Source organism: Peromyscus maniculatus, chromosome X (genome assembly GCF_049852395.1).
Source record: "Peromyscus maniculatus bairdii isolate BWxNUB_F1_BW_parent chromosome X, HU_Pman_BW_mat_3.1, whole genome shotgun sequence".
Lineage (NCBI taxonomy): Eukaryota > Metazoa > Chordata > Mammalia > Rodentia > Cricetidae > Peromyscus > Peromyscus maniculatus.
In genome coordinates, this window is record NC_134875.1 from 5,919,903 (window position 1) to 6,064,081 (window position 144,179).

Genomic DNA, 144,179 nt, shown 5'->3' on the forward strand with positions numbered 1-144,179 from the left:
CCAAAAGGAAACATTTCCTCTTGGAGGGAAAGCTAAGCTCAAGAAGAAAACAAAACTTAAAAGGATTAGGAAGCTCCTGATTTATAAGATTCACAAACCCCTTTCTCAAGGTTAAATAAGCAATAAGCATTAGAAAAAAATCCCAGCACTCGGGAGGCAGAGCCAGGCGGATCTCTGTGAGTTCGAGGCCAGCCTGGGCTACCAAGTGAGTCCCAGGAAAGGCGCAAAGCTACACAGAGAAACCCTGTCTCGAAAAACAAAAACAAAACAAAACAAAACAAATACTGAGAAGACATTGTCTAGGTTGCTGAGCTGCATGTAAGTTCTTTGGGGGAACTCTAGGGATGCAGTCTTCCTGGGTCATTATGCATGCTGAAGTAAGGCTTTGTGATAATGCAACTATTCTGGGATTACCCGCATACCTGGAAGTAATCTCTCACCCATAATCCTGTTAGGTAATCCCAAAAAACTCACTCATTCACTAAGATAGACTTAAGTGGAATGATTTCTTTAGTATGTTATTGATGCCATATCTAGGGTGAATAGGTGTTTGTTCATCTCTCTCCAGGAAAAGGACACTTGGGATTTGACAAGGTATTTTTGAAAATGTCTTTGCATGTGATCTCATTTGGCTACTTCCCTACAAAAGGTGTAGGTGACTAATGCAGAAGCTCTAATCACAGCTTCTCAGATCAGTCTGGCAATGGGCCTTTAAACATTGTGTGTCCTCCTTTGCTATATGACAGAGGAAAGTAAGTTTTGGCAATCATTGCTTTGTATAGCATCACCCGTCATGATATCAAGAAAAACTCTTGAGAACTAAGGGATGATCTTTTCCAAGCCAGTTTCTAATTCCTACCTGAAACCCAATCACCACAGAACAATCAATCACCACAGAACTCTGAACACAGACTGCATACCTTCATCATCTCGGTTCTGGCAGTCTAACGTTCCTGGGCCCTAATTGGGTATAGGGACACACATATATGATTTTCAGCAGAATTCCTAGTCATACACAGACCTCTGGACCTTTACAAAGCACTACCCTGCTCCCCTGTGCCATTTTGAGGCCCACAGGGCTTCCCTGTGACTTTTCACAGAAACCTTTGCTGGTGTAAATATAGAATTCCCAGACATTTGATTGCAGAGTTCTCACTCTCCTTCTAAATAGGGGGAATTGGTCTAATATAATGTTAGATACATGGCTATGAAAAGAGAGATACAAGGGAGGAGGCATAGCAAGGGACAGGAGGCCTGACTCCCTCACCAACAATGACTCATACATCTGGACTTCCAGGTTAAGGGATTGGCAACTAAACAGCCAAAAGATGCTCCCAGTCAGAGTCATGCCTTTTGGAAATGTTATCTAACCATAGAGCACTAAATTATTAGAAGCCATAAAATGTAACCCCTTCTACCTTCATTTTATAAACAAACCAGCTAAGTTTCAGAGATTCAGGTATGTTAGCACACATTTTCTGACCATCTACAGATACTGACAGTGCCAACCATGTGTTCTTCTTTCCTATAGAAACTACATTATCATACTGGTGCCTACCTGGTTTTGTGATAAGTTAAGCAATTGCCTGACCTGAATCTTTCTCCTCTCTGTGACTCCTTACCTGGGTATTCTAAATAGGAAACAATCCCAAATTCAAATATTTCTGTTTGGCAATTCTTCCTAATAGCAGCATGCACAAACCTTGGAAGAGTTACTTTGCTCATTCAAGAGACAATGTGTTCATTTCAAACAATGTCTCGGAACCTATTTGCACCTGGGAAAAACAAGTACTTTGCAAAGTTAAGGTTAATAGAATCATATCCAAAGGCCCCAGTTAGCATCAAGCAATTGGAGAGTCAGTCACATTGTACCTTGCAGCAACAGAAAACTCATAGCAACTCTGCCTACCCCCACTCTAAAGGCACCTTGATGATCTGCTTGCCTTCAAGTGTTAGAGAAGATGGTTCTTCAGCTAGGGTTGGCAATTTCTTTCCTCTTGTGAGTTCTACTTCAGTTAGTGGGTTCTAATCATTAGATGCACACTTAGAAAAGGAAAGAGACATGGGGAAAAAAGAAGCAAAAGGGAGAAGTTCATTTTCCTACTTGCCAACCTGGACAGAGCCTATAATCTGATGATGTGGTGTGGCTAAGAAACTATGCAAACCTGCATTCTGCCCACTTTTCCAGAGTCAATAAAGGTTGCTGCTGGTTATAACATCAATAGCCTCCTAGCTTGGGCCCAGTGTTTGCCTCATTGTTTCAGTGCTTCAATTCAGAGAGAGGGAGGGAAGAAGGGAAGGAGAGAGGGAGGGAGAGAGGGAGGGAGGAAGGGAAGGAAGGAAGAAGGGAGAGAGGAAGAGAGCGGATGAGGGTAGTTGGGAGTGGGACAGGTTGATAAGAGGCAAAGAAATGGGCTTCAAATAACCAAAGGATTTTCACTTATAGAAAAGAGCAATTGGTTTCATCTTCATGATTTTACTGGTTCATTACTAGCTAAAGAAAGCTGGACCTAGAAATGTACTTCACACATCTTGGAAATAATATAATTTCTTATCATGGAGAAAGTTCAAGGAAAGGATGAACTACCATCTGTTGTGGAATTCTGGCTAGAGGTTTAGGGGCAAAGTATTACAGATCCATCCATTCTAGAACCTGGGACTTCTCAGCTCCCTAGGTCTGAACCATTCCTGTGACTCACTGCTATACTTGGCTTTAGCCTTCAGTATGAGACTAGGTTCCCATAGATTTCTGAAAGCCATCTTGTGTATGGGGAGGTCGGTGTTTTTTTTCCATTGACAGCTCGCAGCTCACATAGGATCTTCCAATACTATTATAGTCAATCCAGGAACACAGATGGTAATTTATATCTCATAACTCCAAGGAAAGTCATATGAGTCTTCCTTATGATATGAAACTGATCTGGAAACCTCCTCCCTGAGAACTAGCTCTCATAGTATTAGAATATTTTGTGCAAGCTGTCAATGGAGGGAAACAATCAATACTCCTACCTAGCTGTAATGCCAATGAGCCACAACAGCAAGAAGTATTGCTAGATATTTCCAATGGCATAACAATGGTGCTTTTTATCTTGGGAAGTAATCAAGAGCTGCCTAATTAGACTTCATGCTTATTTAATGGGAAGGAAGTCACTCTGAATACGGTAAACCTAGCCATCTATTGGTGATCAGAGTGGTCATAGACCCCAGAGAAGAATGTACTACTATCATTTTTCTAAACCAATATAATTTCTAACTGTATTCAAACACTTAATCCTTATACTCACAGGTTTGAGAACTATATGAATGGCTACCTTATTTATTCTCTTTTTGCTATTCATTGACCTTTCTGGGCAACCTATTCAACTGAGCCTAAACTTTGAGCTCATGCCACATAAGGATGTTGATTGTCACAGTGTAAATTCACATTACAGCTGACATTCACATTTTTTCAGATAACCAATTTTGGCTTTAGTAAATTCTTTGTAAAGAACTTATATCAGCAACATAAATTTCTTACTATTCTCCTTTTATCAACTCATGTTACCAAGGGTTTAGTATACCTTGGTGTTCAGCCTGAATCAGATATGAAAGTCTCGTCTCTCTGATATCACCCTCCACTTCCTCTGCAATCTTTGGTTTATGTTTAGCTCTGGCAGGCCAAATAATTGTCCACCAAAGATAAGTCTATCATAATCCTCCAAACCTGTGATTATGTTTTCTTACATGGCAAAGGTGAGTTTTCAGATATGATGAGGTTAAAGAACTTAAAATAGGGAGATAATTCCAAATTATGTGGTGGCCTCAATGTACTCACAAGGAAAAAGGTAATATGACAGAAATGCCAAAGTCAGGGTGATAGTATACTGGCTTTGAGGATAGAGGGGGCCACATACCATGAATGCAGTGGCTTCTAGAATCTAGAAACAACAGGATACAGATTCTCCTTGACAAACTCCAGATGGAATGCAGGCCTGCTGACTCATTTTGGATTTCTGAGCACTTCTTCAAGAGTCAGTTTCCATATCTGTAAAAGGGCGATGATAGAAGCATAATCACAGTGTCTTTAGTGTAGTGAACAGTATTACCTGAGTTTTGATCACTACAGTATGCTTATGGGAGGTGATGCAGTATTAGAGGAGTTGGACAAAGAACACAGTGATCTCTAATAGTATCACAACTTCCCTAATACTTTGTTATGACTGATGGGTAGTATTCTACCTGCAGAAATATTCATGAGAATCACCTTCTCCATGGATAGTCTCACTCAAACCCCTGAATAAGCAGATTGTAAAGGAAGTGCTAAAGCACACCATGAGATCCTATCCAGATATGGGTTGCAAATAAAATAGCTAGAGTAGGAAGAGATGGATGCTTACAGGCATCCGCTTTCAGGTAAAGCAATGCAGAGAGCAGTCTGGGTCACTTCTCTATTTGGGGAGGGAAGTGATGTGCCAGGTCTGGGATAAGGTATGACAGTGGCAGCCTTGATCCCAGGCACTGATCTCTCTCAGGCTGCATTTAGACAAAATATGATCCTGTGGATTTCTTTGAACATTCATAGTCAGCAGATGATTCTTTGTTTTTTTCATCCTGAAGCTCCCAGGAGCTGAAGAGAAATTTGATATTTGACCAAAATGCTTTGCTAACAACAAAAACAAAAGTAACAACAACAACAACAATAAGACATTGTGGATTAAACTAGCAACAGACCTCTTCGGTCTAGCCTCGAGGCTTCCAATATAAAAAGTCCATGCTTTTGAAGGTATTTAGGAGCCTTCTCAGCAGTTCTCCATAACTTTTTTCTCTAGACTTTTTTTTTTCTAGAATATCTTGCAGTGCTCAGAAAGGAAAGTACAAGCTTAGGACAATCCACACAACACACCCTTGTTTATACTGTGACTGCATTCTGAGTGCAGAGAAAAGACATCTTCCACCTCTACTTCACCTACAAGCCCAACCTCCACACAGCGCACTGGCTCTCAAAAAGCTCTTGTCCAGAAGAGGCAGATGTGAAAATGTCTGTTATCCCCCCAAAGATAAAGCAAAGACATCAAAGAGCTCTAGTAAGATGTCTGGGGCCCTGCTCCTCAGTAAGGGCTACTGATAAGACATTCCATGAGCTGACCTTGTCAGATCTAGTGTCCCTTCCAAGCCACTGTTCCAGATGCACCTGCTGTTTTCTCCCTTCCTGGTCACATTCTGTTCCCAGCAAATGCCACTCACTGGCTCCTCATCTATTAAAAAATATAACTCCTCTTTCTAGGTAACCACCTTGTCACCTCTCATTGGTATAGTGGGCCACACTCTTTCCAATTCCGCTGATACATCTTATCACCTAGCATGGTAGACTAACATTCTTATTTTAAAGGATACCTCCCTATACTTATTAGACTCCTCAAGAAGCAGGTCCAAATTCTGCTCCCTCAGATCCTGGCGCAGACTGGAAAAACAGGACATGTTTATTAAATGGTTAGAGGAGTAACTCTGCCAGGCAATACAGTATTGGTTCCTGACTACTAGAAAAGCCAAATTTAGAAGTTCTCTCCAAGAACACTTTTTACTTGTCACATTAATATCTGAAATGAGACAGATTTGTGTGTATGACATGACTCACACAAATCTTTTTTTTTACAAAAATAACCTAAAGTGTGTCAAGACTCCCTTCCATCCCCCAGGGATTGATAATATACTGAGCTCCGTTGCTTTTTTCTGAGTGTGTGTTTGTGTCACTGTTATCAGTTGTTTAGACCATGCAATGGAAAGAGTACTTGTTGAAAGCAGCAATCTAAGACGGTCATATAGGTACAAGCTTTTAGTTCCAGCACTCGGGAGGCAGAGGCAGGCAGAGTGAGGGGGTCTAGAATTCCAGGACAGTGAAAAGAGAGAGGGGGGAGGGAGAGAGGGAGGGAGGGTAAGAAGAAGGGAGAGAGACAAGAAAAGAAAAGAGAAAAAAGAAAAAGAAAGCAGCAGAGACCTCACAGTGGAGGATACCAACTCTCTCTCTCTTAGCAGTCATCAGTTCCCTATAGTTCTTTGTCTAGGGGTATGGCCTCATGAGATTTCCACCAGTTCATGTTAACATGGCCATTGATACTGCCATTGTTCAGATCTTGTTTATGCAGCCATTTCTAGTAGAGTCTGTTTCACAGCAGACTTCCTGGTATTCTGACCTTATAATCTTTCTGCCCCCTTTTGTGATATTTCCTGAGTCTTAGATGCAGGAGCTATGATGTAGGTGTATCCATTGGGGCTGGGCTCCCCACAGTCCATTGCTCTCTTCATTGTTCACAGTTGTGGTTTTCTGTGATAATCTCCATTTGCTGCAAAGAGAGGCTTCTTTGGTCAGACCTGAAACCATATATATATAAACAATGACACCAGACTAGGCAGGTTGTTTTTATATATTTGTGCATACATACATATACATACATACCTGCATATATATATATATATATATATATATATATATATATATATATATATATATATATATATAATTCTTACATCTATATATGTAATAATAATAATCAGGGAAATAGAGACTAGAGAGTATGGGTGGCTGGAAGGAGTTGGGGAGAGGAGACTTGGGACAGGCTGGAGGGAGGAAAGGGAAGGGGAAAACTAATGTAATTATATTTTAAATAAAGTGGATAACATTTTGAAAGACATACCGTGTTATTATAGGTCACATGAAACTATTCTATTTTCATCTCTCACCAAAGATCTTAAAATGCATATGCTTTGCCACATTTGCTAGGCCTAGCTGGGTTGAATGATTTTCCAAGATATATCTGTCCCAGACAACCATCTTTCAAGCAAAGAGAAGGCACAAGACAATCTTTATGGAAAAGACAGGAGAGCTTGCTGCATAGTGGTTTCCAGCAGTGTATACATACAAGGAAGCTTGTCATAAGGTGAAGCCAGGCCCCAGTGTGGTCATCTTCTAATGACAATGGGACAACTCCATTGCTGGATAATACCACCTCATACCTTCCAAAATGGCCTCCCTGCTCACCTCCTGTTCTAGGATGCAGCCTGTGTCATCAAAGATAGAATAGGGAGAAAACTTATAAAAAAAAATGGCCAGTGACAGGACCTCACCCCATCTGCATTCTGAAATTGCTACAGGCTAAATAGAACTCACAAGATTCAAAGCCTAGACGGGTAATTCTTGGAGGCCTTGCTGCTTCTCTTGGCCTCTTCTCTGTGACAAGCAGACATACAGCTCAACCATCCAATGGGTACTGCCAAAAAATCTTGCCCAAGGTCCTCCTAGGAACTCACTAGTCAGAGTTCTGGTATGATAAACCTAGAAAGGACCTTGAAGGTCATCTACTCCAATAATAGCATTGTAAGAATGGGGAAATAGAGGCCTAGAAAGGGAAGGGATTGGTCTGTGGCATCTGACAAAAATCTATGCCCTTTCATGTTTCTTCATTTATAATTAAACCTTTTTCTTAAAGACAATAGCAGATTCATATGCAGTTGTGGGAAAATGCAAAGCAATGCTTTGTCTTTTATACCTCATGTGACATATCTTACTTTTGTAAATGATTCCACAATGAAGTTGGCATGACATTGTATGCATTTATAAAGTAGGAAGGAATAACAAGCATGCAAGCGTGTCTCATATGTTTATCCGCGGCTGAAACTGCTAAAAGAATCTCTCTTTGCTTTTTGTTAAATTCAAGGCTATTGAGAAAGGGATCTGAGTGGTCCATTTGGCCCATTAATCCATTTGACTTCTCTCAGCCTTTCTCCCATGTTTACTCAACTCCCTGCCATAGCACTAATTTCCTTTCATTCTAAGAATGGAGGCTCTGTAAATAGAAGATGCTAGAAGGCTGATGTACATTGCTCCACAAAAAGCCCTTAGTAGACCCTGGGCAGGTAGTCATTGGTCTCACAGAGCCAGAGAGGTCCATGTGACTAAAATGTATGTGCTGTGAATCTCTGGATGTCCACAGAACTGTTGCTTCTTCTTTGTACCTTCCCCTTTCTTCTAAGCCTGCAGATATGCCAGCAACTTTCCCTACCTAACATTTATCCAAAAGACCGGCTTCCTATTGTCAGTCCTCTCTGGTCAAGTCTGACTTTTATTTATTCTCAAGCTTTAAAACCACCAAGAGATTATGTGATTATAATTTATACTGACAGCAACTCTTCAGAGACTTTTTTTACTTAAAAATATTCCTCTTTTTGCCGGGCGGTGGTGGCGCATGCCTTTAATCCCAGCACTCGGGAGGCAGAGCCAGGTGGATCTCTGTGAGTTCGAGGCCAGCCTGGGCTACCAAGTGAGTCCCAGGAAAGGCACAAAGCTACACAGAGAAACCCTGTCTCGGAAAAAAAAATATTCCTCTTTTCTGGTGATAGGGAACTAAGGGAGTTTTTATATAGTCTTCCCAGTATTGGTCAACTCTCACTTTGGTTTACAGTCATGGGCAATTTGCTCCATCCACCATGTGTATAAACAGTATCTGAAGCAGACACCTACAAAAGACTTCAATAAATTTCTCTAGTAAAGCTTTTTACTTCCTAGCTGCAGTAAAAATTAGTGGAAAACTCTAGAACAAAACATCATAGGCATGAAAACTGACCCAATAGAGGAGACTGGGCATGGGTGGTGATAGTGCTGCTACTATGCACAGAATTGGTGCCTGAGGGAAAAAAGTAACCTATGTGGGGGTGTAAGAGGCTAAGCAAAAGTATTTCTAGAAGTTTAGCCATGCCCATTCCTTCTGACCTGAACGGTCTTAGGACAGTGCTGCCCAGTGTGAATTTCTGCAATGATAGAGCTGTTCTAGGTCTGCTGTACAATCTTCTGGGCACTACAAATGTGTGGCCATGGGATACTTGAAATGTGTTAGTATAACTGAGGAAATAGATTTTTGTGTCTAATTCAAACTTAAAATATCCATATGTCAAAAGTGGCTACATTAGTGTAAAGGACTGAAGTCAAGTCAAAACTACTTTCTTGGCTCTACCTACACCATGTCACTCCAGCTCCTTTAAGAAGTATTCCTTTTTAGATTTTTGCTGTGTTACTTTTTGTGCCAATGATTTGGTCAAACCTAAGCACAGTCTGACTTTCACATCCTAGCCTGATAAGCATCTCTTTCTGAGGATCCCTTGTGAGCATGGTGTTCCTGTGACTGGCTGTCAGGCTGCAGCAAACACTTGAGACCCAGCCCCAGGATCAGAAGATATAGGTTACTCTCATATTTAGTCTTTTGTGACCTTTAACTACAAGCCATGTAGTTTCCCCTGATGTAGCTGGGGAAGCCTTATTATCTAAGAAGGAGAAGTGTGCACGGAATTGAGAGAAGAGAGAAAAAAGTGAGGGGCTTTATGTTCCATTGTAACCTAGCCCTACATTCCAAGGACCATGATGGGAACTCATATTCTCCTGGGAAAATAGACATATCAGACACCAATGTCACAAGTCCCCTGAATCTTAGATCATGTAAAGAACTGAACATGGTGCTGGGAGAATGTGGATGAGAAAGAGGAAATAGCTGTTCTAGAGGGAAACTGTGATGATATATTGTGTACCCTGTGGTGATATTCTAATTGTACTGAAATGTGATTTTGATTGTATGTTAATAAATAAATTTGCCCTGGGGTCAGAGCTATTAGAGCCATAGCAAGAGTGTGGCAGTGGTGGCACACGCCTTTAATCTCAGCACTTGGTAGAAGAGCTAGGTAGATCTCTGTGTGTTCAGGGATACAGCCAGCATTGGAGACATATGCTTTTAAGACTTGGGGGGCTGTACATACAGACAGTGACAAGGCAGTCACATGTTTGGATTTACAGCCAATGAGAAGGCAGAACAAAAAAGACTATGAAAAGACGGACACACAGGAAATAGGTCTTTTTTGGAGAGCTAGGACCACCACAGGAGGAAGGGTGAGATTTTAGCTCTGAACTCTGACCTCTTGGCTTTCTCTTTTACATTGGTTCTGTGTTTCTTATTTAATAAGATGGTTGGTTACATCTACAGTACCCTAGTAAAATTTGCCTGATGATCAGAGAGACAAAGGAACAAGTCACTAGATTAAACATAGATGCCAGGCAGTGGTGGCACACACCTTTAATCCTAGCACTTGAGATCTCACACTTTTAATCCCAGTATTTGAGAAGTCACACACCTTTAATCCCAGCCCTGGGAAGTAAGTAATATGGTGGGTGGAGAAAGGTATATAAGGTGTGAAGAGAAAGGAACTAAGGATTTTCAGCTGAGGAAGCTCATTCGACTAGATGCCTATCGGCTGAGGCTTTTTCAGGCTGAGGAGACCTAGAGGTAAAATGTGGCTTGTTCCTTTGTCTCTCTGTTGTTTCAGCATTCACCCCAATATCAGGCTCCAGGTTTCTTATTAAGAAGACCTTTTAACATTCATGTTACAGGAAACTTTGAAGTGAGATTTACAAGGTAGAAGTGTAATAGAAAAAAATGAATGAAGAGGAGACTCAGAGTCAGACAGATCTGAGTAGAAATACAAACTGTGTCATATATTGGCTGGGACTATGCATATAGCATATTCATGCCTCAAGTTCTTCACCTGTCATACCAACGTAATAATATTGTTCCTATCTGCTGAGGTTGACACATAGACACTCCCTTGCCTAAATGAAAAGTTATTTTAAAATCAGCTAGTCCATACTTGGATATGCTGGACCATTCCCATAAAGTATAGTTCCTTCTACCTATAAAAAGGAAGGCCAATGCAAGTTGCTAACAGGCGTAGAGAAGAGCGATTTGGGCTTGGGTATGGCAAAGAGAAACAGACTGTCATTAGAGACTCCCAGTTAGGCAAGGGAGAGTAAAGTATACCTTAAGAGAGGAGACTTGACACAGAGGCTAAACATGGATCTCCACAAAGGACTTGGAATATCGCCTTTGACTTTGGATTGCAACCTATAGGCTCTGAGAAGCCATAGAATGATTTGAGCAATGGAGCAACATGTCTGAGTTGTGTAGGAACAAAACAGACAGTGGAAAATCAGGAAGAGCAGTACTGGCTCATTCTGTCAGGCTGCTTAAGAAGTCCTAGGAATTCATAGCTCTGCAGAACTCCTAGAGAAGTCAAGTGGAGTTTACTTTTGTGACAGCATGGTCAGTTGAGGGGAGTGATAGCACAGCTGAGGGATTGCCAGTATAAAAGAGGCACCAGCAAGCTGCTTGCCCACTAGCTGTACCTATCAAGTACCAAGAAGAATCCCCTGAGTTTTACTGTAGTGTTTCTTACTTAAATTTCATGCTCAAGTAAAGTCTTTGCAAGTATCCAATGTCAGAGTGTACCAGTAGTGCCTAACTTTTGTGCAAAAGTTGTGCTGCTCCCCTGCAACATGCAGAATATGGCCTATAGCACTGTCTCAAGTGGCAAATATTCATACACTCCTTATTATGGAGCTGAGCCCCAAGACTTAGCAGCCAAAAATAAGAAGAAACAGAGATGTGAGGTCCAAGTGACAGTCAAGGGATTCAAGAACAAGTTCAAGAATTGGACCTCAGTTGCAGACTCTTCTTCTCTTCCTGGCCCACCTCCCATTTCTCACCTGGAGCTGCTATTGCTATTGCTATTGCTATTGCTATTGCTATTGCTATTGCTATTGCTATTGCTATTGCTATTGCTATTGCTATTGCTATTGCTATTGCTACCTGCTATTGTTTAGCATCCAAACCTATACCTATTTAGTTCCTGGATCCTGGTGGCAGGATGCTGAGGAGCAGCATCTTGTCAGCAAGTAGATTAGCATGGCATTGAATTCTTAGACAAGGAAGATTGGAGCGAAGTAGTGGTGAGGCTAGAGAGGTCTGCTGTGGGATATTCTGTATGTCCTGTGGGAGCCCATTCTTGGGTTCCTTGTGGCTTTACCCAGCAGGTCCTCATAGAGGATGATTAGGACCACGGGCCTGAGTGCAGGTGTCTGAGATGGTCTGCACTTGGCTTTGCTGGGGAATGGTCTGTATGTCAAGTTGCTCTGATTGGTCAATAAATAAAACACTGATTGGCCGTGGCTAGACAGGAAGTATAGGCGGGACTAACAGAAAGGAGAAATAAAAGAACAGGAAGGCAGAAGGGGTCACTGCCTGCAGCAGCCACCAGGACAAGAAAGATGTAAAGTACTGGTAAGCCATGAGCCATGTGGCAAGGTATAGATTTATAGAAATGGACTAATTTAAGATATAATAACAGTTAGCAAGAAGCCTGCCACAGCCATACAGTTTGTAAGCAAAATAAATCTCTGTGTTTACTTGGTTGGGTCTGAGCAGCTGTGGGACTGGCGGGTGAGAGAGATTTGTCCTGACTGTGGGTGGGTAAGGCAGGAAAACTCTAGCTACAGAGGTCTTCACATGGGATCCCAGAGACTGTGATTACTGTACTCTAGAAAACACTGAGTGTAGCTAGAGTTTTCCTGCTTGGCCCACAGTTAGGACAAATCTCTCTTACCCACCAGTCCCACAGCCACTGAGACCCAACCAAGTAAACACACAGAGACTTATATTGTTTATAAAATGTATGGCCACAGCAGCCTTCTTGTTATCTAGTTCTTCTATCTTAAATTAACCCATTTCTTTTAATCTATAAGTTGCCACATGGCTTGTGGCTTACCGGTACCTTTAGTCTTGCTTGTCATGGCAGCGGCTGGCAGGTCTCTCCCTTTGCCTTCCTGTTCCCTCAATTCTCCTCTCTGTTAGTCCCGCCTATACTTCCTGTCTGGCTACTGGCCAATCAGTGTTTTATTTATTAACCAATCAGAGCAACACATTTGCCATATAGAACATCCCACAGCAACTGAGCATAAACTTAAAGTCCCTGAACTTCATCCCCTTCCCTCAAAAGACCAGCATTTTATAAATGAGCACTCTTCCTTCTCAAGAAATTCTGATGGGAAGCTAAAGAGCCCTTCCCAGGAATTGTCTTCTGCAGATCACTACTGCCTGGGTGCAGGAACTTTGCAGGCCAGCACTAACTTCGAGATCAAGGCTGCAGGAATTGATATCCTTAGGAGGCTTGGCATGAGTGGTGAGATGGCATCAGTTCCTGGTCTTCAGTAGCAACACATGCTTTTTATGGGCTGAGAGAGCCAAGACTTTGGATAGATTGCTGGGTACTGGGCCTCACACACATCTAAAATATTCTAATTGGTGCCAAGCTATTTTGTGATTTTTGTCTCATGATCAATTCATACAGGCAAAAATTTAAACAGCATGCCAGCTTCTAACACAACTACCACTTTACCCTAGTGACAAATATGGTCATTTAAAAAGTATGATAACATAATTTTGTTATCTGTACATGTTTTATAAAACATACACAGAGGGCTTACTAAGGGAGAGAGAGAGAGAGAGAGAGAGAGAGAGAGAGAGAGAGAGAGGACTCAAAGAACCTTGAGGTCAATATCTACACTTAGAAGCTGTAGAAGATAAGCCTACAAATAAATGGAGTGCAGGCAGTATCCTATGCATTTGCAAAACATTTCACCATGTACTTGAAGACAAGGTGTGGGCACCAGAGAGCAGACCCCTTAGCTGGGTTGTAAGCTAGGGAAACTCTTAATCTCTCTGGACCATAATTTCCTCTTGTGCAGAAAATAGTTCTGAAAGCATAGCAAAACAGTACATGTGTGTTTAGAACTGTGCCTAGCACATAACATGGTCTATGAATATGTTGGAGTATTAAAAAATTAATCAGGATCCAAGAAGAGTCTCCTAAAATGAGCAGAGTAATCACTAGCCCATTTGACAAACCAGAAAGTAGGCTGCAAAGAGCTTTAATTTATACAACTAGTCAGTAAGAGAGTCTTTAGACTTCATCCCTGAAGTCCTTTCCAGGAGACTAACCACATGAGAATGCATCCTGTTCAGTTGCTCTCTTCACAGCTAGAAGGTTAATACATTTTTGTTAGCCCAAGATGCAACAATCAGGACACCATTATCATACATACTTTTCTAAAGACTGAAGTGGCTTTTAAGAAATGCATCAGTAAAAGCATCTGCAGAACTAAAACTTTAGAGAGGGAGGTCAGAAACATTCATGGGAAGGAGAGAGAACATTTCACTGGGACCTGAGGGTGAGATCATTGGGACCAAAATATACTTGGCTCTGAGATGCTTGGCAGGCTGTACACAGGAACAATGCAGGCAGACTTCAACCAGCATTGCCAATAGGAACATTTCTAGATAAGGATATCAGGATGGTGGGGGTGGGGTTGCAAGAGCAGAAGAGAGGGGGTTCTATGTGTGTCCCCAGGCTCTACTCTGGAGATATCACACTCTACTTGAACTCAAAGAACCTTGAGGTCAACATCTACACTTATAAGCTGTAGAAGATAAGCCTACAAATAAATGGAGTGCAGGCAGTATCCTATGCATTTGCAAAACATTTCACCATGTACTTGAAGACAAGGTGTGGGCACCAGAGAGCAGACCCCTTAGCTGGGTTGTAAGCTAGGGAAACTCTTAATCTCTCTGCACCTTAATTTCTAAGGATTTCTGAGATAGTTAGATCACACAAGATACCCAGGTGGAGACACTTGGAGCAGCAGGTTCAGTAGAACTACAGAGGCCTAGGAGTTAGAAAATGCTCCTTGTTTAGGGATAAAAGTCTCGGTGATGTTCTGCCCTTCCACATGCCTCTGCTGTCAGCCACTTATGCTGTGGGTGGATCTCAAGTTTCATTTAGATATGTCAGACATACGGGATGAGAAAACCATGAAGTACTGGGAGAAGAGAGATTGTGATAGTTTAGAAAGCAGAAATTGTGTATCTTTTAAAAATAGTACTTTATCAACACACACCCACATGATCACTATGTATTGAATTGTATTGTCTCAAAATTCATAGTTGAATTTCCAATCCCTAATAGCTCAAAATATGACCTTATTTGGAACAGGTATATTGTAGATATAATTAGTTAAGATGATAATATACTAGGCTGGGTGACTAATTTTTTTAGCTTTCTTTTGTTTATTTCTTGTGTCTTTCACAACACGCATCTCGATCCCATTCATTTTCCTGTTCCTTTGTATGTGCTCTCTGCCCTTTCACACACCCCTCAAAAAAGTAAAATGTAAGAGCAAAAAGGGAAAACCCTGTCATGGAAGGTGTAGTGTAACACAGTGAGTTATGCAGTGAATTTTTGTCCATGTATCTTTACTTGCAAGTGTTCATTGCAAAGAGTCATTGGTCTCATTTAGGGCTCTGGTTTCTGGTACACTATTGATGCAGGGCCCTCACTGGGACTCCTCTTGGATATCTTGTGATTGTGTTGGAGAGATCCTGCAGCATTGGGTCTGCAGGACCAGCCCCTTCATGTACTCCTGCAAATAATAGATGGGGTAGGTGTTGAGGTGAGCCAACTCATAACCTTGGTTCTAGGTCTGGGTAGTTGCAAGGTTGGTCAGCCCACTAGTTCTCCCCCATCCTCACCACCAGCATTGTTCTGGCTAGCTACCCCTTACAGCAATGAGCAAGGAGCAGGGTAGAGCCAGTTCTCCTGCTTTCACAGTCTCTGGGTCAACACTCCCATACCTGGACCATCAAGGCCAGCTTTACCATGTTGCCCAAGTGAGGTGCCTGGGGTCACTCTCCCTAGTGTTGCAACTGATGAGAGGCAGGGACAGCTCTCTCACACTTATGACCTCAGAGCCAGCTCTCCCACTCGTCACACGTGACAAGGGGCAGGGAAAGCATCTCTCCCCTGCCCATACCACTATATGGCAGATAAGGGGCAGGGTCAGATCTCCCACTCTCAAGTTCTTGGAACAGTTCACCCTTGTCAATAGGGTCAATTCTGCTGTGCTTCTCAGGCAAGGTGCAGGGCCCACTTTCCAGCGTGCTAAAGATGGTAAGAGGGAGGGTCAGCTTCTTTGCCCACCACAGGTAACAGGGGCAAAGGGGCATGGTATTTTCCCCTCATCCTCTCCACCACATGGCAGACAAGGGGGTGTGTGGCCAGCTATCCCATGTCTCTGACCACAGGGTCAGCTCCACTCTGCTGCCCAGGCAAGGAGCAGGGCCTACTTTCCTGTGTGCTACAGCTGGTAAGGGACAGGGTCAGCTCCCTTGTCTATCACAAGCCAAGAGGATTGAGGGGTAAGGAGAGACATTGCTGCATGACAGATAAGTAGTGGGGGAAGCTGTCCTGTGCTCACAACTTTGGGTCTGGCTCACCCATAATTCTGCCAACAAGGTTGGCTCTAATCTGGTGCCCAGGCAAGGTATAGGGCCTGGTCTTCCATGTCCTGCTGCTGGTGAGCGGCAGGGACAGCTCTCCCACTCTTGCAACCTCAGGGCCAGCTCTCCTACCTGCCTCAGACATAGAGGGATGGGGGGAAGGCATCTCTTCCCCACCCATGCTGCCATATGGCAGATGAGAGGCAGGGCCAGTTCTCTCATGCTCATGTTCTAGCCAGGCTCACTTGTACCACCCCACCCCTGTAAAGAGGGTCACCTTCACTGTGCTGCCCAGACAAGATGCAGTACCCACTTTGACGAGTGTTGTGACTGGTAAAGGGAAGGGTCAGCTCACTTGCCAGCTAGAGGAGTTAGAGGAAATAGGGATGACATCTTTCACTTGCTCCCACCACCACATTGCAGATGAGGGAGGCAGTACCAGCTATGCCCCTCTCACACCCTTAGGGCTGGCTCACCTGTGCCCCTGTCTACAGGGGCAACTCTACTGTGCTGACCAGGCAAGATACAGGGCCTGTTCTCCCAAGTGCTGCAGCTAATGAGCAGTTGACTCAAGTCCCCAACCTGCTTCATGTGGTGAGGGGTAAAGGGAGGAGGACATCTTTCCCTCACCCATGCCACCACATGGCATATGAGAGGAGTGTGATCTGCTATCCCATTCTCATACCCTCATGGGCCAGTTTGCCCATACCCCTGCAGACAAGGTCAGCTCTTTTGTGCTGCTTAGATGAGGTGTAGGACCCTCTCTCTTGAGTGCTTCAGCTGGTGAGAGGCCAGACCAATTCTCCCTAATGTTGCAGCCAGTCAGGGGTGGGGTCAACTCTGTAAAACCCTAGTCTCTTAGCCTTTGGTGGTATCTAGAGCCATGGACATCAATAGAGACTGTGGCTGCATCAGAGCCATGAATCCAGACATGGGACTCAGCAGCATCCCAGGCCTACACATCACCATAGCCCCGGGTGGCAATCAAGCCACCCACCTCAGCCTGATCCTCATCTCTTACACTTCTTCAGATATGCCTCTGTCTGTAGTGCATGAACCATTCTGACTGTCTCTTTCTCCCATACCATACAATACATGTGCCCATCTACCCAGTGCTGCAAGGTTCCAGGTGGGCCTGTGTTTTCTCCTCATAGCCTAGGGCAGACTGCCCCAGGCCTGCATGTGGGTCTCCTTGTCCTGCTATGTCCATCATGGTACTGGGCAGGACCATGCTTCCTCATCACAAAGAAATCATAATAGTGCCCAAGTGCCTGGTGCTTCTTGGATGGGCTCCCAGTTGGTGCAGAGGTATTCCAGGAGTCCTCTCTCACACCGAGGCTAGAAGTGACCAATGTTCTTATAAGGAGTGGGAATACAGCTGGGAGAGAATGCCATGTAAATATGAAAGCAGCAAAAAGATGCTGCTACATGACAGGGAATGTCATAGAGTGCCAGTTTTGCCAACCAGAGAGGGTGGAAAAGAGGTATGGGACAGCTTCTCCTTCTCAACACTAGAAAGGAGCTAGCTCTATTGATAGTTTAGACTTCTAGTCTCCAGGACTCTCACCCTGATCACAGTATTTTGTTCCAGTAGCAGTCCCACATAACTACCCCCTTCCATATTTCCTATAGGTATAAGTTGCTTTTCATGGGGCTGTAATACAAAAGAAATACATTCCTAAAGAGGTATTGCACATCAGGGGTTGTATATATGTATAAAACATTAGCTGGATTTAAATTAACTTCTCTGTATTTCACACTGATATAGAGGTATAGAATAAGGATAACCTGCTTCCTTTTAATATATTCTGTTGACTCTTTCAACACTTACATTATTGCTTAACACTCCATCAACATGGAGTTGTTTGGAGTGGTTGATCACATTCTATAAAGCTTGTAGATGAAGAAATTATGATGCCATAAGTGAGATGTTTTTGCAATAAAGTGGAATGTTTTGATCAAGGCTATATGACTAGTAAGAAACAGCAGGGTGCAGTTTCCACCATGCTAGGACAGTATGTGACTAAGCCCATGCCCACATGTGCTGCAGAGGCAAAATGCCCTTGCTAGAAAAATACAGGGCTAAATATTGATGCAAAAGTGTTGTTGACTTCCCAGTTCTTCCTTGATGTCTTCCCAGCCTGCATGGCAACATTCTGCTATGACTATATGTTTCCACAGACTCCAATCATCTTCCTTCCTTAATCCTGGGACAATCCTCTTTCCCACTGGAGCATCCCACAATAGGTATTAAAGCTCCTTCATGTTCTTTTTATTCCATTTGAAACTTGATAAGATATAAGAAGAGAGGTAGAATACGCAAGTTTGTGCTATTCTATTTTACCACTATAGCAAAGTTCACCATCACTGGTAGAGTTGGGTTTAGACTGAGACTCAAATTTCAGACTCCACATTTAAGGTTATTTTTATAGCAATTGATCTTGACTATTGCACACTTACCATAAGCCAGACACTACCTTAGGTGCTTAGATGACCCAGTCTCATTGATCCCTTCTACTTTACAAATGTAGAGACAGAAACTGAGATAAAGGAGGAAACCTGCATCAAGTGAGAAGGCACAGCAATGGTTAAGCTAGGATGTAATTGTAGATCTGGTCAAGTCTATACCTAACATAGAGCACATGCATCCAGAGTTGCCTCTTCTGTATCTGTTCCAAAGATGAAGACTTCAACAAGTGGCCACCATGAAATTTTGGTTCCCAGTTCCCAGAGGATATTTCTAATGAATGGCCTCAGTCCATCAACCAACTAGTAGATCAGTAAAACATCCAGGAGGTCCCTTGGCTCAGAGCTGAGATCCTAACACATGTTTACAGATCATATCATTTATTCTTCCTAACTCCTGAAATTTGAGGGCCATCATTCTTGGATCCTCATAAACAGCAACCACATAGGAATCTTTCAGTGACATCCTTAATCTCATCTTAACTTGTCTGGAACCCAGCTCTCACCAATATGCTGTTACTCTATGTTGGTGACAGGAAACTTTGAAAGCTAATCATTCTAGGAACTTTTCTGGACTTAACATGAGAGTGCATGGAAGCAATAGTCATTTACTGGGACATTCGGCTCTGCTCACTATGGAGCCATTGGCTGGGTCTATTCAGTGCTCTACCTGCTGGAGTTAATAATGCAGCCCACCTTCTTGCAGCACAAATGCTTAACCCCTAAAGCTAGTTCAAAAGAAGGAGAAAAACCTTCCTAGAGAGAAATTATTTCCTCTAAGAATTCTAAGCTCTAGAGATTTGCAAGGAAAAAGCACAGATGCTAAACTAACATGCTGGGGAAGAAGGCAGGTGCCAGGCTAAATAAAGAAATGTGAGCACATACACAGAGAACACGCTCCTTTATTTCCACAGAGAGGCAAAATGTATATTAATAAGAATTTTGAATGCCAAGAAATCAAATAATGGCATAAAATCACAGTCAGCCCTAAAGCACCATAATTGGCTATTATACTGTACTATGGAAAGATCAGAGGATGACCTGGGGACATGGCTCTGAAGCTTCTGAAGCTTCACAGAAGCCTACTGCTCTATTTGGAGGACTACAATTTGATATGTAATTGATCAGAGTCATTCTTGGCCTTAGCCATTGATGCAAGAGTGAGGCTCTGGGAAGCCATGGCAAATCTCAAAAGCATAAGAGCAAAAAAATAAACTGAGTCTCATGTTCTAGACTGAGAGCTCTATAAGAAGTCTGAGGCAAATGTCTTTCCTCTTTCTAAGAAGCACACATGACTTCGAATGCAATGAGGGCTTAGGTAGAGCATGGCTAGCAGAAAGATAATGGCAGCCTCTTCTCACAATCCTTGTACCACAAGGAAGGGATACTTAATGTACGAGAGTACTTGGGTTTGTCTGCTCCCTTTCATGCCCATGCCTGGCCAGATATATGAGACAGCTATACCAATGCCATATAGTCCTTCTGTATTAGTCAGGGATCTCTAGAATTGCAGAACTTATGGAATGAATCTCTCTCTCTCTCTCTCTCTATATATATATATATATAGATATAGATATAGATATAGATATAGATATAGATATAGATATAGATATAGATATAGATATAGATATAGATATAGATAGATGGATGGATAGAGACAGACAGATAGACAAATAGACAGATATAGATTTAGATATATATAGAGAGGGAATTTATTGGAATGACTTACAGTCTGCAGTCCAAGAATGGCTAGCTGAGGATGGAAGGTTCAAGAATCTAGTAGTTCCTCAGTCCCATGAGGCTGAGTGTCTTAGCTGGTCTTCTGTATATGCTGGAATCCTGAAGAAGTAGGCTCCAATGACAGTGAAAGAATGGATGTGCTGACAAGGCAAGGGCAAGCAGAAGGTGTGGCCCAGATTAAAGACTTGGGTCATCTCACCTCAAGATCTGGATCAAAAGCCTGTGCCTTCTAGCCTCACATTTATTAACCTCCCTTTCTTCTCTTTGAACCTAAGGCACAGTTTTATATAGCTCAAACTCAGGCAGTTAGTTTTTGGATCAGTGTCTATGATGGCCAGCAGAAAACATATCACTTGGGGGCTGGAGAGATGGCTAAGCAATTAAGAGCACTGGTTGTTCTTCCAGAGGTCCTGAGTTCAATTCCCAGCAACCAAATGGTGGCTCAAAACTATCTGTAATGATATCTGTTGCCCTCTTCTGGCCTGCAAGCATGCATGTAGGCAGAACACTGTCTACATAATAAATAAGTAAATCTTTAAAAGAAAACATACCACTTTATTCCATTTTTTTGGAGCCATTATGCCAGTGGGACCAGGGGCCATACATGTTGGTGTTGGTGGGCAAGCTAGAGAGTCTGGTGCTTAGTGGTGCAACAAAGATTTTACAACAAAAATTCTAAATCATAGTGGGATGGTGGAAGTCCATACCTTTAGTCCCAGCACTTGGGAGGCAGAGGCAGAGGCAGGTGGATCTCTGTGAGTTCCAGGGCAGCCTAGTCTACAGAGAGAGAGAGTTCCAGAACAGCAAGGGTGGCTACAAATAGAAACACTCTCTCAAAAAACAAAAAAGTTCTAAATCATGATTTTGTTTGTGCAACAAGACATATGGCCATTGACCCTGATTCTTATAGCCTGGGCAATAATCTATTTCATTATCCTTCCTATATCCATTTCCTGTTTAAATTTTCCACGGCTAATTTCTATTGCCTATAACCAAGAATACTAAACAACCCATAAATATATGTTGAAATCCTAGAATATATTCTTCTATTCTTTCCACAGCCCTGTTTTCCTTTGAAGTCCATTACAAATCTCTCATCTTCTAAGAAACATAGTCTACGTATTTAATTTATTCTAACAATATTCTTGAGTGTTATGAGTCAGTCACTCTGCTAAGTATTAAGGCTGTTTCAACAAATTGCCTTCTGTTCATTTTGCATATAGCTCTTAATATTGTAATTAATGTTTAATAAACAGGACCAAATGATGAGGATGAATCCCTGGCATATGTGTGAACCATGATAGGGAAATAAGAGATGAAAAGTTAAGGCTACTGACTTTGATAATAGAAGACCAACCATCTCATCAAAAGAGATAATTATTCTAGTCAATGCATTAAAAATAATGTCTGAAATGTATCAAGGATTTGTAAAGATAATAATTATTATTTTGGCAAGATATCAGAAAGGTGAATATCATATCATTATATCTGGGGATTCTTCCATGAAGAAAGAGAAAATAGAAAATTTTAATTGTGCAGAAATTTTATGAAAAAATAAAATAATTATAATAATGAATTAACAAGATGGGTATAATAACAGATAACACAGAGCAGAAGAAAGAATTAATGAACTGGAAAATAACTCATGGGAAAATAGCCAGAATGTGCACAGAGACTCAAATGTACAAAACACTAAAGAGAGTATAAGAGACATAAAGGACAGAACAAACAATCCATGAGTAAGTGGCATCAGAGGAATAATGAGAGAAGGGTAGAAGAGCAACTGAATAGTTAAAGCACAGATGCTAAATTAACATGCTAGGGAAGAAGACACTTCTCGGGCTAGATCCACTAGACTATGGAGTTTTCAAACAGGGAAGGCATCAAAGCACAAATTAAAGAGGCTTCTACATCTCAACAAGGGTGAATTAGAGAAGAATACACTGAAGAATCACAATAAAACTATTGTAATAAAAATGAGAAAATACCAAAATAAAGTAGCATTCAATTATATAATGTTTTGTATTTTGAAATGTGTGACAATAATGACAGAAATACTTAGAATTAAGAATGAAAATGTGGAGAAATTGCTACTTCAGAAACAACTGAATAACAAGTATCACAGTAGCTATCCTGCAAGAAAAAAACCCATAAATCTAGACAAAACAGCCCAAAAATTACTTCCAGGTGCTAGAAATTAGACACTTCACTTGAGGAAATTGTTGTGAAGACTTTCTATTCTAGGAAAGAATGTTCATGGTTCTGAGAGACAGACATTTATCAGACTGTGATTGCTCCAAACCACAGAGGAGGCACAAAAAAAACAATTCTGCATGGAACCATGACCACACCTAACAGCAACTTTGAAATCTTCAAAAGGACTATGATAAAGCCATCAAGCCAATTAACACCATGGAAAAATCGACTTTAGACTACAAACTGGTCAGGACAATTTCAAGAAGACTAGCTGAGATGATCCAGCCGGACAGACTACTTGAACAAGGACTTGAAACAAGCCCTGAACTTTCCTTTTATGCAGAGACTGGACAAATGATACAGGACTTGACAATTAACCTAATTTTTTTCTTTTCAAGATTCCCTAAAGATATCTTCACCCCTAGAAAGCAAAAAGGAAAAGAGAATATAGATATGAGATAGATCATCGAATATACTCTGAGAAAAATGATAAAGAAATAATAGGATAAATAGGTAGATCGCTGAATCTACACCGAAAAGAAAAAGGGGAAGATATAAAAATGACAAAAGGTAGACTACTAAATCTATTATGAAAAGAAAAAAGAGAGAATATGGTTATGATAAGATAAAAAGGGATATTATGAAATCTACTTTTAAAAAGGAATTACTTGTTTTAAATAAGATAAGTAATGAAAATTTTTTGGTCTTAGTTTATCAGATGTTACTGGACTGGACATTGTTAATATATATAATGCAGTTTTTATCTGAATCTGTCAAATGTTAATGGACTAGACATCATTAATGTAATTTTTGGCTATATATATTGCATATACTTACTGGATAGTTTTTCTTGTATTATAAGCTTTTTTTAATTTTAGACAAAAAGAGAGGAAATGTTGTGGTATTGTGTTCCCCAAAATATTGTATACCTTAATAAACTTTTTGATACACTTTCTGATAGCAACAAGCTCCATAACTGCTTCAGTTAGCTGCATGGGAAAATGTCTCAACTGTAATGAACTGAACTGAAACCAAGCATAACATGACAGTCCTACTGAGGAGAGGAACAGAGATCAGAAAATAGGAAATGTAAAATGATAATCATCTGTGAGATAGGATCAGAACCAGAGAAGGATCACAGATAGACAGAAGCACCAAAAGTCTACAACATCATATGCCAGAACCATGAAGACAAGCTATTACAAACTAGATGGCTTCAGCAACAAAAATATATTCTCTCAAAATTCTGTAGGCTGGAAGCCCAAGATCAAGGTGTTAGCAGGACTGATTCCTTCTAAGAGCTGGGACAAGAAATGATGTTTCTAGATGGTTTTCCTCATCTTGTCTTTATTCTTTATAACTTCTGATACTGCCTTCTCTTGATACATATCTTTCTGTAAAAAAATTATTCTTCTTATAAGGACTCCAATCTTTTTGGATTAGAGCCCATACTGATGACCTCACTTTAATTTGATTACTCTGTAATGGCTCTATTTCCAAATAGGAAAACATTGGGAAGTACTGGAGGTTGTGAATTCAGTATACAATATTTGAGAATACAGTTCAACATACAAGTACTAGTGTAGAATCTTCTGAAAGATTATGAATGAATCTGAACTATAAATTGAAGGCAAGATAATGTTCATGAAGTTAAATATACAATGAAATATTCAAAATTTAAGGTTATATGAAATTTTGACATAAATTAATTAAGATTAAAATATTCCAGATACTGATCAGCAAAAAAGGAGATATGAAAAGTATATTCTATAAACAAATCCAAATATGTCATTGATGGGTGATTAGATAGGGAACCTAAGCAGAGAAGTGATAAAATATCCAAAAGAACCAAATGATAGTCTAGAATTGAAAAGGACAATAACTGAAATTAATAATTCACTGTATGGGCTTAATAAGTATTTGAAAAGGACCGAAGATTGACTTAGCAACTTTAAAGACACTAGTGTAATTTATCCAATATGCAATAATATGCTGAGAAGAAGGATGAAGCAGAAAAATGCTGTAAAAAAATAGTGGTCAAACACTTCCCAAGTTTGATAAAAACTTTGACTTATATAACTAAGGGTCTCAGTGAACCTTAAGTAGAGTAAATGGGAAAAAAATTACCTAATCACACTATAGTCATTTGGTTAAAGTCAAAAATAAAAGAATATCTCTAAAAAGCCAGAAGAAAAAATATAGGACATATTTAGGAATGATACAAATAATGGCTAGCCACTCACCAGAAAGAATGCATGCAAATAAGCTTTGGAATAAGATTTTTAAAGTACTGTCAAAACAAATGATTCAACAAAATACACTCAAAACCAAGGTTGAAATAAAGGTACTCTCAGATAAATAATTGCTGAGAGAATTCATAGAAGTTGATCCACAGCAATAAAAGGAAAAGTGCATTACATGAGAACTCAGAACTAGAGGAAGATAATTAAATATTATAAATGGTAAGAGAATAGGTTATCATGAAGTACTTTCCTTATTTATTTTACTTGTCATGATTTATTTAAAATAAAATTGATTGACTCTAAAAATGATGGAACTTTTAAGGTAGGTTTCATACAATGAATAAGATTATGGCAAGAATATAACACAAAGCACACAGTATGACTGGTAGATGAAATTATACCTGTTGAAAATGATTACAGTCATATATTAGTCAAGTGAGAGGTATCATGCAGAAAGTGGGAATTGGAAAGTGTAAGAAAATGCAAAATGTTGTGTGAAATGGTGGAACACTGATAATCTAAAATGCACATTTTTAGCACTGAAAAGATTAAAAATAATGAGAGTTATAGCTCAGAATGGAATAATTAAATATTAATCACAAGAAACAAAGAATAAACAAGAAAACAGATAACAAGCAACAAAATCTGACAAAATCTTGCTCTGCTGCTTACTTGTCAGGTACCTTTTGTCATATTATGAAACCTTCTCAATACTCCATTTCTTCAACTGTAGCATGGTAATAATACCAATATAATGCATTTGTTATAAAACTAAAAAATATTAAATTGAAAGACACTATTAAGACAAAATATCTAAACACAACAATATTAATGATTATATTAAGCAAAATAGAATAAAACACTTTGATTGAAGATTAAACTTGAAGGCTTGAGAGATGATTCAGTGGTTAAGAGCACTGGCTGCTTTTTCAGAGGACACAGCTTCAATTTCCAGCACTGTGTGTCAGGTAATAACTGTACCTCCAATCCCAAGGGATCCAATGCCCTTTTATGGTCTCTATAGGTACCAGGCATGCATTTGGCACACAAATATAAATGCAGACAAAACACTTGTGCACATAAATAAAAAAAAAGTCTTTAGCAAGCACGTGGAAGTCTTTGCATTTGATACTTAGCACCACAAAACATAGTTGTCACATCAGATAAAAAGGAAAATTCAATAATATATCTAAATACATAATTTAAATATATCCACATCGATTTTTTTAAATGAAGAAGAATAAAACAGACAGTGAGATATCTTGATAGAGGGAGACATCATGAGGATAGGGAGAAACCTGATGTGAGGGAAGTTCCCAAAAATCCACGGGGATGACCCCAGTTCAGACTACTAGCAGTGGTGGAGGGGGTACTGGAGCTGGCCTACCCTGGTGATCAGATTGGTGAATGCCTTGACTGTCATCATAGAGCCTTTGTCTAACTGATGGAAACAGATGCAGAGAGCCACAGCCAAGCCCCAGGCCAAGCTCCTGATGTCTAGTCAAAGTGAGGAAAGAAAGATTCTATGAGCAAGGGGCAACAAGACCATGATGGGGGAAACTTACAGAGACAACTGAATCAAGCTGATGGGAAGTCATAGCCTGCATGGGACTGGACTGAGTCCTCTGCATGGGCAAAACAGTTGTATAGCTTGGTCTGTTTGAGGGGACCCTGACTGTGGGAATAGGATCTACTCCTGGTACATGAAATGCCTTTTTTGGAGCCCATTACCTATGGAGGGACACCTTGCATATCCTTGATTCAGGGGGAAGGGCTTGGACCTGCCTCAGCTGAATGCACCAGGCTTTGCTGACTCCCCATGGGAGGCCTTACCTTACCTCCTCAGAGGAGGAGATGGGAGGTGGCCTGGGGAGAAAGGCTGGGGGGGGGGGAATCTGTGGTTTTTTTGTGGCATGAATAAAAAGTTTCTTAATAAAAAAATAAGTAAAATAAGAGGTATAAAACAAAGACAAATCTACATTCGTTACTGGTAATTTCATGCCCCCCTTTTTTCTTAGTAACTGATAAACCAACTAGAAAAAAATGATTAAGGATGTATATGTTCTAAATAATATTATTAAACTTTATAACTTAATTACTACTTTTAGAATATCACTTTAATTTCCAAATCCAGTTATATTCTGATACTAAAACTAGAAGAAAGTGTCCTAAAAGAAACAAATTGTATGCTTGTATCCTTCATAAACATGCATGGAAAAAACTTTCATAATAAATGAACCAAGTAAGTTTATTAATATATAAATAGGTCAATATGTTATGACCATTAAGTAATTCCAGTAATTCTAGAATAGTTTAACATTCAAAATCCAATGTAATTCAAATTTGTGAACTGTAGATAAAGTATTGCTAGAGGAGAAAATTAAATTAGGCAAAAGAAAGATCTCAGGCCAACAATCTAAGCATCTATGTTAAACCTTAGAAAACAGGAAACTGAGAGGGTAGTGGTGGTGTACGTCTTTAATCCCAGAACTCAGGAGGCAGAGCCAGGTGAATCTCTGTGACTTCAAGGCCAGCCTGGGCTACCAAGTGAGTTCCAGGAAAGGTGCAAAACTACATAGAGAAACGCTGTCTTGAAAAACCAAAAAAAAAGAAAAGAAAAGAAAAGAAAACAGCAAACTGAGATTAAATTAAGATTTATCACAGTTACAATCCACATTGCTATATTAATGAAAGGGCACACACACACACACACACACACACACACACACACACACACACACACACACACACTCACACACACTCAGAGAGTTATATAATAGTCCTGCACAGTTAATAGACTTTTGAGAAAGTTGCAAAGCAATTCAATGGAGAATGACTAATCTTCTCAATCAATGGTGTTGAAGTTATTGAACATCCATATACATCAAATAAAAACTAAAACTTCTCAAACCATCCCTCAAACATCATACAGAGATTATATGAAAAAGTTTATGGCTATACAGATGATGCTATACAACCTTCTAAAGTAAAGACAAAATATTGACAGCCCACAGTTACACAAGAATTCTTAGACATGACATCAGAGACAAGACAACAAAAGATGGAAAATAGTGACTTCAGATTCATAAAATAGAGAGATGGCTCCACAGTTATGATCATTTGCTGCTTTTCCAAAGAATCTGGGTTCAGTTCCTGTGGAGACCCACAGAGGCTTCCTAGTGAGAACGTACTCAGGGTCAGAGAATCTGAGCTTGCTTTACCCAGCAGGGCTGCATAATGGGATGATTTGACCATGGGCATGGTTAACAGGTATTTTGAAGGGTCTACACTTGGCTGTACATTGTACATTGATCTTGCAAGGGGGAAATATTTTGCCATGCCCCTTGGCATTTGTATAAAAAGCCCTTTTGAATAAATGCCTAGGGCAGCTGGGTATTGACCCAGGGCCCTCTTGAAGCTATCCTGTGTCTGTCTTATTATCTCTTGCTATCTATCATTTCCTCATTCCTTTCTCCTCCACATAAGAACTCTTTGAAAGGTGGGAGCATGTAGGAATTGGACTTCCATAGACACCCACAAATTCCAACATCCATGTGGTGACTCACAACCATCTGTATCTAAAGCCCTCTTCTGACCTCTGTGGGCATAACACATGCAAATGGTACACAGACATAGATGTAGGCAAAACACCAATACTCATAAAATGATAAAAATAAAATATTAAAATTTTTCTTTGTGAAATATCTGCTAAAATTAGAAGAAAATATTTGCAAATCATATAAATAATAAGACATCTATAGCTAGACTACATGAAAGCTCTCACATGATTGAAAGAAACAATTTTAAAAAGTGAACATTTCTAATCATTGTAAAGTTATGTGTAATTTTAAGAAATAACACAGAAAGATCCAGTGGTCACTTTCTCATTTTCTCACAGTGGCAATACTTTATCAAATTCACTATAATATCTCAACCAGGATATTAGCATTGATACAATCTAGATACAGAACATATCCATCATCAAAGAGATACTTCATGTCTATGCTTTTGATCACCATATCCATTTCCTTCCCCGAGACCCTATCCCCAACACTAATACCCATCAATCTATTCTACATTTATGAAGTTTTCCCAAGTCAATCATAAATTTGCTCTGTATTTTGCATTTAGATTCACTCTTTGAAAATTCATTCAGATTGTTGCATGCATTGATAGTTTTCCTTTAATTAGTGAGTAGTATTTTATGTTTGTGAATTCATTATGGTTTAACTATTTACCCATGGAAGGATAACTGAACCATTTCCACTTTTAAGTTACTATAAATAAGGCCTCTATATATTTATAGAATCTGTGTGACTTTGTTATGGTTGTATGAGAATTGTATATAGTTTCTTTTTTATTTTTATAAATATTTTTATTTTATAGTTCATTTAATTTTACATATCAGCCATGGAATCCCTTGTTCTCCCTCCTCCTACCCTCCAGCACCCCCCCCATTCATTCCCCATTCCCACCTCCTCCAAGGCAAGGTCTCCCCTGGGGATTCAGCCCAGCCTGGTAGATTCAGTTGAGGCAGGTCCAGTCCCCTCCTCACTGCACCAAGACTGAGCAAAGTGTCTCAGCATAGTCCCTAGGTTCCAAAGAGCCAGCACATGCACCAAGGACAGGTCCCTGTTCCACTGCCTGGGGGCCTCCTAAACAGTTCAGGCTCATCAACTGTCTCACTTATTCAGAGGGTCTGGTCCAGTTCCATGGGGGCTCCTCAGCTATTGGTTCACAATTCATGTGGTTCTGCTAGTTTGGCTATTTGTCCCTGTGCTTTTTTCAATCATGGTCTCAATATCTCTTGCTCATATAATTCCTCCTCTCTCTTGCTGGTTGGACTCCTGGGGCTCCACTTGGGGCTTGGCCTTGGATCTCTGCATCTGCTTCTACAAGTCACTGGATAAGAGTTGAATCATGAAAGTTAGGGTGTTGGGCCATCCGATCACCAGAATAGGTCATCTCAGGCACTCTCTCAACCATTGCCAGTAGTCTACAGTGGAGGTATCTTTGTGGATTTCTGGGGACCTCTCTAGCACTCTGCTTCTTCCTATTCACATGGGGTCTTCATTTATCATGGTATTTTTTTCCTTGTTCTCCTGTTCCTGATCCAGCTGGGACCTCCCACTCCCCTAAGCTCTCTTTTCCCCGACCCTTGCCCTCCATTACCCCCTTCTCACCCCCAGTCTGCTCATGTAGATCTCATCCATTTCTCTGTCTTTGGGCAAACCCTGTGTCTTTCTTAGGGTCCTCTTTACTAGGTAGCCTCCCTGGAGTTGTGAGTTGCAGTCTGTTTATCCTTTGCTTTACATCTAATATCCACTTATGAGTGAGTACATACCATGTTTGTCTTTCTGAGTCTGGGTTACCTCACTCAGGATGATATTTTCTAGTTTCATCAATTTGCCTACAAACCTCATGATGTCTTTGTATTTCTCTGCTGAGTGGTACTCCATTGTGTATATGTACCACAATTTATTTATCCATTCTTCAGTTGAAGGGCATCTAGGTTGTTTCCAGGTTCTGGCCATTACAAATAATGCTGCTATGACCATATTAAGCATGTGTCCTTGTCGTATGATTGAGCATTCCTTGGGCATATGCCCAAGAGTGGTATTGCTGGGTCTTGAGTGAGGTTGATCCCCAATTTTCTAAGAAAGTGCCATATTGATTTCCAAAGTGGCTACAAAAGTTTGCATTTCCTCCAACAGTATAGGAGTATTCCTCTAGCTCCACATCCTCTCCAGCATAAGCTGTCTTCAGTGTTTTTGATTTTAGCCATTCTGACGGGTATAAGATGGTATCTCAGAGTCATTTTGATTTTGCATTTTCCTGATGATTAAGGATATTGAGAAATTCCTTAAATGTCTTTCAGCCATTTTAGCTTCTTCTGTTGACAATTCTTTGTTTAGCTCTATAGCCCATTTTTTAATTGGACTGTTGGGTATTTTGATGTAGGATTAACATAGTAAAAATGGCAATCTTACCAAAAGCAATCTACAGATTCAATGCAATCCCCATCAAAATCCCAACACAATTCTTCACAGACCTGGAAAGAACAATATTCAACTTCATATGGAACAACAAAAAAACCAGGATAGCCAAAAGAATCCTGTACAATAAAACAGCCTCTGGAGGTATCATGATCCCTGACTTCAAGCTCTATTATAGAGCTACAGTAATAAAAACAGATTGGCACTAGCATAAAAATGGACATGTGGACAAATGGAACCAAACTGAAGACCCTGATATCAATCCACACCCCTATGGACATATGATTTTTGACAAAGAACCCAAAACTGTGCAATGGAAAAAAGAAAGCATCTTCAACAAGTGGTACCAGCATAACTGGATGTCAACATGTAGAAGACTGCAAATAGATCCATATCTGTCACCATGCACAAAACTTAAGTCCAAGTGGATCAAAGACCTCAACATAAATTTAGTTACTCTGAACCTAATAGAAGAGAAAGTAGGAAGTAGTCTTGAACACATTAGCACCAGAGATCACTTCCTAAATATAACACCAGTAGCACAGACACTGAGAGCTACAATTAATAAATGGGACCTCTTGAAACTAAGAAGCTTTTGTAGGGCAAAGGGCACAGTCAATAAGATAAAACAACAGCCTACAGAATGGGAAAGATCTTCACCAACCCCACATCTGACAGAGGGCTGATATCCAGTGTATATAGTTTCTTAAGAAACGGCCAATGTCTTCTCTAGAGTGTGTATAACCTTTTATGTTCCTGCTAACAAATGTGAGTGATTCAGTTTCTATGCATCCTCTACAGAACTAGTGTTGTCAATTTTTTTTATTAATTTGAAATATTTGTAGGAACTTTTCCCTGTGGTTTTAATTTTGTTTGATTTAAGAGCTAATGATATTGAATATGCATTTTGATCCACATGACTATGAATGTATCCTTTTGCATAGATTTTTACATTATATATACATAATTTCAATTTCTTGCCAGCGTTTACCAGTTTGAGGGAGGTATAGACATCCCTAACATCCCATGTTTATAATGTAATTTTCCAAGTATATGTAGACCCACATCAGACCACATTAAACAAAATTTAGTGAACTTGAGAAGTCTGTACACTGTTGCTGGCTGGAAGGACTGAAAGTTTTCTTCCCATTAATATTGGAATAAACAGAATGGTTCCTTAAAGTTTTCTGTCTGGCTATACTGCTCCTACAATGAAGTGATTTTGGATGTAGTTACCAATCTATCACCAATATACACTTGTGCTAAAAATCCACAGAATGATATAAAAGTGTCAATGTACAAATAAAATTGTTTGAAAAGAAGAGCAGAGTTACAGGATTTAATTGACTGACTTAAAAACTCATTGTAAAGATTGAATTTAATAAGTGCAGCATTGGTATAAGGATAAAAAAATGTTCATAGAAAAGAATTAGAGCCCTTTCTTACAAAACTGTGGCTGATTGATTTTTCAAAAGCTATGTCAAAGTAATTCAATGGATAATAACATACACTTTGAAAGAAGATGTAATTATAATTAAATATTCATACATGAAAACGAACTTCAACCTTTACTGTATACTGTACACAAATAAGTTGAAATAGATCTAAACATAAAGACAAAACTACAAAATTTCATAAGAAAATGTTATTTGCAAATTTGGTATGGACATTTTCTTTCTTATTTTTAAGAGAAACGTTTATTTGGAACATAGTCTTATATACTCTAGTACACAATTTATTGACTTAATTGCTTTTCATCCTGTAGAAAGACAATCTATCATGGAAGAAGTGTGCAAGTAATACTATAGCCTTATAGCTAGGAGCAGAAAGGGGAAAGGATGAAACAAGGCTTCCACAATTCATAGGGAAGGCAAATTTCAGTGCCCCCCAAACCACTTCCTCAGTGCCACCCTTTAAAGACTCTACTAAAAAGTGACTAACACTTAGACCTTGGGGGAATATTGGAAATCCAAACCAAACAAAAAAAAGGGGTATCAGGATCTAACAAGAGGACAAGTTTGCAGCTTACTAGAGAAATGCCCACAATTTCATGTTTATAGAAGTATCATTTACAATCTTGTATGGAACCAACTTTGATCCTCATCAGAGTTTGCAGCTGCTATTTATTTAATTAAAAAAACTCAAGCTGTAACCAAATAAAAGTATACCAAAAAAACCAACTATGGAATCCATTATATATTGGTGAACTACTCCTGAACCTAGGGCCTGCCCCATAGTGGTTGATATACCCGGTGTCACTCTTATGGAGAAAACTGATTTTCCTAATCTCAGCAGGTATAAATGACAGTTCAGTTGTTAACATGTACTGTGGTGTATAGGTTTTAATTAATTCATTTTTAAAATAAAATATAAGACAAAAAAACTATCACATTGAAATTGGACAGAACAAACCAACAGAAGGAAAAGAGCACAAGAGAAGGCACCAGAATCAGAGACCCACTCATTTCCACACTCAGAAATCCCTCCCCTCATAAAAAATACAAGAATGAATGAAACAGAGTTGCTTCTTTTTGACTATCCATAAGATTGACAGAACGTTATCCAAATTATCCAAAAGGAAGAGAGAGAAGATCTAAGTTAACAATATTAGACATGAAAAAGAGTGGCTGTACTCCACCAAATTGGAAAATGAGAGAGAAGTGGACAATTTCTTGATATATACCACTTATAAAATTTAAATACTCAAGATCAGATAAACAATTTAAATAGACATATAACCCTCCATGAAATAGAAGCTATGGTAGTATTTTATTTGTACTGAAATGTGATTTTAATTTTATGTTAATAAATAAAGTTGCCCCGGGGGTCAGAGCTATTAGCAAGGCATAAGAAAGCAGGGCAGTGGTGGTGTATGCTTATAATCCCAGCACTTGGTAGGCAGAGCTAGGTAAGTCTCTGTGTGTTCAGGGATACAGCCAGCATTGGAGACACACGCCTTTAAGACCTGGAGGGCTGTACATACAGGCAGTGATGAGGCAGTCACGTGTTTGGGTTTACAACCAATGAGAAGGCAGAACAGAAAGACTATATAAAGACAAACACACAGGAAGTAGCTCTTTTTCAGAGAGGTAGGACCACCGCAGGAGGAAGGGTAAGGTTTTAGCTCTGAGCACTGACCTCTTGGCTTTCACTTTTACATTGGTTCTGTGTTTCTTATTTAACAAGACGGTTGGTTACATCTACATTTGGCACCCAACATGACAAGATTCCCTTAAAAACTGCTTGGCTTGGGGCAGGTCCGGTTTCCCACAAGGGCAGCCAGCTCCCTAGCCCGGGCCCAGGTCGACTTGGCCTCAGGCCGGACTAACCATGAGCTACTTGCCTAAAGCCGGTGCTACAAACAACTCAGGCCTGCCCTGTGAAACAGGGCCCCTGCCTGTAAAGCAAACACAAGTGGTCGGAGCTTAAGGAAGTCAGAGCCAAGCCTTGACTTGGCTCAAGAGGGAACATGTAGCAGGATTTGAGCTTTAGCTGGCTATGCTTTCTGCATTCTCTCTCTCTCTCTCTCTCTCTCTCTCTCTCTCTCTCTCTCTCTCTCTCTCTCTCTCTCCCTCTCTCTCTCTCTTTCTGGATTCAAACCTTGGGCACTAAGTGACTGTTTTGAAATTCCCTTGGATATCTACTGTTCTACACAGACTTGGGAAGACACAACATATCAGATATTTTAAAGGAGAATATTTAAAAGAGAAAATTTTCCACATTAAAAACAATGGGTTTTATGTGTACATTGGAAGAAAATTGGGCTTTGTTTGAAATTTTTGGCAGTCTGACAATGGAACAACTATATGAGAAGATTAATATTGATTGAATTATGCCATTTATTACTATGCTTATCCTCATTTTACTATTTAAAAAGATAGTCAATTTAAGTGCCAGGATGACAGCTTTAGAAAAACTTGTTAAACCTGTAAAAATTCAGACAGAAGAAATTAACAGTGAAGTTGTTTCAAGTTTGGATCATAAGGTTACAGAAAGAAAGCCTGTTTTCACACAGTCACCCTTAATTTATCCTGTAACTGTACAGCAGTTGCCTAATCAAATGATTACACAAAATATTTGGGCTCCAATTGAAATGTTGATTTAAAAAGGTCTAAGGAGGCAATAGTATCTTATGGCATGCATTCCCCATATGTAAAGCAAATGTTAAACTCTTGGTCAACATATAATAAGATTGTACCACAGGACTGGTGGGAGCTGGCACAAGCTGTTCTGGAACCAAGCCAAAGGCTTCAGTGGTTAACTAGGTTCAAGGATGAGACTAAAAACATAGAAAAACAATGGAGGGATAAGAGAATACAAGTTTGCCAGGATCAGCTTATTGGAGAAGGCCAATATGCTTCAGTACAAACACAATGTCTATATGATGTCCAAACCCTAATTTTATGTCGAACGGCAGCCTTGAATGCATGGGACAGAGTTGAGGAACCAGGAAAAAAAAAACTTTGTCATTTACAAAGATAATACAAAGCCCAAAAAAATCTTTTACAGATTTTTATTCATTTATTTATTTATTTATTTATTTTTTATTTTACAACACCATTCAGTTCCACATAATAGCCACAGATTCCCATGCTCTCCCCCCGCCCCCTCCCCTTCACCCCAGCCCACTCCCCATTCCCACCTCCTCCAGATCAAGGTCTCCCCCGAGGATCGGGATCGACCTGATAGACTCAGTCCAGGCAGGTCCAGTCCCCCCCTCCCAGACCGAGCCAAGCGTCCCTGTATAAGTCCCAGGATTCAAACAGTCAACTCATGCAACAAGCTCTTCTGGACCAGAGATGAGTATCTGGGCCCAATCCCGACCCCATCCCTGGGTACCAGCCACTCTGGGAAGACATGCCCAACTTGGCACCAGGTTCTGGCCAGCGGGCAGGTCCTCTTTTAGCCCCACCGGGAGGGATCCCCTTTTCCAAGCCCCCCAGCAGCCCCTGTAATCTCCACGCCCTGCCCCCACGCCCATCTGCCTGAGACCCCAGTCATTTCCTGAGACTTAGAGACTGGCCCCCAGCTCCCATCCTGCCCCTGATTTCCCTTCTGGACCAGAGGTGAGAATCCGGGCCCAACCTGGACCCCATCGCTGGGCACCAGCCACTCTGGGAAGACCTGCCCAACTTGGCCCCAGGTTCTGGCCACCGGGCAGGTCCCCTTCTAGCCCCACCGGGAGGGATCCCCTTCTCCAAGCCCACCAGCAGCCCCTGTAATCTCCATGCCCTGCCCCCACACCCATCTGCCCAAGACCCCAGCCACCTCCTGAGACTTAGAGACTGGCCCCCAGCTCCCATCCTGCTCCGGAATTCCCTTCTGGACCAGAGACTTCCAGTCCAGATAAGAGCTTCCATCCTGCCCCAGAGTTCCCATTTGGACAAGAAAACTCCCATCTGGACAAGAGAGAGAGACTTCCTGAATCTGTCAGCTCTTTCTGAACCAAGTACACTGATAAGACCAAGAAGGAACCACAAGGAGATGGGCAGACATCAAGGCACATGTACATACAACAAAATGAAGAGCAATACTATTGATGTAACTAACTGTCTTATTAAATAAGAAACACAGAAACAATGTAAAAGAGAAAGCCAAGAGGTCAGAGCTCAGAGCTAAAATCTCACCCTTCCTCCTGCTGTCTTAGCTTCGCAAAAGAGGGCTACTTCCTGTCTGTACGCCTTTTTTATAGTATTATTGTTCTGCCTTCTCATTGGTTGTAAACCCAAACATGTGACGGCCTCGTCACTGTCTGAATGTACAGCCCCCTAGGTCTTAAAGGCATATGTGTCCAATGCTGCTTATATCCCTGAACACACAGAGATCTATGGGATTAAAGGCATGTGCCACCACCGCCACACTCTTGCTATGGCTCTAATAGCTCTGACCCCCGGACAACTTTATTTATTAACATACAATCAAAATCACATTTCAGTACAATTAGATTACCACCACATTTCCCCTTTTCTATTTTAATAAAAACAAAAAAAGCAAAAGGTTATAACTAACAAAAGAAAAACTATATACAAAAATACAATAACTATATACAATATATACAAGTAATAAATACCTAAACAGGTATTTGACAAATCAGAGAAAATAATTCCATTATCTATCCTATTTTGGTAAATCCAAGATGTATCTAATGCACTTTCTATCCTAATTAATTTTCAACTATAACTAACTAATCTTCAACTATAACTAACTAAACTTCAACTCCCTCAGAGACCCAAGAAGGGAATAATATTAGCTAACAAAAATAAAAACAGGAAGTGCATGCAAGCAACTTCCAAAAAATTTGTGAGTTGACAGAAACAGCCAGCTGCCTGGGCAGTCACCTGAGGTTTCTCCGAAGTGTTGGGGCATCATCTTCAGCCTATAGGCTTAGTGTATCTGACAGACTCATTTGTGATGTAGGATGTACACAAGGTCAACAGTTCAACCTCACATTGGGTGAGAGCAGTCCATGTACCAGAAACACCTGAATTCCACTAGTGTCCTGTCATGATTCAGGATTTTAAATTCTGGAAATTGTTGACAGTTTTTAAATTCAGCTGTCCATTCTTCTTGGCTGTGTATATATGGCTTCATCTCAGCATCCCCTTCATCTCCACATCCCTCTATTAATGCCAGTCTACTTTCGAGAGGCATGAGCTTTCAGCTGCTGTTCCATTGTACAACAGAAGCCATCAGCCCTCTGCCTGTTAAGCTGCCTTCGAAGAAAAGGTCACCGTACCTTTTCCAGATGCGAAGGCCACTTCAGGGATGGGCCATATTGTCCTGGCCTCAGAAGATGCCTTTTGATAAAGCCATAACCACACTTGTTTTGGCAAGGATCAGTAGTCCCTTGTTTCGTGTTCTGTCTGTCCATTTTGTCCTGTTGATTCGAGGATACTTTGTTGTCTAGTGGCTAACTTTTGCCACAATGAAAGTTGACTCCATATGCAGTTTCTTCACTGCCCATATTTTCTCTGAAGTAGATTGGTACTGCCAGGAGCCGACATGTCTCAAAAAAGAAAATTTTTCTAAGTTATTAAAACATTTTAAATGCCATATTCTGTAGATCTCTGAAGGGTTTGAAGATGACCTGTCTAAAACATCTCTGCTCAATTTTAAAACATATCTAATATGACTACAAGTTCTATTGTAATGTCTAACTACTAACTTTCATTTCTTTATATCCTAATAGTTCGTAATAATAACATTCAAGGATCAGAAATTTGCATTACATTGTTAAATGAATGGTATGAATACAATTAGAAATATACATATAGCATTTTCTAACAATATCAATTTCAAATTTGTATACAATATAAAACAATTCAATCCAATGTAAAGTATTAGTAATTGTCTTTTTATTTTATTTTCTTTTTTTTAAACAAGAACCTTAAATCTAATCTCCTTTGCTTAGCCTTTTTCCTAACCCTTGACAATAACTTGTAACCAACCCCCCTAAATACTGAAAATTATCCCAGACCCAAAACCCATTAAAAAGACCAAAAAACCACCCACTCCACACCACCTCTTTGGGAATGTGGGCGTCATATTCTTAAAATTGCTTCCTGCTGGGTATGGGTGAAGTTTTCTTTATCCTGAAAGAAAAATTTTAGGTTAATTGTCAAATTCTAGGAGAGGTAACTATATCCTTCATTATCCAGTCTGTGTATAATGCCAAAGTTCAGGGTTTATCTCAAGTCCTTATTCAAGTAGTCTTTGAGACTGGATCATCCCAGCTAGTCATCTCAAAATTGCTCTGAGCACCTTGTAGTTCAAAGCTGATCTGTGGATGATGTTTGTCAGCTTAATGATATTATTATTGTCCACATGGAATTGTTGTTGTTGTGGGGCCCCATCTTCTTTCTGGAGACTTCAGTTGATGTTAGGCCTGGCCATGATTTCCTGCAGAACACTGATGAGAGTCTCGAACACAAAAACATATATATGAAGCTAGCCTTTTTTCTGGAATTAGTTAGTACTCTATATGACCATTCATATCTTAACAAAGTTTAAAATGTATATATATATATATATATATATATATATATGTGTGTGTGTGTGTGTGTATATATATATATATATTAATCTTGTAAATTTTGATATAAAATTTATACTTTGAGAAAAGTTTAAAGAATCAGAATAGAATCAAAGAGTTAAGATTAGTAATAGAATAGTCCCTTAATTAATTTTGCTTTTGTCCTGTACGATAGCAGAAGATGGCTCTTTTATTCTGGCATGATACAGGGAGTTTGCATTTTCCTTTTAACAACACGCTTGAGTTTAAAGAGGGAGAGAGCCATTCTCCAACTCCAAAGTCAGTTTTAAATTTTAATTGAACTGGGACTATTAGAAGACCAATAGTGTTTAATCTTTAAAGAAAAGCAGAAACAAACATTTAGGAAGACATAAAATTTTTTAGATAATATATACCCATACACTGTTTCACTCTGTTTCTTGGGATAGATGATTTGTCCCTTTTCTTCAGTTGTCTCATTTGTCCAGTGTTCTTCAAATTCCTTAACCTTCATTCTCCTAAAAGACAAAAAAAAAAAAAAAACCTTTCCCCAAGACTAATTTTGGGGATGTTTCCTTTTGACAAGTTATTATCTGATTAAATGAAAAGGCATGTGTTATTGATACAAGTTAGTTTAAATTGGATGTTCATGCTGGTTGATGAACTATCACCTCCTCTAATTAAGAGGTCTCTCTTGTTCAAATCGAACCTTTATCAATTTTGATGGTACCCACAGCTTATCTTCTCCTGTAGAAACAAAAGCAAAACCTCGTCCCCAATGTAATACATACCCTGGTTTCCATTCTGAGGTCAGCACATCCTTAAAGTATATAGGCTGATTTAATTCTGTAGTTTTTTCTATTATCCAATGTCTCTCTGCAGCTGTTGTTCCTTTCTCATTGGCATTCAGAAAATTCAAAGTTAGAAGAGCATTATGCAGTCTATTTCTGGGAGTTTTTGTTACCCATTTCTGTTTGTTTAGCATATCCTTTAGAGTTCTGTTTGATCTTTCTATAACTGCTTGACCTATAGGATTATGTGGTATGCCTGTAATATGCTTTATATTGTAATAAGCAAAAAACTGTTTCATTTTAACAGAGACATATGATGGAGCATTGTCAGTTTTGATTTGTGCAGGTATACCCATGATGGCCATAGCTTCTAGCAAATGAGTGATTACAGAATCAGCTTTTTCAGAACTCAAAGCAGTTGCCCATTGAAATCCTGAATAAGTATCGATAGTGTGGTGTACATATTTCAGTTTTCCAAATTCTGCAAAGTGAAACACATCCATCTGCCAGATTTCATTTCTCTGAGTACCCTTTGGGTTACATCCTGCTGGTAATGGCGTTTGATTGTAGAAGGAACAAGTAGGATATTTCTTTACTATTTCTTTGGCTTGTTGCCAGGTTATGGAAAAATCCTTTTTTAAACCTTTACTATTGACATGATTTTTTTTATGAAATTCTGAGGCCTCCAGCACATTTCCTATCAATAATTTATCAATCTCATCATTGCCTTGTGCTAGAGGGCCTGGCAGACCAGTATGGGATCGAATGTGAGTTATATGTAAAGGATGATTCCTTTTCCTGATTGTATCTTGTAATTGAATAAATAGTGAAGTTAATTCTGAAGCATCAGGGATAAATTCTGCAGTCTCAATATGTAACACCACTCTTTCAGCATACTGAGAGTCAGTTACTATGTTGAGAGGTTCTGAAAAATCCATTAATACCAACAGAATAGCATACAATTCTGATTTTTGAACTGAACTATACGGACTTTGAACCACTTTACTTAAATTTTCTGATTTGTAACCTGCCTTTCCTTCTTTGTTGGCATCTGTATAAAATGTACGAACTCCAGATATGGGTTTTTGCTGTACAATTCGAGGCAAGATCCATTCAGCTCTCTTTATAAGATCAATTCTATTGCTTTTTGGATATTTGCTGTTAATTTCTCCCAAAAAATTACTGCAAGCTCTTTGCCAAGGTTCACTTTCTGTCCATAATTTTTCAATGTCCTCCTTAGTTAATGGTACGAAAATTTCTGCTGGGTCTATGCCTGCTAATTGACGAAGTCTCAATTTTCCTTTGTAAATCAAGTCAGAGATCTTTTCCACATAAGTTTTTAAGTTTTTATTTGGTTTATTTGGTAAAAATATCCATTCCAATATAATATCTTCCCTTTGCATTAATATTCCAGTAGGAGAATGCCTAGAAGGTAAAATAACCAAAATGCAATCCAGCTTTGGATCAATACGATCCACGTGTCCTTCATGAACTTTCTTTTCTACCAAGGCTAATTCTTTCTCAGCTTCAGGTGATAATTCTCTTGGACTATTTAAGTCCTTGTCACCTTCTAAGGTTTTGAACAAATTAGTCAGTTCATCATTTTTTACCCCAACAATAGTTCGTAGATGAGAAATATCTCCAAATAGTCTTTGAAAGTCATTAAGAGTCTGTAGTCTATCTCTCCTAATTTGCACCTTTTGCGGTCTAATTTTTTGTAGCTCTATTTTATATCCTAAATAATTAATAGAATCTCCTCTTTGTATCTTTTCAGGAGCAATTTGTAATCCCCAGCAAGGCAAAATTTTCTTTACTTCTTCAAATATTATTTCTAAACTATCTGCATTTGAGTCAGCTAGTAAAATATCGTCCATATAATGATAAATTATAGATTTAGGAAATTTTTTTCGTATCACTTCCAATGGCTGTTGTACAAAATATTGGCACAGAGTTGGGCTATTCAACATTCCCTGAGGGAGGACCCTCCATAGAAATTTTTAACCGGTTGAGAATTATTATAAGTAGGCACTGTAAAAGCAAATCTTTCTCTGTCTTTTTCTTGTAAGGGTATTGAAAAGAAACAGTCTTTTAAATCAATAACTATGAGAGGCCATCCTTTTGGTAACAGAGTAGGCAAAGGCATCCCAGATTGTAGAGAGCCCATTGGCTGAATTACTTTGTTAATTGCTCTAAGGTCTGTTACCATTCTCCATTTACCAGATTTCTTTTTAACAACAAATACAGGAGAATTCCAAGGGCTGGTTGATTCTTCAATATGCTGAGCATTTAACTGTTCTTCTACCAGCTCTTCTAAAGCCTGGAGTTTCTCTGTTGTTAAAGGCCATTGCTGGACCCATACAGGCTTGTCTGTTAACCATTTTAAAGGTAGAGCTGTTGGTGTCTTTGGAAGATCATCAGTTATTGTGCCCTGTTCTTGTATAATATGGATGGCTGGTGACCACTCATTAGAACAATATCTTCTAATATGTCTCTCAGTAACATGTGCTAGTTTATGATTTGTTTCTGAGATTGGAGGGATGTTAATCTGAGTATTCCATTGTTGCAACAAGTCTCGACCCCACAGGTTCATAGTTATGTTAGCTACATATGGTTTTAATTTTCCTCTCTGTCCTTCTGGACCTATACATTCAAACCATCTTGCACTCTGTTTCACCTGAGATAATGTCCCAATTCCTAACAGTTGAACGTTTACCTCCTGAAGAGGCCAAGTTGGATGCCAAAATTCTGGTGCAAATATGGTAACGTCCACACCTGTGTCTACCAGACCAGACAACAAAACACCATTTATTTTTATCGTTAATTTTGGTCTTTGTTCATTAATAGAAGTTTGCCAAAAAATTTTCTTTATGTTTTCTCCTGAATTTTCTATTCTCTCTGTTTCATCATCCTGACAAGCATGATTTATTCCAATAGGCATTTGGTTATTTAATCGCTCTCCAGAGCAGGCATTTCCTCTATGGCTGCAGGAAAGGTTTGAACTGGATTTGCACTGGGGGCCTGCGCGAGGCCCCTCTGGGAGTTTCCCGAAGACTGAGGCAAAGGATTACCCTGTCTGTCCTTTGTTGATCTACATTCGTTGGTCCAGTGTTTTCCCTTACCACACCTTCTGCATACTCCAGAAGGAAGGGGCATTCTGTTGCCATTGTTCCTTTTTAGAAACATTGTTTCTGGGAATGACCTGTCTACAGTCCCTCTTCAAATGTCCTTGCTTTCCACATCCAAAACATCTAACACTCCTCAAGCCTTTTGAAATTACTTCTCCTACCCATGTATCATCATGCTCATCAGCTTCAACATTAATTGTTTCTCTAATCCAATCTTCCATAGGTGCAGATCTTGCCCTTAATGGCCTGATTATTCTTTTGCATGCTGCATTCGCATTCTCAAAGGCCAAAGATTCAATTATTGCCTTACCAGCTTCTGAATCCGAGACCATTCTCTTTACTGCTGAAGCCAGTCTTTTTAAAAAATCTATAAAAGACTCTTTTGGGCCTTGCATCACCTTTGTAAATGACTCAGATTTTTTTCCTGGTTCCTCAACTCTGTCCCATGCATTCAAGGCTGCTGTTCAACATAAAATTAGGGTTTGGACATCATATAAACATTGTGTTTGTGCTGAAGCATATTGGCCTTCGCCAATAAGCTGATCCTGGCAAACTTGTATTCCTTTATCCCTCCATTGTTTTTCTATGTTTTTAGCCTCCTCCTTAAACCAAGTCAGAAATTGAAGTCTCTGGCTGGGTTTCAGAACACCTTGTTCAAGGTCCCGCCAGTCTTGTGGTACTATCCTATTATATGTTGACCAAGAGTTTAACATTTGCTTTACATATGGGGAATGCATGCCATAAGATACTATTGCCTCCTTAAACCTTTTTAAATCCAACATTTCAATTGGAGCCCAATATTTTGTGTAGCCATTTGATCAGGCATCTGCTGTACGGTTACAGGATAAATTAAGTGTGACTGTGTGAAAACAGGCTTTCTTTCTGCAACCTTATGATCCCGACTTGAAACAACTTCTGTTAATTTCTTCTGTCTGAATTTTTACAGGTTTAACAAGTTCTTCTAAAGCTGTTATCCTGGCACTTAAATTGATTATCTTTTTAAATATTAAAATGTGGATTAGCATAGTGATAAGGTGCATAATTCCACCAATACTATTATATAGTTGTTCCATTGCCAGAATGCCTAAAATTTCGAACAAAAACCAATTTTCTTCCAATGTACACATAAAACCCATTTGTTTTTTAATGTGGAAAAAATTCTCTTTTAGATAGTTTCCTTTAAAACATCTGATATGTTATGACTTACCAAATCTGCGTAGAACAGTAGAAATCCGAGGGGATTTTCAAAGCAGCCACCTAGTGTCCCAGGTGTAAATCCAGAGAGAGAGAGAGAGAGAGAGAGAGAGAGAGAGAGAGAGAGAGACAAAAGAGAGAACGCACAAGAAAGCATAGCCGGCTATAGCTTAAATCCAGCCACATGTTCCCTCTTGTGCCGAGTCAAGGCTTGGGTCTGGCTTCCTTAAGCTCCGACCACGTGCATTGGCTTTACAGGCCGGGCCCTGTTCGGCAGGGCAGGTCTGAGTTGTTTGTAGCACCGGCTTTAAGCAAGCTGCTCACAGACCTAGGCCCGGGCTAGAAGCTGCCACCCGGACTAGGAAGCCGGCAGCTCAATCTAGGAAGCCGGCAGCTCGGACTAGGACTCTGGCCACTTCCTGCCGCTTCCTCCGTCGCCTGCCGCCCTTGCGGGAAAGCGGATCTGCAGTCAAGCCAAGCGGTTTGTAATGGATTCTTGTCACGTTTGGCGCCAGATATTGATGTAACTAACTGTCTTATTAAATAAGAAACACAGAAACAATGTAAAAGAGAAAGCCAAGAGGTCAGAGCTCAGAGCTAAAATCTCACCCTTCCTCCTGCTGTCTTAGCTTCGCAAAAGAGGGCTACTTCCTGTCTGTACGCCTTTTTTATAGTATTATTGTTCTGCCTTCTCATTGGTTGTAAACCCAAACATGTGACGGCCTCGTCACTGTCTGAATGTACAGCCCCCTAGGTCTTAAAGGCATATGTCTCCAATGCTGGCTATATCCCTGAACACACAGAGATCTATGGGATTAAAGGCATGTGCCACCACCGCCACACTCTTGCTATGGCTCTAGTAGCTCTGACCCCCGGACAACTTTATTTATTAACATACAATCAAAATCACATTTCAGTACAATTAGATTACCACCACACAATACAGCATCACCAGAACCTAGCCTGCCTCCAACATCTAGACCTGAACATCAAAAATTGGAAGAAGCAGAAGAAAATAGCCTTATGAGTGACATCATGAAGAAGTTAGAGGCTTCAGCAGAGGGAAAGAAAAGAAAATTGGAAGAACGCTGGAAACAACTAGAGGAAAGGGCAAACAAATTAGAAGAAAACAATAAAGTCCTGCAAGAAAGCAATAAAGTCCTGGAAGAAAACAATAAAGTCCTAGAAGAAACCAATAAAGTACTGAAAGAAAATCATGAAAAAGCAATGAAACAAACAAAGGAAACAGTCCAAGACCTGAAAAAAGAAATTGAAAAAATAAAGAATTCACAAACAGAAGGAATGCTGGAAATAGAAAACCTGAGTAAAAGATTGGGAACTACAGATGCAAGTATAACCAACAAATGCAAGAGATGGAAGAGAAGATCTCAGGCATTGAAGATACAGTAGAAGAAATAGTGTCATCAGTCGAAGGAAACACTAAAGCCAACAAAGTCATGAACCAAAATGTCCAAGAAATTTGGGACACCATGAAAAGACCAAACCTGTGAATTATAGGGATAGAAGAAGGTGAAGAATACCAACTCAAAGGCACAGAAAATATATTCAACAAAATTATAGAAGAAAACTTTCCCAACTTAAAGAAGAAAATGCCTATGAAGATACAAGAAGCCTATAGAACACCAAACAGACTAGACTCCCAAACAAAGTCCCCTCGACATATAATAATAAAACAATTAAATGTACAGAATGAAGAAAGAATATTAAGAGCAGCAAAGGAAAAAGGCCAAGTGACCTATAAAGGTAAACCCATCAGAATAACACCCGATTTCTCAATGGAGACTTTGAAAGCCAGAAGGACCTGGACAGATGTAATGCAGACACTAAGAGACCATGGATGTCAGCCCAGACTAATATACCCACCAAAACTTTCAATCATCATAGACGGAAGGAACAAGACATTCGAAGAGAAAGCCAGATTTAAACAATACCTATCCACAAACCCAGCCCTACAGAAAGCACTAGAAGGAAAATTCCAACCGAAGGAAGTCAGATACACACTCGAAAATACAGGCAATAGATAAAGCCACAACAGTAAACCCCAAAGAAGAGAAGTACACACACACTACCACCAAAAATAACAGGGATGAACAATCACTGGTCATTAATATCCTTTAATATCAATGGACTTAATTCACCTATAAAAAGATATAGACTTACAGAATGGATACGAAAGCAGGACCCATCTTTCTGCTCCATACAAGAAACACATCTCAAATTCAAAGACAGACACTACCTAAGAATAAAAGGCTGGGAAAAGACTTTCTAATCAAATGGTCTTAAGAAACAAGCGGGTGTAGCCATCCTGATATCCAACAAAATAGACTTCAAACTAAAATCAATCAAAAGAGATCAAGAAGGGCATTACATCCTCATCACAGGAATGATCCACCAAGATGAAGTTTCAATTCTGAACATTTATGCCCCAAACACAAGGGCACCCACATATGTAAAAGAAACATTACTAAAGCTTAAACCACATATAAAACCCCACACATTAATAGTGGGAGATCTCAACACCCCACTTTCACCACCGGACAGATCTCCAAAATTGAAACTTAACAGAGAAATAAAGGACTTAACTTATGTCATGACCCAATTGGAACTTTTACAGATTTTTTACAAAGACTGGCTTCAGCAGTAAAGAGAATGGTCCTGGATTCAGAAGCTGGTAAGGTACTAATTGAATCTTTTGAGTTTGAGAATGTGAATGGAGCATGCAAAAAATAATCAGGCTGTTAAAGGCAAGATATGCACCTTTGGAAGATTGGATTAGAGACACTGTTAATGTTGAGGCTCATGACCATGATGATATGTGGGTAGGAAAAGCAATTTCAAAAGGTTTGAGGAATGTTAGATGTTTTGGATGTGGAAAGCAAGGACATTTGAAAAGGGATTGCCAACAGGTCATTCCTAGAAACAATGTTTCTTCAAGCAACAATGGCAACAGAATGCCCCTTCCTTTTGGAGTATGGAGGTGTGGTAAGGGAAAACACTGGACCAATAATTGTAGATCAACAAAGGACAGACAGGGTAATCCTTTGCCTGAGTCCTAGGGAAACTCCCAGAGGGTCCTCATGCAGGTCCCCATAGCAAATCCAGTTCAAACCTTTCCTGCAGCCATGGAGCAAACCCCTACTCAGAGCAATTAAAAAACCAAATTCCTATTGGAAGAAATCATGCTGGTCAGGATAATGAAACAGAGAGAATAGTAAATTCAGAAGAAAACATAAAGAAAAAATTTTGGCAAACTTCTATTAATGAACAAAGACCAAAATTAAGGATAAAAATAAATGGTGTTTTGTTGTCTGGTCTGGTAGAAACAGGTGCGGATGTTACCATAATTGCACCAGAATTTTGGCGTCCAACTTGGCCTCTTCAGGAGGTAAATGTTCAACTGTTAGGAATTGGGACATTATCTCAGGTGAAACAGAGTGCAAGATGGTTCGAATGTATAGGTCCAGAAGGACAGAGAGGAAAATTAAAACCATATGTGACTAACATAGCTATGAACCTGTGGGGTCGAGACTTGTTGCAACAATGGAATACTCAGATTAATATCCTTCCAATTTCAGAAACAAATGATAAACTAGCACATGTTTCTGAGAAAATATTAGAAGATACTATTCTAATGAGTGGTCACCAGCCATCCATATTATACAAGAACAGGGCACAACAACTAATGATCTTCCAAAGACACCAACAGCTCTACCTTTAAAAGGGTTAACAGACAAGCCTGTATGGATACAGCAATGGCCATGAACAACAGAGAAACTCCAGGCTTTAGAAGAGCTGGTAAAAAAAAAAAAAACAGTTAAATGCTCAGCATATTGAAGAATCAACCAGCCCTTGGAATTCTCCTGTATTTGTTGTTAAAAAGAAATCTGGTAAATGGAGAATGGTAACAGACCTTAAAGCAATTAACAAAGTAATTCAGCCAATGGACTCTCTACAATCTGGAATTCCTTTGCCTACTCTGTTACTAAAATGATGGCCTCTCATAGTTATGGATTTAAAACTTTCTTTTCAATACCCTTCCAAGAAAAAGACAGAGAAAGATTTGCTTTCACAGTGCCTACTTATAATAATTCTCAACCGGTTAAAAGATTTCTATGGAGGGTACTCCCACAGGGAATGTTGAATAGCCCAACTCTGTGCCAATATTTTGTACAACAGCCATTGGAAGTGATACGGAAAAAAATCCTAAATCTATAATTTATCATTATATGGATGATATTTTACTAGGTGACTCAAATGCAGATACTTTAGAAAGAATGTTTGAAGAAGTAAAGAAAAATTTGCCTTGGTGTGGATTACAAATTGCTCCTGAAAAGATACAAAGAGGATATTCTATTAATTATTTAGGATACAAAATAGAGCTACAAAAAATTAGACCCCAAAAGGTATAAATTAAGAGAGATAGATTACAGACTCTTAATGACATTCAAAGATTATTTGGAGATATTTCTCCTCTATGAACTATTGTTGGGGTAAAAAATGATGAACTGACTAATTTGTTCAAAACCTTAGAAGGTGACAAGGACTTAATTAGTCCAAGAGAATTATCACCTGAAACTGAGAAAGAATTGACCTTGGTAGAAAAGAAAGTACATGAAGGGCATGTGGATCGTATTGATCCAAAGCTGGATTGCATTTTGGTTATTTTACCTTCTAGGCATTCTCCTATAGGAATATTAATGCAGAGGGAAGATATTATATTGGAATGGATTTTTTACCAAATAAACCAAATAAAAAATTAAAAACTTATGTCAAAAAAAAATCTCTGACTTGATTTGGAAAGGAAAATTGTGACTTCATCAATTAGCAGGAACAGACCCAGCAGAAATTTTCATACCTTTAACTAAGGAGGACATTTAAAAATTATGGACAGAAAGAGAACCTTGGAAAAGAGCTTGCAGTAATTTTTAGGGAGAAATTAACAGCAAATTTTCCAAAAGCAATAGAATTGATGCTGAGATGAAGCCATATATACACAGCCAAGAATGAATTCAAAAAACTGTCAATAATTTCCAGCATTTAAAATCCTGAATCATGACATGACACTAGTGGAATTCAGGTCTTTCTGGTACATGGACTGCTCTCACCCAATGTGAGGTTGAACTTTTGACCTTGTGTACAACCTACTTCACAAATGAGTCTATCAGATACGCTAAGCCTTTAGGCTGAAGATGATGCCCCAACACTGCAGAGAAACCTCAGGTGACTGTCCAGGCAGCTGACTGTTTCTGTCAACTCACAATTTTGTTTGGATGCACTTCCTGTTTTTATTTTTGTTAGCTAATATTATTTCCTTCTCGTGTCTCTGAAGGAGTTGACGATTAGTTAGTTATAGTTGGAGGTTAGTTAGTTGTAGTTGAAGATTAATTAGGATAGAAAGTGAATTAAATACATTTTGAACATACCAAAATAGGATAGATAATGAAATTATTTTCTCTGAATTTGTCAAATACAAATGGACTAGACATTATTTAGGTATTTATTACTTGTATATATTGTATATAGTTATTGTACTTTGTATATAGTTTTTCTTTTGTTAGTTATAACCTTTTTCTTTTTTTCTTTTTATTAACATACAAAGGGGGAATATGGTCGTATTTTCTTTGTACTGAAATGTCATTTTAATTGTATGTTAATAAATACAGTTGCCCGGGGGTCAGAGCTATTAGCAAGCCATAGGAAAGCAGGGCGGTGGTGGTGTACGCTTATAATCCCAGCACTTGGTAGGCAGAGCTAGGTAAGTCTCTGTGTGTTCAGGGATACAGCCAGCATTGGAGACACACGCCTTTAAGACCTGGAGGGCTGTACATACAGGCAGTGATGAGGCATTCATGTATTTGGGTTTACAACCAATGGGAAGGCAGTATAGAAAGACTATATAAAGACAAACACAGAGGAAGTACCTCTTTTTCGGAGAGGTTGGTCCACCGCAGGAGGAAGGGTAAGGTTTTAGCTCTGAGCTCTGACCTCTTGGCTTTCTCTTTTACATTGGTTCTGTGTTTCTTATTTAATAAGATGGTTGGTTACATCTACAAGAAGCAGTTATTTAGAATACTCCACCCAAGAAAATCCCAGGGCCAGAGAATTTTAGCACAGAATTCTACCAGACTTTCAAAGAAGAGTTAATGCCAATACTCCTCAAATTATTCTATAAAATAGAAACAGTGGAAATATTTTCTCAATAGGACAGAAAAGTAGAAACTATAAAAAATGATGCACTGACATTTACCACATTTTGCTCTTGGAGAGAATCACTAAGAAAAGGAAATGGCATAAATTAATAAATCATGTATCTAAAAACAATGTATATCTGGAATGTATGCATCATACTTTTAGGGGACTAGGAAAATAACTGAGTGATAACAATAGGCAAATAGTTAAATAGAACACTTCTCAAAAGTAGATATGTGAATCGCCAAGAAGAACATGAAAATGAACAGATGAACACAAAGGAAGTTCACTTCACATCCAAGAACAGCACTGTGAAGGACACAGAGCAACTGGACCCTAAACTGCATTATAGAAATACAAAATCTTGATGTTACTTTGGAAACCCCTTCAGTAATTTCTTACAAAAATCCAATCTGTACTAATCATACAACCCAGAAACTCTATCACTAAATACTAACCAAGAAAACTGCAAATGTTCACAGAGAGGTCTGTACATAAATGCTTAGAGCAGCTTTATTTTTAATAATAAAAATTACAGCAATTCAAGTGTACATTGGTGTGTGAACCGATAAATGAGTTTCAGCTTTTCCATAATATGGAATACTACTCAGTATTGTAAAGGAAGAAACTGTTGAAACACATAACATAAATGGGCTTAAAATTAATGATTATCAAGAAAAATCTGCAACAAAATAATGCATGCTGTACTATTCCATGTATATGAAATTCTAGAAAAGGGAAGACTACAGCCAGGATCATAGGAGTTGGCCTTGAAAGGTCAGGAGGGAGCATTTTTGAGGGAATGGAAATGTTCTATATCAATAACATGGATCAATCTCACACACAGTGGAAGTTACACACAAAGGAATACATACCACAGACTTTCATTTATACTAAGCTCAAAACTAAGGAAAGGTAATGTATAACATTTAAGGATCCATACTTACATAGAAAAGCTATAAAGATAAGGAAGCAATTGCTGGAAAAGTCAGCCTGGCCATTTCCTGTAGCCAGGAGTGAGATGTAAGGGTTGGAAAGGGATATGTGGGCAGTTCCTGATATTCATACAGTTGTTACTTTTCTTGATTAGTTGCACACACATTTGCTTTGTAGTAAGTGGTTAATCTATAAAGGCTTGGCTTTGTTTCTGTTTTTATGTTATATTTCACATCTAAAACACATTTTAAAAATAAGAGCAGAACTGGTAACAGCAAGCTGAGACTAGAATAGGAAAATAGGTCACGAGAGTGTGAAGTAAATCCAGGACAGCCCTGGAACATGGAGAAGAAAAATGCAGTCCAAGTTGACAGTGCATCTTTTCTCATACCTAGCACAGAGAATGAGCATATAGTATTAGGGTTGTTGATACACTGGTGTATCCAGGTATGCAACTATGAATGTCCAAATCACAGCATATTCCCAAAAGACCACCTAACAAAACAGTACTGGACTTGAACAGGTGCTAGGCATCAGAAATGTTATTTCTAGCTCATGATTTGAACAAATCAGTTTGGCTACCAGCATTCATTTCTTTGTTATTTGTCTCTGTGTTCACTTCTTTTTCATTAGCTCTGTCTATAAGGCACAGTGAAAGATGGATTAGAGATAGATGTAGACATAGGTAAAGATATTCTACGTGAAAGAAGAGTCAAGGCAACAAAGTCTTAAAATGAAAAACATTAAAGTCCTTAACCTAAGGGGATTGGCCAATATCTGGTCTTCTTTGGGCTTAATTGCCTCTGAGTGTGAATTCAGAATATAGAAGGGGCTACATAGCCACTATTCTACGCTGACTATCCCAAAAGGTGGCAATTATGAAAGAATTATCCAAAATTGAGAAGTAAAGACACATGAAGGCCAAATGCTTTGGATTTCTCTTGGTCTCATGGGACACATCTCAAGGGATAAACAGCCACAAGTAAGGCTTGGAGGTAAGTATGCACAGATGGACACTTCCAGGCCAGGCAAACTATCAGCACCAGATGTGGAAACTTGAGATGAGAATCACCACTGTTTTCTATATTAATTACTGTCTTCTGGACCAAAGTTTACCCTGTCTGTGGGCAGACATTGAGGAACTCTCTGCCTATAGAATCTTGGCAAGACCAATGTACAATCAAGTGTGGAATTTGAAACATGCTTCCTTCTGATTGAAGGAAGATTGCTCAGCTGTTTCTTTTCATCTGGAAGAAGTGTTCTGGCTACATCTCTATTCACTGATAGGCAGGGACTATTTACAAATCAAAGACTCAAGATGAGAATTGGCTGGCTGTCTAGCAATGACAGCAATGGACCAGATGAGATAGTTTTATAATTTTCAAAAGCTTTCTGAATAGCCAAATGTACCATGGAGGGATCCTGACTTTTTTTCATAACATGTCATGGTCCTGGTCATGCATCAAATAGCTTCAGCACCGTTTTTTTTCTCTGTTCTACATATAGGCAGTTTTATTCTTAAGCTGATGTAGAAACCATTGAAAATAGACTGAGCTTTGAGGAGGAATTGAATACTGATTCCAACACACACACACACACACACACACACACACACACACACACACACACTGTTGTTTTTTGCAATGTACACAATTTAAACATTTTTCCCATCACCTTCACATAATAATAATAATACATTATTTGGGTATTATACAAAAAAGATTTTGTAAATTGCAAGATCATAATATAAACACAATAGTGCCTCTTTCTATGCAAAACCTGTTCCAAGCTTGGTATATTGGCATGGTCTGTCATTCCGGCATTTCAAAGGCTGAAGCAAGGTGACCTCAAGTTTTATGGGAGCCTGGAATACATAAGGAGACACTCTCTTAAAAACAAATTTGTTCTAAATATTTCCCAGTCTACTACTGTTTCATAGTGAACATATTAAATTGTCTCATAATATGTCATGGACTGGATATTCCATAATCTCATTTGCCATCTCTTATTGTGGGACAATTCATTTGTTCCCACTGTTATATTAGTACAGCCAATTTCATAATACACATTTTCATGCATATATTTTCTCAATTCTGTTGAGCTGTTTTCCAGGAATAAAGTCTTGGAAGGAAGAATTATTGAATTAAAGATCAGGAAAAGCCCAAGGACTCTAATTTCAGTCAACTGGGCTGCCTCTACAGGTGTGGGCTCCCTTTTCAAATGTATCTTTCACAGTAAACACCCTTCTCTTTCAGTCCCCCATCTTCTAAATCTGTCCCACTCATTCTTGGTGTCTTGGTTACTGCCTGTTGTGTTGTAATCAACTTCTATTTGCTCTCTGGGTGCTTTGTGTCATGGTTTCAAAACAATGCAAACCTGTTTGGGAAACAGAGCCAGTCAATGTGGAATATCCTCTGATCTCCAATATCTGAGAGTCCACAGTAAGTATCTGGGGGGGGGATGCTGGCCTTGGGAAGTAAGAAGCAGAGTGCTTATTTCTCTGAGCCCACATTTCACAGACCTTTCCCCACACCCCTTTCAAGTAAACCACAAAGCTATACCCTAGGCAGTATTAGTCCCATTCTTACTTCCTCTTTACACACACTTGTAGCAGATCCTAGCATGAAGTAAACATGGGCTGTTTACTCACAGAACTCATAAACTCTGGTGGTGACAAATAATAATCTGAGTTGCAATCCCAACTTGCAATCTTCTTCTGTGTGACCTTAAGTCAGTTCTTCTGTGTCTATCTTTTCTTCCTTGGTTTTGTTAACTATATAACAGATGTTACTATTAATACCTGTTGGACTAATGGGCCAGCTGAAAGAAATCATGCAGCAGTGTCTGGCATGTACTAAACTAAGTGTTCAGTACATGTTAACTACTGGAAATTCCATCATATTTCTTCTGTAATTTTGACTAAAATAAGGTAAAAAGTAACATATTTCTGAAGAGGGACTCTGATAAACAAATTCCCATCTTCTGGTCCCAGAAAGATACCAAAAAGAGGACTGGACCTCCTTCACCAACCCCAAGATGAGGAGATCTATTGTTGAACTTTAGTGAATAGTCTTGAACTGACTAAGGAGGAGGGAGCTCAGAAACCTAGGGCTGCTTAAAAAAATCATTCACAGAAACCTCCACAATCTCTGCCTCCTTCTATCAGGAAGGGACAGTTATGTGGCCTAGCTGACTAGTATTTTGCAAGTACTAAATTGGCCTCCTTGATTAGAAAACACAGCCTTAGACTGGCAGCCTTGCAAGCAATCAGTACTAATGCAAGATCCAACTGAGAAATACAGCAGACCAGGCTCCATGCCCAGTGCCATGAAAGACTTCTGCCTTGTCCAGGACATGGTCCAGAGATTGAAAAGAGCTGATTTTATAGCAGAGCTACTTAGAGTCAACACTTGGAACTGCCAACATTGTCTTGTATACAACAGCAAGCACATGAGTGGGGAAGCTCTCTTTTGCCACCCAGAAGTCCCTGGGTAAATATTCTCAGGGAAATTGTTAATTGAGAATGCCTTTGAACTGGCATGTCCTACTGTAGTACATGGACCACAGAAATACCCATCACTTATGTGGTTAACATGCTTTTCTCGTCAGACCTTAGACTTTCTGGGTATAATGTATACTCTGTGCTCTTCTATGACTAGGATCTTACTGTCTATAGCAATAGCTGCTCTCCCAATCTGCTTGACCTATCTCTTATTTTGCACCCCTATTCAGCACCAAATTGTCAGAGCATCATCTACTGTGCAAATACAAACCTGAGACAAATGTCATTACCTTTCTGAAAAAAAAACCTTAGATACTTAAGTGACCCTGGGTAATTATCCAATCCACTGTTTCCCAGAAATGTTCCTTATGTTCCTCAGACAGTTTCCCCAAGACTCTTTCTCTCTCATGGTGCCTAAGGAATGCAGCATTCCCCAAATGTATTTTATGTTAGGCATGTTTAGAAAGCATTTGATAAGACCAGAAATCAAGGCATTATCTATTCCAATTTTTAAGATAAGTAGACTAAAGCCCAGGAAAGGGACTGGCCTGACCTAAGCTAATATAGGAGGGGTTGCAACAACTTTACTGTAGTACCCTCAAAAGACTGTTTCTAAGGTGCCCTGCAGGTTGGGGAGACATTGTGTGGTTTCAATTAGTTAGAGTACATTGGTTTCATCAGCAGTTTTGCTAAATCCCTACAGCACTCACATAGAAGAGCTATAGAGGTAGGCCCATGAAGGAACAGCTGAGAGTAGATCAGTAGACAATAATGAGTGAGAATAGTGCAGTGGTTGGAGGACTATTGAACTGGAGCTACATCCCAGATATGACAGTAAATTGTAAATGATAAGGAAATTGTCAAGATTTGTAGTATGAGTATGTGGCACAGAGGGAGAAGTTAAGGATGCCAATGAGAAATCTAATGCTGGCAACTGAGGAGGTACTGGAGCCATGTCCTAAAGAGGAAGCTGCTTGAGTGGAGTTAAGCAGGGCTGAGACTTCTCTTTCTGTGACTGTAGAATATTACTATATACAATTAAAATTCCTACAAACCTACATACAAAAGCAATACTCTCAACATAACCATTAACAACTTTATCAGACATCCAAAAGCAATTTCTTAAAAGAACATTAATGTACTCTACAAAACATAGAGTACATTAACACAACATTAATACACTCAAGTAACAAGAAAATATTTTTTTAAAAAATAAAGAGACTGAGGAATATTGACTCCCCCTTTTCTTTATGATTTTTTAAACTGCATCTTGAACCTGAGTAGAAAAAAAAAAACAAATTTCTTCATTTAAACAGTTCTGTTTTTTAACACAAAACAAGTTCCATAAACAATTCCATTTTAACACAAAACAGTTTGCAAATAGAGTCTATATGCATAAGTAAAGTCAAAATTGTCCCATTGCAATGAAATCACTCCTGTCCATCCTATTTCTTAAGTCCCAAAAGTTCAAAAGCACAGTTCTATCAAGAATCTTAAAGTTTCAGAAAGCTTTCTGAAATCAGTCTTAAAGTTCTTCTGAGCAGTCAAAATCCAGGCATGGCTCATTAGCTGCCTTTAAGTCTTTGTATAGCTGTTAGAGTCGTAATCACTCTGAAGCAAACAGCTCCAAATATGAGGAGTTCCATAGCCAAAACTTTTTTTCAGTTCAAGCAAGCTTCTCTGAAACTTTTGCTCTCTGCTACAGCTATGTTTTGCAGTTTGTAGCCTTACCTTAAAGCCATTTTGCTCCAGGGCAAAAGATATTTGCTGGCTGGGGCAGAGTTCTTTCAAAAGAGACTTTCTTATAGCCAGCAAACAGAAACTGCACGGCTTTTGGCTCCTGGCTCTGTTCAGGTTTTTACATCTTTCATAGTCCTGGTCTATCTGTGCCTCCTCTAACTGGCCATTCCCAGGACCCTTGTATCTTTAGGCCCTGAGGGCTTTCAATCACCCTAAGGGCTTTCATGCCACACTAGCTAAAGAGGCCACCCCTGCTCTTATGAGCCACTGCTCTCTGCACCTAAAGTCTGGGAGGGAACCTAGCCAAGGCCAGTCATGGCCGCTGCACCCCAGCTGTGTTACCTGCTCTGCCAGTGGTCCTTGCATTCCATGCTCTGCCAAACACTGCCTCAAGATCACCAGAGTTTCCAGAATGTACTCAGACTCAGAAGGCCTGTTCCCTGACCCTCCTGGTGTGTGCACCAAGGGCATCTTTCTATGGAGGCTTTTTGTCTCTCACACAGCTGCCACAGCATCCTGTGCTCTCACTCTCCAGCTGCCCACTCTGTTCTCTGATTCTCCAGTGGCATCCCTGCTGGGCTCTGGCCACCAGGAACTATTGCTCCGGGAGACAGACCTGCTCTGGCAGTTGGGGTCTGAAGTCTCTGTTGCTCCTCTCCAAGCTGCTGCCTGCCATTTGCCTCTCTCAAGGCACAGTGTCTCTGCTGCTCACCACAGCTTTTTCCATGGCAGAAAGCTTGTAGAACCTCACTGTTTGCACTGTCTCAGGCATCTGCCACCTGTGCTGTGCTGATGCCCCTCGGGCCTCATCTGCTAATGCCTGGCTGCTGCCACTTGCACTGGCTCTGGCATCTACCAATGTTGGTAGCTCCTGGATCTTCTGAAGCCTCTCAGACTACCAAATTCACAGTCTGCCATGGACACTGCTTTCTGTATCCCAGGTTCTGCTTGCACTCAGGGGAAAAAACTACTCTAAATTAAACCCTCTATTAAACCTTTACCATGTCCCTAGACCTAAAGCCTATATTCTATCCTAATATTCCTAAGCCTACATTTCTATGACTTACTTATACTACCATTTTTAAACCTAATTTAGGAGATAGATAGAGATTAAGAGAGAAAGAAAAAGAGAAACCTAGATAGAAAGAGATATACACTTCAGCCTCACTTGGGTATATTTCAGCCACTTTAATTTCACTCTCAAGAGTAAAATACTGTCACCTTTATTTTTCAATTCCTTATCGGCATGCTTCCTTATACCTGTGACACGCCCTCTCTCCTTTACCAAGTCCCTGGTCCCTGTTTGTGGTGCTATTTGTGGGGAACCACCTTTTTCTGCAGGGTACTGTTGAGGAGTAAGGGATAAGAGATTTAGATAGAAATACAGAAGGGAGAGAGATAGATAGAAACACAGGATAGCCTTGGGAGGGCCTGGATCCTTATCCACTGGCCCAGAACTTTATTCAAAGGGTCTTTTTATAACAATGGCATGGAGTGAGGCAAAAGACCTCCTTCTTGCTAGATACAGCCAAATGTAGACCCTTCCAAACACCTGGTACCCAGGCCCGTGGTCCAATCATTTTTTATGCAGCCCTGCTGGAAAAGCAAGCTCAGATCTCACTCAGAATCTTCTGTGGGATCCCACAACTCTGGAAAGTTGTCTTCTTATGTGTATCTGTGCATGTATCACAGCAATTTTGGCCTTATGGTCTCTAGAACTATAAAACAATAAAGCTTATTTATAGGGAAAAACTAGAAGGGAGAAGAGGATGGTAAAGTAGAAAGAATCAATACCTAGAAAGAATGAATGATACTTCTGGAGAACAGATGCTGAGAGTTTCATGGTGGCCATCATGGGAGATGGGAAAAAAATCAAGATTGGTAGGCAAATATTTCATGGAAATCCATTTCAACCATACTTTATCTCTTGGAGGCCTCCGTTTTCTGAAGAGCAAATGGAGGGTAAGTGTGTCTGGAGGAGATGAGCTTGGGTGGGGACCTGGGAGGGGTATAGGGAGTGGAAACTGTGGTTGGGATGTATTGTATAAAAGAAGAGTCTATCTTTCAACTGAAAGAACAGAAGGAAGGAAGAAAAGATGGAAGGAAGGAAGGAAGGAAGGAAGGAAGGAAGGAAGGAAGGAAGGAAGGAAGGCTTTCCAAGTCATCGGCATAGTCTGGTATTAGCACAGGTTGCCTTGGGAAGTAATGGGTGGCATTTCTTTACAGGTATCCAAGTAACCCTGAAGATGAAATTTTCTGCAGAATGCAGAGACCTCTGTAAATGGTGTCTTGCCTCCTCCCAATATTCTAGGTTGTGTCAGATGCATTCCTCCACCCTCTGGAAGTCAAATGTCAGTGCTCTCCCTATCTGCACTTGAAGCAAAATCAGAGAGTAGCATTACTTCAAAGACCCATTCCCTTCAGCTTCCTAGCAAATTCAGAGAAAGTGAAAAAAATCTTCATCCAGAAGTATATTACCTATAAACACTTCACAATACTCCTGGGAATTGCAAGGAAAGGTTAACATTTGCCCAAACAGGCTGTGGAACCTTGACAAGGAAGGAGGAACAGGGATGTTGGAGGCTGGCATGATGTATTGTTCCATCTACCTCTATGTTTCTACAACTATTACTTCCCGCCCCCAAGTTAACCTCACAGCTCAGTAGCATCATCCTGCAACAATGATCTGTCTTCTCTTGGTGTCCCTACATTTCTAGGCAGCTTCTAGGAAGTTGTCAACAACAGGCTCAGAAAACACAGGCACTTGATTTGTTCTACTTTGAAGATAAGGACATTGAGGCACAGATATTAAAGAACATACCAGCAGAGAGCAGACAGGGATTGTAGGCATCACTAGGATAGTACATCTTGCTTAGAATGACCTACATTCCCTTCCCACATGCACTCATGGCAGATTAGGAAGAACTGGGCCTAGCAGTAACTTTCCCATCTGTGTATATAGGAGGAGGCTAAGTGTCTCTCACTGGGGTGTAATGTGGCCTTCTTGCTAGGCTTTTCTCTTTCTCTTTCACATTTCCCTGATTTATCTCCTCAAAGAACTCCACCTGAAATACCAGATAAATACTTGGTTGGTTCTATAAGATGAATTCATAGCCCAATTGATACTTGGAAGTCACAAATCCCTCATTCCATTCACCCAAGGGTTGTATGCTTCCCCTGGTTTTCCAGTGTCCCCTCCACTTTTCTTGTGGCCTAGAAAATGCTTCCAAGTTCCCTTAGCTGGGAAGACCAGTGAGGAGAAGAACATGGAAAGCAAGCTGCTTGGTTGGTTTCAGTTTATGTGACACAGGTTTGCAAGATGTGACTTCTCTCCCCTTCAAAGAAACATTATTTACAGTTCCAGACATGACCTCTCACTGGCCAGTGGTCCACATAGTTCATTGACAGCATGTTATTGGTGAAATTATTAAGGCCAGTCCACATAGTTAAAAGGGAGGTTTATTTTGTGGGGTAACTCACAAATGAAGGGATAGGCTACAGGGTCTAGGGAAGAGGTAGCACAGTCCGGTGGTGTTCTCTGGAGAACTCTGTTCGGTCCACCTATAGCGTTCAGGGTCCAGGAACCAAGAGAGGGCAGCTCATCTAGATCTCAGGTCTTCAGGGCCCTTTCTTGTCCCCACCTTGTAGGCGTGATAGTTACCAAAGCCTCAATGGGGATTGGAACTTCCAGACCAAACCTGGAATGGCTACCCACTACAGCATGTGGTGCATCCCTTCTTATGAAACCTTTTCGCTAGCCTTGAACAGATTAGCAAAGTAGAAGGCTGGAGGCACAGTTTGTCTCAATTCTAGTTTTTTAAAATGTGGGGGTGGGGGAGTGTGCATGTGTGTGGAGGTCAGAGGACAACTTTAGGTGCTGGTCCTCACTTTCCATCTTCTTTGAGATAGGGCTTATAATTGTTCATTGCTGTGTATGCCAACCTAGCTGGCTCCATTTATGGAGATTCTCCTGTTTCTCTCTTGGCATAAGAGCACCAGGATTACTGTGTCAAGCTCTTAGATGAGTTCTAAGATTCTGCTTGGGTCCTCATGCTTGTGCAGTGAATGCTTTATCCACTGAGTCATCTCCCCAGTCCAGCACTTCTACTGTTTTGATCAGCCTGTAAGAGAGAGAAGGTAAAGAAATATGGAGACATAGCATCCTAGTCTTCATGGTCACTGCTACCTCACTGGATTCTTTTGATAGTCCTGGAATGTGGCTCTGTGACCCCCAAGCAAGTTGTTTCAGTTCTCAGCATCTCCTTTTCCTCAAGAGTTAGATAAGGACAATGGTACTGCCTGCTCAACAAAGGCACTCAAGAAGAAACTGTTTTTAGCCTGTGATGGCCATATATGCCATTCACCAGTTCCCTCACAATTCATAACAATAGCACAAAGTGCCATTTATTCCCTGTGCCAAATGTTCACAGAGATTAGTCTCCTATCTGTCAAAACACCATTACCTCCCACTTACACAAGAGAGGGCTTAGGCTTAATGATACTGAATAACTTGCCCATAATGTCTTGGCTCTGAAATGTGGCAGTAAAGGGAACCTGACCAATTTGTTCTCTACTACTAATTCTCTAAAGACAGACTATATTGTTAAGCTGCTTTCACAGAGACTGCATGAATATAGGAAATCCAGATGTGAGTGGCCTCCAGGATGTGGCTCTCACTAGCTCTAGCCCAGAGGGACTTCTGGACAGGGAGCATTTCCTATGTTACTCTAAAAGAAGCCCTTTCACAAGTTATGCCCCATAAGCAGAATGTTCTCTGTCTCTTCTCATAGTACCATAAGGAGAGTCCACCTTCCACATCCAACCTTCCACAGAATCCCAGATCAGCACTTGGCCTTACTCAAGCAGCACTAAGCAGAGCTGGCCAAGCACTGCCTCCATGGCACTAGCCAGAGATCCCATGTGTGGGACTCAGTGGCATTTTCAAATAGAGTGAAAAAAAGGTGCAGGAGCAAAGACTAAGGAAGAGAGAAACAGCTGGGAATTAATTTTAAGTATTCATGTAAGAGGCTCAATATTCTAGAAAGTGTATTTCAAAGCATGAATCATTTCACAGATCTTCAAGTAGCAGGAAAGAACAAGAGGAAACTAGAATGACAACATTAAACTACTGTTTCTTCCTGAAATCTTTGGGGGTTAGCTGTCATGGAGGAATGAGAATATATGAATTTGCCTGTAATTTTCTTCTCTGCTAAAATCTGAAATTCTAATGTACTTCTAATGCAATTTAAGAGAAAATGAGTACATTTTAATTCACTCTCAGTGTGTACTTTAACCCAAAACGTCACCATTCCCATATTTGTTCTCATTCATTCATTTGTTCATTCACTTTATAAACACATGCTGAGGTCCTTCTCCATGCCTTCTCCATACTTACCTGAGCCTTGGAGGAAGGGGAAGAATTCAGAGGTACATTTAACTCAGTCACTAACCTTGACCCTTGAGAGCTAAAAGAGTGGCCAAGGCAGGAATATCCATAACCAAGCAGAATGTTGTCACAGTGTTCCAGGAAAGACAGAAGACCTGGAGCTGAAAACCAGATTCATCAGGCTTGCCTAGGTCTTACAGTGACCCAGAGAGGGATATAAGCCTGACTACCTATGTGAGTTAAAAAAACAAGCAAAGACCTGCTTTTCAATCCCAGATTAGCAGTCAGCAGAATGTGCCACCTGAACCTATTTGTCAGGTATTAGGTAAGAAATTTTGACCTGATGAGCCTTGGAAATACTCATAAGGTGAGGAGCCTGAACTGAGGCCCAGATGTCTGGCCTTCATATCTGTAGCCTATTGGTCATCCTTTAGTCATTTCCAACTACACAACAGCTCCCACTACCCAATCCCTTGAGTCAGAAACTGAGAGGGGGTACATGTAGTAGAAGACCTTTCTGTAGCCCTAAAGTCTTGACAACATTAATCTAAGACCCTCATTTCAAATATGTCTTCAGGCAAGAGAAATCTCAGTGTCAGAAATGTGAAAATGCTCTGCAAATGAACAAATATACTTCTCCCACTTCCTCACTCCCTCACCATCCATTTTCTCTCCATTTTATCAGGTACAAAACAAAATATGCCAGAAGGGATAAAATATAGCTCAAGCGAGTTGGGAAGTAAATTAACTGGAATATAGGAACCCTCCTGAGGGCCATTATGACTGGCCACTCTTGGGGTTTCCTAGATACCACTGAGAACTAAGGCCCCTCTCCAGCAGCTCAGCAAGCAGATATCCCTGTCACTTGAGATAGCTGTTTCTGTGTGAAGAGGAAGGAGTCCATGTCATCCCCAACTCTTCTCCCCAATATTTCCAAAGGATAAGTGTTGTTAATATTGATTCCTATTGATTGCCCCTCAGTGACTTCTGAGAAGCTATGGTATGTCGAGACTCCTCCTCAGGCTCACATACTGTCTTAGTTTCCCAAGGCTGCCATATAAATGGCTACAAATGGGATGGTTTAAAATGTATTGTGGAAGCTAAAAGACTGAAACAGCTGTCTGAGGTCATGCCCCTTCAGTAGGCTCTAGAGTAGAGTATGTCCTATGACTCTTTCTCTAGCAACTATTTTCCTGAGCCAATTGGAAGGATTTGGAGAGACATTCTAGTGTAGACAAGATGTGCTCTCACTCCTTTTATTAGACACGATCATTCTGGAAACTTTGGCTAATTGGGTCCCTTCCTGTAAAACCAGGAATGAATTCTAGAGCCAGGCTTCCTCAATTTGTATTCAGGCTCCTCAGCTTTCTATCTGATGCTTAATGCTGGGAAAATCATTTCATTTCTCTGTGCCCCAGTTTCCCCATCTAGCAAACAAGGATGACAACACTATATTTCTCTGGGAAGAATAAGGCTCTGCAGGGGTATGCTAGCAGTCTCACACCACAATCCAATTGCTAAGGGACTATCTCACTACTCTTTAATTCATTGGAGCATAATCATGACTGGAGTTGAGCATGGATTCCCCAGTAGGCTCAGTTACCAGAAAAATGGAGGCTCACAGAATGCAGCTCACTACTATTTCACATAAGAAGTGATATGACACTGAAACTACTTATGGAACCAGAACTTACACCATTAATGCCTCCTTTGAAAGCAGTCCCTTTGAGAGGCTCTCCCCACTTTCCCACAGCTGCTGTAACTGTATCACTGGGGGACTATGATGCTGCCTCTGGGGGACAGTTAATGGCTGTTTTCTCTGTTCTGAGCACCAATCTTTTACACGGTCTTTCAGAAAGTTTGTTGGGGGTTGAGAATAAAGCCACTCCAGAATAACTATGGCTGGCCATCTCTGAAGGTTAGCCCAGCATGTCCACTTCAAACTCAACATGGAGGGCTTAATGACAATGAACCCACCACCACTTCCCAGAAAAACCACATCCCTCCCTCAACAAGTCTATTCTTAATATGTTGTCCCTTTGCCAATGAGGAAACTTGAGGACCAGACTGAGTAACCAGATTTACCATGGTCACATACTAGTCTGTGACAAAGAGCAAGTTGAGCTCATGCATTTTGCCTTCCAATCTGTAGCTTTTTCACTATTTCAGAAGGAAGAAGATGTGTTCAAATTAATTTTGTCTCATTTTCCATCTCAGAAATATGGTTTAGAGAAGCTCAGCCTCAGCTTGGGAAAAACAGGTATTCACTTGACCTGATATCCAAGCTGAGCTCAACATTTTGCTCTATAGTAAACAACCATGCATGTAAAAACTAAGCAGTGCCAGTTCAGTCTGGTGCCATGTTTACTGTGTGCTCTCATCTCCATGCCCTTGGTCTTCTCTCTATCCATCTGGAAAACTGACATATAGATAATAGAGGATAGAGGGTAGGCCTCTGAGGGATTTTGTGAATACTTATCCTGTGTGATTCCTTGAGTTAGCAACTGGAAGTAGTTTCCAGTGGTGGCATGTTTGAGCTGCTCTATAAAGAAAAGCAGTTCCAGTAGGACTGTTGCACTCAGAATTCTCCCAGCCAAACAGAAGAAGAGCCCAGGTAGCAGGCAGCTGCAGAGGAGAGATCACAACTTGGAGAACAACCACAAGCTGCTCCTTCCTTCGGTTTTCTGAAACTGGAGAACAGAAAGGCAGTGAGGGAAAAAAGCATGGAGACACATGCATTTCCTACTCTGGGTGGAATAATAGAACATTTTAACATGGAAAGAGGCCAGAGAGCCCACTGAGACCTGCTTTTTCCTTTCCCTGCCATGAATTCTGGCACACTGAAAATTTCCCCCTACCACTTGCCAAATCTTGTTTGTAAAGCAAGCTATACCATTCCCACTAGTGGTTTCCATTATAGCCTTTGGTGATTTCTTCCTGTGCTGTAGCTTTTCTCCCTGGAAAGAGAGAAGAGCAAATGTCTTTACTTTTATGATAGTCAGTCCCTAGCATTGCAATTCTTCATTGGGTCCTGAGCTGCAGGGCACTATTGTCCTGTCCCAGACTAAATTTCCTGGGCACTACATTACTATTTTCCAAGAAAGCCATTCTTGCCATTGTCAGTACATTCTGAAATAAAATCTCCACTTCTCAATCATTGAATGTAATTTTCTTTTTGTACCAGGAGGATGTAGGACCTTTGCACAGCATTCACCAAAGGACAAATTCTTCTTATCCAGAGGGAAGCAGAAAAGTGCCTGGAGCATCCTGGGTGTTTCAATTCCCTCATGATGCTTTGCTGTTAACTTGAGAATTCCAGATGAAATTGACTGTTTCCCCCTTTTTTTAACGCCGTGTCCTATCTTGCCAGTTTCTGGTCCATGTCAGAACTAGACCTTAAATAAATACTTGTATAATCATATATTACCAATCTCTGTGCTTGATCTTCATGTTTAATTCTGGCTGTGAGAATGAAATCCAACCATTCTTGATTTGCACCCTACACCTAAGATGAAAGGAGGCCTATGAGGACACAGCCAACAGTGCTGCTACTCTGCTCAGAAAAGAGCAGTCCTGACCAGAGAAGGTGCCTCACAAAAACTGTTGGTTGATACAACACAAACACACACACACACACACACACACACACACACACACACACACACACACACATACAGTGGCTCACACCTTTAAATACTAGGGTGATAGAACCAATCAGAAGTTTAAAGTCATTCCTTGCTACATATCCAGTTGGAGGCCAGCTTAGGCTACACAAGACCTTGTTACAAAATAAAACAAGACAAAACAAATAATAAAAAACAAAAACACTGGCTAGATAAGTGAGGCCTAAGTAGGTGGCCTTTAATATGGTGTACAAGTGAAAACAGACAAGGTACCAAAAGGAACTGTCAGCCCTGCACATCCCACGGCTCACTGTCAAACCTGGGTCTCTCCTCCTACCTAGAGGTGACAGATACAGCCATTCTTCCACCCAGCTGCTGATAGACAAGCTTTTGGTACCAATAGTTCAACATCTGACATTCAAGTACTAAACACTGAATGTTTCCAGATTCCTAGTTACATTTGGCTTATAAGATAAGCCTACACTTCAGACACCAATGCCTGTACAAATCACAAGTACACTGTCTTTACATTTTCTCACTTCTCTGTTCCTCCCTTCTCCCTCCTTCCTTTCTCCTCTCTCTCTCTCTCTCTCTCTCTCTCTCTCTCTCTCTCTCTCTCTCTCTCTCTCTCAGATCCTATTTTATAACCCAGGCTGGTCTTGGACTGATAAAACTCTTACCTCAGCAGTCTGAGTGCTGAGATTATAGTCATGTACCATCATATCTTGAAGAGCATTTCTTAGTGCTTGATATTGAACTCAGGATGTCGTATATGTTAGGAAAATGCTCTACCACAAAGTTCCAACTGCAGTACTGTGCTTATCACTTTAAACAATTCCCAAGCCTCCTCGGCAGCTTTGCAGGGACATGATTTCTGAAGTCCCATTTGCTTCTTCCTCCTTACTAGACTATCATGCTAAGGACACTGCCCAGCCTATGTCAGAATTATCTGGGGTTCCTACAAAGAGATTGGAAGCAGGTCAACCAAACAGGCAGAGGACAAAACACTAAATTTATTTATAAGGAAGGTCTATGCAGTTCTTCCCTACTGTGTGTGTATATATATGTATGTATATATTGGTTTTTTGAGACAGGGTTTCTCTGTGTAGCTTTGGAGCCTATCCTGGAACTCACTTTGTAGCCCAGGCTGGCCTCAAACTCACAGAGATCCACCTGCCTCTGCCTCCCAAGTGCTGGAATTAAAGGCGTGTGCCACCACTGCCTGACCCTACTGTATATTTTTTATTATATTCATTCCCCTCTCCCAATTCCCCCCAGACCCCACACTTGCCATTCTTCTTTGCTCAGTGCTTCCAATCACCACTCAGTCATGCTGAAAAGTGTGATGGATGTTAAATAGAACAGACTACATAAAGGAGAAGAAAATGGAGATGGCATACAGACCAACCTCACAGGATGCAGATAGGAAATAGAAAAGGATCCAGAGAGGGCAACAAGCCTCAGAGATCAACTAGTGTGTTAAACTGCTCTCTAGCATCAAGCCTGTGGCTCATATACTGAGTTCGTTTAAAAAAATTATAGTTATTGTTTCATTAGTAGTAGTATTATTAGTGGTGTGTGTGTGTGTGTGTGTGTGTGTGTGTGTGTGTGTATCATGCCACAGTGCACATGTGGAAGTCAGAGAATAACTTAACTTTCTGAGGTCAATTTTCTCATTCCACCATGGGTTTCAGGGATTAAATGCAAGTAACCAGACTTGCACAACAAGAACTTTTACCTGCTGAGCCATCTCACCAGCCCTGACACTAAGTACAAATGCAAATGTTCTAAATAACTTCTTAATTCAACTCTACTTAAATCTGTTGCCTGTCTTTATGCTCATTTTATAAACTCTTCACTTAATAATGATAACGATGATCAAAGCATTGTGCTCTTCAAACAGTCAATGAAAGAATAACTCCATGAGGTTTACAGAGCAGAGATTTTAATCCTGTTTTATTAAGGAGAGAAGGCAGACTCCAAAGATCTTAGATATTTACTGCAGGACAAGCAGTAACACTCGTATCTGACTTGAGAAATTCTATTTTAGCACATTTGCTCTTTCCAGTTTTTGTGGGCTTCTCTATGACAGGAACTAGTGAAATGGACTTTGAAAGACTGAACTGTGATGGTTTTTCAAGTGCTCAGTTGAGAGTAAAGTATGAGCATGTGGCCTCTTCCCCTCAGCAGCTTCCTAGATACCACACCATAGCTACTTGGGGCCCAGCACTACTATTGTTCCTCCTAGTAATGTGCCTCTCTGCTCCAGCATCACTAGGACTTGGGCTGGCTCACTCAGTATTCCCTATTGAAAAAGGACTGACTTTCAAATAAAGTGGGAAATTTGTATTTGCATTTCAGGAAGTGGGGCCAAGTCAAATATGATGACCACACTAACTAAATATTGCAGGCATTTCCTTTTCAGCTTCTCTGTCTGTCACCCACTCAATCTGGTGTAGAATGACAAAGGAAGAATATGATAAATAGTTTTTTTTCCTAAATGGGGACTTAGCATGTATAGAAAAGAATAAGAGAGAAAGGGTTAACTGTGGAAATATTTGCTTTCCTTGGGCCAAGTATCTGTGGAAAGGAATCATGGTTGTTTGGGATCAAACTATTTTTGTGTGCTATGTTTGGGGAATTTCAGTATGATACATATTTTTTAAAGGCATAGTTAGTCCAAAACACAGAGCTGGGACACATATCATGTTAGTTGCATTTCAGGTTACTCAGAGGTATATGGGACAAGAGGTGGAAAATATTTGCAAAGAAGTAGACTTGTAACTCATGGCTACTTAAAACTATGATCCCTTTCCCATCTCAAATGTCTCTCTGGGCCTGATGGGTCCTCTCCATCCAAGACAATAGGTCTCTTTTTAAAAAAAAAATATTAATGTAATTTTGAGCCCCATCCCTACTTTCCTCCTAGTTCCTGCCCAAAACCTTTGCTACCCCCCATTCACTTCTCCTCCTTTCTCTTCTTGTTTGGCTGTGAGTCTCTGAATCTGCTCCTATCAGTTGCTGTATATAAAGGCACACCCGTCAGAATAACACCCAACTTCTCAATGGAGACTTTGAAAGCCAGAAGGACCTGGACAAATGTAATGCATACACTAAGAGACCATGGATGCCAGCCTAGACTAATATACCCAGTAAAACTTTCAATCATCACAGACAGAGTGAACAAGACATTCCAAGACAAAGCCAGATTTAAACAATACTTATCCACAAACCCAGCCCTACAAAAAGAACTAGAAGGAAAATTCCAACCTAAGGAAGTCAGATACACCCTCGAAAACACAGGCAATAGATAATCCCACAGCAGTAAACCCCAAAGAAGAGAAGTGCACACACACTACCAACAAAAGATAACAGAAACTGACAACAACTGGTCATTAATATCCCTTAATATCAATGGATTTAATTCACGTATAAAAAGACACAGGCTAACAGAATGGATATGAAAGCAAGACCCATGTTTCTGCTGCATACAAGAAACACACCTCAGTTTCAATGATAGGTATTACTTCAGAATAAAATGCTGGTAAAAGTCTTTCCAATCAAATGGTCTTAAAAAGCAGGCTGGTGTAGCCATCCTAATATCCAGCAAAATGGACTTCAAACTAAAATCCATCAAAAGAGCCGGGCGGTGGTGGCGCATGCCTTTAATCCCAGCACTCGGGAGGCAGAGCCAGGCGGATCTCTGTGAGTTCGAGGCCAGCCTGGGCTACCAAGTGAGTTCCAGGAAAGGCGCAAAGCTACACAGAGAAACCCTGTCTCGAAAAACCAAAAAAAAAAAAATCCATCAAAAGAGATCAAGAAGGACATTATATACTCATTACAGGAAAGATCCACAAAGATAAAGTTTCAATTCTGAATATTTAGACCCCAAACACAAGGGTACCAACATACGCAAAAGAAACATTACTAAAGCTTAAATCACACATAAAACCCCATACATTAATAGTCGGAGACTTCAACACCCCACTCTCACCACTGGACATGTCTGCCAAATTGAAACTTAACAGAGAAACAAGGGACTTAACAAGGGACTTTGATGTTATAACTCAAATGAAATTAATATCTACAGAACATTCCGTCCAAAGAAAAAAGAATATAACTTCTTCTCAGCACTGCATGGAACCTTCTCTAAAATTGACCTAATATTCAGCCAAAAAGCAAATCTCAACAGATACAAAACAATTGGAATAACCTCCTGTGTTCTATCAGACCACCATGGTTTAAAGTTAGATTTCAACAACAACAAAAACTACAGAAAACCTACAATCTCATGGAAACTGAATAATGTTCAACTGAATCACCAGTGGATCAAGGAAGAAATAAAGAAATTAAAGACTTCCTAGACTTCAATGAAAATAAAGTACAACATACCCAAACTTATGAGACACTATGAAAGCGGTGCTAAGAGGAAAATTCATAGCACTAAATGCCCACATAAAGAAGTTGGAGAAATCTCACACTAGTGACTTAACAGCACACCTAAACACTCTAGAACACCAAGAAGAAAAGTCACCCAGGAGGAATAGACGCCAGGAAATAATCAAATTTAGAGCTGAAATCAATAAAATAGAAACAAAGAGAACGATACAAAGAATCAATGAAACAAAGAGTTGGTTCTTTGAGAAACTCAACAAGATAGACAAGCCCTTTTCTAAACTAACCAAAAGACAGAGAGAGAGCATCCAAATTAACAGACTCTGAAATGAAAAGGGAGATATAACAACGAACAATGAGAACATCCAGAGAATCATCAGGTCATACTTCAAAAACCTATACTACACAAAACTGGAAAATCTAAAAGAAATGGATAATTTTCTGGATAGGTACCACATACCTAAGTTAAATCAAGACCAGATAAACTATTTAAATATACCAATAACCCCTAAGGCAATAGAATCACTAAAAGTCTCCCAACCAAAAAAAAAAAAAAAAACAGGGCCAGATGGTTTCAACGCAGAATTCCACAAGATCTTCAAAGAAGAGATAATATCAATACTCAATACTCTTTAAATTGTTCCATGCAACAGAAACAGAAGGAAAGTTACCAAACTCCTTCTATAATGCTACAATTACCCTGATTCCCAAGCCAAACAATGATGCAACAAAGAAAGAACACTAAAGACCAATCTCCCTCATGAACATTGATGCAAAAATACTCAATAAAATATTGGCAAACAGACTCCAAGAACACATCAAAACTATTATCCACCATGATCAAGTAGGCTTCATCCCAGAGATGCAAGGGTGGTACAACATATGAAAGTCTGTCAATGTAATATACCATATAAACAAACTGAAAGGAAAAAACCATCTTATCATCTCACTAGATGCTGAAAAGGCCTTTGACAAAATCCAACACCAGTTCATAATAAAGGTCTTGGAGCAATCAGGAATACAGGGAACATACCTAAACATAATAAAAGCAATTTACAGCAAGCCAACAGCCAACATCAAAGTAAATAGAGAGAAACTCAAAGCAATTCCACTAAAATCAGGAACAAGACAAGGCTGTCTGCTCCCTGTAGCCAGAGTTTTCCTGCCTTGCCCACAGTCAGGACAAATCTCTGTCACCCGCCAGGCCACAGCCGCTCAGACCCAACCAAGTAAACACAGAGACTTATATTGCTTAAAAACTGTATGGCCGTGGCAGGCTTCTTGCTGTTTTATAGCTTAAATTAGTCCATTTCTATAAATCTATACCTTGCCACATGGCTGGTGGCTTACCGGCGTCTTCACATGCTGCTGGTCATGGCAGCAGCTGGCAGTGTCTCTCTGCCTCAGCCTTCTGCTTCCCAGAATTCTCCTTTCTCCTTGTCCCACCTACTTCCTGCCTGGCCACTGGCCAATCAGTGTTTTATTTGACATACAGACCATTCCACAGCACTTCCCCTTTTCTTTTTTTAAAAAGGAAGGTTTTAACTTTTATACATCTCCAAAGCCAGCTTGGTATATTTGGGAATTTGGGCATAGCTTCTCTTACTACTTCCTGCTGGAGGGGGGCGCTGTATCTTAAGGGGACACAAAGAAAATTTTAGGATCATGGAATAGTCCATGAGGCTGTATCGTCTGAGCCAGTTGCCTTGAAACTGTTCTGGATGTTGGATCATCTGGGCCATGGTGTCATCAGAGACCTTCAGGTGGTCTTGGCTGGTCAAACCTGATATATCTTACTCTGGAACAAATCCATAGCCTCTGGCTTTCTGTAGAAACAAAAGCAGGGCCTCTTTTCCAAAGCAACATATCCTTATAGCCAAATTTTGAAGTCAAGGTACCTTTAAAATACACATTTTGGCATAACTCAACAGCTTTTGCAATCAAATGTTTTTCTTCAGTTACGAATATCAAAGAGAACATAATCCAGATTCTCTGTGTGGTAGCCATCTTTACATGGCTTATTTTTTATATTACCTTGAGCCTATTGCTTTAAACTGCAGCCTTTTTTTTATTTTAGTAAATTTATTTTACAACATCATTTAGTTCAACATAATAGCCACAGATTCCCCTGTTCTCCCACTTTCGCCCCCCTCCCCCTCCCCCCATCCCACCCCCCATTGCCACCTCCTCCAGATCAAGGTCTCCCCCGAGGACCGGGATCGACCTTGTAGACTCAGTCCAGCCAGGTCCAGTCCCCCCCTCCCAGACCGAGCCAAGCGTCCCTGCATAGGTCCCAGGATTCAAACAGCCAACTCATGCAACAAGCCCAGGACCCGGCACAAACACACAGCTGCCTCCCAAACAGATCAAGCCAAATGACTGTCTCACCCATTCAGGGGGCCTGATCCAGTTGGGGGCCCCTCAGCCTTTGGTTCATAGATCCTGTGCTTCCATTCATTTGGTTATTTGTCCCTGTGCTTTATCCAACCCTGGCTTCAACAATTCTCGCTCATATAAACCCTCTTCTTTCTCACTAATTAGACTCCCAGTGCTCCACCAGGGGCCCAGCCGTAGATATCTGCATCCAGATTCCTCAGACCTTCCTTGGATGGGGTTTATGGCACAACTAACAGGGTGTCTGGCCATCCCATCACCGGAGTAGGTCAGTTCCTGCCGTCTCTCGACCATTGCCAGCAGTCTTTTGTGGGGGTATCTTTGTGGATCTCTGTGGGCCTCCCTAGCTCTCTGCTTCCTCCCCTTCTCATGTGGTCTTCATTTACCATGGTCTCCTATTCCTTGTTCACCCTCTCTTTTCTTGATCCAGCTAGGATCTCCCACTCTCTTTCCCTCGACCGTCGCCCTTAATTGTTCCCACTCATGACCAGGCTGTTCATGTAGATCTCATCCATTTCTCCGTGTCTTTTTTGGGGTCCCGTTTTCCAGGTAGCCTCACTGGTGATGTGAGTAGCAGTCCAGTCATCCTTGTTCCACATCTAGCATCTTCCTATGAGTGAGTACATACCATATTTGTCTTTCTGAGTCTGGGTCACCTCACTCAGGATGATTTTTTCTAGATCGATCCATTTGTCTGCAAACCATATGATGTCATTGTTTTTCTCTGCTGAGTAGTATTCCATTGTGTATATGTGCCACAATTTATTTATCCATTCTTCAGTTGAAGGGCATCTAGGTTGTTTCCAGGTTTTGGCTATTACAAACAATGCTGATATGAACATAGCTGAGCAAGTGCTCTTGTGGTATGATTGAGCATTTCTTGGGTATATGCCCAAAAGTGGTATAGCTGGATCTGGGGGGAGATTGAGTCCCAATTTTCTAAGAAAGCGCCATATTGATTTCCAAAGTGGTTGTACAAGCTTGCATTCCCACCAGCAGTGGAGGAGAGTTCCCCTAGTTCCACAACCTCTCCAGCATAAAGTGTCTTCAGTGTTTTTGATCTTAGCCACTCTGACAGGCGTAAGTGGTATCTCAGAGTTGTTTTGATTTGCATTTCCCTGATGATTAGGGATGTTGAGCAATTCCTTAAATGTCTTTCAGCCATTTGGGTTTCCTCTGTTGAGAATTCTCTGTTTAATTCTAAAGCCCATTTCTCAATTGGACTGTTGGTCGTTTTGATGTCTAATTTCTTGAGTTCCTTATATATTCTGGATATCAGTCCTCTGTCACCTGTGGGGTTGGTGAAGATCTTTTTCCATTCTGTAGGCTGTCGCTTTGCCTTGTTGACCATATCCTTTGCTCTACAAAAGCTTCTCAGTTTCAAGAGGTCCCATTGATTGATTGTTTGTCTCAGTGTCTGCGCTACTGATGTTATATTTAGGAAGTGATCTCCTATGCCAATGCATTCAAGACTACTTCCTACTTTCTCTTCTAGCAGGTTTAGAGTAGCTGGATTTATGTTGAGGTCTTTGATCCACTTGGACTTAAGTTTTGTGCACGGTGACAGATATGGATCAATTTGTAGCCTTCTACACGTTGATATCCAGTTATGCCAACATCATTTGTTGAAGATGCTTTCTTTTTTCCATTGTACACTTTTGGCTTCTTTGTCAAAAATTATATGTCCATAGGTGTGTGGGTTAATGTCAGGGTCTTCAATTCGATTCCATTGGTCCACATGTCGGTTTTTATGCCAATACCAAGCTGTTTTTATTACTGTAGCTCTATAGTAGAGCTTGAAGTCAGGGATTGTGATGCCTCCAGAAGTTGTTTTATTGTACAGGTTTCTTTTAGCTATTCTGGGTTTTTTGTTTTTCCATATGAAGTTGAGTATTATTCTTTCCAGGTCTGTGAAGAATTGTGTTGGTATTTTGATGGGGATTGCATTGAATCTGTAGATTGCTTTTGGTAAGATTGCCATTTTTACTATGTTAACCCTGCCTATCCATGAGCATGGGAGATCTTTCCATTTTCTGACATCTTCTTCAATTTCTTTTTTCAGGGACTTAAAGTTCTTGTCATATAGGTCCTTCACTTGCTTTGTTAGTGTTACCCCAAGGTATTTTATGTCATTTTGGCTATTGTAAAGGGTGATGTATCTCTAATTGTCTTCTCATTTTCTTTGTCCATTGTATATAGGAAGGCTACTGATTTTTTTGAGTTGATCTTGTATCCTGCTATGTTGCTGAAGGTGTTTATAAGCTTTATCAATTCCTGGGTGGAATCTCTGGGGTCACTCAAGTATACTATCCTGTCATCTGCAAACAGGGAAAGCTTTACTACTTCCTTTCCAATTTGTATCCCCTTAATCTCCTTATGTTGTCTTATTGCTCTGGCTAGAACTTCAAGTACTATATTGAATAAGTATGGGGAGAGTGGACAGCCTTGCCTCGTTCATGATTTTAGTGGAATTGCTTTGAGTTTCTCTCCATTTAACTTGATGTTGGCTGTTGGTTTGCTATATATTGCCTTTATTATGTTTAGGTATGTTCCCCGTATTCCTGATTGCTCCAAGACTTTTATCACGAAGGGGTGTTGGATTTTGTCAAATGTCTTTTCTGCATCTAGTGAGATGATCATGTGGATTTTTTTCTTTGAGTTTGTTTATATGGTGTATTACGTTGATGGACTTTCGTATGTTGAACCACCCTTGCATCCTTTGGATGAAGCCTACTTGATCATGGTGGATAATCGTTCTGATGTGTTCTTGGAGTCTGTTTGCCAATATTTTATTGAGTATTTTTGCATCAATGTTCATGAGGGAGATCGGTCTGTAGTTCTCTTTCTTTGTTGTATCCTTGTTTGGTTTAGGAATCAGGGTAATTGTAGCCTCATAAAAGGAGTTTGGTAATGTTCCTTCTGTTTCTATTATGTGGAAAAATTTAGAGAGTATTGGTATTAACTCTTCTTTGAAGATCTGGTAGAATTCTGCGCTGAAACCATCTGGTCCTGGGCTTTTTTTGGTTGGGAGACTTTTAATGACTGTTTCTATTTCCTTAGGGGTTATTGGGCCATTTAAATAGTTTATCTGGTCTTGATTTAACTTGGGTATGTGGTACTTATCCAGAAAAATGTCCATTTCTTTTAGGTTTTCCAGTTTTGTGGAGTAGAGGTTTTTGAAATATGACCTGATAATTCTCTGGATTTCCTCAATGTCTGTTGTTATGTCCCCCTTTTCATTTCTGATTTTGTTGAATTGGATTCTCTCTCTGTGTCTTTTGGTTAGTTTGGATAAGGGCTTGTCTATCTTGTTGATTTTCTCAAAGAACCAACTCTTTGTTTCATTCATTTTTTGTATTATTCTCTTAGTTTCTAATTTATTAATTTCACCTCTCACTTTGATAATTTTCTGGCATCTATTCTTCCTGGGAGACTTTGCTTCTTCTTGTTCTAGAGCTTTCAGGTGTGCTGTTAAGTCACTAGTGTGAGATTTCTCCAACTTCTTTATGTGGGCATTTAGTGCTATGAATTTCCCTCTTAACACTGCTTTCATAGTGTTCCATAAGTTTGGGTATGTGGTGTCTTCATTTTTGTTGATCTCTAGGAAGTCTTTAATTTCTTTCTTTATTTCTTCCTTAACCCAATGGTGATTTAGTTGAGCATTATTCAGTTTCCATGAGATTGTAGGTTTTCTGTAGTTTTTGTTGTTATTGAAATCTAACTTTAACCCATGGTGGTCTGATAGAACACAGGAGGTTATTCCAATTGTTTTGTATCTGTTGAGATTTGCTTTGTGACCAAGTATGTGGTCAATTTTAGAGAATGTTCCATGGGGTGCTGAGAAGAATGTATATTCTTTCTTGTTAGGATGGAATGTTCTGTAGATATCTATTAGGTCCAATTGGGTCATGACATCAGTTAAGTCCTTTATTTCTCTGTTAAGTTTCGATTTGGGAGATCTGTCCAGTGGTGAAAGTGGGGTGTTGAGATCTCCCACTATTAATGTGTGGGGTTTTATATGGGGTTTAAGCTTTAGTAATGTTTCTTTTACATATGTGGGTGCCCTTGTGTTTGGGGCATAAATGTTCAGAATTGAAACTTCATCTTGGTGGATCTTTCCTGTGATGAATATGTAATGTACTTCTTTATCTCTTTTGATTGATTTTAGTTTGAAGTCTATTTTGTTGGATATCAGGATGGCTACCCCTGCTTGTTTCTTAAGACCATTTGATTGGAAAGTCTTTTCCCAGCCTTTTATTCTTAGGTAGTGTCTGTCTTTGAATTTGAGATGTGTTTCTTGTATGCAGCAGAAAGTTGGGTTCTGCTTTCGTATCCCTTCTGTAAGTCTATGTCTTTTTATAGGTGAATTAAGTCCGTTGATATTAAGGGATATTAATGACCAGTGATTCTTCATCCCTGTTATTTTTGGTGGTAGTGTGTGTGTACTTCCCTTCTTTGGGGTTTACTGTTGTGGCTTTATCTATTGCCTGTGTTTTCGAATGTGTATCTGACTTCCTTCAGTTGGAATTTTCCTTCTAGTGCTTTCTGTAGGGCTGGGTTTGTGGATAGGTATTGTTTAAATCTGGCTTTCTCTTCGAATGTCTTGTTCCTTCCGTCTATGATGATTGAAAGTTTTGGTGGGTATATTAGTCTGGGCTGACATCCATGGTCTCTTAGTGTCTGCATTACATCTGTCCAGGTCCTTCTGGCTTTCAAAGGCTCCATTGAGAAGTCGGGTGTTATTCTGATGGGTTTACCTTTATAGGTCACTTGTCCTTTTTCCTTGGCTGCTCTTAATATTCTTTCTTTATTCTGTACATTTAGTTGTTTAATTATTAAGTGTCGAGGGGACTTTTTTGGGGGGTCTAGTCTGTTTAGTGTTCTATAGGCTTCTTGTATCTTCATAGGCATTTCCTTCTTTAAGTTGGGAAAGTTTTCTTCTATAATTTTGTTGAATATATTTTCTGTGCCTTTGAGTTGGTATTCTTCACCTTCTTCTATCCCTATAATTCGTAGGTTTAGTCTTTTCATGGTGTCCCAGATTTTTGGACATTTTGGTTCATGACTTTGATGGCTTTAAAGGTGTTTCCTTCGACTGATGAAACTATTTCTTCTACTGTATCTTCAATGCCAGAAATCCTCTCTTCTACCTCTTGCATTCTGTTGGTTATACTTGCATCAGACGTTCCTGATCTTTTACTCAGATTTCCTATTTCCAGCATTCCCTCTGTTTGTGTCTTCTTTATTTTTTTCAATTTCCCTTTTCAGTTCTTGGACTGTTTCCTTTGTTTGTTTCATTGCTTTTTCATGATTTTCTTTCAGTGCTTTATTGTTTTCTTCCAGGACTTTATTGTTTTCTTCGAGGGCTTTATTGTTTTCTTCTAATTTGTTTGCCCTTTCCTCTAGTTGTTTACAGCGTTCTTCCAATTTTCTTGTCTTTTCCTCTATACAAGCCTCTACCTTCTTCATGAAGTTACTCATAAGGCTACTTTCTTCTGCTTCTTCCAATTTTTGGTGTTCAGGTCTAGATGTTGGAGGCGGGCTAGGTTCTGGTGATGCTGTATTGCTCTTCATTTTGTTGTATGTACTTCTGCCTTGACGTCTGCCCATCTCCTTGTGTGTGGTTCCTTCTTGGTCTTATCAGTGTACTTGTTTCACAAAGAGCTGACAGATTCAGGAAGACTCTCTCTCTTGTCCAAAAGGGAGTTCTCTTGTCCAACTCTCTGGTCCAGAAGGGAAGTCGGGGGCAGGCTCTGGTCCAGAATGGCAATCGGGGGCAGGCTGGGAGCTGAGGGCCGGTCTCTAAGTCTCAGGAAGTGGCTGGGGTCTCGGGCAGATGGGCGTGGGGGCAGGGTGCAGAGATTGCAGGGGCTGCCAGGGGGCTTGGAAAAGGGGATCCCTCCCAGTGGGGCTAGAAGGGGACCTGCCCGGTGGCCAGAACCTGGTGCCAAGTTGGGCAGGTCTTCCCGGAGTGGCTGGTGCCCAGGGATGGGGTCCGGGTTGGACCCAGGTACTCACCTCTGGTCCAGAAGAGAAGTCGGGGGCAGGCTGGGAGCTGGGGGCAGGTCTCTAAGTCTCAGGAAGTGGCTGGGGTCTCGAGCAGATGGGCGTGGGGGCAGGGTGCGGAGATTGCAGGGGCTGCTGGGGGGCTTGGAAAAGGGGATCCCTCCCGGTGGGGCTAGAAGGGGAGCTGTCCGGTGGCCAGAACCTGGTGCCAAGTTGGGCAGGTCTTCCCGGAGTGGTTGGTGTCCAGGAATGGGGTCCGGGTTGGACCCGGGTACTCACCTCTGGTCCAGAAGGGAAGTTGGGGGCAGGCTGGGAGCTGGGGGCCGGTCTCTAAGTCTCAGAAAGTGGCTGGGGTCTCAGGCAGATGGGCGTAGGGGCAGGGCGCGGATATTGCAGGGGCTGCCGGGGGCTTGGAAAAGGGGATCCCTCCCGGTGGAGCTAGAAGGGGAGCTGCCCGGTGGCCAGAACCTGGTGCCAAGTTGGGCAGGTCTTCCCAGAGTGGCTGGTGTCCAGGAATGGGGTCTGGGTTGTAAACTGCAGCCTTTTAAGCCTGCTGACTCCGCCCACTTCAGCTTCCCAATATGGTGGTGGTACGTTTTCTGCCACCTCTGGGAGCCATTAATTCTCAGAAATAGTGGGTCTATGCTTCTACCAATGCAGTATGTAGCCCAGAAACCTCTTTTTTTGTTTTGTACTAGCAAAGGCTAAATCCATCACGCAGCTTAATGTGCCACTTGCAGAGGCCTCATTCCTGTCATACTGCAGGTTGAGCTCGCATGCTAGGAACCCGCCAGTAGCTCAAACCAGCAGCTGCCACTCATTTGAGAGAGACAATTAGGAACTGTTTTTAGCTCCGTTTTAGAATCTTTTTTCTCAGGTTTTAGGTGGAAACTCTTGCCAATACGTTGGGCGCCATTTGTAGCTAGAGTTTTCCTGCCTTGCCCACAGTCAGGACAAATCTTTGTCACCCGCCAGGCCACAGCTGCTCAGACCCAACCAAGTAAACACACAGACTTACATTGCTTTAAAACTGTATGGCCATGACAGGCTTCTTGCTAACTGTTCTTATAGCTTAAATTAATCCATTTCTATAAATCTATACCTTGCCACATGGCTGGTGGCTTACCGGTGTCTTCACATGCTGCTGGTCATGGCGGCAGCTGGCAGTGTCTCTCTGCCTCAGCCTTCTGCTTCCCAGAATTCTCCTTTCTCCTTGTCCCACCTACTTCCTGCCTGGCCACTGGCCAATCAGTGTTTTATTTGACATACAGACCATCCCACAGCAGCTCCCCCATACTTATTCTATATAATACTTGAATTTCCGGCCAGAGCAATAAGACAACAAAAGGAGATGAAGGGGATACAAATTGGAAAGTAAGAAGTCAAACTTTCATTATTTGCCGATGATATGATAGTATACATAAGTGACCCAAAAATTCAACCAAGGAACTCATACAGCTTATAAACACCTTCAGTAATGTAGCATGATACAAGATTAACTCAAAAAAATCAGTAGCCTTCCTATATAAAGATGATAAATGGGCTGAGAAAGAAATCAGAGATATATCACACTTTACAATAGTCACAATTGATATAAAATAACTTGGGGTAACTCTAACTAAGAAAGTGAAAAACTTGTATGAAAAGAACTTAAAGTCCCTGAAGAAAGAGATTGAAGATGTCAGAAAATGGAAAGATCTCCCATGCTCATGGATAGGTAGGATTAACATAATAAAAATGGCAATCTTACCAAAAGCAATCTACAGATTCAATGCAATTCCCATCAAAATACCAACCCAATTCTTCACAGACCTGGAAAGAAAAATACTCAACTTCATATGGAAAAACAAAAAACCCAGGATAGCCAAATGAATCCAGTACAATAAAACAACATCTGGAGGCATCACGATCCCAGACTTCAAGCTCTACTATAGAGGTACAGTAATAAAAACAGCTTGGTACTGACATAAAAACTGACACGTGGAACAATGGAACCGAACTGAAGACCCTGACATTAATCCACACACCTATGAATATATCATTTTTGACAAAGAAGCCAAAACTGAACAATGGAAAAAAGAAAGCATCTTCAACAAATGGTGTTGGCATAACTGGATGTCAATATGTAGAAGACTGAAAATAGATCCATACCTGTCACCATGCACAAAACTTAAGTCCAAGTGGATCAAAGACCTCAACGTAAATCCAGTTAATCTAAACCTGATAGAAGAGAAAGTAGGAAGTAGTCTTGAATGCATTGGCACTGGACACCACTTCCTAAATATGACACCAGTGGCATAGACACTGAGAGAAACAATTAATAAATGGGACCTCTTGAAACTGAGAAGCTTTTGTAGGGCAAAGGATATTGTCAATAAGACAAAACGACAGCCAACAGAATGGGAAGAGATCTTCACCAACTCCACATCTGACAGAGGACTGATGTCCAGAATATATAAAGAACTCAAGAAATTAGGCATCAAAATATCCAACAGCCCAATAAATAAATGGGCTATAGAGCTAAATAGAGAATTCTCAACAGAAGAAGCTCAAATGGCCTAAAGACATTTAAGGAATTGCTCAACATCCCTAATTATCAGGGAAATGCAAATCAAAACGAATCTGAGATACAATTTTATGCCCGTCAGAATGGCTAAGATAAAAAACACTGAAGAGAGCTTATGTTGGAGCGGATAAGGAACAAGTGGAACACTCCTACACTGTTGGTGGGAATGCAAGCTTGTACAGCCACTTTGGAAATCAATATGGCACTTTCTCAGAAAATTGGGAATCAAACTCACTCAAGGCCCAGCTATAGCACTCTTAGGCATATATGCAAGGAATGCTCAATCATACCACAAGGACACATGCTTAATATGTTCATGGCACCATTATTTGTGATAGCCAGAATCTGGAACCAACCTAGATGCCCTTCAACTGAAGAATGGATAAATAAAATGTGGTACATATACACAATGGAGTACTACTCAGCAGGGAAAAACAATGACATCATGAGGTTTTCAGGCAAATGGATGGATCTAGAAAAAAAATCATCCTGAGTGAGGTAACCCAGACTCAGAAAGACAAACATGGTATGTACTCACTCATAAGTGGATAATAGATGTAAAGCAAAGGATAATCAGACTGCAACTCACAACTCCAGAGAGGCTACCTAGTAAAGAGGACCCTAAGATATATACAGGGATCACCCAGCAACAGAGAAATGGATGAGATCTACATGAGCAGACTGGGGTTTAGAGGGATGGTAATGGAGGGCAAGGGTCAGAGGAAAGAGAGCTTAGGGGAGTGGGAGGTCCCAGATGGATCAGGAACAGAGTGGGAGAACAAGGAAAGAGATACCATGATAAATGAAGACCCCATGGGAATAGGAAGAAGCAGAGTGCTAGAGAGGTCCCCAGAAATCCACAAAGATACCTCCACTATAGACTACTGGCAATGGTCGAGAGAGTGCCTTAGCTGACCTATTCTTGTCATCAGATGGCCCAACACCCTAACTGTCATGATAGAACTCTCATCCAGTAACTAGTGGAAGCAGATGCAGAGATCCATGGCCAAGCCCCAGGTGGAGCTCCAGAAGTCCAATTGGCTCACAAGAGGAGGGATTATATGAACAAGAGTTATTGAGACCATGATTGGAAAAAGTACAGGGACAAATAGCCAAACTAGTGGAAACACATGAACTATGAACCAATAGCTAAGGAGCCCCCATGGAACTGGACAAGGCCCTCTGGCTATGTGAGACAGTTGATTAGCTTGAACTGTTTGGGAGGCCCCCAGGCAGTGGAACTTGGACCTGTCCTTGGTGCATGAGCTGGCTTTTTGGAACCTAGGGCCTATGCTGAGATACTTTGCTCAGTCTTAGTGTAGGGAGGAGGGGACTGGACCTGCCTCAACTGAATCTACCAGGCTGGGCTGACTCCCCAGGGGAGATCTTGCCTTGGAGGAGGTGGGAATGTGGGGTGGATTTGTGGGTATGGCGGGGGTGGGTTGGAGGAGGGAGGACAGGGGAATCCATGGCTGATATGTAAAATTTAAATAACTATAAAATAAAATTTAAAAAAATATCCTACAACACTTAACTAGAAACTTTCATGGTTGATCCAATAATGTATACTATGTGGAACCATAGAAACTGCAGTCTTTAATGAATCTATGCTTATTGATGGACTTATTGGTTAGCTCAATTATTTATAGATGAAAATGTTCAGTCCTGGCTGTCAATATGTGGTGTGGTCATGAGGTCATGGGTTACCCAGTTATTGCCCTAGCAGTCAGTCATTTGTATAGAACTTCTCATGATAGTTCATTGACTAAACCATTATTATTTATTATGGGATGAATTGTACCACTCTACACTTGTTTATATGTTGACTTCTAGTACCTATGAATGTGATCACATTAGGTTGATGATAATTTTATTTTGTTGTTGTTTCTTTGTTTCATTGTTTTGAGACAGTGGCTCACTATGTGGCCTTGGCTGGCTTGGAACTCATTATGTATACCAGGCTTACTTGGAACTCAAAGAAATCTACCTGTGTCTTCTTCCTGCATCCTCAAATTAAAGGTATATAGCACCACTCCCAGCCAACGCTAAGATTGGAGGCAGCCTAGTGTATTAGGCCTAATAGAGCCAACCTTTCTCAGGAAAGGACCCATAGTCTGTCTCACAGTTAAATCTACATAATTTATGTCCTCTGTTTCACCTTTTCTGTGAGTTATAAAACTACCACAGGAAAAGTAGAGAAAAATTAAGTTTTGTTTTGTTTATTTGTTCTGTTTTGTTTTGTTTTAATTTGCTTCTCCCTGGATTTGGCCAAATTATAATAAACTAAGTTTTCATTACTGATTTTTGGTCTTCTAAATTTTCTTTTAGAATATTTTAAGTAATATCATTACTATTATGCTATTTTAAAAGCAGTAATAAAAATTAAAATTGAAGGTAGCATTTTGAATACACACACACATAGAAATAGTTGAGTTACGCATGCTGGGATATACCAGTAATCCTAACACTTGGGAACCTGAAGCAGGTGGATATAGAATTAAAAGCCAGCCTAAATAAGAGAGTGAACCTTTGTAGCAAAACCAAAATAAAGTCATGAGCAGTAAATATGCAAGTTAGTTAAATAGTTAACATAGTTGGAAAACAAATGCAATAGGTAATGAACTTGAACGTTCAGTTCAGCTATGAGACTGACTTATCCAGTAACCATTGGTGCCATTTATATGATTGTTCTAAAATATCAAGTAATAAACACAGAAAAAATAGAAAAAACATCTATGGTTGCCAGGAGTCTGAAGGGAGATGAATGGTTGAGCAGTACAATGCAGGGGATTCTTAGGACAGTACAACTATTCTGTATGATTCTGTGATAATGGATATATGACATGGTTTACTTTTCAAAACTCATGTTTTGTAACCCAAAGAGTAAAGGTCAATGTAAGCTATTTTCTTGAGTTGTTGATAATGTAGTAATATTGTTTCACCAATTTTAATAGATATATCACACTAATGAAAGATGTTGATATTAGAGAAAACTGAAAGGATATATGCAAACCCTCTGTACTTTTTGCTTAATTCTTCTGTGAAGCTAAAACATAAGCTCTATTAGTTAAAAACAGAGGAAAACAATCAGAATAGATATTAACTTATGGAAGGCTGAAGCACAAAGCTAGGGAAGTCTGTTCAATTACAAGACAAATAAACTAGTAGGCCATGAAATCTTATCTAAAAGTCTTCACTAACATTAGAATGAACACAGAATAACAGACATATATCTAGATATTTAGGATTAACCATATATTGGCAACTTTTGAAGGAGAAGAAAGAATGAACAGGGGCTCATTCTATAACAGCATTTATTATAAGATACAGTGTTAACGTCATGTGATATTAGCACAGCATTAGAAGAATTAAAAATTAAGATAATCAGTAAAACATCAGAAAGCTCAGGATATTACTTACATGTGTAGATAAGTTTGATGCATAACAATGATAGAATAGCAAAGGGGCAAGGAAAGGATGGAGTAGTCACAAAAAAAATGGTGCTCAGAGTAGTAGTGATAAACTCCACAGAAATAATTGACAGATAAGAATAAACAATGTAAAAGCTAAAATGGTTAAAAGAACAATTTATTACATTATAATCTCAAAAATAAAAGCAATAGTTAAAAACACCTAAAGGAAAACACAGAAAGCTGCATTTATTACATTGGCCATTTTGATTATTGATTTGAACTGGCAGCTTGATGAGATTGAGAAGCACCTAGAATTAACCAGAAACACCTCCAAGCTTGTCTGTGAATCACATTATAGAGAGTTTTAACTCAGGAGGGAAAATCCACCCTAAAAGTGGGCAGCACTATCCCATGGGTTGGAGCCCCAGACTGAGTAAATGTAGCATGAATTGTTAGAAGGTTTTATTAATAAAATCGAACCTGATACCAGTTATTGGGGTGAATGCTGGAAGATCAGAGAAGCAGAACAAGCCACAGCTTCCTCACCTTGCCAGTTCCTCAGCTGATCCTGTTTCCTCAGACCAGAAGCTTCTGAGTCCTCATCCAAATGGATCTCAGCTGAGCTGCTGCTCAAAAGCCTAAAAGCTTAACCAGCTTAGTTCCTGGTCCTCATGTCTTATATACCTTTCTGCTTTCTGCCATTACTTCCTGGGGTTAAAGGCTCTTGTTACCGTGCCTGGCTGTTTCCAGTGTGGCTTTGAACTCAGAGATCCAGATGGATCTCTGCCTCTGGAATGCTAGGATTAAAGGTGTGTGTGCCACCATTTTCTAGCCTTTGTACCTAGTGGCTGTTCTGTTCTCTGACACCAGATAAGTTTATTAAGGTACACAATATTTTGGGGAACACAATATCACCACAGTGGCAAAGGAGTGAGGCCATCTGAAAACCAGCATCACATCTTTTTACTTCCTGGTCACAAGGATGCAGCCTCTGCTGCTGCTGTGCCTTTTCCACCATGATGGACTGTACTTCTCTGAAGTATGAACCTATACCAACTCTTCTGCTACTAAGTTGCTTTTAATTAAGTATTTGGTTATAGCAGCAAGAAAAATAATTAATACAGTTACTATAACAGAAAAAAACAGAAAAGTTTTAAAATGTTAGTAAATTTGACTTGGTTTAATTAAATCACTCCTATAACAAAGGCAATATATGAGGGTTTGTACCTAGTCTTATTGTAACTTCTTATGCCATGTTCAGTTTTTCAGTGGATATCCCTGGGAGGCTTGCTCTTTTTTTTAAGGGGGAAACACGGGAGGAGTGAATCTGAGAGGCAGGTGGGGTGAGGGAATGGTTGTAATGTATGAGAGAAGAAAAAGAAAAATAGCAAAAGAACAAATCTGTAAACAAACAAAAAGACAATATAAAGTTTAAAGATAAAACAACAGACTGACAAAAGATATTTTAACATTAAATAACCAGTAAAGATTCATATTCATAACTTTTTGAAAATAAAAGATAAACAGCACAATTCAAATGACCTGGAGATGTAGCTCACAGGTAGAGTGTGTGCTTGTATGTATGAGGCACTGAGTCCCATTGCCAGCACATCACACACAGAAAGTGTTATCCTAGGAAATTGTAATATGCAAAAACATGAGCCGGAACTACAGAGAGAATAAAACCTGAAAGGCTATTAAATACATGAAACAGCAGTCAACTCCAAGCAATCAGATAAATATACCATATAACTCCATTAATTGGAAATTTATAATAAAGAAACATAAAGAGACAGAAGATTGATTAGAGCTTGCTTAGGTCTACGGAGGGTAGGAGATAAGAGGATGTTATTCATAGGACACAGAGCTTCTCTTTCAAGTGAAAATACTTAAAAATTAGCTATGGGAGGAGAAAGCTAGAGAGATGCTGCTCTTCCAAAGGACCCGAGTTTAGTTCCTAGCACCTACATCAGGCAGCTCACCACCACCTGTAACTCTAGCTTCTGGCCTCTGCTGTCACTCACAGCTACATTGTACACACAGAGAGAGAGAGAGAGAGAGAGAGAGAGAGAGAGAGAGAGAGAGAGAGATGGGGAGGGTAATTAAAATAGGTGATCAGGATTTGGCCTAGCAGTTAAAAGCACTTGCTGCAGTATCCACATGGTGGTTCACAACTATCTGTAACTCTGGTCCCAGGGGCCCCAATACCGTCTTCTGAACTCTGCAGGAACCAGTCACACACATGGTGCACATACATACATGTAGGCAAAACATTCACACACATGAAAGTAATTAAGTAAATCTAAAAATAAAAATAAATCTTAGAAAATAAAATAAAATTTGCTATGTAATGGTTGCACAGATCTGTGACTCTACATGAATATATGGATTAATATTATGGTATGTGAATTAGGTATTCTAGAAGCTGTTAAAAACATATGACATGGAATTGATCTTTTGTTTGATTGCGTGGAGGTCAAAAAATATCCTTTTAATGATTTCAGTTCTCTTAAACATGCAAAATTTTTTATAGCCCAGAATACATTCTTTGTTAGTGAATGTTCTTTGGTAATGATGTGTATTCTGTTCTTGTGTGTGTAGAGTGTCATGTGAAAGTCAATTAGAACAATTTGATTGATAATGAAATTCAAGTCTTCTATATTCTTACTGCTTTGCTTCCTATTTGTCCACTGATGAGTGAAAAGGAGTATTAGAATCTCCAACTATAATTGTGGATTTGACTATTCCTCCTTTGGTGAGTTTGACTATCCCTCCTCCAGTTCCATCAGCTTTGCTTCACATATTAAAGCTTGCTATTAAATACAAAAACATTTTGATGAATTGACCTGTTTATGATTATAAACAATTCTTCTTTATTCCTGGTTACATTCCCTGCACTGGAGTCTGTCTTGCCAAATGTTGGTTGGCCACTGCAGCTTTCTTTTCATTACCATTTGCTTGCTATATCTCTTCCTATCTTTTTACCTTTTAAGTTGTATGTATATTTACAACTGAAATGTTTTTAGTCTTGCGATTTCTTTTATCAAAACTGAATATCTTTTGATGATCATGTTCAGAGATTTACATTTAATTACATTATTAGTTTTTTTTTGTTTTTTGTTTGCTTGTTTGTTTGTTTTTTGCAGTCTCAGTCTACAACCTTCCTACCCAATTTGCCCCATCTGGTCTTGGTTCATGCTTTCTCTTCCTCTTCTTTGTTTTTAGTTAACTACTTTCACAATTCTTCATTCTCTTCACCATGTGCTTCATCAGTTATCTCAGTTTCATTTGTATTGTTTGTTCTATTCTTCACATTAAAACCTTTAACTTAGCCCAATGTGTCTTCAAGCAATATTATACCACTAAGCATATATTATAAAATTTGCAAAATTAAGCTTCAATTTTCCCTTTCTTGTATTTTGTGCTACAGTTCTCATATATTTTATTTCTACATATTGACTATGTAGAGACATATTATACTAAAATGTACTGTTATTCATTTAAATCAATAATGTCATTTAAGTAGACTATAATAATTTAATTATCTTTTTATATTACATGTCTACACAATCATTTGGCACATTTTTTTGTTGGCTATGATTCTCCCTGATTTTTCCCTAAAGCCTTTATTTCACTTTCACTTTGAATCAATATTTTCATTGGCTTTAGATTTCTAGCATGACTATTTTTTTTCTAGTACATTTAAGATACCAATTCATTGTCTTCTAGCTTGCATGATTTCTGGCAAAAAAAAAATCTGATTCATTTTTTTGTTTGTCATTTTGCTTTTTCTTTGTTGCTTTCAATATTTGTCCTTATCAATGTTTTTAATCAATTTGATTACAGTGTGTTATGATCCAGCTTTCAACAATTATTTTGTTGGAGATTCTTAGGATTATTGGTTCTGTCAATGTTCCTCTGTCATAAAATTTAAAAAATATTCAGCCTTACTTTCCAAATGTTTTTCTTGCTCCTTCTGTAATCAGAGTTGTTAGCATAAAAATGTGGGCACTACCATCCCTAACATGCCAGGTTCAGCCACCCATTCTCAACAGGCAAATTAAAGAGAGAAGTGACAGTGAAAAGAAGAGAAAATTATTCCATGTGGCCACACTGTTAATTTGAACAAAAAGGTCCAGTAACCTATACACCACTAAGTCCATCTCTAGGGTCCTAACATAAGGTTTAGATTTAAATAGAAGGGGATGGTTATGTGTAACAAAGCAGTTCTTCTCAAGATGTGGCCTTACCCATCATTGACCCATCATTGCTTAGCTCCAGTCTGTCCTAAAAGGTGGTCTGACAAGTTGTGAGAACTGTGTTATCTCTTCTTAGAAGACAAATTCCCTTCTGTCTACACCCAGGATCCAAGGATTTTCTTCCTCCAGAGTGAGATTCCTGGGGCAATTCCAACTTCTTGTGGTCAATTGTTTCACTAGCCTGGTAGTCAAAGGGAGGGACACAAGTGTCTCATTTTTATTTTAAGACAGCATACAAGGTATTTTCAGACAAAGTGTACTGTATTAGTTCTCTTTTCCTTCCTCTCTCTCTATGCTACCCTTGCTCCCTTTTGTACCCCCACAGTCTTATTCCTCTTCCATACCCCATGACAAGCATCTCTTTTGAATACCATTGCTGCAGTCAAGATAGTTGGGCTTTGTGGTGATATTTTATTTGTATTTTAATAAATAAAGTTTGCCTGGGGATAGGAGGAAATAGCAAACCATTAATACAAAAATCAGACAGTGGTAGCCCACACCCTTTATCCGATCATTTGGTAGACAGGGTCTCTGTGTGTTCAAGGCCACACTAGGGAACAGAGCCAAGCATGATGACACATACCTTTAATCCCAGTACTAACCATAGAGACCTGAAGGTCTGTACAAGCAGTAACAAGGAAGTGAGGTAGCTGGGCTAAGAGCCAGTGAGAGGGCAGAACAGCAAGGAAATAAAAGCCTGGGTAAACAGGAAGTCATGGCATTTTTGGAAGCTACAGAGCTGGTGAGGTTAGGTGATTGGTGGTTCTCACTATTTCCCTGATCTCTAAGGCTTTCACCACTATATTTGGCTGATGTTCTTTATTTAATAAGACCTCTTAGAAATTTGTCTACAGCATTTCATCTGCTCTGGTTATGCAGATGTTAGACCATTTAATCTTCTACAGATCATGTATTTATGTTATGTCCTTTTCTTCAGATTTTCTCTCTGTAGAACATATAAAGTAGTTTATATTATATAACTCACCTTAACAACTCTGCTATATTTTCTATTCCATTACCCTCATCCAGTATAACTCTCATTTCATATATTGTATTTCTATCCCTATATTCTTAGTTATGAGCATGTTTTTCTCTACCTTCACATCATATGCAACATGTCTATAATACCTGTTTTAAGGAGATTTTTTGCTAATTTCACCACCTTTGTTATTTCTATTTTCCTTGATTGTTGTCTCTCCTAATGAATCACATTTTTCTGACTTTTTTTTTTGCATTGCCAACAGTGTTTCATTGAATGCTTTACATTGGTAATTTCATGGGGCTTTTTGTACTAGATTTTGTTGTATCATTTCAAATATTGTTCAGTTTTGTTCTGGGATAGGGTAAAATTATATGGAAATTGATTCTTGAACAATTGTTCCCCAGAGGGAAGAGAAAAATTTATCCTGGTTGAGAACCAAACTATCAATACTGTGACAATTCAGAGACACCTTCTATTTTATATTAAAATTAAACACCCTAAAAATTAAGAAAGGACCTAGCAGAAAAACTGAAGAAGTTCCTAAAGGGCAAATTTGCTGCAGCTTGAACAATGAATAAGAAATGCTGAGAGTATGCTCAGCATTCCAAGTCCTTGGCTTCATTATTTATTAGTTGGGCCAATACTTGATCATAACTACTTGGAGAATATTGTACCAAACATATATAGGCATTTTCTTATTATTTCCTATATAATACGGTATAACTAGTTACTTGGCTCTTATATTGTATTAGGTATGCTAAGGAACTTAGCAATTATTTAAAGTATACAACAGAGTTTGTATGATTTATACATAAATGCTATATATACCAATTGACATCAGCATATGCATGAGGGCTGGAAGTAGCCTAGAATCAACCCTCATGTATACTGAGGGAAAACAGTATTATAAATCAAAGTGTTAAATGAAATCCTTTATTTCATATTGATAATAAATAAGTACAAGGCCCATCCTGCCCCAGACTTCCCATCTGAACCAGAGAGAGCTCCCAACCTACCCTGGAGTTCCCTTCTGGACAAGAGATTCCATCATGCCCTATACTTCCCTTCTGGACAAGAGATCCCATCCTGCCCCAGAATTCCCTTCTGGACAAGAGTGCCCATCCTGCCCTGGACTTCCTGTCTGGACAAGAGCTCGCATCCTGCCCCGGACTTGCCATTTGGACAAGAGAACTCCCATCTGGACAAGAGAGAGAGACTTCCTTAATCTGTCAGCTCTGTCTGAACCACTCATATAAACCCTGCTCTTTCTCGCTAATTAGACTCCCGGCACTCCACCTGGGGGCCTAGCCATGGATCTCTGCATCCAGATTTCTCAGTCCTTGGATGGGGTTTATGGCATGACTATTAGGGTGTTTGGCCATCGCATCACCAGAGTAGGTCAGTTCTGGGTATCTCTCGACCATTGCCAGCAGTTTATTGTGGGGGTATCTTTGTGGATTTCTGTGGCCCTCTCTAGCACATTGTTTCTACCTTTTCTCATGTGGTCTTCATTTACCATGGTCTCCTATTCCTTGTTCTCCCTCTCTGTTCTTGATCCAGCTTGGGTCTTCCACTCTCACAGGCTCTCTATCCCTGGACCCTCACCCTTCATTACTCCCACTCATGTCCAGGCTGTTCATGTAGATCTCATCAATTTCTCCGTAATTGTGCAATCCTCGTGTCTTTCTTGGGGTCCTTTTTTCCAGGTAGCCTCTCTGGTGATGTGAGTAGCAGTCCAGTCATCCTTGTTCCACCTCTAGTATCCTCCTATGAGTGAGTGAATACCATATTTGTCTTTCTGAGTCTGGGTTACCACACTCAGGGTGATTTTTTCTAGATCCATCCATTTGCCTTCAAACCTCATGATGTCATTGTTTTTCTCTGCTGAGTAGTATTCCATTGTGTATATGTGCCATAATTTATTTATCCATTCTTCAGTTGGAGGGCATCTAAGTTGTTTCCAGGTTTTGGCTATTACAAACAATGCCGATATGAACATAGCTGAGCAAGTGCTCTTGTGGTATGATTGAGCATTTCTTGGGTATATGCCCAGGAGTGGTAAGCTGATCTTGGGAGAGATTGATTCCCAATTTTCTAAGAAAGCGCCATATTGATTTCCAAAGTGGTTGTACAAACTTGCATTCCCACCAGCAGTGGAGGAGAGTTCCCCTAGTTCCACAACCTCTCCAGCATAAAGTGTCTTCAGTGTTTTTGATCTTAGCCATTCTGACAGGCTTAAGGTGGTATCTCAGAGTTGTTTAGGTTTGCATTTCCCTGATGATTAGGGATGTTGAGCAATTCCTTAAATGTCTTTCAGCCATTTGAGTTTCCTCCGTTGAGAATTCTGTTTAGTTCTATAGCCCATTTCTCAATTGGACTGTTGGCCGTTTTGATGTCTAATTTCTTGAGTTCCTTATATATTCCGGTTATCAGTCCTCTCTCACCTGTGGGGTTGGTGAAGTTCTTTTCCCTTTCTGTAGGCTGTCACTTTGCCTTGTTGACCATATCCTTTGCTCTACAAAAGCTTCTCAGATTCAAGAGGTCCTATTGATTGATTGTTTGTCTCAGTGCCTATGCTACTGGTGTTATATTTAGGAAGTGATCACCTATGCCCATGCGTTCAAGACTACTTCCTATTTTCTCTTCTAGCAGGTTCAGAGTAGCTGGATTTATGTTGAGGTCCTTGATCCACTTGGACTTAAGTTTTGTGCACAGTGACAGATACGGATCTATTTGCAGCCTTCTACACGTTGATATCCAGTTATGCCAGCACCATTTGTTGAAGATGCTTTGTTTTTTCCATTGTACACTTTTGGCTTCTTTGTCAAAAATTATATGTTCATAGGTGTGAAGGTTAATGTCAGGGTCTTCAATTCGAATCCATTGGTCCACATGTTGGTTTATATGCCAATACCAAGCTGTTTTTATTACTGTAGCTCTATAGTAGACCTTGAAGTCAGGGATCGTGATGCCTCCAGATGTTGTTTTATTGTACATTATTCTTTTGGCTATCCTGGGTTTTTTGTTTTTCCATATGAAGTTGGGTATTATTCTTTCCAGGCCTGTGAAGAATTGTGTTGGTATTTTGATGGGAATTGCATTGAATCTGTAGATTGATTTTGGTAAAATTGCTATTTTTACTTTGTTGGTCCTGCCTATCCATGAGCATGGGAGATCTTTCCATTTTCTGACATCTTTTTCAGTTTCTTTTTTCAGGGACTTAAAGTTCTTGTCATATAGGTCCTTCACTTGCTTGGTTAGTGTTACCCCAAGGTATTTTATGTCATTTGTGGCTATTGTAAAGGGTGATGTATCACTGATTTCCTTCTCAGCTTCTTTGTCCATTGTATATAGGAGGGCTACTGATTTTTTTGAGTTGATCTTGTATCCTGCTATGTTGCTGAAGGTGTTTATAAGCTTTATCAATTCCTGGGTGGAATCTTTGGGGTCACTCAAGTATGCTATCATGTCATCTGCAAATAGGGAAAGCATGACTTCTTCCTTTCCAATTTGTATCCCCTTAATCTCCTTATGTTGTTTTATTGCTCTGGCTAAAACTTCAACTACTATATTGAATAAGTATGGGGGGAGTGGACAACCTTGCCTCATTCCTGATTTTAGCGGAATTGCTTTGAGTTTCTCTCCATTTAATTTGATGTTGGCTGTTGGCTTGCTGTAAATTGCCTTTATTATGTATAGGTATGTTCCCTGTATTCCTGATCACTCCAAGGCTTTTATCATGAAGGGGTGTTGGATTTTGTTAAATGCCTTTTCTGCATCTAGTGAGATGATCATGTGGTTTTTCTCTTTGAGTTTGTTTATATGGTGTATTACATTGACGGACTTTTGTATGTTGAACCACCCTTGCATCCCTGGGATGAAGCCCACTTGATCATGGTGGATGATTGTTTTGATGTGTGCTTGGAGTCTGTTTGCCAATATTTTATTGAGTATTTTTGCATCAATGTTCATGAGGGAGATCGGTCTGTAGTTCTCTTTCTTTGTTGTATCCTTGTTTGGTTTAGGAATCAGGGTAATTGTAGCCTCATAGAAGGAGTTTGGTAATGTTCCTTCTGTTTCTATTGTGTGGAACAATTTAGAGAGTATTGGTATTAACTCTTCTTTGAAGATCTGGTAGAATTCTGCGCTGAAACCGTCTGGTCCTGGGCTTTTTTTTTTTTTTTTTTTTTTGGTTGGGAGACTTTTAATGACTGTTTCTATTTCCTTAGGGGTTATTGGACTATTTAAATAGTTTATCTGGTCTTGATTTAACGTAGGTATGTGGTACCTATCCAGAAAATTGTCCATTTCTTTTAGGTTTTCCAATTTTGTGGAGTAGATGATTTTGAAATATGACCTGATAATTCTCTGGATTTCCTCAATGTCTGTTGTTATGTTCCCCTTTTCATTTCTGACTTTGTTGATTTGGATTCTCTCTCTGTGTCTTTTGGTTAGTTTGGATAGGGGCTTGTATATCTTGTTGATTTTCTCAAAGAACCAACTCTTTGTTTCATTCATTTTTTGTATTGTTCTCTTAGTTTCTATTTTATTGATTTCACCTCTCACCTTGATAATTTCCTGGCATCTATTCTTGCTGGGAGACCTTGTTTCCTCTTGTTCTAGAGCTTTCCGGTGTGCTGTTAAGTCACTAGTGTGAGATTTCTCCAACTTCTTTATGGGGGCATTTAGTGCTATGAATTTCCCTCTTAGCACTGCTTTCATAGTGTCCCATAAGTTTGGGTATGTGGTGTCTTCATTTTTGTTGATCTCTAGGAAGTCTTTAATTTCTTTTTTTATTTCTTCCTTAACCCATTGGTGATTCAGTTGAACATTATTCGGTTTCCATGAGATTGTAGGTTTTCTGTAGTTTTTGTTGTTGTTGAAGTCTAACTTTAAACCATAGTGGTCTGATGGAACACAGGAGGTTATTCCAACTGTTTTGTATTTGTTGAGATTTGCTTTGTGGCCAATTATGTGGTCAATTTTAGATAAAGTTCCATTGGGTGCTGAGAAGAAGGTATATTCTTTCTTGTTAGGATGGAATGCTCTGTAGATATCTATTAGGTCCATTTGGGTCATGACATCAGTTAAGTCCTGTATTTCTCTGTTAAGTTTCTATTTGAGAGATCTGTCCAGTGGTGAAAGTGGAGTGTTGAGATCTCCCACTATTAATGTGTGGGGTTTTATATGTGGTTTAAGCTTTAGTAATGTTTCTTTTACATATGTGGGTGCCCTTGTGTTTGGGGCATAAATGTTCAGAATTGAAACTTCATCTTGGTGGATCTTTCCTGTGATGATTATGTAACGCCCTTCTTGATCTCTTTTGATTGACTTTAGTTTGAAGTCCATTTTGCTGGATATCAGGATGGCTACACCCGCTTGTTTCTTAAGACTGTTTGATTGGTAAGTATTTTCCCAGCCTTTTATTCTTAGGTAGTGTCTGTCTTTGAATTTGACATGTGTTTCTTGTATGCAGCAGAAAGATGGGTCCTGCTTTCGTATCCATTCTGTAAGCCTATGTCTTTTTATAGGTGAATTAAGTCCATTGATATTAAGGGATATTAATGACCGGTGATTGTTCATCCCTGTTATTTTTTGGTGGTAGTGTGTGTGTACTTCTCTTTTTTGGGGGTTTACTGCTGTGGCTTTATCTGTTGCCTGTGTTTTCGAGGGTGTATCTGACTTCCTTAGGTTGGAATTTTCCTTCTAGTTCTTTCTGTAGGGCTGGGTTTGTGGATAAGTGTTGTTTAAATCTGGCTTTGTCTTGGAATGTCTTGTTCATTCTGCCTATGATGATTGAAAGTTTTGCTGGGTATATTAGTCTGGGTTGACATCCATAGTCTCTTAGTGTCTGCATTACATCTGTCCAGTTCCTTCTGGCTTTCAAAGTCTCCATTGAGAAATCGGGTGTTATTCTGATGAGTTTACCTTTATAGGTCACTTGGCCTTTTTCCTTTGCTGCTCTTAATATTCTTTCTTTATTCTGTATGTTTAGTTGTTTAATTTTTATGTGGCGAGGGGACTTTGTTTGGGGGTCTAGTCTGTTTGGTGTTCTATAGCCTTCTTGTATCTTCATAGGCATTTTCTTCTTTAAGTTGGGAAAGTTTTCTTCTATGATTTTGTTGAATATATTTTCTGTGCCTTTGAGTTGGTATTCTTCTCCTTCTTCTATCCCTATAATTCGTAGGTTTGGTCTTTTCATGGTGTCCCAAATTTCTTGGACATTTTGGTTCATGACTTTATTGGCTTTTGTGTTTTCTTTGACTGATGAATCTATTTCTTCTACTGTATCTTCAACGCCAGAGATCCTCTCTTCCATCCCTTGCATTCTGTTGGTTATACTTGCATCTGAAGTTCCCGATTGTTTACTCATATTCTCTATTTCCAGCATTCCCTCTTTTCATGTCTTCTTCATTTTTTTCTACTTCCCTTTTCAGGTCTTGGACTGTTTCCTTTATTTGTTTCATTGCTTTATCATGATTTTCTTTCAGTACTTTATTGTTTTCTTCCAGGACTTTATTGTTTTCTTCTAATTTGTTTGCCCTTTCCTCTAGTTGTTTATAGCATTCTTCCCATTTTTTTGTCTTCTCCTCTACACAAGCCTCTACCTTCTTCATGATGTTATTCATAAGGCTGTTTTCTTCTGCTTTTTCCAATTTTTGATGTTCAATTCTAGATGCTGGAGGCGGGCTAGGTTCTGGTGATGCTGTATTGCTCTTCATTTTCTTGTATGTACTTCTGCCTTGACGTCTGCCCATCTCCTTGTGGTTCATTCTTCGTCTTATCAGCGCACTTGTTTCAGACAGAGCTGATAGATTCAGGAAGTCTCTCTCTCTTTTCCAGATGGGAGCTGTCTTTTCCAACTGGGAACTCTAGGGCAGGATGGGAGCTCTTGTCCAGAAGGGAAGTCCAGAGCAGGATGGGCACTCTTGTCCAGAAGGGAAGTTTGGGGTAGGGTGGGAGAGCTTTCTGGTCCAAAAGGGAAGTCCTTGGCAGGATGGGAGCTCCCTCTCTGGTCCAGAAGGTAAGTTCAGGCCAGGATAGGAGCTCTTGTCCACAAGTGAAGTCCAGGGCAGCATGGGAGCCCTCTCTGGTCCAGAAGGAAAATCTGGGACAGGATGGCAGCTTTCTCTCTCTCTCTCTCTCTCTCTCTCTCTCTCTCTCTCTCTCTCTCGTCCAGAAGGGAAGTCTGGGGCAGGATGGGAGCTGGGGTGTGGTCTCTAAGTCTCAGAAAGTGGCTAGGGTCTTGGGCAGATGGGTGTGGGGGCACGGCGTGGAGATTGCACTGTCTTCCGGGGGTCTTGGGGAAAGGCTTCCTTCCCAGTGGGGATTGAAGGGTACCTGCCCAGTGGCCAGAACCTGGGGCCAAGTTGGGCAGGTCTTCCCTGGAGTGGCTGGTGCCCAGGGATGGGTTCCGGGCTGGGCCTGGATACTCACCTCTGGTCCAGAAGGGAAGTCCGGGGCAGGATGGGAGCTCCATGTTTGTCTTTCTGACTGGTGGGAATGCAAACTTATACAGGCACTTTGGAAATCAATATGGCACTTTCTGAGAAAATTGGTAATCAACCTCTCTCAAGACCCAGCTATATCTTACTTGGGCATATACCCAAGGAATGCTCAATCATACCACAAGGACACATGCACAACTCTATTCATAGCAGCATTATTTGTAATAGCCAGAACCTGGAAACAACCTGGATGCCCTTCAACTGAAGAATGGATAAAGAAAATGTGGTACATATATACAATTGAGTACTACTCAGCAGAGAAAAACAATGACATCATGAGGTTTGCAGGCAAATGGATGGGACTCGAAAATATCATTTTGTATGTCTGATGGGCAGGAGGGGTCTGAAGAAATTACCAGAACTTTTGAGCTTTCAGTTTTCTAAGACAGTGAATTAAATCTGACTTCAAAACTATTGGTCTTCATGTCAATGTGTATACACAAGTACACTCAGCAGAATAAAGTATTATCATCTAACACGACTATAAAAAAATGACAACCTGAGAAGAATAATTCTGATGAGAGCATGTGATTCATTAGAATCCTGTTTTGTGTCAGCAGAAAGGAGGTGTGTGGACACAGCTTTAAAGTAAGAGAAGGATTCGCATTTCCTGTCTGGATACCATCCTTCTCTTAAAAAAAAAACATTTTAATTAATTTTTATTACCTATTTTAAAGGTTCACTTGTGAAAATAATTTTTTGCAATGAAGTAAAACCTCAGCAGTATTATTGTCCTTTTTTTCACTTTTTTCATTTATCTGTAAAATTTCACCAGAATAAAGCAAACAGGGAAAACACTATCTATAATGATCTAACGTTCAGATAATTTCTCTTCCTAATTGTCTCTTGGCTTTAACCTAAAGCTTCCATGACTCTGATTAGTTTGTTGCTTCTTAGATTAAACATTTCATATCCAAGTTTTGCTTCCTATCCTGTTTAACCATAGTTTTGTATGCAGATATAGTTGTTCCATCATCAATTCTATTATAGCTCCATTGATTAGAGCAACATGAAAAGTAGATATAGACTGTATATGGGTCAACCAGCAGTGCCAAGTGTACTGTACCCTTTTTTATTTTATATCCCTTTCAGCATTCAACTTTCTGTGGAGGCTACCAGACTATATGAGTTCGGGAACAGAGTCAGAAAGGACTTAAAGCTACATAAACCAAGTGATGGGTGATGTCATTCTGTATGTTGTGAATATATGTTTTTCTGATTGGTTGATAAATAAAGCTGTTTGGCCAATGGTGAGGCAGAATAAGGTTAGGTGGGACATTCTAACTAGAGAGGGAGGAAGGAAAAAGGCAGAGTGGGGAGACACTGCTAGCCGCTGCCAGAAGCAAGACGTAACGGTACCAGTAAGCCATGAGCCATATGACAAAGTATAGATTTATAGAAATGGGTTAATTTATGATGTAAGAGCTAGATAGTGAGAAGCCTGCCACAGCCATAGTTTGAAAATAATATAAGCTTGTGTGCCTGTGTGTTTATTTGGGTCAGAGCAGCTGTGGAACTACGGGCTGTGGCAGCCAGGCAGGACCAGAAAAAAACTTACAGTTATGCTGTGGGATGTTAATGTATGTCCTGTGGGAGCCCTTCTTGGGTTCCTTGTGGCGTTACCCAGCAGGTTTGCATAGAGGATGATTAGGACCATGGGCCTGAGTGCAGGTGTCTGAGATGGACTGCACTTGGCTGTACTGGGGGATGGTCTGTATGTCAAGTTGCTCTGATTGGTCAATAAATAAAACCTGATTGGTCGTGGCTAGGCAGGAAGGATAGGCGGGACTAACAGAGGAGAAATAAAAGAACAGGAAGGCAGAAGGAGACGCTGCCAGCCACTGCCAGGACAAGCAGCATGTGAAGATGCTGGTAAGCCACGAGCCACATGGCAAGGTATAGATTTGTAGAAATGCGTTACTTTAAGATATAAGAACAGTTAACAAGAAGCCTGCCACGGCCATACAGTTTGTAAGCAATATAAGTCTCTGTGTTTACTTGGTTGGGTCTGAGCGGCTGTGGGACTGGTGGGTGACAGAGATTTGTCCTGACTGTGGGCAAGGCCGGAAAACTCTAGCTACACAGTTATAACCAAGAATACCAGATTTCTCAGGGCAAGTCCATATATAACAGTTAACATCACTGGTCACACCCTAAATACAATGGTTCTTTTTTATTTATTTGACTTCAAATTTGAGACAGGATCTCAATGATTGAGCCCAAGGTGTCCTAAAACTCTGATCCTATTTAGTCTTTCAAATGCCATAATATCTGGTTATACATTTGTTTTTGTCAGACAATGAGTCTTTGTGGTGATATTTTATTTGTGCTCTAACAAATAAAAATTATCTGGGGATCAGAGGACAGAGCCAGCCACTAGATTAGACATAGAAGTCCGACAGTGATGGTACACACCCTTAATCCTATCACTCAGGAGGCAGAGATCTATCTGGATCTCTGTGAGTTCAAGGCCACACTGGGAACAGAGCTGGCATGGTGGCACACACCTTAATCCAAGCACTTGAGATCTCATATCTTGCTTGGAAAGGACACATGCCTTTAATCCCAGGAAGTAATATGACAGGAAGCAGAAAGGTATATAAGGTGTGAGGACCAGGAACTAGAGGCTTTTAAGCAGTTCAGCTGAGATCCATTCTGGTGAGTACTCAGAGGCTTTCAGTCTGAGGAAATAGGATCAGCTGAGGAGTTGGCGAGGTGTGATTGGCTATGGCGTATTCTGTCTCTCTTATCTTTCAGCTTTAACCCCAATATCTGGCTCTGGGTTTTTTCATTAATAAGACCATTTAGCAATTCATGTTACAAATCTTGGATATGAAATATAATTTTAAATGCAAGGCAAGGAGAATTTCAGATACAGGCAGAAGAGATGAAACACATAGCAAAATAGAAGAAAACTGCATGACATGTTTTTGAACCTTCACCATCTTTCCCTGTATGCCTTCTCACTAGAAGTTGCTTGTCAGTAAGGTCCTTAAAATGAAAGTTGAAGCAACTGAAAAGTAGAAGCTAAGGTGAGAGCAAGCAGGATAAAGCAAGGAAAGGCAAGAACCTGTGAACTGAGAGGAAATGAGCTGAAGGAGAGGATGCAGAGGCTGGCAGATCTCTGCAAGCTAGAGGCCAGCCTGGTCTACAAACAGGACCTACTGGAGGTTTTCAAAGAGCTTTCCCTGGATGAAAGTCAACACTTCTGTGTTAGTACTGCCTTGTGACCAACATGCTCTTCACTGGCTACTTGAAAGAAAGAAGGTACAAAGCAAAATAATTTTTCAGTGAGCTCTCCAGGTCACACTAGAATAAATGAAGGTCACCAGGAAATATGACTTTGAACAGAAGTGACTTTTCTCATTGCCCCTATACTCTTTTAGGCTAGCGTTTTCCAGTTAGTTGTCAAAGGTTATGTACTTTGTATCAGCTGCTACTCCCCTGAAACTTCCTGGCTGTTTCCGAATCCTGATCCTAGATTTAATACAATAGTATGGAAACAGCTCAGTGTTAGTGGAGAATATTCCCAGTGTGTATGTTGCTGGAGAGCTTCCCTCCAGGCTCCACCAAGCCCCGCAGTCCCACAATCCACTTATAAAATAATCACTCAGACGCTTATATCACTTATAAACTGTATGGCCATGGCAGGCTTCTTGCTAACTGTTCTTATATCTTAAATTAACCCATTTTTATAAATCTATACCTTGCCACGTGGCTGGTGGCTTACCAGAGTCTTTACATGCTGCTTGTCCTGGCGGTGGCTGCAGTGTCTCTCCCCTCAGCCTTCCGCTTCCCAGAATTCTCCTCTCTCCTTGTCCCACCTACTTCCTGCCTGGTCACTGGCCATCAGTGTTTTATTTATATAGAGTGATATCCACAGCAGTGTAGGCACACAAAGGTTTCCTAGTGAGAACTGAGCTTGCTTGATCCAGCAGGGCTGCGTTTAGAGGATTGCTTGACCATGTGCATGGTTACTAGGTGGTTGGTAGGGTCTACACTTGGCTGAGCTAAAGAGAAGTTTTGTTCCACCCCATGGCATTCCTATAAATACCCCTTTAGAAGAGACAGAAGGGGCTGGTGAATAAGGATCCAGGTCCTCCTGAGGCTATCCTGTATTTCTATCAGTTTCTCTCCCTTCTATCCTTCTACCTCTATATTTCTGCCTTCATCTCTTATTCCTCTCTCCTCAAGAGTTCCCAATCATAAAAAAGTGGGAGCTGGTCTCCCACACCCCAGTAAGCATTTATCTCTAGTTGGCTTCTGAGGCTTGTTCAGCATATTTTAGATTTATTATTCTCCCTAGTTGCTGCAACATAGAGGATTGAAAATCCAACTTAACAGTAGTATAAATATAGCTATTTGAAGGAAGGAAGTTTGCTGTACATGTATAAAATAATGTCTTTCAAAATGATACAAGTGATTTTAAAATGACTTACTGCCTCATACTATCCTTATAGATTATTCACTTCTCTTTTTACCTCCTTTAACACAACCAAGGAGGGGGCAGAAAATGTAAGGGGTGTACTTTCTAGCTGTTTGGTTTTTTTATTTAATATTCATAAGTGCATACTTTGATCAAATCCATCCTCATTTCTTCTTCTCCAACTCCTTCATTATCTTTTTAGCCATGTATTTCCCTCTCCTAACTTCATGTGCTCTTTTTGAACCCACTAAGTCCACTTATTACTTACAGTATGTGCATGAGTGTAGATGCATTTACTGGAGCACAGGGGGCTGCATCACCAAAGAGAATTGACTTCCTTGCCCCAACAGCTGTCAATTGTCAATAGCTTCTCAGCTGAGGATTGGATGACCTTGACCCCCACCTGATCCATACTAAGATTTTTGCTGGCTTGATCTTGTGAAGATCTTGATCTTGTGTATATGATCCCTGTGACTGTGAGTTCATGTGTGCAACAGCACTGTCAGTTCTTGTTTCACTGAAGATGTCTGCTCCCTCAAGCTCTTATAGTCTTTGGAGCCCCCTGATTGTTGAAAAGCATTCTCAAAATAAATTTATAAATTTAAAATTATAAATTTAGTGAATTAATTTTTATTTTATTTTGAAAATAAAGAGAATGTGTTTCTAATAATCAACTGCATTGAATCAGATCTTTGAATAATATATTTGCTGGTGTATATCTTCACAGTTGGTTTGGAAGTATGAATTGAATGTCTACCATACATAATTGGGAGCATTCTGTGTATAAACACAGATGCTTAGGTAATTACATCTATGATGTTACGACTAGAGTAAGAATAAGAAGTGGATAAAGTACCTGGATTGCTGAGTACCTACTTAAGCTCTATTCAGGTTTCTATATTGATAGGATGAGAACATATATACATTCTAATTCTCTTAAGAATCAATAGAGTTACATTTTACTGCCTCATTTTTAAAATTAGTAGTCTTGAATCAGTATGCATTAGTCAATATGCTCATGACCATGTTGGCAGCATTAGGTAAGGCCACAGTTCAGTCCTGTTTCTCTGACTCAAAAGTCTGTGCTCTTTTCTTTGTACCATATTGGTATCTAAAAATATGCTTCTTTGGATCTGGAGCATGAAATTCACATGATGATCCTGGAATATCTTATCATGCCTAGGAAGGAAGCTTTCGAAGACTATCAAGTTTATGTGAAAAGGACTAAGAAGCCTATTTAAGCAGGCTCCCAGTTGCCAAAGAAGGACTAATGTTAGACTCAATATCAAGAAAGTGAGGGGATTAGAATGCCAAATGTGCTTAAATCCATGAGTTTATCATGAAAAATGTAAACCATTCATTGAATACACTAGGAGATGCTAGTGAAATAAATTATAATTTTGAACTTGGCATTCATGTTACCTTCATAGACAAAATGTCCCCCTAAATAACAAAGTAGTAGAACTACTGAAATTTTTCATCTAGCAAAGAAGGAAACAAAAAAATTAGAAACATTATTTTGTAATACTCAGTGAATGAGTGAATCTAGGATCAATCAATTGTTTAAAAAAAGTCACAAAAATAGACATCCAAATAGCTTTCCCTAAGAGAGAACACAAAATGACACATGAAACAGTGTAATCAAAAAACAAACACAATGTAAATAAATAAATAAATAGACTATATGAAATACTGTGGATCATTCTAACTAACTAAACAAACCCAGAGTAGGAAATGTTACAAGGAAACCAATCTGTTTTCACAGAAGGAAAATTAGCAAGAAGAAAACAAATGGGAAAAACCTATGTATTAAACATATTTTATTCAAACAAATATTCACTCATTTTAAGTGTTAAAGTAATTGGAAATTTAAACAATTGTCTTAATATTTGTCTAGATTTTAATGAAGCTTTATTCATTTTTAGACAATAGTGAACATGGGATACATTTTAAGAGTCATAATACTTTATAAATACATGCCAAACTATTTACAGATCAAATGTGAATTCTGCAGTTTGTTTCATGATATTACAGAATGGAAAAGAGCAGATGTAAGTATAGACAAAACAACAGTGGCAGCATATGATTATTGTTAAGGCTTAGTGATGTGTATGAAGGCTCATTATATAATTATATCTAATTTTATATGTGATTGAAAGTTTTCATCACTGAAAGTTATATCTATATAATAAACATACATTTGATTTCAAGATGCATGTAAAGACATGTAGACCAAACTTCCACCTCTTACAATTAATATCATGGACACACTAAAGCCATGCTATATGCATATGCATATGGGAGTTACATAAATTCAAATGTATACATTTACCATGTAGAGGGGGATAAAGAAAAGACAGGTACAGAGGTAGACACTGAAAGATAGAAGAGAGCAGAGAGAGAGCACAGGCACTAAAATGATGTAGCAGGTTGTTTCTACTATGCTATTCAGTAATTCTGCTGTGTCATGGGAAGAGGGTAAAGTAGAAGCTGTGTCTGTAGTACTACATCAGTAAGTCTCAGTTCATGAGTGTGTGTTAGCTATAGTTAATTTTTATTACTGTAGAGTAATCTACAGTATAAATAGACTATAACCTATTTACTGTCGATAGACATCTGAGTTATTACCATTATCTAAACAGCATAAATTGATTAATGTTCTAAAGAAATTATTGTACCCCATATCTTAAGCTGAACATACACAATAGAATTCTGGGTCATATGTAAGATATTTATTTAGCTTTGGTAGATACCATCAACCAACTTTCTAAAGTGGTTATGGGAATTTATGAAGTATACAAGTTGAATTAATTGTTCAAATTTATATTAACAATAGTAGAAGCAAAACTCTACTTTAGTTCACACAAGCAATGTTGATTTGATTGGTATTTCTGTATCATTGTATCAATTGAAATTAAAGGCATATGCCACTATGTACCTAATGTGCTTCTTCAGATTTTCCATTACATATTCCTACTGGAGTTTCAGTTGAATTTAAAAGGAGAATATATCCCCATTTTGTTTCTGATTCCTAAGCAATGTTTACAACTATATTTCTTACAAATGACAGTAAAAAAAAATTAGAGTTGGTGTCAATAGCCATCATGTTTCATAAATCTGATATATAGCTATTTCTTTTTTACATGAAATTCTGTCTGTCTTAGTTTACATTTTGTTTAAATGTGTAAGCAGTAGAAGTAAAAGGGATCCCCAACCCGGGCTCACAGAACATCCTGAAAGATGGGCCAGAAAGACTGTGAGATCCAGGAGTCAAGGAAGACTAGAGGGAAACAGTGTCTTCTAGACATGACCAGAATGCTGCACTCATGAATGCTTGTATAGGACCAAACTAGTTAACATTCTAGCATGGAAAAGGCAAGAGCTCAGAAGTCTCCACCTTATACTAAAGAGTTACAGATAACTGATGGCTTTTGAAAGAGGGAAAGTCAGTTTTTTTTAATGGTATAATCCCTGGTAGGCTGACCACTTTCCTGTGGATGACCCCACCCTAGGGTATATAGGCAGCATATATTAGACTAATTGAGTTGTTTTTAAAAGGGGAATATGAAGCTGTGGGGGTAGGGATATAAAGTGGATCTAGGAAGAGTTAGAGGGTGGAAAGGGAAGCGAATATGATCTAAATACATTTTAAGAAATTCTCTAATAATTAATAAAAACATTTTTAGAAGAAGAGAGGAGGAAAATTATAAATAACTAAACCAAACAAAAGTTGTATATATCCTCAGATGTAAATTTAAGAAATTAAGGTTGATGAAATCAAGCAACAAAAGCACAGAAAAGAAGCAGTATAACATTCATTGTTCTGTAACAGGTGATGGGGCAATCACTATACCACTTGCCAAGACAGCATGAGGTTTGCATGATTCCCCGTCTTCCCCAACACTAACATCATGTTTGTTCATTTCAGTTGGGGAAAGGTGGAAAAAACAGAGCTGTCCTAGAATTTGGGGCCTTTGGACTCCTCCTACCCTATTGATAAGTCATCTTCAGACAATCAGATTTATGCTTTGTAATAATAAATAAAAACTACACATACACACTTGTAGATGTAACCAACCATCTTATTAAATAAGAAACACAGAACCAATGCAAAGAAGAAAGCCAAGAGATCAGAGCTAAGAGCCTTACCCTTCACTGCTGCAGCTAGCCTCTTCAGCCAAGAAACCTCTCTGAAAGAGACCTACTTCCTGTGTGTTTGTCTTTATATAGTCTTTCTGTTCTGCCTTCGCATTGGTTGTAAACCCAACCACAGGACTGCCTCGTCACTGCCTGTCTGTACAGACCTCAAGGTCTTCTATGGTTAGTATTGAGATTAAAGGCGTGTGTCTCCAATGCTGGCTGTATCCTTGAACACACAGAGATCTACCTAGCTCTGCCTTCCAAGTGCTGGGAAAACAGCATGTGCCATGAACACCCAGCTCTGCTATAGCTTGCTATTAGCTCTGACCCCCAGGCAACTTTATTTATTAACATACAAATAAAATCACATTTCAGTACTAATAAAATACCACCATACACACATAAATTTGGCTTTGAAATATCAGCATAAGATTACTGTTTTCGAAATCATTCCCTATAAAGAAAAGACATGATGACCCAGTACCAACAACAACAACAACAAACCCACCCTTAGGGTAGCACTGTCTGATCCCATTCTAATCAAGGAGAGCTATAGTTCTTTGGAGAATAGTTGACTCCATGTCTGAATTTGGAACTGTGCAAAATGAGCATGAAACTTCTTTTTAAACCAAAATGAAGGGCTCTTTCAAGACAAAAGGAAGGGAGAGCTCACAGGGGATGATTCCTACTAGTCTATGGTGATATAATATTATGAAAAAAAATGAATAACAACTGCAGTGGATCAAAATACACAAAATATATAAAAACCCATGAGTTCATAGCAGCAGTTAAATGGCTTGATTAGCCATTAGTGAAGGTTGCTAGGATACCAACTCATTCTGAAAATTGGTACTTTTAAAGGGAAGGTATCAAATAATTATCCTGCCTTTTTGGTTTACACTGTCATACAAGGTAACTAAATGGTTGGTGAATAAAGTTCTTCTTTATAGAAAAAAATTGAACTAATAGATGTAGGAGAAATACCAGAATTAGTAAGAGTGCACCTTTGTAACCCTTAATGAAATAATAGGCCTAAGCTATAATCACAATGTCTACAAAAAGCATTAGGTAAAGGGACAAAGGGGCCCTCTATAATGGAACACTGGATCTTTGTGAGTTCAAAGCCACCCTGGACTACATGAGATTGACTCCATCTAGGAGAGAAACAGAGCCAGGCTGTGATGGCACACACCTTTAATTCCAGTACTTGGGAATCACACACCTTTAAACCCAGCACTTGAGATTTCACGCCTTTGCTTGGGAAGCACACACTACTTTAACCATAAGAAGTGATGGCTGGGCAGAGTAAGGTATATAAGGCATGAGGAGACAGGAACAAAAAGGCTTTTTCAGGCTGAGGAGTCCTAGAGGTAAGACATGGCAGTGGCTTGTTCCTTTGTCTTTCTGATCTTTCAGCATTCTCCCCCAATATCTGGATCCGGGTTTTTTATATTATAAGACCTTCAGAAAATTCAAGCAACACATCTATCCCCAGTTTAACTTGAATCATCTAATTAGAGTCTCTACATATAGCTAAGAGATTACTAGAAATAGACGGGATAGAGAAAAAACTCAACAACACAATAAAACAATCAGATAAATTGAGAATATGAGACATTCTTTGAGATAAAAGTTCTGAGTTTTCTGACAACTTAAAGGCAGTGAATTACAAGATACAACCAAATACATATTTGGATCTTGTTTGGATTCTATTTCAAGTAAGCCAACAAAAATATACATCTTGAAGAAAATCAGGAAAATTTGACTATGAGTTGGATATTAAATAATACTTACAAATATTCATTTTTAAATATTTGGTAATAGATACATAGATAAGATAGTCAGACAGACACACAGATATATATTCTTTCATTCAGCTTTCCATTGTTCTGACAAACATATCCAAGAAAATCAACTTAAAACACAAAAGATTACTTTTGGCTCATGGTTAAAGAGGTTTTCAGGCCATGGTCACTTGGCTCTATCCTTCACTATGGATGTTCAGTGAAGAAGAACTTCATGATAGGGAGGGCAGGGAGGGACAAAGCTTCTGTCAGGATAGCCAGGAAGAAAAGAAAAAGAGCCTGGGTTAGAGTCCAGGGATGAGATACACCATTCCAGGGCATGTCCCCAGTGACTCACTTACATCTGTTAGGCCCACCCTGCTAAAGTTTCCACCACCTCCCAGTAATTCCATCAGATCTTGAACCTATTGATAATGTAAGCTTGACAGGCTGATCTGAATGGAAGAAGGAGAAAGTGTTGAGAATAAAAGAGCAGACAAGTGTAGCTAGAGTTTTCCTGCCTTGCCCACAGTCAGGACAAATCTGTCACCCTCCAGTCCCACAGACGCTCAGACCCAACCAAGTAAACACAGAGACATATATTGCTTACAAACTGTATGGTCGTGGTGGCAGGCTTCTTGGTAACTGTTCTTATATCTTAAATTAATCCATTTCCATAAATCTATACCTTGCCACATGGCTTACTGGCATTTTTACATGCTGCTTGTCCTGGCGGTGGCTGGCAATGACTCCTTCTGTCTTCCTGTTCTTTCTTTTCTCCCCTCTGTTAGTTCAGCCTATACTTCCGGCCTAGCCACTGGCCAATCAGTGTTTTATTTATTGACCAATCAGAGCAACAGATTTGACATACAGACCATCCCACAGAAGACAAGAAAAGCAGAACAGGAAGAAGGCAGAAAACCATTAGGAAATCTGAAACAGTTAGATCTAAAGAAGGCTAAAGAAGGGAAGGATATCAAGAGAAAGGTAGCCAGCAGTGTTACATCCCAGAACAGCATTGCAAAGGAAAAGCCCTCAGCAAATGAAGCAATCCCGAGCCACCCATTTCTACCATATACCCTAATTAATTTCCAGCTGATGACCTCACTAATAGTGAACATATAAGAAACTTCTTTAATCATCAACCCCCACCATTTCTTCATTCATTTCTTCCTTCATTCCCTCACTCTATCAGCTATTCATTTAACTAACTTCAGAGAGTCTCTACTCCAAGCCAAAGCACTGCTACATGTTGCAGATACTGAGACAAATAAAATATCTGCCCTCCAGAAGCTTACAGCATAATGAGGAAGACAGAACTAAAAAAAATAATTATAATATAGTACAAACATTTCAACAAGAACTTATTAAATGTAAATTCTGGGTCAGACACGTAAGAGGCCCCACAGATACAAACATAAACAAGTAGTCCTGTCTACAGGGAGTTTAGAACATACCCTGTAAAGGAGATGGAGTTACAGTTAATTGTGATATGAACTATAAGTAAAATAACTATACAAATTATAGGAGAGAGCTACATAGGAAATGAGGCTTATGAGGAAGCATTTGAAGGAAGTCTATTCATATTCCATTTTACACATGAATTTTCAGAGAGAGGTAATCTGCTCAAGACCACACAGAATGAGAGTTTAAGCATGAGTCTGGGAAAAAGGATAAAAAGAGAGAAAAAGGAGAAAGGAGAGATAAGGAAGAATGAAAGGAAGAAGAAAGGAGATCAGCAATTAGCGACAGCCAACTTTCCCCCAAATGCTACTCGTGGATCAGATGCTAAGTAAAAGACATGCAGCCAGGCAACCTTCACCATATCCTGTGAGGGATGAACCATTCTAATTTCACTATTTTCTTTATGTTCCATAGAGACATTAGGCAACACCTTCAGTGACATTGAGCAACATGTGAACGAAAGCAATCCAATCCCGTAGGCAGGACTTCAATCCATTCGACTTAGCTGAGTCTCAGTCCTAAAATTGCTACCTTGGCTGCCAAGAACAAAGTATTTGGCCCTCTTTTTGCCACACCCATGAGAGAAATCCCCATCTCCCACAGTGTCCCACAATATAGATGGAAATAAATAAATGATTATTTTTCAAAGATGCAGTTTATTATTTCTTGGGTGATATCATTCTGTAAACAGTCAAAGGATTGGTTTTGCTACAGATGAACATCTATTAAGCAAGCTACATATTTGTAAGCCATTGAAAGAAGTTTAAGGTTTGGGAAGGACAATTGAGAGACATCTTTTATTTTCATTTTTGAATATGCATGTGTGTCTATGTGTATGCCATGTGTATGAGTACCTGTGGAGACCAGAGAATCCAAACTGTTTGGAACTAGAGTTAAAGGCAATTGTGTCCTACCTGATGTTCATGGTGGGAGCTGAACTCAGGTCCTCTGGAAGAACAGCAAGCACTCTTAACCACAGAGCCATCATGAGAGAGGATTGATATGTAATTAAATTGAATATAATCTTAAAATTATTTAATAAGGCTTCTTATAATTAAATTTTATTATATAGTCATAAACCAGAATCTAGTTTTTTAGATTTATCTTTTGTTGAAAAAATTTCCATATCAGAATCTAATTCTTTATGTTTAATACAACTACATTTTCTTAAAATAATGAGCTGCTTTTAATAAAATATACAAAATAACTAGTTTTAAAGAACAAAGGTTTTATATATGAAAAAAGTTTCCTGTATTTTCTGCTGCTTTTACTCCTTACGATAATTAAATCTTTAAAAAATTAAAAGTTTATATAAGTTTTTTTAAATGAGGTTCAATTTATAACTCTGGTTAAATGAGACATTGTTGTTTTACTGATACAAGTTTTGTAAAATTTTAAAAGCCTGATCATCCTAATACAATGCTATTTAACACGATTCTTTGAACATGCTATAAAACAACTATCATCAGATTCCTGAGATTTTTTCAAGACAGGGTTTCTCTGTGTAGCTTTGCGCCTTTCCTGGAACTCACTGTGTAGACCAGGCTGGCCCCGAACTCACAGAGATCCGCCTGGCTCTGCCTCCCAAGTGCTGGGATTAAAGGCGTGTGCCACCACCGCCTAGCAGATTCCTGGGTTTCTAAACATTGTACACATACATTGTCAAGTCATTTTAAACAGCATGACCTACATCTTTGTCAATCTCTAAGAGAAATATCTTTGGTTTATTCAACTACATTCCCCAAATTTTAAATTAAGATGTTAATAAAGGGTGAAGAGATGAGTCATAGTTTAAGAGTGATAGAGGGGAATTGGGGTCCTCTCTATGGGCCCTTAGTCTCATTAATAAAAAAAAAATTAAGAATAGACTCAAACAGAAGCTCAAGGACAATTTTATTAGAGTTTAAAAAAAAAAACACCACAGGCAAGCTGTAAATTTCAGTAGCTGCCCAGAGGAGAACGGAGGAAAGAAATAAAAGCCATGCCATTCAAGTTGGTATGGAGGTCAGACAGGTCACGGACAAATAGCCATGAGATTGGGAAGGATACTATAGAGAAAGAGTAAGGAAACTCAAACTGTTGGGGAAACCCAAAGCATCAAGGACAGGATGCTTAGAAAAGAGACAGAAGAAAAGAAGTTACATGGTTTACAGGCAGACTTATGAAGCTGCATGACTGTACCCCCTGTAAACTACTGTGCCAGCTGGGAGAATTATAGGGAGGAAAAGTACAGTATCTCATTGAGGAACTAATTATTCAGCCTATCATCTTTTTAGCATGACTTAAAGTAAGACCACCTTGCTAGAGGTTGCCTCTAAGCCAAGTGATTGACAGAGCCCAACTGGAATGGTCGCCATTCAAGCCAGCACTTCTATTCTCTTAGCCAGAAGGAGATTTTCTTCTACTCTAACAAGAACATCTGCTCCTTTTGCACAGGACCTGGATTTGATTCCCAGCACCCATGTTGGGCATCTCACAACCACCTGTAATTACATATCCAAGGGATCCACACCCTCTTCTGGCCTCCATCAGTACCTGCATGCTTGTGGTGCACATACACACACACACACACACACACACACACACACACACACACACACATAAAATAAAAATAGGCCTTTAAAAAACAAATGGATAAAATTAAAAATAAAAAAAGATTTTAATGAGGGATATGTATAAAATCTATAATAAAGATGGTATCTCAATTGTCCTATCTCAAAACACGAAAATACTAAGTAATATTACAAAATAGACTTCATATGTGATCATTTCAAATATTGCAATCTCACTCAAGTGTGAAATCTAAATTTAAATATGTATATATGATATGAAAACAGAAATGGAATTATTTGGAGGGTGGAAGTCAGCCAGTAGGAGAGGAGAAGAGAGAAGAGATGTAGTAAATATGACAAAGTACAATCATTTGGATGTACAAAATGGCATGATGAAAATTGAGGATATAGCTCAATGGGTAAAGTGCTTGCCATAGAGGCACAAGAACCTGAGTTTGATTCCCAGCACCTGTTAAAAATGGTAGGTGTGATAGATTATGCTTTCAATTCCAGATATGGACAGGCAACGACAGGAGGATTCCTGTGGCCCAATAGTCGGCTAGCCTATTCTTCTGTTCTAGGATTCTAGCTAACTGCTACTTTTACCATGAACTCCAGGTAAACTCAGGCTCTACTGGGTGGTTTTGTGCATCTACTTGATACAAGCTAGAGTCATCAGAGAGGAAGGATCATAGCTGAGGAAATGCCTCCTTGAGATCCAGGTGTAAAGCATTTTCTCATTTAGTGATTAATGGGTGGAAGGTCCAGCCCATGGCAGATGGTGCAATCCTGGGCTGTTGGTCTTGGGTTCTATAAGAAGGTAGGCTGAACATACCATGGGAATCAAGACAATAAGCAGCTCCCCTCCATGGCCTCTGCATCAGCTCCTGCTTCTGGGATCATGCCCAGTTTTTAGTTCCTGTCCTGAATTCCTTCAGTGATGAAAAGCAATGCTGAAGTGTAAGCTGTTGTGTGATATTTTGGTTTCATTCTGTAAATAAAGCTTGCTTTGAGTCAGAGGGCAGAGTTAGCCACTAGCTGACCAAAATTAACCATAGAAATTTGGAGGACTGTGGAAAGATATGAGGCAGGAAGTAGTAAGTAAGGGATGAGAACCTCCAAGCCCTTTTGGAGAAAGGAACAGAAGAGGTTCTTATTCTTAGTTCAATATCTAACTCCCAATTTTTATTGGTAAAGAATAATTAGTTAAACACTCCAGTAAGCCTAATAAACCCTTTCCTTCCCAACTTGCTCTTTGGTCACAGTATTTTGTTGAAGCAATAGAAACCCTAACTAAGACACAGGTCAAGAGCCACTCTTTCTAAACACCCTGTGTTGCTTATATTAGACCAAGAACGGCCTTTTCCTTATACTTTGTCCTGCTACTTGAGAACAGACTGACATGCATTCCTCCACATCCCTCATCATGAAAGGCAAAGGAACAGAATGATTTGAAGATGGCTTCAGAAAAAAAGTTCCTTCATTGACAAAAGAAATTGTCAAGCTGGGGATGAAGGGGAAACCCTGTATATCATATGCATGGTGCCTCTCTTTCCACTAGGTGGAGACATCAGATATTATCTAACCTTGTCTCCTACTTCGATTTTGCTCTTGGTCTTTCAGGCATGTGGCTCCTTTTCTCACTGCACACTTCAGGAATCCTTGACAGAATCCACACAGCAATAGATGATCACAGCATAGATGATCAGTCAGACACAGTTCATAATCCCTCAAAAGGCAAGCATGTAGAAAACAAAAGAGGAATTATAATGGGAATTATAATTATAATTATAAATCAAACTCTTCATTGCTCCTTTCCTTATGCTTCTGACCTTCCCTGGTGCTTTGTTCTGAATCGAGGCCTTTCCTCAAATTCTGGCTAACTAGATGCAAATTCCATTGTGAGGTTCCTGTCAGAGAAGAGGAAAGAAGACACACCTCTGGGTGAGGAAGGCCCTGCCCGGTTCATGGACTTCCTACCCATTGTCTCTCTGTATTCCCCGCCTTTCCCCCCATAAAATTTCGCTGTACCCTAAAGTCCCATGAGATAATTTTGATACTAGAGTCTCCTCTGTCTTCTTCAAAATTGGGTTTTAATAAGTCTTTCTCCTCCAACCAGTTAATCTCTCCCAGGTCTGTAGGAGACAGGCAAGCAGTATGAAGCTTCTGAATAATCAAATCAGGATCCTAGCATCTCAGAAATTCAATTCCTAAGAGAGAACAATGTCCTAGAGAGGGAATTTGCTTGCTCCTCAGAACCTCATGGGAGAACTGCTTTTCACACCTCCTGGTGCTGGGGATGTCTTACCTAGGTGTGGTTTCAGAGCTCATTTAACTCAATGTTGTTCTTCTGCAGATGAGGGAACAGTAGTGTGTTATCATCCACCAAACTCTTTTGAGATGTTAACCAATTTAACATGCATGAGTACCACTATCAAACCAGCATCAAAGAATACCTAGCCTAGGGATAAAGTGCTTACTGCCCAACCACAAGGACCTGGGTTTAATTCCAAGCACCCTCATAAAAAGTAGAGCATGGTGAGTAGTACTTGTAATCTTAATGCTGTGGAGGTGGAGGCAGATAGATTTCTGTAGCTCCTTCAACAGCCAGCCTAATCTATAAGCTCTGAGTCCCAGTAAGAAGACTCTCAGTCTTTCAAAAAACAAGGTGGAAGCTGGAGAGATTTCTCAGTTGATAAAGTGTATGCTGCATAAGCATGAAGACCTGAGTTCAAATATCCAGCACACATGAAAACAAAACAAACAAACAAACAAACCAAAACTCAGATGCATTGGGACATGCCTATAATCCCAGCCTGGGAAGAGGGAAACAGGAAGATCATTAGGGCTTGCTGGTCAGCTAGTCTACCCAATCACCAAGCTCCAGGTATAGTGAGGAACAGTACTTCAAAAAATAAGGTGGAAATGAATATGCCAAACTGGACAGAAAAAAGCCCAAGAGGCCTCAACCCCACACAAAGAACTACAGGCAAATGAGGAAAGCTGAGAGCAGGAGAAATAGTCTTTCCCAGGGAAGAGCATACCAATTGGTTATCAAATACCAAACAGCTTTGAAAACACACATACAAGTAACATTATACAGGCTGAACAGGTAACAGTTAGTGAAAAAGGAGGCCAAGAGTTTGAAGGAGAGTGGGAGGGGTGTGTGGGAGGATTTAGAGGGGTAGAAAGGAAGGGAGAAATGTATTTAAATTACAATTTTGAAAATAAAGTCTTTCCTTTAAAAAACAATAAGGTGGAGAAATGGTTGAAGAAGACACTCTAAATTTGATGTCTGGCTTCCACAAATGCATGCATACACACACACACACACACACACACACACACACACAAACACACACACACAAGCAAGCACACACATGCATTTGTACAGATATCTATACATGTGCCATGTGTCTCCTTTGTCCTCTCTCTCTTGAGAGAAAGACATATATACATGTACATATACAGAGACATGAACATACACACACACATGCACACACACACACACACACACACACACACAAGAATGAACATACACAGGGAACGAAAGACGGAGGGAGTTGGGGGAGCTAACTTAGGCAACTAAAGCATGTGTTCTCCCTGAAACCCACAGGACATGCTCTTCTCCATATTTCCCCTGCTTGTAACCTTGATGCTTTCTGTCTGGTCCCTTAGCTTGGGCTATCCAGCCAAGCCAGTGTTCTCCCTATATATATATAATTTCTAGTCCACAGGATTCAGACAGTGTGCCCCCACCAAAGATAATAGTAACACATTTCCTTGTCAGAAATGAGATTTAAAAAGAAAGAACAATGCACATATGGTGCTTTATGACTATAATCCTAGCACTCAGGAGTCTGAAGTAGGAAGATCATCATGAGTTTGAGGCCAGCCAGCACTCAAAAGGCAGAAGCAGGAGGATTGCCATGAATTCCAGGCCATACTGAGCTATAGACTGAGCCCCTATGACAAAAATAAAGTATCAAGAGAGAAAAAGAAACAAAAATAAAGTAAGAAGAATCCTGTCCACTGCCCCTCAGTGGAGGCCAGCAGGCACTATAACAATTCACTAGTATGTGGTGGAGCAATGGGAGAGAAAGAGAAGTAGAGTGGTTGGTGTACTAGGAAGAGAGGTGGGACTGGAGATGTGAGGGTGGTGAAGAACAGCCTCATGTAATGTGAGAGGCCTGCACTGCTACCAAGGGCCATATCTGGGTCCATGGTATTGCCATAGTAGGGTTCTGTGCTTTGTCCCTGGCCCATGTTGCCACCAAAGGCCCTGGGGACATTCATGGTGTGGGCTGCTGCCTGGAACCATGTTAATGTCTGAGGACTACACTGAGCTGGCTGTGCTCCTCATTGGCCACTGTGCACAGTGGCACCATAAGTGACATAGACCTGGGAGACCTGGCCCCACCTCTAACCTGGGCAAATCAGGAGAGCTGGCTTAGGTGGCTTGGATGTAGGAAAGCTGGTGGGCTGACCAATTCAGCTACCACACAGGCCCAGAACCAGGGCTTTGAGTTGGCCCACCCCAACATCTTCCCCATCTATGAACTCCTGGAGCACATGAAGAGACTAGTCCTACAGAACCATAGCTGCAGGATCTCCATGACACAGGGCAACAACAGGATATATCCAAGAGAAGTCCCAGTGAGCACCCAGCATTGATGGTATAACAGAAGCCAAAGGCCTCAAACCAGAACAGTGACTTGTTGCAACAGATATTTACAAGTAAAGTTGCTTGGGTAAAAGGGTACACAGTGTGACACACTGTGGTACATGGCAGCTTCCACAGTGAGAGTTTTATTTTTTATTCATTTTTTATTTTCTTTTGGGGGGGGAGATAATAAGGGTGGAGGGCAGATATGGAAGAACTGGGAAATGAGTGGGGTTGTGGTGCATGATGTGAAATTCACAAAGAATCAATAATTTTTTTAAATTTACAATTCAAAATAAAATAAAGAACAGAACACTAGCCAAAACCATGGCTTCTGCCCTGTGAAGCTACATGATCTTGATCAAGTTATTAAACTCTCTCAACCTAGTTTTCTCTTCCATAAACAGAATGGGATACTGTATATAAGTACATGGTATAGGAATCTGGCTCAAATTGTATCTAGTATTTGTAGTAGTAATAGATATTATGGTAAGATTCACATATCTTACATCTGGAAAGTTTCTACCACATAATAACTGCTCAGGTGCTGAGTGAAGCAGCTGTTTCCCTACACTCTAGGCACAATCTCCAGTAAAATACCTAGACAAGACAGAGACCTGAGGCTGGGAGGTATGGTAATATATTATTGACCCTAATAAAATCTGCTTGAATATCAGAGGACAGAACAAGCCACTAGATTAAACATACATGTAGCAAGAATCTTAACAGTTCTTATTACTAAAATCAAACCTGAGGCGAGTTATTGGGGTCAATGCTGGTAGATCAGAGAGACAGAACAAGCCACAGCTATCTCACCTTGCCAATTCCTCAGCTGGTCCTGTTTCCTCAGACTGGAAGCTTCTGTGTCCTCATCCCAATGGCTCTCAGCTGAACTGCTGCTTAAAAGTCTGAATGCTTAACCAGCTGAATGCTTAACCAGCCACATGCTTAACCAGCCAAATGCTTCTAGTTTCTAGTCCTCACATCTTATATACCTTTCTGCTTTCTACCATCACTCCCTAGGATTAAAGGCTCACTTTTTGGGCATGAGTCACCATGCCTGGCTGTTTCCAATGTGGCCTTGAACTCACAGAGATCCCAGATGGATTTCTGCCTCTGGAATGCTAGGATTAAATAGGCGTGTGCTATCATTGCCTAACTAGTGGCTTTTCTGTTCTCTGACCCCAGATAAGTTTATTAAGGTACACAATATGTTGGGGAATACAATACCACCACACATACATGCCAGGCAGTGGTGGCACACACCTTTAATTCTAGCACTCGGGAGGCAGAGATCTGTCTGATCTCTGTGAGTTCAAAACCATGCTGGACTGCATGACATTGACTCAGTCTAGGAGAGAAAATAGAGCCAATCAGTGGTGTCACACACCTTTAATCCCAGTACTGGGAAGCACACACTACTTTAATCACAGGAAGTGATAGCTGGGTGGAGAAAGGAATATAAGGCATGAGGAGACAGGAACTAAAGGCTTTTCGGCTGAGGAACCCCTTTCAGTTGGAGGCTTTTTTTCAGGCCGAGGAGTTGGTGAGGTAAGAGGTGGTGGTTGTGGCTTGCTCTGTTTCTTTGATCTTCAGGCAAATTTTATTAGGGTACACAATATATCACCACATGAGGGAAGTGTGCCTAAGTCAGAGCCCCAGAGCCTGAACTGGCACTTTATGTTTTATAACTTCCTGTTTGATGTTTTAAGTTGTCTGGATGAATATAGGAATTTGCAGATTATCTAGTATAATTCAGTTATTTCAAGATTTCAAAACAGGCCAGAGACAACAAGAATGTTTTCCAAGGAGCAAGCTGGGGAGTACAGTCCAGATCACCTAATTCCCAGTTCAGTGCTAAAGAAATGTTCTTTCTTTCTTTCTTTCTTTCTTTCTTTCTTTCTTTCTTTCTTTCTTTCTTTCTTTCTTTCTTTCTCTTTCTTTCTTTCTTTCTTTCTTCCTTCCTTCCTTCCTTCCTTCCTTCCTTCCTTCTCTCTCTCTCTCTCTCTCTCTCTCTCTCTCTCTCTCTCTCTCTCTCTCTTCTTCTTCTTCTTCTTCTTTTGTTCTTTTATTTAATTTACTTTTTTTAAAAATGAGGTCTCCAGCCTGGATTTGACTTGCTGTGTAACCTTAAGGAAGTCTTGAAGACTTGATACTTCCAAGTATGGGGATTATAGTAGCTTTCTTTCAAAAAAAGTTACTCTATTCCTAGTTCATTAAGCATGTTCCACTTTCCCAGATCCATCATTAGGCAAGTATTGTGAGGCCCTCCCCAATCCACAACTGATGGTTGATGGGCCCAGTCTTACATAGATGCATTGCAGGCAGTCATAGCTGTTATGAGGTTATGACTGGATTAGCTGTGCCATGCCCAAAAGTTAGCATTTCACAGCCCTTCTCCCTATTGTTTGGCTCTTACATTCTTACCAACCCCTTTTTAGCAATGATCCCTGAGACTTAGAAGGGATAGTATAAATATCTCGTTTAGAGCCCTCAACTTTTACTTATTCTTTTCACCTTGAGTAGCCATGCATCTTTGCATTCAGTCCCTTTCATTGAAAAGGGAGGCTTCTCTGATTAAGGCGTGAGTAGCATTTTTCTATGAGTATATTTATGAGATACCTTGGCATTGTGACAGTTTAGCTAAACAACAGTAAAAAGTTCACCCCTAGGACCTAAGACCTCAGAAGCTATGAGTTTTTGACTGCTATCACTTTTTCTAAGAAAACCCCCAAGTGGTGACCAACAGCAAAGGCATCTGGCAATGGCAGGCAAGGCTCCAAAGCACCAGATGTTTTCTTCAAGGACAACACACCTTTCATGCTATTTGAAAGACTGTGCCAGCACTAAGCCCAATGGCAAACAAAGTGTTCTGTCAACCCCAAACTTGATGGTGTGGGGTACAAATTTTAAAGTCGACCCATTTCTGCAATATCAGGCATGACCTCTGAGAACAAAACAAGGCCATTCATTCTAAAGCAATAAGAACAGTTAAATGAGCCCAAAGTAGCCCAAGATATTATTGTTTACATACAATTCTTATCTGATGGCTGTGGGAAACTGAGACAAATTCTACAAGTTCCTTGCTTACAAGAGGTGTTTTGCAAAACAGAAGGCCACAATTGCTGCTTGCTCTAGTCTTTCTCAAAGTGAGCTTTATTTGAAAGTGAAAAGAAATGTTATTTCCAGAATTCAAGTAACAAAATTGGTGGTGGGGACACATCAAGTTGTTTTACTGACAGTTAATCTAAAGATGTAAAAGTTAATAGGAGGGGGCAAAGGTGAATCACTAATTCATCAATATAACTGAAATGAATTTCTAATACATTTAGTTGAAAAGACGGTCTTATAGAACAAGGCAAGATACTTTCTATGGATGAAAATCAACACTTAAAATTCCAATGGCACTTTTTCTCCTAAAAAAAAATCACCAAAACACATTTGTTATCTCCCATTGTGCTGCTGGTCATGGCTACTGCAGGCACATATGATTGATGAAAGAGGCCTGTCTCGATATCCATATTATTCATTTCCATGTCATAAATGTCATACCCTACACCCCCAAGTACAAGTCAGTGAAAATAGGTTTTCACAGGTTCAGGAAACATAAGTATGCAGTATCAGAAGCACAAATGGACATTTTTGAGCCTTTCCACAATGTCAGAAATTATTGCATAGCAATACTTTCATGGGTTATCTTGATTTCTGTTGCTCTGGTTTGCCACATAGGTCTAATTTTTCCCCAATAGCTGACTAAGACAAATTCAGGTTCTTTTAATCTAATTTTAACTACCAATATTAATTCTTAGATCACATCACATATTATATACTCATCTATGTATCTAGCAGTCCATGTGTATGTAACAGAATGGCTCCAAAGGTGTTAAAGAGAGTGAGACAAAGTTCCAGAGAGGCCTATTGGAAACAAGTAGAAATCTGACAAGAATACAAAGAAAGGCAATGTAAGTGGTTACATAAAATATTAAGGAAACCAGTTGGAAGTGATGTTGGAGGTAGTGCTGCAGAGTCCAGCCATGAACTTAGAATTGAGCCATCTCCAAGTCTTGGGTTAATTTGAGCATCCAAAGAGATGTTCCAAATGGTGGAGGCCACAGAGATTAAGAACACAATGGACAAATGGATGGGTGGACAGATGACAATTTGAGTAGGCTTCATCAGTAGTGGGGACTGAGCCGAGCTGAAGGCTATGGGACAGTTGGGTATCCTCTGCCTGTCAGTCTCTTTATGTACACACCGTGTTTTGGGGGCCTCACCATCACAATGTTAGGTGTGCTCTTCTTTATGGTAATGAGGGTGTTGCATTCTCTCCTTGGTCTTGTATGTTCAACAAGTTCCCAGATCTGATATTTCTTGATAAGATTTTAGTACATCTAGACTAAAATTACTTGTCTAATTGCTGTGACAAAATACTTGAATCCCCCTCAAAAAAAAACTTGAAGAAAAGGATTAGTTTGGTCTATAATTCCAGGGATATAGTCCTTCATGTCAGGGAATGTGTGGCATCAGAAGCAGATGGCTGGTCAAGAAGCAGAAAATGACAAATGCTTGTGCTTAGTTCCCTTTCTCCTTTGTACTTAGTACAATATTCCAGCCCATGGAATAGTGTCATCCACAGTCAAGGTGGGACTTCCCATCTCAGTGAACTAAATTTAGATAACCAACTCACATATGCCCAGTGATTTGTTCCCATGGTGATTCTACATCCAATTAAGTTCACAGTGAAGATCAATCATTACAGCCTATGTGCGCGTATGTTGCTAGAGGGCTTCTCTCCAGGTTCCACCAAGCCCCGTAGTCCCACAATCCACATATAAAATAATCACTCAGACACTTATATTACTTATAAACTGTATGGCCGTGGCAGGCTTCTTGCTAACTGTTCTTATATCTTAAATTAACCCATTTCTATAAATCTATACCTTGCCACGTCACTTGTGGCTTACCGGCGTCTTTACATGTTGCTTGTCCTGGCAGTGGCTGCAGTGTCTCTTCCTCCTTCTTCCTGTTTCTCCAATTCTCCTCTCTCCTTGTCCCACCTATACTTCCTGTCGGGTCACTGGCCATCAGTGTTTTATTTATATAGAGCAATATCCACAGCACTTCCCCTTTTCTTCTTTTTTTAAAAAGGAAGGTTTTAACTTTAACATGGTAAAATTGCATATAAAAAAACAATTATCAAGCAAGAATTATAGTTACAATATTAAAGAAGATATCCTATCTATCTTATATTTGTGAGTTTAAGGTTTTATATCTAACTTATCTTTTATCATAACTAAGGAAAATTGTAAAGTATCTAGTCTTTAACCACATCAAAGACCTCAGAAGGATATAATACTACCTGAGAAACGGGAGAAGGATGTAAGCAACTTTCGGGAGTCTTGCAGGGTAGACAGAGACAGCTGACAGCCTTGACAGTCATCCAAAGTTTTCTTGTAAAGTTGGGGCATTTGTCTTTAGCCCACAGGCCTAGAGTCTCTCATTCACTTTTCTCTGTGTCCTGTAGAATGTCTGGCAGCTTCCTCTGTGAAGCAGGAACCTGAAGGACCATTTTATCAAGCAAAGTTCAGTGGTCACCTTCCTATGGGTCCTGCATGTCCAGTTGATCAAGCAGTCCAGGTAAGAACAGTTTCTTGCCCAAATGGCTATTTTTGTCAGGTGAAGATAAACTCCATATGGAGTGTCTTTGATGCCCATCCTCCTCTCCAAAGTAAATCCAGTGCTGTCAGGAGCAGACATGTCTCACTGTCCAGAATGTCTAAATTTTTTAAACATTTTAAATGCCATATTCTGTAGGTCTTTGAAGTGTTTGAAGACTACCTATCTATCTGAAACATATCTATGTATACCTAGAAGACTTACCTAACATGTCTATAAATATGATTATCATAGATGACTAATTATTAATCTATTTCTTAATTATCCATTACAATTTTAAATGAGTTACATAAACATAATACCTCAAACAAGAATAGAAATATATATATATATATATATATATATATATATATATATATATATATATATTTAATACTAGTAAAGAATAAATCTACCACACAGCGTAATGTGCCGCTGGCAGACGCCTCATTCCCGCCATACTGCTGGTCAAACGCACACGCCAGGAACCCGCCAATGTTAAAACCTGCGTTTTGCAGTGTCTAGCTGCCCGTATGAGACAAGAAGCAGGAACCTGTTTTTGGCTCTGTTTAGAATTGGTTATTAAATATTCTCAGGTTTAAGGTGGAAACTCGAGCCGTTGGGCGCCATTTGTTGCTGGAGGGCTTCTCTCCAGGTTCCCCAAGCCCCGCAGTCCCACAATCCACGTATAAAATAATCACTCAGACGCTTATATCACTTATAAACTGTATGGCTGTGGCAGGCTTCTTGCTAACTGTTATTTTATCTTAAATTAACCCATTTTTATAAATCTATACCTTGCCTCGTGGCTGGTGGCTTACCGGCATCTTTACATGCTCTTCTCCTGGCGGTGGCTGCAGTGTCTCTCCCTCCTTCTTCCTGTTTCCCCAATTCTCCTCTCTCCTTGTCCCACCTATACTTCCTGCCTGGTCACTGGCCATCAGTGTTTTATTTACATAGAGTAATATCCACAGCATTCTCTCACTCCTTTCTTCTAGGCAAATAGCTCTTTTTCTACTTCCATGTCTACTTTTCAGAATCTGACCTCAGATATAAAATAAAGGATATAATGTCTATGTTTCTGGGTGTGGATATTTTGCCTAACATGATTATCTTCAGTTCTATCCATTTTCCTGTAATCACCATGATTTTGTTTTTCTTTAGGTCAAAACAATGTTCTGTTTGTATATCATATTTTCTTTATCCATTCAACAGCTGGTGGATACTTAGGCTGATTTCATAACATTGTTATAATGAACAGTTCTGAGACAACCATGGATGTGCAACAATCACTGTGGTATGCTGACTTAATTTTTTTGGATATGAACAAGTATACACAGTAGTGGTAGAAGTATGTTTGGTTTAGTGAAGAACCTCCATATTTATTTCCATGGTGACTATACTAATTTACATTGCCACTATCTTAGCCAGTGTTCTATTGCTGTGAAGAGACATCATGACCACAGCAACCCTTATAAAGAAAACATTTAATTTTGGGGCTGGCTTACAGTTCCAGAGGTCAGTCCATTATTATCATGGTGGGGAGCATGGTGATGTGCAGGCAGACATGGTGCTGGAGAAGGAGCTAAGAGTTATACATCCACATCAGAAGGCAGCAGGGAGAGAGAAACACTGGGACTGGCTTAAGCATTTGAAACCGCAGAGCCCACTCCCAGTGAAGCACTTCCTCCAACAAGGCCACATCTTTTAATCCCTATCAAGTAGTGCCACTACCTAATGACCAAGCATTCAAATATATGAGTCTATGAAGGCCATTCCTGTTCAAACCACCATGGCTACCATTAGTGAATAAAGGTTATCTTCTATCTCCATCCTCTGCAACATTTGTTGTTTTTTCTTCATGGTAACCATTCTGATAGATAAGAGATGGAATCTGAGTATAGTTTAGACTTGCATTTCCCTGATGGCTAAAGACATATTTATTCATATATTTATTTGACTATTCATACTCATTGTGGATACTGTCTGTTCCATCTATTTGCCTATATATTCTCTTCATTAGATTTTTATTCTCTTGTTTAGTTTCAGAGTTTCATTCTTACATTGTTTCAGTTCTCCTTCTCCTTTATACAGTCTAGGATCCCATCCAGGTAATGGTCCTCCCCACCCTGAAAGTAGGTAGATTTTCCTGTTTAATCAAGAAAAAACTTTTGAAGTTCTTTATAGCTTTTACATATTAATCCCATGCCAGGTATGTAATTAGGAAAGATTCATTTCTCAATATGGCATACTGTGTATTCACTCACTCAGCCAACTGTTTCTTTTACTGTACAAAGGAGTTTCTTGGGGGAATAAGGCCTTTAGTTGAAGGAGGATAAGAGAGGGGAATGATGGTAAAATGACCAAAATTTATAGACATTTGTGAAACTTTCAAATGAAAGAATGATAAATAACACCCCAAATTCTGTAGGTTCATCTTTCACCTATTTATTAAAAATTAAGATAAAAAAAATTGATTGAATGATTTCTAAGCATCATAATAACAGTATTGAAAATTTCACATAATGAAGAACAATTGATTACTGACTTTCATCTCTTCCCTGATTAATGACAGAGACATAATATCACCACCAGGAGTATTAGATTGATATTAAATATACATTTGTATACATAAGATCTAATGGTATAGGAGATAATTTTTATTTTCATAAAACATTTCATCAATAAACTATAAAGTAATGAATAAATTTACATTATGCCATTACTGATCATAGGGCCAAGGCTGTAACATGTACTATCCAATAAAACTAAAAATACATGATTTTTGTTTGCTTGTGGGCTTTGCTTATAGTCTGATGAGAGTAAGTCATAATTTATAGCTTCTGAAGATAGTAGGATGATATAAAGTTTGAATAAAAAGTCATACCAAATTACTCTAGCCCTTAATTTTGCCTGAGCCACTAAAACTCAGTCATAGACCAAATTCCTGTTTATTAGAAGGTTCAGAAGTCTTATAAATGAGTGCTTACATGGTTACATAAGCCCATTGCATTCAATGCCATGCAGTCTTTTGCAAAGAGGCATTGCATCATTTTAATATCAGGTACATTTTTCATGGTTATACTTCCTCATGTTGAGAAAGCAGCCCCAATCATTTTACACTCCTGTGATGTAGGCTGTTTAAGCAAATGAGAGTATGAGCCATTAGCCAGCTTCTTTTCTTCTTACATCTTCTCTGTCATTAGCATTTCATCCACACCTCCATGCTTGTTGAAACATTCTTCACATTCTCTGGAACCAACTAGAATTGTGTCAAGTCTAGTCCTTCCTCTACCAGACAGAATTGATTGCTTCATCCCCTCTTCTTACTACATGTGTAGCTGAGAAACACATACTATAGTAAACCATGTTAGTGAATGCAGTCAGATTAAAACCAAATATAACATGCAAAGGGAAAATAATGCTTCCAAAAAGAACTTTCTGGGACTAAGGAGATGGTTCAGTGGTTAAAGTGCTGCTATGCAAATGTGAAGAATTGAGTTTGGATCCCCAAAACCCATTCATAAAGCCATGCAAGACTACATACCCCGTAACCACATTGCTGATGAAGGCAGAGACAGGAGGATAGCTGGGGTGTGCTGGCTCTTGTCCAATGAAAGACCTTGTCTCAAAAGAATAAGTCAGAGTGATATAGGGAGATATCTACACACACACACACACACACACACACACACACACACACACACACACAATGAATACAATAGAAATAAAAACAATAAAATAATTTTTAAAATGAATGTTCTGCTTTACTGCCAAGACCCAAAGAAACATGTTAAGAACTTGTGCAAGACTTTGATGTGGCTATTTCCATTGGTAGTAGAGAAAACCAAGGAATATTTGTTGAGAGTAATATGTGCCCTGCTCTAAGTTATTCCATATTGTATAAAGCACTGTTTTTTCCAGGCAGTGCCTTGCCACGAAAGACTCCATTTTACTCTAATTCTTAATACAAACAGAGAAGCACTATATGACTCTGCACCTTGCTAGGCACAAAAACAACACCACCATCTATCTGCCACCTCACAAGGCACAGACTGATAAATATCTCACTTCTGAAAGATGAAACAATAATCTCTAAAAATTTACCAAAGTAGTTTGGGAACAAATGGCGCCCAATGGCTCGAGTTTCCACCTTAAACCTGAGAATATTTAATAACCAATTCTAAACAGAGCCAAAACCAGGTTCCTGCTTCATGTCTCATATCTGCAGCTAAACGCTGCAAAACTCAGGTTTAAACACTGGTGCATTCCTGGCATGTGCGTTTGACTGGCAGTATGGCGGGAATGAGGCATCTGCAAGCGGCACATTACGCTGTATGGTAGATTTAGTCTTTACTAGTTAAAAAAAAGAGGTTTCTGGGCTACACACTGCTTTGATAAAAGCGTAGACCCACTATTTCTGAGACTTGATGGCTCACAGAACTGGCAGAAAATGTACCGCCGCCATGTTGAGAAGCTGAAGTGGGCAGAGCCAGCAGCCACAGTGCCTTTTCAGTCTTAAAATACTACAGTTTAAAACAATAGACTCACAATAAGACTGATTCAGATAAAATAGTTTACAATATGAATAAAATATATGTAGGCTTGAAAGAGACAAAAAAAGATAAATTAATATAAAAAGCCACGTAAAGATGAATATTACACAGAAAATCTGGATTGTGTTGTCTTTGGGATTTTTAACTACAAAAAAACCCATTTGATCAAAAAGGATGTTAAATTAAACCAATATGTATATTTTAAAGGTACCTTGACTTCAAAATTTGGATGTATGGATATGTTGCTTTGGAAAAGAGGTTCTGCTTTTGTTTCCACAGAAAGCCAGAGGCTATGGATTTGTTCCTGATTAAGATACATCAGGTTTCATCAGCCAAGACCCCCTGAAAGGTCTCCGATGGCACCATGGCCCAGATAATCTAACATCCAGAACGGTTTCAAGGCAACTGGCTCATACAATACAGCCTCACGGACTACCCCATAAGCCTAAAATTTTCTTTGCATCACCATAAGATACAGCGCCCCCTGCAGCAGGAAGTAGTAAGAGATGCTATGCCCAAATTTCCAAATATACCAAGCTGTCTTTAGAGGTGGAATTGGCTCACTCCCCCTCTAAAACCAGACATATTTTAAAAAAATGGTTAAGAGATTCTTGTGGACCAAATCAGAAGAGCCCTCTGGTGTGGGACAGAAAAAAACCAATATTTTTATTTAAAACAGGTTGATTATAAATGTGATCTCTTTCTAAAAAAGAAAAGGGGATATGATATAGATATCTAGGAGGATATAGAGATGATAAGATAAAAGGATAGATTAATCAACCTACTTTTAAAGAACTTGTTTAAAATGTTTTACATTGGTATAGATTTTAGTTTATGCTTAAAATGTTTTACATTGGTATAAATTTTAGTTTATTGATACAAACTTGAAGTTAATTTTGTTATACTGTATATATATATTTCTATTCTTGTTTGAGGTATTATGTTTATGTAACTCATTTAAAATTGTAATGGATAATTAAAAATAGATTAATAATTAGTCATTTATGGTAATCATATTTGTAACCATGTTAGTTAAGTCTTCTAGGTATACATAGATATATTTCATATAGATAGGTAATCTTCAAACACTTCATAGACCTAGAGAATATGGCATTTAAATAACTTAGAATTCTGTTGACGTGAGACACAATTGCTCCTGGCTGCACCAATTTGATCCCGAGAGAATGTTGGGCTTCTAAGACATTTCCATTTGGAAGTTTGTCTTCTTGGCACAAAATGGCCTACTGGGCAAAGAACTGCACTTGCCTTGACGGCTGACAGTACGAATGCAATGCTGTCCTTCCTGGACAAGTGGGACACAAGGAAAGCGACCACTGTACTCTGCCAAGACAGGGTAAGATGTTCTTTCAGAATTCCTGCTTCTGAAAATGGTCTGTCAGAGACTCTAGGCCTGTAGCCAATTTGAATGCACCAACAATGCTGAGAAACATTAGGTGACTGTCCAGGCTGCCAGCTGTCTTGGTCTACTTTTGCAAGATTTCTGAAAGTTGCTTGCATCCATCTACCATTTCTCAGGTACCATTATGTTCCTTCTCAGGTCTTTGATGTGGTTGAAAACTAGATAGTTGTAATTTCCTCAGTTATGATAAAAGATAAGTTAGACATAAAACCTTAAACTCACAAATATAAGATAGATAGGACATCTTCTCTAATATTGTAACTATAATTCTTGCTCGGTAATTGTTTTGTTATATGTAATTTTACCATTTTAAAGTTAAAACCTTCCTTTTTAAAAAAAGAAGAAAAGGGGAAGTGCTGTGGATATTACTCTATGTAAATAAAACACTGATGGCCAGTAACCAGGCAGGAAGTATAGGCGAGACAAAGAGAGAGGAGAACTGGGGAAACAGGAAGAAGGAGGGAGAGACACTGCAGCCACCGCCAGGAGAAGAGCATGTAAAGACGCCGGTAAGCCACCAGCCACGAGGCAAGGTATAGATTTATAAAAATGGGTTAATTTAAGATAAAATAACAGTTAGCAAGAAGCCTGCCACGGCCATACAGTTTATAAGTGATATAAGCGTCTGAGTGATTATTTTATATGTGGATTGTGGGACTGCGGGGCTTGGGGAACCTGGAGAGAAGCCCTCCAGCAACAAATGGCACCAAACGTGGGGCACAAAAGGGGAAGTATAAGATCAAAGTACCTTATATTCATGTATAAAAATAACACAACAAATCACATTTTTATACAATTAATATATGCTAATTAAGGCTACAAATGATCACATAATTTGTAAACACAAATTCATAAAAAATGGGTAGACAAAATCAATCCATTATGTAAAGATACATAAAGATGGGCAACTTTCATAGTACAAATGGCTGATATCTGAAATCAATGGCACTAGAAATCTTTAAAGTACTGGGAAAACAAAAGCCAACTCATAATTTTGTTCTCAACAAATATATTCTTTAAGAATGAATGGAAAAAGGGGTATTTTTAATTACATCAAAATAAAGAAAATCATTTGTCAGTAGGCTTAAAATTACCTAAAATACCAAACGCGTAGGAAAAACAGCAGCAATGCTTGGCATCTCAGTGACTTTTTTCACAATAAACCACTTATGCATGCATTGATTATAATCTGGCATGGGGGGAAAACACCTTGCAATTTATCTTGGGACAAGGCAATGTAAAGAGTCTTATGAGGCATGATCCCAAAGCCATTTCTCATTTATGATTACATGGTTAGTTGAATATAGAGCTTTCCACATTCCTCCATCTCAGGGTAAAGATGCATAAAGTCCTTGATCCATACTTTGGAGTTGCTTATTCATGGACATGACAACTGATTGTCAATGAAAACTGTCACCTGGGCCCTCTAGTTCATTGTAATCATGTAGGACTCTGGAGCTGGTGAACTAAAGCCATGCTGATCTTGTCTAAGTAATGCTTTGAATCCATTGGGGTTAGTTCTGTTCTTTCTGGACTAGTCTAAGGAATTGGCTAATAACAAAATGACTTAGTAGCTACACAAGGGATAATATGAAATCCTCTAGCTGTACTACTGCTGCCTAGCTTCTGCTTGACCTTCTGACAAAAGGATGTTCTTTATCAAACTAAGGGGAAATTAATTCAAATGGAATTTCAGATATTCACTTAAAATGAAGCAAAAATAATTTATATATACACGTTCATATATAAACAGTTAGAAATTGCTTTCACTCCTTTTAATTTCTTTAAAAACACAGTGGTTTTTTTGGAACAAAGCAGATGATATTTTGTAGTTTTTATATAGAGTTGTAACACATAATAACTATAGAAGAGGCCAGAGAGGTTAAATTGACCTCTAATGTTGCAAGAATAATACATTTCATACAAAGTTTTATAATAGTCTTTAACTAGATCATGAACACAATAACATTTCTCAATAAAAGTACTAATAAAAATGTAAAATTCCAGGAAACTTTCTATTATGTACAAAATTGGGAATAAACTAGTTAAAATAATTTCATTTGCCTTAAACTTGAAGCATGTTTGTCTTATCTTGGTTGGTGAAAGTGATATCTAACTAAACAACTTGGGCATTTTTAAAAGTGAAGAAATAATGAAAATGGCAAGAATTAACGTTATAAGTGTTGCAAATTAACATTCCTATGAAAATCATCATTGCTTTAAAAACTTTTTATTTTGAAATATGAACGTACAAGAGTTTGCAAAATTAGCTCATAGTCCACTGTATTTTTCCACTTGTTTCCCATAGTGGTGACATATTATATTATCGTAGTAATATACAGTCAACCAGACTATAGAGTTTATTTAGTTTTCTAGTACTTATATGAATTTGTGTGTGAAAGAGAGAGGTACATAAATCACCATCACAAAGTCATTTCCTCACAGTACTGCTTTATAATCACACCCAATCTTCACCTTTGCACCTTTCTCTGAAAACCACTAGTCACATATTCCACAACTCTGTATTTGTCATTTCAATAAGTTTGTATAACTAGAACCACAAGGTATTGACCCTTTGAGTTTGACTCTTTCCAGTAAGCATCAAATACTTCATAGCCATGTAGAATTTTTTTATATCAGCATTTCATTCCTTTCACTGTTGAGTATTCCATGGTGTGTAAATATTGAAATTTATCTACTCACCTACTGGAAACAATTTAGGTTGTCTCTAGTCTGAAATTATTAATAACAAAGCTATCATGAATACCTGTATGCATATTTTTACATGATGAGTTTTTCTTTATGTAGGATAAATGCTCAGGAGTGACATTCCCAGGTCTTATAAGTAATTGCATATTTAATTTTACAAGAAAATGGAGAGATTAAGTGTGTAACTTAGTGGTAGAGCACTTTGATAACGTGCTTCATACTCAGAACTGAAAAAGAAAAATGGAAACAAAAGGAGATAAACTTCCATTTTATATTTTGTACCATTTTATATTCCCATCATCAATATATGAGAGAGCTTGTCTTTTACTCTCATAGCAGGGTCTTTAAAAGTGAAAAATGTTTTAAATTTTCAAAGTTTAGTTTGATGCATTATAGCACATATTTACTTTTATGGATTATACTCTAGATAGTAAGAATCCTTAACCAACTCCCAGACCTAGAAGTTTTCCTATAATTTTGAAGGACTTATATTTTTACTCTTAGATTGATTATCTATGTAGCTCCAATTTGCTTTAAAGATTAGTCTGTACAAATGGGCAGAAGACAAGATATATAATTTACTTCTCCAAAGGAAGAAGAATTAATATCAAGCAAATACCAATTCATTTTATTTAATTGAGGAATGCAAAATCACAACAATAACAAGTCATGGTTTTGTTTTGTCTTGTGTTTTGGGAACAGGGTTTCACTGTGTAATCCTGGCTGGCCTAAACTCACTATGTAAATCAGGCTGGCTTTGAACTCAGAGAAATGCCTGCCTCTTTCTCCCAAGTGCTGGTATTAAAGATGGGTGCCAAAACATACAGCAACAAGTATTGTTTTTTTAAACAAATTAGTGAAAAAGTTAAACAATTTGTCCATCTTTATTCTCTATACTCTGTACTTGATTCATAGCATTATTGTGATACTTTAAATTTTACTGTTCAGGTAGTCAGGGCAACAGATCCAGAGGTTATTTACAGCTCCCATGAAAGTGGGTACACACCAGGCTATCACACACAAAGGCTACATTAAGACTCACTGAAGTCAATCAGAAAGCAAAAGGGAGGAGGAAGAAAACCTGGATAGTAGCTTTTATTGAATTTTTTGTGGGAAGAAAAGGGTAGGCAAGGAAGGGCATCTGAGCAGGCTTAGAATTAGATGGTTAAAATCTAAGTAGTGGTACCAGGTCCTGGGCTTGTTGCATGAGTTAGCTGTTTGAAACCTGGGACTTATGCAGGGACGCTTGGCTCAATCTGGGAGGAGGGGACTGGACCTGCCTGGACTGAGTCTATCAGGTCGATCTCAGTCCTCGGGGGAGACCTTGATCTGGAAGAGGTGGGAATAGGGGGTGAGCTGGGTGGAAGGGGAGGGGGACAGGAAGGGAGAGAACAAGGGAATCTGTGGCTGTTATGTAGAACTGAATAGTATTGTAAAATTAAAAAATAAATAAAAAATTTTTAATAAAAAAAAGAATTAGATGGTTAAATATTGCCAGTGATCTTTGGTCTACAGGGTATCGTCATTAGTTACCATTATCTGAGCAAGTTCACAGTGTTCTAGTGTACAGAAATGTAAAAATGAGGTGGAGACAGAAATATGGAATGACGAATGTTAGTTGGTTTGCCTATCAAGCGAGTTTTTATCTGTAGGGATCAGCTTACTTTGGGAGGAGCAGCCCTTCCTGCATCCACAAGACCCTAAAATGTCAAAGCAATAGAAAAATGCCTAATAAATGTAAAGTTTTATTGAAAACAGTTAACAAACATGGTATTGTGGAGATGTACATTTTTAAAATGAAGTGATTAATACTTGTCTTTGTAGTTATTGTGTCTACACTTTTCCCAAAAAAAAGCAATAAATATGCAATTTGATCCTCTCTCATAATAGAGGGATATTTACTATCTAAGCAGTACATTTTCAAGATCTTCTGGCCACAATTTATCAAAGATAGTGTTGTAAATATCAAATAAAGCCAACAAACAATAGCAATTGGGCAGACTAGAGGAGAGAAAGCCAAGTATACAGAAAATAAAATTTCCTCAGTCTTCCAAAGGTGCCATTTAGTTCTGGCCTACCAACCACTGTGCAGTTGCCTGGATGGAAAGTTTGAGTTTAATAAAAACCACATGAAGCTAAGCTTCCACCAACAATTTATCTAAAGTGACATGGAGTACCCCTTCCCTATAACACTGGCTTTTCAGTCCTTATACAGTCCATCTCTTGGGGAAAATCCCCAGTTTCAGGGAACTAAATGAATGACAGACAATAACAGAGGAAGAATAAAAACTGTTTAAGAAACATTGAGTAACAAGCTCAAATGTATATAGAAAGTGATATGCACTTCATTTTAATTACTACATGTTTGCTATTTCAAAATATTGGAAACAACTGAAATGCCCATAAATTAAAGATTGAATAATCTGTGATACATATGCTCAATGGATTTCTAACAGCTGCTTTAAAAATTAAAAGATTTCTATTAAGTGATAGTTACATATAAATGAATGAAGCAAACTGAAGGGTTTTAAGTTTTTCAAAACATTTATTTATGTGTATGTGATGGTCTGAGCACCCACTTGCATAATGTGTGCACAAGTCAGAGGATAGTTTTCAGGAGCTGGTTCTCTCCTACCACGTGGGCTCTGGGGATTGAACTTGGGTTGTCAGCCTTGGCAGCAAATGCCTTTTCTTTCCAGTCCTGAAAGAATTTTTGTAGTGCACTATCATTTCTGTAGGATAAAAAGGGATTTAAAAAAGTGGAAGTGGGGGCTGAGGCAATGGCAAACATGAAGAGCTAAGATCTCCAAAACCTATGTGAGTTCATAGTAGTCTTGGTAGCCCTCCAGTAATTCCAGGCAAAGACAGGGCAACCTGGCATGCAAGACTAGCCACATCAATGTGTTTGATTGAGAAACCCTGCCTCAGTAATAAAACTCTTAGATGTCATGTATTCCAGATAGTATGCACCAAAAAAAAGGCACACATATTTCTTTTATATGCCTCCCAGAAAAACTATAATCTCAAAATATATATTTAAAAATCACTTCAAACCAAAGCAAAGTATAATCTACAAAATAGTTAATGAGGCTACTTCAAGTCCAAGTTATGAGACACAATGAAGAACTCAAAAACTATTCTAGAATAAAATACAATGCCAGATTAGGGGCCAGAGAAAAGGCAGATTTCTGAGGTCAAAGCCAGCCTGGTCTACTTAGCTGTCTTTAAAAAAAAAGAAAGAAAGAAAGAAAGAAAAGAAAGCACAGGCTTTGAAAGACCTGATTTGAATTCTTTTTCTACCATCCCTTAGCAAGTGACCATGTTACTTCGTTGCTGTGAGTCCGTCTCCTAATTTATAAAGTACAATGATGCCACCAATAATTAATGAAGTTGTAGCAAATGAATGAGAGAATCAATGTAAAGTATTTAACACTGTGCATCGCACAGAGTAATGACTGTAATACACAGGGACTATTAACAACCTTGAATGGATCCTGTGATTTTCTTTCTTTCTCATATTGCTTTTACTCAAACTGTTCCCTCCAAAAATGCCTCTGCTTGTAGAAATTCTGTTCTTTGAATCCATTCCCCAAAGTCCGTTTCTCAAGAATTCTTTCTTTTTGTCCTACCATGATATTTTCTCTGTGTTTTAAATCTCCATTCACTTGAGTCAGACACCTCCTTCACACCAATTTGTGTGCTTCCAGGCATTTCCCAGGGTTGTACTTGCCCTGAGGAATTAAGTCATACAGTATACAAATGGTACATGATTTCCTGGAACTTTTAGTAGGAATTCTGAGCATCTGAACAATACTATAATTCATTACATGTCTCATTTCTACCAACAACCTCAACTTAATCTTAAAACACATAACTAATAATTGCAGAGAATAGGAGACTGGAGTACTCAGCCATCCATGAGCTAGCTGTATCATACCTCCAGTCTACAATGCTCAGGGATCATTGAGGAAGATGGGAGAGGGCATAAAGCTTGGAATAGCCAGAGATTTCAGAGGACTACTACAAAACAGGGTTTCTGGACATGAAGGACCACTGCATAGGTGAATTTTACCATGGCTGTGTCCACATGCACAAGTCTGGCATAATATCAAGACAATCAAAACTCCAACATGAATGTAGGAAGGGCCTGTAAAGTCTCCACCGCCACATGAGGAATTATTGACAGTTGGTGGCTGCTGAAAAACTAGTACATAAAGTTGGGAAAGAGATGTGGTGAGGGAAGCCAGGGAGTACTTTGAGAGGAAGGACTGGGTATATTTGATCAAAATGCATTGTATAGATTGTATACATGTACAAAAATATTTTAAAAGACACATGACAAAGAACTGAATTGGGGTATGAAAACAGGGGGGAATCCTGCTGACACATGGTGTAGATGATAATAATGTCTTAGATACACATTCATCTTACCTGTATTTTGGAATTCTGCCCCAATCATTTTCTATTGCTATATTCAACAACAACATCAACAACAAAAAGAATAGCCAGCCATGTTTGAGAAATATTTGATAGGCATAAACATATACAAATGACAAATATATTTTATTGATAGAAAAGATGTTATTTGCCCATAGGAAAGTATAAAGACATAATTGCAGGTTCATGTGTTGAAATCTTTGTCCTCAACACAGTTATTTGGAAGAGGTGATGGAACATTCAAGAGGCAATCTTATTCAGAAGTAGGTGAGCCATTGGAAGGAATTAAGATTCATAGGCCTAGCAGAACCTTGAATTAACTATTTCAAATATAAGAGTATGGTTGGCTACTCCCAGATCTCTGACCTCTTTTATCATCATATATGCTCTCCTTCTCATACTGCAACCATAAAGTTCTCTGCCAAGATGTAATGAAGCCAAGAAAGTCCTCACCAGAGTTGGTGACAGGATGTTTGTGCCTTCCATCTCACAAAACAGGCAGATAAAATCTGTTCTTTTCAAGTTATTCATCTTCATATATTTTGTTACAGAAGTAGAAAATGGACTAATACAATTATTTATTCTATACCAGTGTGTACTTGTTATGTAGTAAAATATGAGCAAATAGAATGATCTTTGTAGCATGAATCTTAAAAGTTCTTATCAATAAAATCAAACCTGAGGCCAGTTATTGGGGTGAATGCTGGAAGATCAGAGAAGCAGAAGAAGCCTCACCTCACAAATTCCTCAGCTGATCCTGTTTCCTCAGACTGGATGCCTCTGAGTCCTCATCCAGAATGAATCTCAGCTGAACTGCTGCTGGAAAGCCTGAAAGCTTAACCAGCCAAATGCCACTAGTTTCTCATCTTCATGCCTTATATATCTTTCTGCTTTCTGCCATCACACCCTGGGATTAAAGGCTCACTTCTTGGGATTAAAGGCATGTGTTACCACACCTGGCTGTTTCCAATGTGGCCTTGAACTCACAGAGATCCAGAGGGATTTCTGTCTCTAGAATGCTAGGATTAAAGGCATGTGCTACCACTGCCTATCCTCTATGTTTAATATTGTGGCTGTTCTGTCTCTGACCCCAGATAGGTTTATTAGCATGCACAATATTTTGGGAACACAATACCACCACATTTCCCCTTTTTGTCTAAAATTTAAAAAGCTTATAACTAATACAATAAAAATTATATCCAATAAGTATATACAATATACACAGTCAAGATTACATTTAACGATGTCTAGTCCATTAACATTTGACAGATTCAGACAAAAAACTCCACTATATATATACAATGTCCAGTTCATTAACATTTGACAAATTCAGACAAAAAATTTTCATTACTTATCCTATCTAAAACAAGTAGTTCCTTTTTAAAAGTAGACTCAATTTTTTATCTTATATCCATATTCTCTCTTTTTTCTTTTCATTATAGATTCAATAATCTATCTTTTGTCATTTTTATATCTTCCCCTTTTTTCTTTTTAGAGTAGATTCAAATGAGGAGTAGATTCAATCATCTACCCATTTATCCTATTATTTCTTCATCTTTTTTCTCAGATTCATTGATCTACCTCATATCTATAATCTCTTTTTTCTTTTTCTTTCTTTTTTTTTCAAACAAAAACTCTGAAGCTAATCTCCTTGTTCAGCTTTTTTCCTAACCATTAACAATTAACAACTTGGAACCAACCATCATAAACAATGACAATATCCATAACTCATTAAACGACCAAAATCATCCACCCTACTTCTTGGGAATGTGGGCATTGTTTTCTTAAAATTACTTCCTGCTTTCTGGGGGTGAAGACATCTTTAGGGAATCCTGAAAAGAAAATTTTGGGGTTAATTGCCAAGCCCTGTATCATTTATCCAGTTGCTGCATAATGAGAAAATGCAGGGCTTGTTTCAAGTCCTTATTCAAGTAGTCTGTCAGGCTGGATCATCTCCGCTAGCCATCTCAAAATTGTCCTGAGTAGTTTGTGGTCCAGAATCAATCTTTTTGTGGTGTTAATCAGCTTAATGGCTTTACCATAGTCCATGTGGAATCATCTTTGTGGAGTCCCGTCTTCCTTTTGAAGATTTCAAAGTCGCTGTTAGCTGTGGTCATGGTTCCCTGCAGACATTTTTTTTCGTGCCTCCTCTGTAATTTGGAGTAATCACAGTCTGATGAATATCTGTCTCTCGGAACCATGAGTGTTCTTCCCTAGAAGAGAAAATCTTCACAATTTCTCCCCACCATTTGTCTTGCCAAGCTTTTCCAAACTGACCTTTGCTGATGCTTTCTTGTAACATGATGGTCCTGGCAATTGTTCTCTAAACAAGCAGCAGTTAAACCTTTTGTCTCAGGTAGCAACATCACTGAAGGCACCAACAGAATGAGAAGGAGCCAACAACTCGAAGCAGTAGCTGCTGCCTCCATGGTCCTACCACCACCATTTGTGGGCTGGCTCTGGCTGTAGCTTCTCCTTAGTAAGCCTCCCAGGCTGGCCTTAAATTCGAGATCCTCCTGCCTCTGCCTCCTTCAGCAAATCCTACCAGAGTGCTCCACCACAACCAGGTGAAGTTAGCTCCAATCTGACCTGGGGCCTGCAAGGCCACAGGCAAGCGGCTTTTTCATGAATTCATACCATGAATGTTGGACACCAGATGTAGCATGAATCTTAAAAGTTCTTATCAATAAAATCAAACCTGAGGCCAGTTATTGGGGTGAATGCTGGAAGATCAGAGAAGCAGAACAGGTCACAGCTACCTCATTTCTTGCTAACAGTGGAAGAAAAAATGTTTTCTCCACATCTATGAAAATGTTTTGACAAATTCTGGATAAAAAAAAAAAACTTTCAGACTACTTTTCCTCCACATTACTCATTTGAGTATGTTTGCTTTCTATATATATATATACTTTCTTTTCATTGTGAATGACTCAGATGGAGTTTGTGGGTTGTAGAGAACCAAGCACATGGTTAAAGTGAATCAAAATAGGAGGTTGCCTTTAATATTTTGATAAATGAAATAAACAATGTTTAATTATCATTTGAGTCACCCACAGACTTAACAAGGGAGATGTGGTCTGCTGCAGGGCAAAAGATTGTCCCACATTGGGATGTTCTCTGTTAACAGAAATGAAGGAGACTTACTGTTCTCTTGAATGGAAACAATCCCTACCTTCTTCATTCCTAAACTCTAACGCCCCCTTTTTTTTTCTTTCCCCCTTCTTTTTTGGCAGAGACATTTAATGAATGTCTATAAGGCACTGATGTCTGAACCAGGTGTTACTTGCAAAATGAGAACAGATAAAAGGATGTCCTCGGAGGCTTAGCCTTAGAAAGAAAGGACTATAAATTAGAGCAGAAATGAGCCACTTGAAGTTCCTATCCTGGAGGTACCACCAGGTTAATGGATTTAAAAAGATAAATAGATGCTTGTGAAAGCGTTCTAGGGAAGTTAACCCACTCATATCTATTCTAATTTAAATATTTAGCTAGTACAAAACACTAGGTTACAAGATACCACCTCAATACTTCAAAAACAGTCTTGCACTCTTTCCTTTTGTTTGGGCTGTTTGTCAGTAGGAGATGACCATACAGTTTAGTTCCTTTGTAAGCCTGTCTACTTTTTCTTGTTGAAAAGTCTTCTGACTGACAGTAAAAGTTTTTAAGTATTAAATATGTAGCTATAGGCTTTTTCTTATATGTCCTGTTTGACAAATTCTGAATCCTGTTAAATGAAGATATTCCTATTTTCCTAAGTTTGATAATTCTTCATCTTTATTTATTTAAATATTAGTTCCCTTATAGCTCTTTTGTGATTTTCAAACAAACTTGACACTTCTTTCACCTGTAGCTAGAGTTTCCCTGCCTTGTCCACAGTCAGGACAAATCTTTGTCACCCGCCAGTCCCAAAGCCGCTCAGACCCAACCAAGTAAACACAGAGACTTATATTGCTTCAAACTGTATGGCCGAGGCAGGCTTCTTATTAACTGTTCTTATAGCTTAAATTAATCCATTTCTACAAATCCATACCCTGCCACACAGCTCATGGCTTACCGGCATCTTTTCATGCTGCTTGTCAGGGTGGCAGCTGGCAGTGACTCCTTCTACCTTCCTGTTCTTTTATTTCTCCTTTCTGTTAGTCCCACCTATACTTCCTGCCTAGCCATGGCCAATCAGGTTTTATTTATTGACCAATCAGAGCAACTTGACATACAAACCATCCCCCAGCACGCCAAGTGCAGACCATCTCAGACACCTGCACTCAGACCCGTGGTCCTTATCATCCTCTATGAGGACCTGCTGGGTAAAGCCATGAGGAACCCAAAAACAGGCTCCCACAGGACATACAGAACATCCCACAGCATTCACCCTCAGTTTCTCTAGTTTCTCTCTGTACTTTTAAACTGTTAAATACATTTCTAATATCATCTGGGAAAAAATTTCAACCTGTTATTTTATTCTACTTTATTAATTCATTCTTCAACTATATCCGTTCTTTTATTTACCCCCTTCATCAGCTTCGTGTGTGTGTGTGTGTGTGTGTGTGTGTGTGTGTGTGTGTGTGTGTGTGAACATGCATGTGAAAGCCAGAAGCCAATGTTGAGTTTCTTCCTTGACAGCACTCTACCTTCCTTTTTGAAGAGGGTCTCTCATTGAACATGGAGCTTTGTAATCAGATATTTCTCTCCCACCTGCCTGTTCCCAAATACTAGTTAGCCATTTTCCAAATAATTGACTTGGAGGCTTACTTAATATTATTTATAAAATCTCAGCCAATAGTTCAGTCTTATTACTAACTAGCTCTTGCATTTTAAGTTAACCCATATTTCTGATTTATGCCCTGCCATGTGACAGCACCTTTATTAGCATGGCACATTCATCTCATGCTCCAACTGCATCTCACTGGCAACTCCTGACTCTGTCCTTCTCCTTCCCATCATCCTTAGTTTGGTCACTCCACCTATACTTCCTGCCTGGCTACTGGCCAGTGTTTTACAATATACAAGAGGATTATTCCACAGCAGAGCTCACTGATTCAACTAGATCTGCCGACCAGTAAGCCCCAGGGACTTTCCTGTTTCCACCTGTCTGGTTTTTAGCTTCCAAATACACCACTGCATTCAGCATTTCTATTTGAATTAGGGGGTCTAACTCAGGTCCTCCTGAGTCAAATTGGTTTCCAGCACCAAGTTCTTTATTTTAACTCATTTTTTATACCTTACATTCCTGGATGCCCTTCTTTATAACTGTACTTGCTCCATGTTACTAACACCCCCTTAGCTATTCAATCCTATTCTATTTTGTTTTCTATTGTTAGTTTCACTAGCCAGTCAATTATGGCATATGTGGCCAGGTCTGTTGAGCTTCTGGTATTTCATTCAGAAAGTTATAAAACTCACAAGATGGTCTTTAAGAGGACTCTTTGTCTCAGTGAGTTCTAAAGGCACCACAGCAGTTTTTAGGCTGACCAGACTACATTGGTTATAATCTCTTACCAGTTCCCTCATACTAATTTTAATGAGTCTACTCTCATTCTATTAAGTTTAATTTTTACAGTCACCCTTCCTGAGGTTTATTTGTCCATCAATGTTACAGATTTTCATTTCTGTTAAGGGACCAACACATGACAGTAGCTGCCATGGCTACTCACCTTGAAGCACAACCATTAGTAGAGCTACACATTGTGAGTTATTGCTCTTAATCCTGGGAATATGTTCCAAAACTGCTGAACAGAGCAGCATTGCTATTTTTAAGGATAGCACATAGAGGAGAAAAGACTGAATGGGATAAATGCTAAACAAACTACATACCAGGATTTGTTTTTACTGGGGCTATGAAATTTCCAAATCATCATTAATATGTGTAGGATTCTGAATAAACTCACCAGAGGCCATTTGATTCATCACAGATCATGAGATTTTCCTCTGTAATAGCCACCAACAATCAGTAATGGTAATAAAAGGATAGAAATTTGAATTCCCTTTGGGTATGTCTTAGTTAAGTAAAGCAGATGCTGAAGAGTGAGTGCTGAGCTGGACAAGGAATTAGCAGCTCTATGCTCCAACTGCAACACTCACATACTAGCTATGTGATCTTGTAGCCATCACCTAACTCTTTAGGATTCAATTTCCTTATTTGTAAAATTGAAATAGAACTACATCAATACTAATATACCTCCAATGAATACAAATTTATCATCAACTTTTGAGAGGATATACCACTCCATACAAGCTTCCATATTTGATTAAGTAATCTGTTTTTAAGCAAACAACTCCCCAATAAGCAAATATATTTTTAATATAGAGCATGCAATCCCATGCACAACTGGGAAAAAAAAGAAAGTCTATATGTAAAAGGTCCTATCTGTAACTCACTCTGCAATAAATCTTAGGCTCTAAACAATTGCTATGTTAATCATACCCCTAACTATGTGCTGCCTCAGGGCATTTTCACACCTTTCACCAGCCTGTTCCAGTGTAGTTTTACCTATTCAATCTATAGACTCCAAGTGCTAAATAATAGAATAGGACCTAAGAGTTCCAATATCTCAGTGAGCACATGTGCTCACAACCTAATCTCTAATAATCAGCCTTTGCATACTTCCCAAGTCTCAGACACTCTCTCTAATTCCCATTATTTTTCTCTCCTTGATTGGAGTTTCTGGGCTGCCTTCTATTCCAGAGACATATGATGTCATTGCATCTACCCCCAGCTGTTCTTAATTTTCTCTCAGATCAGTTCTCTTGAAGGACTCTCAGCAGGCCCAATGACATAGCCCTCCCTTCTAAGTTGTAGATGAAAAGCTGGGGTAGAGAGGAGAAAGGGTATTTCACCAACCCATAATGATTAATCCCAGCAAAATAAAGGGCAAGGTCCATTTAATAAACAGAGTATTCCAGGAACAGGGTGTAGCCAAGTGAATAAGGCTCAGGCTCTGATGAGACAAATGTGCTCTAGAAAGCTGTTATAGCAACAAGACTTTGCTATCTAAGATGTAATGTAAACTATCTCTGTTTGAGGCAGTTCTCTAAGACCAGCCCATCACATGAGACCACCCTTGCTACTTGCTATGTAGAGGCTGATAACTCTACCTACAACACAAGCCTTCAGCCTCAAACCAACAGCTAGGCTACCCTGTCAATAGATAGTTATGCTGGAGATGCTACAGAAATTCAGCTCTTACCTGTACAGTTGCTCTGTGTTCTGCAGTGTTTCAGATAAAGCCCTGATAAGATCAGTTCAAATGGCTCATAATTCTTACTAAAGTGTTAATTGAAAAGGTGATTATGTAATGATGCATGACAAAAAAGAATAAATCTCTAAGGTGGAAACTCTTACCATATCATAGTACCTGGATGAAACAGCTAGGATAGTGCTCATGCACCATTCACTCGGAAATGTAGAAAGGTTTTGCTTCATTCAATTTCTACCAGCAGCCAGTTGAGAACAAATCCCCTTGGGGAAGGGCGATTTTGAGGGAGGAAAGAATGTGTGAAGAGTAGATGAGGATTATGGAGACCCATGAGGCAGGAATAAATGGGTGAGTAAATGATGGTTCTTAGACTTGGTTTCACATAAGAGATGCGTGGGGGTAGTTAAATATTTCTTAGTTATTATATGCATCTGAGTATTTTGCCTGCATGTTTGTCTATGCACCACTTGCATGTTTGGTGCCTGTGGAGGCCAGAAGGTGTCGGAAATCCTGGACCTGGAGTTACAGTTTGTTGTACGCAGCCAGGTTGGTGCTGGGATTTTAAATCCAGTTTCTACTCAAGAGCATACAGTAGTCTTCTTAGCCTCCAAGCCATCCTTCTCATTTTTAAAAGACTTTTTAAACTTTATTTTGAAATAATGTTTTTGTTTGTTTGTTTATAAATTATCACTTAGTAATTTATTTTATCTTAAAATAATTTTAAAATTATAAAACATCCAAAAATAGTATACAGCTAGGACAAATACTTCATCTAGCATTTTTCATGTCACCCTTATACATAACCATGGCAGGGTTCTCAAAACAAGGAAATAAACATTGGGACAACACTATTAACTAAATCCTAACTAATATTTGTACTTTACTAGTTTTTCTACTAAAGTCCATTTCTTGTCAAGGATCAATTCAGAATACCAGACTTCCTCTAATCAACTCTCCTGGGTCCCCACCAGTTTATGACAGTGCCTCTTGTTTCTATGGATATCATGATCTGCATTCTTATTTATTCATTCAGTAATTTGTCTATTTGTTAATTTAATTTTGTGGTGTTGGAGACCAAAGTGATGTCCTCATACATGTTAGCCAAGTGCTCTGCCACCTCCCAGCCAGCTAATTTGTATAATACACCTCACCACTTCTACTAAGTGTCTTTTGTCTGTTACAGGGTTGACTTCAAAGTACTGTGTTGCATTGAGTCATCATATCTTTTTTGTTGCTTATAATCTATGGCAATTTACCAGAATCTCCTTTTTTCATGATTTTGACAATTTTAAAGATTAATAGATAGTTACTATATAGAGTGTTTCCCAATTTGGGTATCTCTGTTTCTTCAAGGTTAGATTGAGATTGTATACTTTGGAGAACAAAATACACAGAGGTCAACTGCCTTTCTCATTAGAGTATATCAAAGATTCAAGTCATAAACTTAGCAGACTAGTAATGTTAAGATTTTTTTTAATTTTCTGACAGTTCAGCCCCTGAACATGCTAAGCAAGCACTCTGTTACTGTGCTTCCCTCTCAGCCCAAAGTTAGCCTTGTTTACATGATGATATTTCCGATAGGTTTGTCTACTGCAAAGCTACTGTTTTATATTTTGTTTTTTATTTTTAAGATAGGACTTCAAATTCACTGTGCAGTTGTGGATGACCCTGAACCTGTAAGCTTCCTGCCTCCACCTCCTTAGTGCTAGACCACAGGTGTGAACCAGTGGTTTTATGTAGTACTGAGCATTAAAACCAGGGCTTTCTGTATGCTAGGCAAGCACTCTACTAAGTGCACTACATCTCCAGCCCCTGTTCATTTTATTTTTTAAAGCACTATTGTGTTGAGATCATTATATTCAAGTTCATATGCAGTTGACAACATAATACAAAGAGACATTGTGCATTGTTAATTCTGTGTCTTTTCATGAATATATCTTATGTAACTATAGTACAATGTCAAAGTCAGGAAACTAACAATGATATAAACTATATGCCATTTGATCACTTGTACATATTATATTCTTTGATTTTATTTTATTCATTCATCTGTATACTTCTTTGAAAAAGGGTCTTATGTAGCTTAGGCTGGCCTTGAACTGCTATATAACTGAGAGTGTCCTTGAACTCCTGACCCTCCTGCTTCTGCCCACTGAATGCTGGGAGTACAGGGTGTACCATCTTGCCTGGCTTTTGCAATATTGGGGATTGAAACCTGTGTTTCTTGTATAAAAAGTAAAGAGCAACTGAATTATATCATACTATAATCCAGGAGAATTACTGCATCACTCAAAGATCTTTTTCATTTTCTTGTTTT